The 137,886-nt window shown below is 44.5% G+C and overlaps 19 protein-coding genes and 1 non-coding gene across 25 annotated transcripts; 12 read left to right on the top strand and 8 right to left on the bottom strand.

Annotated features, from left to right (window-relative positions):
• The first annotated feature begins 2,947 nt into the window (after nt 1–2,947).
• Nucleotides 2,948–4,101, top strand: LOC107277235 (uncharacterized). The gene is made up of 2 exons (XM_015783197.1): nt 2,948–3,272; nt 3,383–4,101. Exons 1-2 carry the CDS (start codon nt 2,948–2,950, stop codon nt 4,099–4,101), a joined length of 1,044 nt encoding a protein of 347 aa, XP_015638683.1.
• A 455-nt stretch (nt 4,102–4,556) lies between these two features.
• On the top strand, nt 4,557–7,401 carry LOC4339520 (peptidyl-tRNA hydrolase, mitochondrial-like). Its single transcript, XM_015782588.3, has 8 exons — nt 4,557–4,876; nt 5,275–5,359; nt 5,821–5,888; nt 5,972–6,022; nt 6,100–6,173; nt 6,637–6,695; nt 6,769–6,845; nt 7,016–7,401. Exons 1-8 carry the CDS (start codon nt 4,607–4,609, stop codon nt 7,130–7,132), a joined length of 801 nt encoding a protein of 266 aa, XP_015638074.1. The 5' UTR covers nt 4,557–4,606; the 3' UTR covers nt 7,133–7,401.
• Nucleotides 7,402–8,060: 659 nt separating this feature from the next.
• LOC4339521 (threonine synthase, chloroplastic) lies at nt 8,061–10,013 on the top strand. Its single transcript, XM_015785043.3, has one exon. It carries the CDS (start codon nt 8,175–8,177, stop codon nt 9,738–9,740), a length of 1,566 nt encoding a protein of 521 aa, XP_015640529.1. The 5' UTR covers nt 8,061–8,174; the 3' UTR covers nt 9,741–10,013.
• A 10,478-nt stretch (nt 10,014–20,491) lies between these two features.
• On the top strand, nt 20,492–22,242 carry LOC4339522 (AP2/ERF and B3 domain-containing protein Os05g0549800-like). The gene has a single exon (NM_001420870.1). It carries the CDS (start codon nt 20,630–20,632, stop codon nt 21,812–21,814), a length of 1,185 nt encoding a protein of 394 aa, NP_001407799.1. The 5' UTR covers nt 20,492–20,629; the 3' UTR covers nt 21,815–22,242.
• Nucleotides 22,243–28,466: 6,224 nt separating this feature from the next.
• Nucleotides 28,467–32,416, bottom strand: LOC4339523 (lipid phosphate phosphatase 2). Its single transcript, XM_015782134.3, has 8 exons — nt 32,346–32,416; nt 31,684–31,981; nt 31,489–31,576; nt 31,288–31,397; nt 31,085–31,178; nt 30,762–30,950; nt 30,604–30,663; nt 28,467–28,914 (listed from the first exon to the last, which is right to left on the bottom strand). Exons 2-8 carry the CDS (start codon nt 31,936–31,938, stop codon nt 28,760–28,762), a joined length of 951 nt encoding a protein of 316 aa, XP_015637620.1. The 5' UTR covers nt 31,939–31,981; nt 32,346–32,416; the 3' UTR covers nt 28,467–28,759.
• Nucleotides 32,417–35,057: 2,641 nt separating this feature from the next.
• Nucleotides 35,058–38,198, top strand: LOC4339524 (uncharacterized). The gene is made up of 5 exons (XM_015784837.3): nt 35,058–35,645; nt 35,826–36,005; nt 37,330–37,425; nt 37,526–37,675; nt 37,763–38,198. The coding sequence occupies exons 1-5, from the start codon at nt 35,109–35,111 to the stop codon at nt 37,892–37,894; spliced, it is 1,095 nt and encodes a 364-aa protein (XP_015640323.1). The 5' UTR covers nt 35,058–35,108; the 3' UTR covers nt 37,895–38,198.
• LOC136356508 (protein PLASTID MOVEMENT IMPAIRED 2-like) lies at nt 37,779–40,682 on the bottom strand. Its single transcript, XM_066310508.1, has 2 exons — nt 40,403–40,682; nt 37,779–39,807 (listed from the first exon to the last, which is right to left on the bottom strand). The coding sequence occupies exons 1-2, from the start codon at nt 40,532–40,534 to the stop codon at nt 38,218–38,220; spliced, it is 1,722 nt and encodes a 573-aa protein (XP_066166605.1). The 5' UTR covers nt 40,535–40,682; the 3' UTR covers nt 37,779–38,217.
• Nucleotides 40,683–40,941: 259 nt separating this feature from the next.
• On the top strand, nt 40,942–43,707 carry LOC4339525 (uncharacterized). Its single transcript, XR_010741383.1, has 4 exons — nt 40,942–41,153; nt 41,359–41,519; nt 42,088–42,245; nt 42,326–43,707. It is a non-coding gene; the product is annotated as an uncharacterized protein (transcript).
• On the bottom strand, nt 41,115–42,762 carry LOC107275908 (reticulon-like protein B9). The gene is made up of 5 exons (XM_015784838.3): nt 42,623–42,762; nt 42,341–42,521; nt 42,043–42,184; nt 41,752–41,821; nt 41,115–41,502 (listed from the first exon to the last, which is right to left on the bottom strand). Exons 1-5 carry the CDS (start codon nt 42,723–42,725, stop codon nt 41,336–41,338), a joined length of 663 nt encoding a protein of 220 aa, XP_015640324.1. The 5' UTR covers nt 42,726–42,762; the 3' UTR covers nt 41,115–41,335.
• A 4,542-nt stretch (nt 43,708–48,249) lies between the features above and the next one.
• On the top strand, nt 48,250–48,987 carry LOC4339526 (non-specific lipid-transfer protein 2). Its single transcript, XM_015782318.2, has one exon. The coding sequence runs from the start codon at nt 48,460–48,462 to the stop codon at nt 48,742–48,744; it is 285 nt and encodes a 94-aa protein (XP_015637804.1). The 5' UTR covers nt 48,250–48,459; the 3' UTR covers nt 48,745–48,987.
• Nucleotides 48,988–53,132: 4,145 nt separating this feature from the next.
• Nucleotides 53,133–54,440, top strand: LOC136356775 (serine/threonine-protein phosphatase 7 long form homolog). The gene is made up of 3 exons (XM_066311094.1): nt 53,133–53,577; nt 53,662–54,072; nt 54,164–54,440. Exons 1-3 carry the CDS (start codon nt 53,368–53,370, stop codon nt 54,389–54,391), a joined length of 849 nt encoding a protein of 282 aa, XP_066167191.1. The 5' UTR covers nt 53,133–53,367; the 3' UTR covers nt 54,392–54,440.
• Nucleotides 54,441–63,356: 8,916 nt separating this feature from the next.
• Nucleotides 63,357–63,993, top strand: LOC4339527 (non-specific lipid-transfer protein 2). Its single transcript, XM_015783607.3, has one exon. It carries the CDS (start codon nt 63,440–63,442, stop codon nt 63,728–63,730), a length of 291 nt encoding a protein of 96 aa, XP_015639093.1. The 5' UTR covers nt 63,357–63,439; the 3' UTR covers nt 63,731–63,993.
• A 7,128-nt stretch (nt 63,994–71,121) lies between these two features.
• LOC4339528 (LEAF RUST 10 DISEASE-RESISTANCE LOCUS RECEPTOR-LIKE PROTEIN KINASE-like 2.1) lies at nt 71,122–75,261 on the bottom strand. Of its 2 annotated transcripts, none has more exons than XM_015783605.3 (3): nt 74,378–75,261; nt 71,979–72,014; nt 71,122–71,574 (listed from the first exon to the last, which is right to left on the bottom strand). In XM_015783605.3, the coding sequence occupies exons 1-3, from the start codon at nt 75,228–75,230 to the stop codon at nt 71,168–71,170; spliced, it is 1,296 nt and encodes a 431-aa protein (XP_015639091.1). In that variant the 5' UTR covers nt 75,231–75,261; the 3' UTR covers nt 71,122–71,167. The 2 variants fall into 2 exon arrangements, with proteins under 2 accessions (XP_015639091.1, XP_015639092.1); XM_015783606.3 differs by lacking the exon at nt 74,378–75,261 and adding an exon at nt 72,777–73,643.
• A 3,267-nt stretch (nt 75,262–78,528) lies between these two features.
• On the top strand, nt 78,529–85,113 carry LOC4339529 (LEAF RUST 10 DISEASE-RESISTANCE LOCUS RECEPTOR-LIKE PROTEIN KINASE-like 1.2). The gene is made up of 5 exons (XM_015783608.3): nt 78,529–79,423; nt 82,804–82,839; nt 83,099–83,386; nt 83,802–84,255; nt 84,486–85,113. Exons 1-5 carry the CDS (start codon nt 78,535–78,537, stop codon nt 84,928–84,930), a joined length of 2,112 nt encoding a protein of 703 aa, XP_015639094.1. The 5' UTR covers nt 78,529–78,534; the 3' UTR covers nt 84,931–85,113.
• Nucleotides 85,114–91,512: 6,399 nt separating this feature from the next.
• LOC4339530 (zinc finger protein BRUTUS) lies at nt 91,513–109,302 on the top strand. 5 transcript variants are annotated; one of them, XM_066310509.1, is made up of 15 exons: nt 91,513–91,898; nt 92,932–93,141; nt 94,186–94,380; nt 94,457–94,806; nt 95,164–95,389; nt 95,490–95,658; nt 95,766–96,956; nt 97,616–97,784; nt 97,900–98,121; nt 98,643–98,780; nt 98,889–99,123; nt 99,216–99,275; nt 99,437–99,508; nt 99,586–99,724; nt 108,711–109,302. In XM_066310509.1, exons 1-14 carry the CDS (start codon nt 91,629–91,631, stop codon nt 99,718–99,720), a joined length of 3,642 nt encoding a protein of 1,213 aa, XP_066166606.1. In that variant the 5' UTR covers nt 91,513–91,628; the 3' UTR covers nt 99,721–99,724; nt 108,711–109,302. The 5 variants fall into 5 exon arrangements, with proteins under 5 accessions (XP_066166606.1, XP_015639096.1, XP_015639097.1 ...); XM_015783610.3 differs by lacking the exon at nt 108,711–109,302 and having other exon boundaries at nt 97,613–97,784; nt 99,586–99,840; XM_015783611.3 differs by lacking the exon at nt 108,711–109,302 and having other exon boundaries at nt 99,586–99,840.
• On the bottom strand, nt 101,030–105,252 carry LOC4339531 (uncharacterized). The gene is made up of 5 exons (XM_015783613.3): nt 104,482–105,252; nt 104,251–104,330; nt 102,150–103,862; nt 101,958–102,033; nt 101,030–101,784 (listed from the first exon to the last, which is right to left on the bottom strand). The coding sequence occupies exons 1-5, from the start codon at nt 104,648–104,650 to the stop codon at nt 101,087–101,089; spliced, it is 2,736 nt and encodes a 911-aa protein (XP_015639099.1). The 5' UTR covers nt 104,651–105,252; the 3' UTR covers nt 101,030–101,086.
• Nucleotides 109,303–120,882: 11,580 nt separating the features above from the next.
• On the bottom strand, nt 120,883–122,367 carry LOC9272595 (uncharacterized). The gene is made up of 2 exons (XM_015782789.3): nt 121,508–122,367; nt 120,883–121,283 (listed from the first exon to the last, which is right to left on the bottom strand). Exons 1-2 carry the CDS (start codon nt 122,246–122,248, stop codon nt 121,218–121,220), a joined length of 807 nt encoding a protein of 268 aa, XP_015638275.1. The 5' UTR covers nt 122,249–122,367; the 3' UTR covers nt 120,883–121,217.
• Nucleotides 122,368–124,166: 1,799 nt separating this feature from the next.
• On the bottom strand, nt 124,167–130,524 carry LOC136356696 (vegetative cell wall protein gp1-like). Its single transcript, XM_066310944.1, has 3 exons — nt 130,500–130,524; nt 127,267–127,932; nt 124,167–127,172 (listed from the first exon to the last, which is right to left on the bottom strand). The coding sequence occupies exons 1-3, from the start codon at nt 130,522–130,524 to the stop codon at nt 126,910–126,912; spliced, it is 954 nt and encodes a 317-aa protein (XP_066167041.1). The 3' UTR covers nt 124,167–126,909.
• A 159-nt stretch (nt 130,525–130,683) lies between these two features.
• On the bottom strand, nt 130,684–132,269 carry LOC4339533 (uncharacterized). Its single transcript, XM_015782965.3, has 3 exons — nt 131,276–132,269; nt 131,099–131,158; nt 130,684–131,003 (listed from the first exon to the last, which is right to left on the bottom strand). Exons 1-3 carry the CDS (start codon nt 131,831–131,833, stop codon nt 130,989–130,991), a joined length of 633 nt encoding a protein of 210 aa, XP_015638451.1. The 5' UTR covers nt 131,834–132,269; the 3' UTR covers nt 130,684–130,988.
• Nucleotides 132,270–135,214: 2,945 nt separating this feature from the next.
• On the top strand, nt 135,215–136,703 carry LOC4339534 (uncharacterized). Its single transcript, XM_015782872.3, has 3 exons — nt 135,215–136,162; nt 136,263–136,325; nt 136,409–136,703. The coding sequence occupies exons 1-3, from the start codon at nt 135,611–135,613 to the stop codon at nt 136,412–136,414; spliced, it is 621 nt and encodes a 206-aa protein (XP_015638358.1). The 5' UTR covers nt 135,215–135,610; the 3' UTR covers nt 136,415–136,703.
• The last annotated feature ends 1,183 nt before the right edge of the window (nt 136,704–137,886 follow it).

The following is a 137,886-nucleotide window of genomic DNA, read 5'->3' on the forward strand; positions in this document are numbered from 1 at the left end:
ATGCAGGCTTCAAGGAATGGCTGTTGTTTTCGTAATTGATTTTGTTTGAACTCTTTTCTAAAAAGTCTAAGTGAGTGCTTCTCAAACGACACGGATGAGACAGTGCGTCTCGTCCGGTCGGAGTATGTGCAATGTCGAGATCTATCTAATGGCACGCTTAGAGGTCATTAATAGGGCTTTATTTTCGCCGTTTGTTGAGTTGTTCCGTTTCGCGTGTAGTTCCGGAACCCGAAGACCCGCAGTGCGAGGATTTCGAGGATCAAGCTCCAGATCTCGAGCAAGGCAAGCCACCTTTGAACATCTTGAGCCTATATTTGAAATCTAATTATATTGCTTGCAAAATATTATGCATTGATAGGATTGCACTTAATCTATTGTTCCGTCTGCAAGGCAGATTGGCGGACCTACCTAAATTGTTGCATTTGATCCTTTCCTTGTTAATTGTTACAGCATGTCCCCTTGTAACCACCTAGTTGCGTCTTGATATTCGTGCATCCTGTGCGAGTATCGACGGACGCCTTCAAACTTATAATCTGAATAACAACTTGGGTAAAACTTGGGTTTTACGAAAGATTTGGAAAACCCGACACCTGGGTCGGTGCTTGCGAACTAAATGAATTTCTAGAACCGCGGACCGGGGAACGTACCGGGTGTACGGTTTCCCGCTCTCGCACTTAAGGACCGATTTCCTTGGAATTTCATCCAAACATAAGACAAGTACGACCACATGGGTGGAATGGGACACCCCTGGCTGAGTAACTAGCTTATCAGGGGAGCCTTGATGCCGAGAGACATGTGGATTCGCCGGGGTGGTGTTGGGGAGGACCCCTGGGCTTCCTGGCACAGTATGGTCTGGGACCTAACCTGTTGTTGGTCTGGGACCCCTCTCGTTGGCATATGGTAAACCTGTATCGGCTTTCGAAATGCCTTGTCATGAAAGCTTGGAGGTCTCCCGACGTGGCTGATCCCCACGGGCTGGGTGATCCGGGTTAGTAATGTCGTGTGGGTAAAGTGTACCCCCTCTGCAGAGGTTAACAAACTGCTCGAACAGCCGTGCCCACGGTCATGGGCGGATGTGAGGTGGTTCCTAGCGTAGTTTTGTTTGACTACTGCTTGTGAAATTGCTGTTGTGAAAAGGGGTTCGATGTTTGAAAAATCTGCAGCTGATGGGATCAGCTAGGCCCGGGTGGCCGTTTGAAAAGTTGTTGGCCCGGGTGGCCGTTTGAAAAGCTGTTGGCCGGGTGCCAACCTTGTTGCAATCCTAAAGACTGACACATTGCACATACTCCGACCGGACGAGACGCACTGTCTCATCCGTGTCGTTTGAGAAGCACTCACTTAGACTTTTTAGAAAAGAGTTCAAACAAAATCAATTACGAAAACAACAGCCTTTCCTTGAAGCCTGCATTAAACACTTATTTCCCCTGGCTTGCTGAGTACTCCCGTACTCACCCTTGCTCTATATAAATAATCCCCCCCCAGTTGCTGAAGAAGATGAAGCGGATCCTGCTGATGAGGAGTTCTTCCAGGAGCAAGTCGGCTACGATGAGTTTTAGGGTTTCGGCCTAGTTCCCAAGTCGCGCCTGTGATGATTGGTCCAAGTCCTGGCTTCCGCTTTCCTTTTGTAATGCAGTTGTGAGCTCGGGATCTGTCCGCAGCCCAACATGACTGTACTTCTACTCTATAATAAAGAGACCTCTGTTGCTGTGATACTCTGTCTCCCTGTGATACCAGCACTGTTTCCTGGGACTGGTATCGATTAACAGGTTAATTTGGAGCGTCACGGGCTAGTTCCGGTCGGGACTAGTTCGGGGCGTGACATAGTAGGAATGTGGTACTAATTCCCATTGTTAGCTTGGACCGACGACCATGTGTGCGGATATGGTACTAAGAGCAGGTACAATAGCAGGCTATAAGCCAGCTGTAAACATATTTTAAAGAGATAAATAAGAAGAGAGATGGGCAGCGGGCTACAGATTTATAGCCAGCTGCAGCACGGACTCCAAGACGCAGTGTGTGTATGACAGGTGGGACCATGTATTAATAGTGTAGTATGTAACTATTGTATGAATAAGCTATTAGATTGGCTATAGAAGAATTGGAGCCGGTAGTTGGCTATACTATTAAACTTGCTCTAATTCCCATTGCCAAGGATTAGCTGCATGCATGCAGCACCTCTTGGAAAACTACTACTCGTAGGCACTTGTTCCATTAATTTGCACCAAATATACTCCATCTAAGAGCAGGTACAATAGCAGGCTATAAGCCAGCTGTAAACATATTTTATGTAGATAAATGAGGAGAGAGAAGGGCAGCGGGCTACAGATTTGTAGTCAGCTGCAGCACGGACTTTAAGACGCATTGTGTGTATGATAAGTGGGACCAGATATTAATAGTGTAGTATGTAACTATTGTATGAATGAGCTATTAGATTGGCTATAAATGAATTGTAGCCAGTAGTTGGCTATACTATTAACTTGCTCAGTGCCTATCGGTTGTTTCTGTGTATATGCTCCTATCTTGGTACGACATTAAACAAACAAACGTGGCTCGACACACGCATATATGGTCGTCGTACAGCATAGCGCGCGGATCGGAACCGCACTTTGCATGCTAGGCGACGCGAGAGCGAGGGGGCCGCGCGAGGAGTCGTGCACTCGTGCATCTGCATGTCATGCGGTGTTCAAACTTTGGACACCACAACACCGTGCACGCGCTAGCTATCTAGCTGCTCGATGCCTGCATGTGTGTGGTGTCCTGCATGCTCGCGGCTCGCGATCGATCATGTCCGTCGGGCCGTTGAAACGAGATTGAAACAAGGGGACACGACGCGCGCGCTTAAATCTCTACTACTTGTGTGTGTGTCTAACTACCAAACGCGACGCCTCTATCGCTAGTGCGATTGCATCTGTGCAGATCGATCGATTGATTGCCTCCGGCCATCATCATGGGGAGGGAGGCGCCCTCGCCGCCGCCGGCGCGCGACGCCGGCTCCTCGTCGGGGCAGAAAAGGAAGGCGTTCACCATGGTGGACCAGGACGGCGGCAGCGAGGACACATGGCTGAAGCTGTCGCTCGGTCCGGTCATCTACACCGACGCAACGAACGTCGACGACTCTCCGGTAACGACGACGTTCCCCAAAGAGCTGCCGCCGCCGCCGGCGGCGGTGGGTCCTCCAATTTTCATGGCCTCGGCGACCACCAGCTTGATCGACCATGGCAAGGAAGCTGCTCGCATGGCGACCGACGCTCTCTTCAACGGCGATGCAACAGGTTCAATCCCTAATCCAATTAACCCAGTTGCTTGGCGATTAGCTTCAGCGTTATCACTGAATTAATGCATGCTTGCACCTAATTCAGTCATATATACTATCACTTACCAGGCTCGTCGTCGTTGCATCTCCAACGCCATCACGAATCCTCCTCAGCGCGTCATCCCACCCAACGTCGCAGCACGGCGTCCACCACAAGCTCCACCAGCGGCAGCGCAGGCGACGTACCGGCCATCACCGGCGACGGTATAAACGGCGGTAGCGACGACAACAATGGTGCAGCTGGCATGGTAAACAACGATAGAGTGCTCGTGAATAATCCACCTTATCCGTGGGCTACCAACAGAGTGGCCGTACACCACTCTCTCGTCGAGCTGTCTCGCCGTGGCATCTTCACCATCAAAGGTGAGGCTCGGTGCAGGCGCTGCGACGTACGCAAGGAGTTCGTTTACGATATTGAGGCCAAGTTTCGAGAGTTGGAAGATTATCTCCGCCGAAACTGCATGAGCATGAATGACCGTGCATCAGAGAGGTGGAAGAACCCCATCGTACCCAACTGCGACGGCTGCGGCCAACAGAACTGCATGCGTCCGGTGATCGCCGCTGAGAAGGAGCGCATCAACTGGTTGTTCCTGCTGCTTGGAGAGACGTTGGGTTTGTGCACGCTTGATCAACTCAAGTTTTTCTGTGCGCACACCAATCAACATCGCACGGGCGCCAAGGATAGAGTGTTATATTCTACTTATCTAGAATTGTGTAACCAACTTGTCCCGGGGATAATCAAGCCTTTTGAGAAAAAAGCAGGGCATAATCAGTTGAGGATTCGTTAGTTGGTTTATTTAGAATTTGAGGATATAATCATACGCCTATATGTGGTTGTTTATCTTGTTGGTTTATTTGGAGTTTGTCGTCTTAAAGTCTCGTGTCGCTATAAATATGTATGTGTGAAGTCCTTTTACTCTCTTGTGCGTCTATAATTTACATAATTTACAGTATTGAATTCTCTGTGTGTGGTGTAATATTTTGTCTAAATTAATCTATCTTCTTAGTTCTGAATTGGATCATTTTCCAGTGAGAGAAGAGGAATTCATGACATCCTTATTTTTACTATACGGGAAAAACAGACCAAGCATTATGCCACTTAAATGAAAAAAGGTTAAAAAAAAATCCTGGACATTGTGGCTGACCTCAAATTCCACAGAAACCATCTTCTACTCCGGCCCAACGAGCCCGGCCCAATCCATGTCAGGTGCGGTTTAGGACTCCGTGGTGGCCACGGCGACGCGGAGCCGCGACTTGTATAAACGCGGCGGCGACCGGCGGCGGCGGCGCGCGATGCGTCGTCTGCTGCTCACGGGCTTCCCTGCATCCTCCGCCCTGACCTTCCGCCCACGCATCCGCTTCTTCCCCCGCGCGAACCCTAGAAGCATGGCGGCCGCAGGACCTGCCTGCTGTGCCCCAGCCGCCGCCGCCGCCGCCGCCTCCTCGTCGGCTTCTGCTTCTGCTGCTGCTGCGGCTGGCGATGGCGGCGGAGGAGCCCAGAAGCCGTGGCTGCTCATCGGGCTCGGGAACCCCGGCAGGATGTACAAGGGGACTCGTCACAACGTAAGTATCTACGGTATAAACTGCAATTTGAGCCTGATGAAGAACATAGAGGGTTACATGTTGATTTGTGATAGTTTGGTTGGGGGAAAGGCTACTTTGGCTTAAAGCTGACTTCTTTGCGGAGTCAAAGGAGAATTTTTTTGCCATTGGATAATGGAATTGATTGCTCGTTGGCAGCATTGAGCTTGTTATTTAGAAGCCATTCAGTTCTAGCCTCCTAGAGGCTAGATCTTGGTTTCCCAGTTTCCCTCAATTCCTAGAATTCATCAGGATGTACAAGTGCCAAATATGTTTTTTCCCCTAAAACAAGATCCCTACAAGTGCGGAATTATCTCCTTGCCATGTACTGGTATATTACGATATTTTTCATGTTCTGTAATTATTGTATTTGCACACAGGTTGGATTTGAGATGATCGATGCTATTGCAGAAGCTGAGGGTATTTCTGTTAGCAGCAAGCAATTCAAGTCAATGGTTGGTAAAGGTAATCTAGGCATATATATTGTTGATTTTCATTATGCAACTGTGCAATTGTATCATGTGTTTACAGTTTTAGAGTAGAGATGTGTACTGACTACTGAGTTAGAGTAAGGTCATTTTACTGATACTGCAATGTTTCATAAATGCATTTCTTTCAGTTGCTCAGCTAATTTGTGTAAGGCTAACATTTTTTAAAACAATTATATTTTCGCTTGCATTGGTTTAATACAATAGTTGATACTGTACCTTTTTGTTCCCATGATGCACTTTCTTGTTAATTTCTTAAAAAATAGAGCTTTTTTCAGTGAATGGTAAGAACAGAAGTATCTGTAGGAATGTTTCTTTGGAATTGTTAATTATTATTATCTACATGAAAGACCAATCTATTTATTTAAAATTTTCATGAACACAACCTTAATAGAGACACATATGACAATGCACTGTTTTTTCTTATCTTTCATATAGGCCTTATTGGTGATGTCCCAGTAATGCTTGCCAAGCCACAGACTTACATGAATGCAAGTGGTGAGTCTGTAAGTACAAAACCTATAATCAGTTTCAGATCAATGTACTTGCTATTCAGCCAGTCTTTACTGAATATTGTTGACTTATGCAGGTTGCACAGCTGGTTTCATATTTTAAGATACCACTCAGTCAAGTTCTTGTGGTAAATATTGTCATTACGTTATTAATCTTCCATGTACATTGTATGATTGTTCACAAACTGTTCTTTGCTCTTTTTAGATCTATGATGATCTAGACATACCCTTTGCAAAATTGCGCTTACTGCCTAAAGGAGGACATGGCGGGCATAATGGGTACCCATTCTTTCTCAATATCCCTTTATGCTTAGTATTCTGTTTTATGAACTCAACTTAGGGGGTCTATCTGAGGTTAGCTTCAAATAATTGAAGCACAATTGAACACTCCATGATGTTGACAATTGACATTATCATCACTACAATGTAGAATTTGACCACCGTAGTAAATACAAAGTTCTGGTGGGCTGTTTTCAGCCTTCAATTTCTAAAACAGAAAGGTTTCATGCCCTCCCCCCCCCCCTCCCCCCCCCCCAAAAAAAAAAAAAAGATCCAGCTTTGCTAGCTTTATATTAGCTTGAAATCTTTCCAAGCCCCAAAATGGGGTGGAGAAAGAAGAAAAACAGAGCTTTCATGTGTGGTCTAGCTACAAACGAAGGATGTCTATCGGCATTGACAATTCAGATATCTTTTGACTGTTAGTCTTCTTATCTTCTGACAATTATACTCATGAACATTTCAGGATGAGAAGCATTATTAACCATTTGAAACAGAGCCGTGATTTCCCACGCCTTAGGATTGGTAAGCTAATTAATCACTTCTCTTTCTCATTCAAGTGAAAGTCTGATCTGTTTTCCCTCGAATATTTGTCCAGGTATTGGGCGCCCCACTGGGAAGTTGGATGCTATCGGCTTTGTTCTAAGGTCATTCACCAAGGAAGAACAAGAAGAGGTTTGTATTTGTCTGCAGAATTTTTATGCCTGGACTTTTATGTGTGTGCTATCCTATGATCACTTCTCTTAAGCAGCATGTGGCTTGCAACAACTTGAAAAGCTGAAACACACACTACATTGATCCGTACATACAGAACAAGAACTAACCCTTTTCCCCATGTATTGCAGCTTAATTTGACGATCAATAGGAGCTTGCAAGCAGTAAGGATAATGCTACTCGAAGGATTCAACAAGGGTGCAACTTTTGTGAACACTCCACAGCCATCAGAAATGCTAAATAAATGAAAGTGCCTCCCTTCAGAGGTTCAGATTGCTTAGGGATTCAAATGAAGAGTGTACAATAGCTGTTGTTGTTAGAAGCACCCAGAATAGCTGCACAAAGCACAAGGACCATTCTCCTTGAGCATATGTATCCCAATTGATTTGTAAAGGTGTTCATTTACAACACACAACAAAATGTTGCTCATCGCAACTCTACTTATACATGATTCATTGTTAACAAATATACTACTCGATCAATTCATTGGCTTCCTATCTTGCCTGTTTTCAGCTCTTATCTCACCCTCTGCAATCATCTTACTACCTCCGTCCCATAAAACCTGACTAAGGTTCTACCAGTGTCCCACAAAACATGTTGTTTGAGCAATTTAATTGCCATCTATTTTGAATTTTTGAATGTGCTCATGATTGCTTTGCTACGTGTATTTTTTGTGGCCATAGCTTCAATGTGCAAAGATATAAAGTATTCTTATTGAATGCCCTGCACTCAATGAAATGACATCTCATTATTATTAAGTAAGGAGAACTTGATCATTTTTCCTTCCAGCTAATTTGCTTTTGAAACCTTAAAGCGTCATGCTTTGTGGGACGGAGGAAGAAGCGTCATGCTTTGTGGGACGGAGGAATTATTTCATTGTGGATGTCGAATATATCGACTTGTTGATTCATCCCTTGTTGCTTCACTCAAAGTGAGTGTTCTTGTCAGTTGTCACCACTCTCTTTCTCTTCTTGGTAGGTGTTCTTGTCAAACATTTTCTTTAAGAGATGTTCTTGTCTGTTGTCAGGTTTGTCTGAAACATGTTGGATGGAATCATGTTATCCTGAACACAAAAATCATCCATAATAATAATAATAATAATAATAATAATAATAATAATCATCCGTCTAAAACCAAATTAATCACGACCGTCCATGTAGTTCTCCACCAACCCACCCCCATCACGAAATCCACCACCTCACTCACTCCCTAAAACCCTCCTCCCTCCCCCATCATCTCCCTCCTCCCACTCGCCGCCGCCGCCGCCAACTTTCCCCACCACCACCACCCATGGCGGCCACCACCCACGCCGCCTCCCTCTCCTTCCTCCTCTCTCACCCCCACCCCACCTCCCCCAACCCTAACCCTAACCCTAACCTCCCCCTCCGCCGCGCCCCCCACCGCGTCCGCTGCGCCACCGACGCCGCCGCCACCAGGCACCGGCGCGCGGCCGACGAGAACATCCGGGAGGAGGCGGCGAGGCACCGCGCCCCGAACCACAACTTCTCCGCGTGGTACGCGCCCTTCCCGCCCGCCCCCAACGGCGACCCCGACGAGCGCTACTCCCTGGACGAGATCGTCTACCGCTCCAGCTCGGGCGGCCTCCTCGACGTGCGCCACGACATGGACGCGCTCGCCCGCTTCCCGGGCTCCTACTGGCGCGACCTCTTCGACTCCCGCGTCGGCCGCACCACCTGGCCCTTCGGCTCCGGCGTCTGGTCCAAGAAGGAGTTCGTCCTCCCCGAGATCGACCCCGACCACATCGTCTCCCTCTTCGAGGGCAACTCCAACCTCTTCTGGGCGGAGCGCCTCGGCCGCGACCACCTCGCCGGGATGAACGACCTCTGGGTCAAGCACTGCGGCATCTCCCACACCGGATCGTTCAAGGATCTCGGCATGACGGTGCTCGTCAGCCAGGTGAACCGCCTCCGCCGCGCGCCGCTCTCCCGCCCCATCGCCGGAGTCGGGTGCGCCTCCACGGGGGACACCTCCGCCGCGCTCTCGGCCTACTGCGCCGCCGCGGGGATCCCGGCCATTGTGTTCCTCCCCGCCAACCGCATCTCGCTCGAGCAGCTCATCCAGCCCATTGCCAATGGCGCCACCGTGCTCTCGCTCGACACGGACTTCGACGGCTGCATGCGGCTCATCAGGGAGGTGACTGCCGAGCTGCCGATTTACCTTGCGAATTCATTGAATTCCCTTCGGCTCGAGGGGCAGAAGACTGCTGCTATTGAGATTCTTCAGCAGTTCGATTGGGAGGTGCCGGATTGGGTCATTGTTCCCGGAGGCAATCTTGGGAACATATATGCCTTCTACAAGGGATTCGAGATGTGCCGCGTCCTTGGGCTCGTCGATCGTGTGCCGCGGCTTGTCTGCGCGCAGGCTGCCAATGCGAACCCGCTGTACCGGTACTACAAGTCGGGGTGGACTGAGTTCACGCCGCAGGTGGCTGAGCCGACATTTGCATCGGCAATTCAGATTGGTGACCCGGTATCTGTCGATCGCGCGGTGGTTGCGCTCAAGGCAACTGATGGCATCGTCGAGGAGGCCACGGAGGAGGAACTCATGAACGCAATGTCGCTCGCTGATCGCACTGGCATGTTTGCTTGCCCGCATACTGGGGTTGCCCTCGCAGCACTGTTCAAGCTCCGTGACCAGCGCATCATCGGGCCAAATGACCGCACGGTAGTCGTCAGCACAGCTCATGGTCTGAAGTTCTCACAGTCCAAGATCGACTACCATGACAGCAAGATCGAAGACATGGCCTGCAAGTATGCGAATCCCCCGGTCAGCGTGAAGGCTGACTTCGGTGCCGTCATGGATGTCCTCAAGAAGAGGCTCAAGGGTAAGCTCTGAAGTGTGTTTGGCTAACTCCCCTCCAATCAATTGCTGTATGTCAGTTGTCTTCTGCATCAAATTCGAATGCGGCGGGTGACTGTGGAGCGATGATTCGTCGATTTGTAGTAGTATTGTAGGTCCCTGAACCTTGAAGATCGTCCATGCTTGAGAGTAAAGATTGAGAGGCTATCTCTTGTACCTGTTCTGTGTTGTGTGTGGGTGGGTAATAAGCGACTACCTTGTTGTTTGAAACTCTGAATAATCAGATCATCTAGTCCAATTACTCCGTTCTGCTTCTGCTTGTACTTGTCGGATGTTTGCCCTGATCTATGCTTGGCTATGGTGATTCTGTTGGCAGTTCCATGTAGTTGGCACATGAATACTGCCTCAATTTGCAGTGAATGCCGTCCCTGTCTATCTGTTGTCCTGAACTTTTTGGTGACTTTTCACCCATACCTCGTGAAGGTGAGCGTTAGAACGATGGGATCTAGTAGGCGATGTGCTTGTTTGTTAAGCAGAGCAATTATAACCTGATGCTGCTTGATAGGCTGGGAAACTGATCATCGTGGAGTGCAAAATGCATGGCTCATGGCTGCATTTGCATCAGTGTCCGGTGGCAAAAGAAATTGCTGATTACACCATTTCGGCCTGAGGCAATCTACCGGATGCGGCCTGGACGCCTGCCTGCCTTTCTGGAGGCTTCAGTACGCAGCCAACGCAGGTGGAAGTGCACTTGGAACCAAGAAGCCGAGAGCGGAACAAGTAACTAACAGGCATTTGTTGATAAATTTTATTTCAAAAATTAAACTTATAAAATTACAGTACAACCATGATATAATTACATTGTAACTTATATTTAACCTTCAAAAGTTCATCCTAATATGCTATTTTTATGAAACGGAGATAGTGGGACAAAATTCTCACACATATACAGGCGCTATGATATTTTTCCTTTCTCACTTGCACGAATCTTGAAACAAATCTAATGGCTTAAAAATATATAAAAGTTACATCATAGTTGCATGTAAGTTATAATGTGATTATACTATGATTATATTATAATTAATTATGTTAAAGTTTTAGAAGAAATTTTGTCAATAAACATATAGCAAAATTGAGGCCTAGTGATATAAGGCCCAATCTATCGCAACTCGGCCCAAACTTGTAGGCCGTGATCGATGCCGGCGAGGCCCATTAAACGCCACGTTGGTGGGTGGGCTACTGGCCTGTGCCTCGTCTCGCGACGCGGACGCGCCCCGTTTCAGTGCACGCGGCCACCGCCGCAGCGGCCAATTTTTCGGCCAACTTTTGTGATAAACATGCACGGGTTCCAGTTTCTAAACAAGCAACTGACCGTGGAGGTAGAAGTTGGTACAGTATACGTTACTATATAAACTTTTAATAGGAATGTTGGGACAACCTGTGATGGAAGGAACGAAGATTACAAGAAAATATATCTTGACGTAATCAATTTGCTGGGTTCCACATGAGTAGAAATACATTTTTTACGTTCGCAGAAATACAATTTTATAGGACAAATGTTTTAAAAGTAAAAAATTTAATTTTTATGAGACGGAGATAATATCTTATGCGTTCGCTTCGTTCTCTCGGCGCGGAGATCGACACACGCCATCCACGTACATACGGCGCCAGCGTGTGTGAAATGCAATGCATGTGTCACGCCCTACCAATCCGTACCACGCGATTAAGTTGCTACTCACCCCGTCCTATAATATAAGGAATTTGGAGTTATATGATATATTCTAAGACTACGAACCTGGACAATTTCTATGTGCAGATTCATAGTCCTATAATATATCACATTCATCCAAAATCTCTTATATTATAGGATGGAGGGATTACATTACACTACACTTGGTCACTTGCTTTAGGGTCAAGCAATCCGAACAACGCTAGCTAGAGCTGCATATGCGTTAAACCCGTTTTTGACTTAGCTATATTGGGTAATTAACCCAACCACATCATCTAGCCAACCGGCTGTCGTTTCTTGCTTGAAAAGGCCCAGCTTAATCGATGACGATCGAGCAACGCTGTGATGCGACTTTGCGTGCCACACCGCTACGTCAACACACGGTTAGTTAATTAATTAACTTAACCCAAAAGTTAATTACCACATCGCTTCGCTGGTGCCCATCACCGTCAACTAGTTTACTGCTACTTGCCGGTAAAAAATATGGAATAAGGAAGAAACATAACACTAGCAAGTAGATCTCTCTGCTGTCTCACCATGTGACTGGACGAAATCTACGACCAGTTCTTGTACTGCATCGATTGATCTTCTGCAGGCTCTGTACTGCACTAGCTAGCATGTTCTTTCTGTTCAGACGAAAAGTAGTAGTAGTAGACGTTGATCGAATCGAACCTGCTCTCGCGGCTCGAGTAGATTGGCCGGTAAATATACAAATTTTTCACCATTTGCATCTTGTCACATTGTGTGATACAAAATCATCTTACCACTTGTGACTTTTGTGATGACTTCCAAACTCTCGTGAACCACAGAGACTGAGATGAAACGGTCTTATACCATAGTAGAATATACTGTGGTGAGATTTTTTTCCACTCTAGACTTTTCACCCCCCGGATACGAACCGTGCCCGAGGTCAAGATCAATATATACAGCTATGTTACTAGCTAGTGCAAGACAAGTTGAAAAATACTTTAAACATCCCAATCTTGACTCATCAACAGTATTGCCGGTCCATGTACACATATCGGTGAATTTCTACTGCAAATTGTGGTCATCATCAACTCGATCATCGATCAAGGTACTCATATACCCTAGCCAGTACAGTGCTAGTTAATCTCTCTTTCTGTGTGTGGTGTTTACTCCACCAATTTAGTAATTGTTGGTCAATTCGATGATCTTGCATTTATAAACTACCATTGATTCATGTAGCAGTAGTTTTCATATTACTGTATCAACTGTAGCTAGCTAGCGACAAACAGGAAATTTCCTGGAAAGGATCAATGAACACACAGGGGTTAAGTAACCATATGGACACAATGAAAATTCATGCAGCACTAGTGGTCGGATCCAGCAGTAGTGCCAGCAAGTTAGAACTGATCGAAATGATTTTTTCTACCATCAATTTGCAGTTGCTTACTAGCTGTACTGTGCAGGAGAGTACTCCGTACTACATTGCCGTGTTGAATTAATTGATGCCAATTAGGAAGCGTTGCGGCGCCGCGAGGGTAATATAAAATTTGCTGCTATGTACACAGCCAAATTAGCATCTTCTTGCTTTGGTGTTTGACGGTCGAATACCTAACTGTCCAGATGCATACAACCATGTAATGAGACAACAGATGGATATATATAGCCCATAATTCTGGTACATGTGAGCCTATCTAATTAATTATACTATACATACATATATAGCAGGAGCTAGCACAGTATATATATGCATGTAAACAACTGAAATGAGCTGAATTAATTCTCTAATCTCAGCTGGTAGCTAGTGATCAACAATTCAACATACTATAAGAATGATATGATATCCGGTCTGAATTAATTTCTAGCTAGCCTGACATGGAGCGACCATGTGTGTGCTTTTGAGAAAGATGGCATCAGCAAGCTAGCAAGCCCATATATGCATGTGTTAAAACTGTCAAAAATATTTTTTTCAAGCCTATCTCGAACCTATTCGATGCATGATCCATTGATGCTGGATTAGCTTGAATTGGGTCCATTATTAATCTTTCTGCTGTGAAGATAACAATTAAAATCAAGACTACGTACTCCAGTATCATATCACATGTGGAAATCCACCCAGCTGACTAGATATGAGATAAAAAGGAGAGACAAAAGAAAATTACATTTTGTTTAGATAATGGAAGTACTAAATAAAATTATCAATACCGGTTACCATTTATTATGATTAAATTCTTGCAGCTAGTTAAATTGACTCCCACGGTAAAACTTAAGTAAAAAAGGAAAAAAAACATCATTCACTGAAAAAAAATAATTTATCACCCAGAAAGAAAGACCAACGAATGGTGCGTGGACAGCTAGAGCAGCAGAAGCCACTCCATCGGCCAAAAATTAAATCTAGCGGCTTAATATGGAAATCAAATCACGATCAAGCTAAATATGCGCCTAATGATTGTTATCATGCCGACGTTTGGAAAGAGGCCGAGCCTTTTGATCCTTTAATTTGCCAAATTAGCCAAATCCATGGCCATTTAATTATAAAATCATGGGGGTGCGTTGCGTATGATGCGTAAAGTGCCACATCAGTTGGATAAACCCTCGCAATTAACAAAACGTCGTATCGCGGAATCTCCAATTAACAACGGGATTAGTGCACGCGTACGTACTAATAACGACTTACACATGTGCGTGAACAATTTAACCATCAACAAAATCTGGTGGTCCAGCTGATGACATGTAACCAAACAATGACTAAGCCTTGCACTTGAAAATTAAGACGTAATCTCCCAATAAAAGCGCGTCCTTTTTCGACGATAATGATGCGACAAACATGTACATTTGGTTGCATTTTTTTTTTGCAGATAGCTCGAGATTTGGTCGATGATATATGCACGCATATATGCTTGGGTGTACTTATATGTATATTTTATACTTAAAAATATGGGTGTGATTAGTAGCGGATTAATGATTTTTTTTAAAGCACAGTACAAACGCAGACGTTTATAACGTGCACGCACTCACCCAGCACGCACGCATGCACACATTGTTTCTATGAGCACATCCGGAAGACTGGGCCGGTGTATCTTGAGATTAACGAAGTCACCACGAGTACGTCACAATACGAGCACATGTGTCAAATCTAGAATTTGAATTTAGATGAGCCAGTTACACCATAAGGAATCTAACTATTTGGGCTAATTATAGTACTAGTAGAGATATCCGATATGGTATATATAGGCATGTTCGAATTAAGAGGAATCGATCACACACACAAACTAAAAAGAGATTGATGATGAGATAAAGTATGCAAAATCCGTGGAAGAATCGGACGAAGATATGGCCATGGGCAAACGCATGCCACGTACGAGATAAGGATGATACGCCTGCATGCGTGCGTGCATAATCGTTGGATTGATCATGCATGTAATATTTTATGCTGCTGCTAAGTACGTATGCTGCCAATGCACCGGCCTTCTTAATTTGCTATCTTACCTCAGCATCAAACATATCACATAGTCGTTAATCAAGTTGGAGAGCTAGCTAGCTAAAGCCACCATATGTACATACAAAGACACATGTGCTGATGTGCTCATCTCTCTCTATCTGAATCTGCTTTTTTTGTGCAGAAAGAAACTAAACTCTGAAACTGGCAAATGAGGTCATGACACGAGCAGATTAGCCACGCGAGCAACAGCACAATAATTAAAGTGGATAGAAAAGCAACATGAAACCGGGTTGATTTGCTTTGCAAACTTTGTGTGTGAGAGAGAGTGGCACACCCGCGAATTGTGTGTAATATATATACAAGTAGAAAGCGCAGTCGTCAGCCATGCGGCAAATAAGTGTAGTCTAGTCCAGATCACTAGCTAGCTTAGCATTTTTTTTTAAAGAAGAGTATTTTTTTTACCTGATCTCTACGTTCAACCGGATATATGCAACCCTTTAAATTAGAAACTTAGCCCCACAAACAATCCAATCTGAAATTCGCTCCTACAAAGATTTAATTTAAAACCTTAAGGTGTCACGTACTCGTCATTATAACCACTAGACTACGTATCTTTCGTAACTTAGCTTTGTTTTTGCGTATAGAGAAAATAATGATACGGAGGCACGCATGCACTAACACGGTGACCGGCCATCGGTCCATCCGACGTCGGAGAAATGCAGAGATGCTGCGGTTGCTGTTGTCAGGGTTATTTTCTATGTTATCTATCCAGGGCATCAATCGTTTAGATAGATAGATAGATCTATGTGCCCTCCTAAATTAACAAATCGGCCGAAATCGCCTGGGAAAAAAAAAGGAGAAAGTGATCGATCATCGTCAATAATCGTGGAGCGCTGGAGAAAGATTCGATCGATCGATATGTGCTAGCTGGGGTACTCGATTGATCTGTCACGGCCATGGGCAGAGAGAGATATATAGTAGGTATAGCTAAGCTACGGCGGCTGGGTGTTGATTGGAAGAGATGAGATGAGATGGGATGGGGATGATAGAATAGAGAGTGGCAGTAGTTGTGTTTTTTTCAGGGGGGATGCACCAGCTGAGTTGCCATATGGCCATGGTCCACACTTCATGTGAACGCCACGCCGCGCCCTCGCGCGCCTGCCTCCTCCTCCTCCTGGGACCCCATATCTCCATCCTCCCATGCTAGCTCTCCCATCTCTCTCTCTCGCGCGCGCCCGGTTTTTCGATCGCTTTTCCATGCCGCGGCCTCTCATGATCTCATCGGTCGTCGTCGTCTCCTCCGGCCATCGATCACATGATGCGTTGTACGTACCCATGGAGAGTGCAGGGCAGTCGACGACGCATGGCACTAGTACCGGTCATTCGCAGATCGACCGTGCATGTATTCATGGTACCTAGCTAGGCCTTGTCCGCTGTTGTATACTGCCTGGGTGTGCCTGGTTTTCGTGAAACAAAAGGGAAGAATTTTTTTTTATAAGAAACATAGTACAGCGATAATAACACGCACAATCACTTCTACGAATACACCTGCCATATCCCTATAAGCACCTCGTTCCTATAAACATCTCGCTTTCAATGGATATTTATCACCTATCCCTGAAAAAATAATTACCTGTAAATACGAGAACCCGTGTCAAGTATAGCACTTGAACCCAGATAGATTGGTTCCAAAAAAAAACTATCCAGTTAAGTTACACTCAATTAGCTAAACAAGCGAAGAATTGTCCAGCCATGCAAGGAATTCTGGGAACCGGTTTCTTTTCAGCTAAGTGTATACACTACTAGACTACGAATCCGAGGCTAAAGATGTCAATACATGTGTTCACTTCATTTGTTGGTGAGTCTCAGATACTAATAGTCAAATAGTTTTTAAAAAAATTAACAACATTGGTCATCTATCATCGTGCAAAAAATCAATTTCAAATTTGATCACAGAATAAGGAAAAAAACAAATTGCACCATTAGTAGTACAAGTATTATTCTAGTCAGATTTTTTTTTCTTCAACTTGTCTAGGCTGAATTTAAGCTTGACTAACGCAGTGATATCTCACACAATTATTTGTGTTATTAATTTTTTTAGAATTTTTTATATCCATTTTATATCACATACAAATTAATAATAGGTGCACATCCACTTAAGTGACAAAATAGCTTTTCCATATCTTATTATCGTCCAAGCACAGCACATAATGTGGTTACTAATTAATATGTGTACTAATAGATCGTTGTTTTTGCAACAACTTCGGCTGGTCGTCCAACTTTTAGAACTTTTATGTAGTGCCTATATAATGTACTTTTTAAATAATATTTGTGGGGACTTCTATTTATCACTCAACTAGAATAGAAAAAATATTATTCAATATTTCAATGGCCAGGATTGCTTTATAATTCATCCGACCCCCTCCCCCCCCCACCCCCCTCAACCAAACCCTTCCTCCGCCTTCTCTTCTTGTTCACCTTGCAGTCGCCGACACAATCCCCTTCCCCATGCCACCACTGGCACCGCCTCCTTACTGTGTCGGAATCCACTGCTTCTCTTGCTCTAGCTCACCATGTGTGCACCCACTTTCATTCCTATGGCTTTGGCGCCGCCTCTAGCACCTCACCACCTGCCCTTGTCCTCTGCTCACCATCCACCATCGGCCTTCCACAACCCTGGCTACTTTCTCTAGAGCCATCCTCAATACCGCCTTACCATCGCCTCCAACCACAAAATTATATCTTTGTCGGAGTTCAAGGGTCGCCATCACTGGTTAGTCTGTCATCTTCCTTTTCTCTTTTCATGTATCACCTGGTCTAAAGGTGGAAGACGATGGATAGGCCATTAGATTAGATCCATCAGTCGCCTAAAACTTGATGAATAGTAACAATGCTGTTTGTGTACAAGAAAATCACTCCAAATTAAACGGAAAGTCACTATGGCTGTGTTTAGATCCAAAGTCTTCAGTCCTTTTCCATCATCAACCTGTCATACACACACAACTTTTTAGTCACATCATCTTCAATTTCAACCAAAATCTAAACTTTGCGCTGAACTAAACATAGCCTATATTTGTAGTATAAAATCAATTTGTAATTTTCTTGTAAAATAAAGTAACCTGCCAACTTTGCTGATCAATATTCAATTCGACTAGACCCCAGCTACACTGTGCATATGCGATCGAGTCGTCTCCCAAGTTGTACACACAAAGTCGTCTGTTGCAATTACTCTGTTGTCTGCCTACTTAATCAGGCCACATGACAAAACATCACAAAGCAAATTCCACCACATTCATATATAGCAACGAACCTGACCAGTGACCAGATTAAATTCGGCAGGCATGCTGATAATCTCCATTACACGCATCCAGCCATGGCAGAATTAAACGCACACTGGAAGTTGTTAACCAACTTGCCCCTCTAGCAGCCTGAAATGAGCCTATCAAATTTATGAAATTATGACTCGTCATTTGTCAACTAGCTAGCTAGTTAGCTGACACGATATACTATATATATATATATATATATATATATATATATATATATATATATATATATATATATATATATATATATATATATATATATATATATATATATATATATATATATATATATATATATATATATATATATATATATATATATATATATATATATATATATATATATATATATATATATATATATATATATATACATGCCCCTGCCTTCTTGAAACCCATCTGTGCATGTATGCTAAAATCCAACACAGCCGACATCTCGATATTATTATCATATTATGGGGTTCAATTATATATATGCAACTGGATGGATATCATTGACCCTATTTAAGTTCGGTCAGTGAGCATGATCGATACGAGATATGTACCATATTTTGATGTCCAGCTAACTACTCCCTCCGTTTCAAAGTGTTTGACACCGTTGACTTTTTAGCACAAGTTTAACTGTTCGTCTTATTCAACAACTTTTGTGAAATATGTAAAATTATATACCTACATAAAAATATATTTAACAATGAATCAAATGATAGAAAAAGAATTAATAATTACTTAAATTTTTTGAATAAGACGAACAGTCAAACATGTTTAAAAAAGTCAACGGCGTCAAACATTTCGAAACGGATGGAGTATATAGTGTATATGCATTGTATCATGACAACAAAGCTTGTTGAGCAGATGAACCAAAAATGTCAACCTAAAACTACTGTAGTAGTACATCTGTTTTTAAAAGGATATGATGTTTTGGGCATCGAGATACATAGTCTCTAATGTACATATTTTATCATTACTTTATCGAACTATATATTTATAGAATAAATATAAAAAATGTAACTATACAATATATTTTCATGGAAAATCTACTAATATTATTTTTCATATTTTAAATTCTGGTAATCTTTTTTTTTACATTTTGAGCCATCTATCGCACTTCATGTTAATCACTTTATAGACTCAACTAACTATATTTATATGTTGCTATGTGAAAAATGAAAAATGTCAGGAATTAATGTATACACTCCTACACTAATAGGGACAGGTTTACTAAAACCAAACTAGGATTTATTATCTGCCAATCCTTGAAGAGGGTAATTGATCCGGGCAATCCATGGAGACCAAGCATGTACAGTCTGCTGAATAGTCAAGTAAAAAACAGGAATCTAATCAGGAAAAAACTGGTCGACGTGGACACGCATAAAAATCATTTCTAGAACTCCCAGAAAATTCTACCACACTATCACTATCACTATCACCAGAGACCAGCACACAATATATACCTGTAGTATAAACGCCAAAATAGATGAGACATTTAGCTTTGGTATCCAGGCACTAATTACTGCTTTTCACCCCCAACAAACACCAGGAGCTAGCTAGCCAAATTAACACAAAGGGATTATTTTCCACCTAGAATTTTCTGTTGTTAAAAACCCCTAGAATTTTTCGTATTTATTAACTACATAATTTTTTAGGGTAATCTAGATAATTAAACTGTCATAAATATATTAATACCTCGATAAAACAGTACATAATTAAGTATGTACATGCGTGTGGTTTCATAATTCCATAAAAAGACAAACTTAAAAGATTTAGGTAAAGATGTCATCACAAATCTATCACACTGGCCCTGATAGCCAATGGGTGCATGGGCGATCACATCATCTCCCCTTGTTGACTCACAATAACACAAACCCATAAGACCATGGTATATACAATCCATCAGCACAAATACTATATATGTGTGGCCATACAGAATAGAACAAAACCATATGCCCTATATGTCATACACATGTAATGTGGTTAATTAATTATATTGAAGCATACTAATTGAAGATAATGTAGGAATTGAAAACACGGGAATAGAAAAAAAAAACTTATTCACATATAGATTGGAAAACAAAGTAACATTTATAAAGTCGGCATTTTTGTACGAGTTGAAAAAACACACATGAATTTTCATAAAAAAAAATCACAAGTGAAGTGACCAATATATCATATAACACAATTAGTTATGTAATCCTCATAAAAAGATATAATTGATAATGTAAGTCGTCATCATATAAGAAAAGCTCCAAGTGACCACAATAATAATAAAATAAAATACTGTTGTTAGCATCATCTCCTACCTCCATCGATCCATCTATATAACCCATGGTGGCTAGCAGCAGTCGCCCTTCCTCCTCAACCTCTCAGAGGCTTCACCTTTCCTCAGCTTAGCTAGCTAGCTGCTCGATCCGGCGGCGTGATCGATCGATCTCTCTGATTCTATCAGGTGTTCGACCAGATTCCATCGATGGACAGCACGAGCTGTCTCTTGGACGACGCGAGCAGCGGCGCGTCCACGGGCAAGAAGGCGGCGGCGGCGGCGGCGTCGAAGGCGCTGCAGCGCGTGGGCAGCGGCGCCAGCGCGGTGATGGACGCGGCCGAGCCTGGCGCCGAGGCGGACTCGGGCGGCGAGCGGCGCGGCGGCGGCGGCGGGAAGCTGCCGTCGTCCAAGTACAAGGGCGTGGTGCCGCAACCGAACGGGCGGTGGGGCGCGCAGATATACGAGCGGCACCAGCGGGTGTGGCTCGGCACGTTCACCGGCGAGGCGGAGGCGGCGCGCGCCTACGACGTGGCGGCGCAGCGGTTCCGCGGCCGCGACGCCGTCACCAACTTCCGCCCGCTCGCCGAGTCCGACCCGGAGGCCGCCGTCGAGCTCCGCTTCCTCGCGTCCCGCTCCAAGGCCGAGGTCGTCGACATGCTCCGCAAGCACACCTACCTCGAGGAGCTCACGCAGAACAAGCGCGCCTTCGCCGCCATCTCCCCGCCGCCCCCCAAGCACCCCGCCTCCTCTCCGACGTCCTCCTCCGCCGCGCGCGAGCACCTGTTCGACAAGACGGTGACGCCCAGCGACGTCGGGAAGCTGAACCGGCTGGTGATCCCCAAGCAGCACGCCGAGAAGCACTTCCCGCTCCAGCTCCCTCCCCCTACCACAACCTCCTCCGTCGCCGCCGCCGCCGACGCCGCCGCCGGCGGCGGCGATTGCAAGGGCGTCCTCCTCAACTTCGAGGACGCCGCCGGGAAGGTGTGGAAATTCCGGTACTCCTACTGGAACAGCAGCCAGAGCTACGTGCTCACCAAGGGGTGGAGCCGCTTCGTCAAGGAGAAGGGGCTCCACGCCGGCGACGCCGTCGGCTTCTACCGCGCCGCCGGTAAGAACGCGCAGCTCTTCATCGACTGCAAGGTCCGGGCAAAACCCACCACCGCCGCCGCCGCCGCCGCCTTCCTCAGCGCGGTGGCCGCCGCCGCCGCGCCGCCACCCGCCGTGAAGGCTATCAGGCTGTTCGGTGTCGACCTGCTCACGGCGGCGGCGCCGGAGCTGCAGGACGCCGGCGGCGCCGCCATGACCAAGAGCAAGAGAGCCATGGACGCCATGGCTGAGTCACAAGCACACGTGGTTTTTAAGAAGCAATGCATAGAGCTTGCGCTAACCTAGCTAGCACGCTGATGCAGCTAGCGTTTTTTTTGCTCATTCGCTTGCTTGCTTAATTAATTATTCAGATATATGCAACATAATTAATGGTTAGTTTAGTGACTCTTGATCAAATCTCTTGCTTGCTTGCTTGATTTCATTTCTTGTCATATATGCTCTACTCTACCACAATCGATCTAGTCTTTGTTAATCCTCCATTTCTTTCTCATTTTAATTTGGCAAGTGTATACTAATTCTGCCCTAGATTAAGAGCTTCATGCATGCCATAAGAAGCAACGTTTGATCGATCGAGCTAGCAAAACTCTTGTTGTCTCTAGCTCGATCTAGCTCAGCTTCTTTCCTTCTTCAATTCAATTCCTAATTAACTGTGAGATCGATGTGATGCAAAAATTAGAGGAGACATCAATCAATTTGTGGCTACTACTATACATATCTCTTTGCAAATTTGACACTCATTTTGTTGTGTTGCTTTCACGTGGTTCAAGATGTGATGTGTGTGTGTGTTGTGCCAAAGGCCAGATGCATTGCATGTAAAGTCTCGGGAGTTATCTGTTCCCCAATGGAATGGTCGAATGGGAGAGGAAAGTGAAGAAGGTGAAGTGCCCATAATTGTATGCATGCATGCATGCACCTGAACAAAAGGAAAAAAAAAACTGATGGTTTTTAGCTTAGCTAGCAGCAGGAGTGAGTGAATGTGAGAGTGATAATCTGATAAGACTGATACGATATATATGCTATGCTTTGCTTAGAGACAGCCGGAAAACTAAAGTGGATGCAGCATGATATATACTTTCACAGGTTGGGGAGATGGATGGATACATCGGCTACCAACAGAGAGGAATCTGGACATATATAACTAGCTAGTAGCATGCAGCAATAATATGCACTGTTTGATGCATGATATGCAAGAATGTTTTGCTATTTTAGCAGCAACAAGGTAAGTGAGAGGTAGATACATATGTCCTAGCATCGATCCTATAGCTTTACACATGTCCTGTTCATGATGAAGTGTCAGTAGCTAGATTGCTTATCTTCTGTAAATGAATGAATTAATTAACTACTACCTCCGTTTCAAGTTATAAAACTTTCTAGCATTGTCTATATTCATATAGATGTTAATGAATCTAAGCACACATATATGTTTAAATTCATTAATATTATATATATGAATGTGGGCAATCCTAGAAAATCTTATAATATGAAACGGATGAAGTAGGTATTTGTATGCACATGAAACTCATCAACATATATACTAGTAGTTGATATGCTATATATTCTCTTGATTTGTGTATATGCAGCTAGCTAGCTTGTGCTAGGAGCTAGGTGATGATATATAAGAGAGTGCATTAGTCACACTAATAATACTTGTTGTGATGTACGTAGTGGTGTACAGATGTTTCAGAATATCAGACGACTTTATGTCTAACTAAGAATATTTTTCCGTGATTTCTGAATCTTTTGATCTGAAACAGTGCAACATCCAACAGAACCAATGTCCAGCGGTTCTAAGATTTTGACCAAAGAGAGAATGAGAGTACTCCTTACTTTTAATTCTCCTTTTTCGAGCTGATACATCAGGCAACTCTTGATGCTAACTGTTTTCATGCCATTGTTTTTTACGCCTTTAACCGTGGTTCAAATCACGCCACGTATCTGGTTTTTGACGAAGCAAAGTAAGTTCCAATGGGAAGAGCTAGACAGGGATCGCGATGACACTTAGAAAAAAAATTAAAGTGTTTTTTTTTTTTTTTGGCAGAGACCGGCCGGATGGATATATAAGCTGTGGTTGCTGCAGGGTTGTGACTTGTGAGGTAACCCATGGCCAGGTTCACCGGCTCTTGAAACATGCAGATAAACTTTGGGCCGCCATTTGCACAGATCGATGTCGTGGAGGCGCCTACACACGGCTCTTGCAGGCTGCAGCTAGCAAGATAGCAAGAGGAGGAAAGGCACTGCATATGCATGAATGAATGAATTAATGCTAGCTTTCTGCAAATTAAATTTTGATTAGTTTCATATATGAGGCAATTAGCTTGGTTGTATACATCTATGTTGGATATCGATAAATTAGTGCTGGCTGAGAAACCGGTATTAGAGGGTTTATGTACTAGTGATATGTAGAGGCCAACTAACTTGCTATGATTGACGATGTACATCCGTGTTGGTAGTAAGGTTGAATTTTAATTAGTCTATTATCTTAAAAACAGTTAGTAGGTAACGTTAACAGATTTTTCCTTTCAGCGTGAAGGATATGAAATTTTGGTTAGGAATTCGCGAAGAAATTTCAGATTTACCTGTGTCTTGTTAGGAAGTGTCTCCATGAGAAATTTTAATTTAGTTGAATTTAGCGAAAAAAAAGGCATGTTCAGATTTAGCAAAAACCCGTTGAAGTTTCAAATTTTGTTGAAAAAAAAATAATTTTGTCTCCGAATTAGATCAATTGTATTTGTGAATCTTAACTTAACCTTTGATACATTGTACCATACTAGACGACAATATTGCAATTTGCCAGCTGGCTAGTTTAGTTTTAACTTTATCTCTAAATTAAAGTTGGTTGAAAATTCCCTATACCTCAATTTGATGTTGCACTACTTGGCGACATGCATGATAATGATAGTACGATGGACCATAGTTTAACTTCCAAGAAACAAAAATAACACCACTACCTTGTCCATAAACACCCCCTTCAATTTTCAATATTATTTTCTCATCTGAATTTTCTACTGCTAGCTCACAACAGGATATATTTGTATATGTGTACACATGAAAATGAAAACATGAACAGTATGATGATTCCTAGTCTTTGCTTAATTAAAGCCGGTGTCAGAGAATTCAGGTTTTGTACAGCAGCAGTCTCACCACCGCCACCCGGTCGACTCACCTGTTCATCCTTAGAATTTTCTCCCGGCAACCACTGCTTCTGCAATCGCCAAGAGCTTTCTTGCTAGCGACACTAGCCTGGACACACAACACATTCAGATTTCAGAGAGAGACAGAGAGAGAATTTGGCGACCATTGACAAAGCTTAGCTAGCTTGGAACCCTTCATAATTCAGCAGAGTTCAAAATTCAGAGATTATACAGGCAGGCAGACGCTGTAGAATTTGAATTCGAATGCAGTGTAATATGCGTTTCGGATCAGATATGCTTTGGATATTACTGCAAGTTGCATGCATGCTATGTTATTATTCCCTAGATTATCGGATTAATCTTATCATGTTCAGTGAACGCGAGATTAGAAGCAGCAGCAGCAGCACAAGTGGAATTAGCTACTAGGACGACTTCGGTATGGAGATCAGACAAGTGAGTGATATGTGCCGGGGCATGTTGCAATCTTTTTTTTATCTTTTTTCTTTTGCCGGGTCAGCCAGCATGTTGCAATCTGAATTTCTGACGGTGCATGTGGAGAGGTTGGCCATTGATGGCAGGTCAACCTTGCAAGAGATTGACTCCGTGGCCGGCTCAGATCTACGGACACACTGGTTTAGGTCATTGTCGTTTTGGTCTTCTTCGTATGAATTTCCATTTCCCTATTTTCCATGCAAGCCCTTGAGCTTCCACTTGTTGTTGTGTACTTTTTGTAAGATAATAAAATTAATTATGGCCTTTGCTTCATACTCCCTCCGTCCAAAAAGACTCAATTCTTATATGAAATTTTTTTATATTAGTATTTTTGTTATTATTAGATGATAAAACATGAATAATACGTTATGCATGGCTTATATTTTTAAACTTTTTTCATAATTTTTTTAAATAAGACGAACAGTCAAATGTTAGATACGGAAACTTCGAAATTGAGTTTTTTTTGACGGAAGGAGTAGAAGCTAAAACCGGTTACTACAAAGGTTGTTAGTCCAACGGCTGTGAATTACACTTGATTAAAAGCAAGAAAAAACATATAAGCCTAAAGACAAAGATAACACCTACCGCTTAACTTCTTTTTGTGTAATGCTAGGTAATTAATGTGACAGATGGTGAAAGCGTGTTACTAGAGTCAAATGAACTTCACTGGCTTAATTAGCGTTGAACCAGTGCGAGTTAACTTGGCAATGTTTATCACAAACGCTGACGTAGCTGGTAATCCTTGACCTGGTCTAGTCTCACTGGCCGGATCAAGAAGCAATTGCAATTAAGCTTAGGTTTTACTTTGCCTGTTTCTTTAAGGACGTGTACAGTGAGTGCTGCAACAAGTTGGAGCATATTTTTGTTGGTCATTGGGGGGCATGTAAGACGTGGTAAATAAGCCTCTTGACATTATTATTCATTGCCCACTGAAGATGCTAGTGCTAATTAAACATCTTTTTTATAAAAAAATGGATAGATGTTTAGGAGAAGATGAGTGGAGATATCTATATATAAGTTGGGAGAAGATGCCATGCCATTGGTTCAGAGTGGACAATCGTCAAACCTCACAGCAGAGCAGGCCCATTGGTATGGCTCTAATCTAATCTCTAATTTTTCTTTTTCTTATTTTGAAAAAAAAAGGGCTCAAATTTCTGTTTGACTCTGGGTTTTTAGTTTCAATTTATGAGTAATGATAACCATGTTCAGATGCTGACAAATTGGACAGCCATGAAATTTTACACTTACTGAACATTATCATCTAGAGGGAGCAGCATTATACCTGTCAGCTTCAGAGACTAGTATCTTGCAGGATGGCAAAACAATTGTGCTACCAATTAATCCAATTAAAATGTTCTAAACTGAAAGTGAAAGAGCGTGTGACCTAGCTAATTCCATCTCAGGTCTTGAGAGTCCTAATTAATCGTTAGATCATGTGGCAGTATCTGTCTAAACCTCCACGCATCCTGCATGCTACCAGACAAGCTAATTCAGCTAGCTAAGACAGCATTTTTTCGAGTCAAAAATTTCAGAAGCTTTCCAACTCGTGGCCAACCACGATATTCCTTGGTAGCTAATTCAGCTAGGCCCAGTTCGTTCGTCCAAATCCATGTGCTGCCCGTTTTGTCCTGTGCCTTGGTGGCTGGGTTCTGTGCAGCATGCTGCCTTGCCAAGCTAGCTTAGCATCAGGTGCCAAGCAAAGGGCAATGAGCTCAAGCAATCACAGACAAGTCACAAAGTGGTACACATGGAATGTGACCAATTCTTGTATGTTCCTAGGTTAAATTTTGTCCCATTTTATGCTTCTTATCATAAACAGTTTCAGATTAATGTTTGACGATGGGTGATTAATTAGGAGCTAAGTTTCCATGGTCCAAACCGAATCACAAACGAGAGGAAGGATCAACTGTTCAATACTTCGATTAGTCAGCATCAAGTTTCTTCAGAGATGGTTATACTGGGGATATCTATCCTTCCCGGCAAAGAAAGTTGCAAGTCAAGTCGCCGTGTCAGGTTCAGTTTGCAGTTTTTCTCTGTTTTTACATGTGGGCATGATAGATCCAGTGCAGGTGTGCAAGTCCAATTTAGTCAAGTTGTGCAGATAGATAGATAGATAGATAGATAGATAGATAGATAGGCAGATGCTTGATAGCTCCATTCAAAGCTCACCGCTACTACATATACTAGTCTGCATTCAAACAGTGCTACGCTGAACATCTTAAGACCAACAATCCAACATGACCAGGCTTTCTTTATCTCCTTTTTCTTTCTTCAGAGAGAGAAAGCCACACAGGAAAAAGAGAGCTTTTACTACCTACTCCCTCCGTTCAAAAAAAAAAAAGGCCAAACCCTGGATTTGCGTGTCCAACTTTGACTGTCCGTCTTATATGAAATTTTTTTATAATTCGTATTTTCATTGTTGTTAGATGATAAAACATGATTAATATTTTATGCGTGACTTGTCTTTTTATTTTTTTCAAATAAGACGGACGGTTAAATATTGGGCACGGAAACCAGGGTTTGTCTTTTTTTTGGGACGGAGGGAGTACAAAATGCTACTACAATCATAGTGAAGAAAAATGGAAAAAACTGTACCAACATATTTTAGTTTTCAGAAAAGAAAAAGGCTAAACATGAGGATAAAGTCATTAGGCTCTGTCAGAGTCATGATCAACATATGCCGTAAGTGCGAAAAAAATGCTTTTGTGAGCATCAGTCATTCCAATTCCGTTGCCGGGGCGTTGGAAATTCAGAGCACATATCCCACTAACAACAGTATACTAGTGTAATGCAGCAGTTGACTTGGGCCAATCGAGTCATCAAGCCATGAAACACCATAGGATCTACTTGTTAATGCAACTGTGCAGCTGAATGCTGATCAGTTGGCTGCACTAGTCTAATAGTCGTTTTCAGTGGCTGCACAAGTCAAAATACGGCAGCTGGATATGCTGGACTAGTCGTGTTGATAGACGCTGGCAAGACTGAAGACCAAGATAACGCTGCAGCTGGGAATCATCACTATCTGAAACTACACCGAGACTGCGACATCTCCCCTAATTCTGATGCCTCTTAGCCTTCTCTAATTATCGCTTAATTAACACGGTTGCATATATGCAACACACGATTTTGCATGGAAGCTAATTAGCTGTGTAGCTGATGAAACACCTGAACCGTGAGAAAACTATGTTAAGAGGAAGACGAAGAAAAATGTAGATGGAGGTGTGTTTTAATTTGGCAATATTATTATCCGGTAGGTAGGATTCATGCATCCTGGACAAGGACTCTGAATTTAACACATGACTCCCTTATGATCATCATGTACAACTGTACAAGCCATCTCCATCATAATAATTCAGTTTACTACATGCATGAAAGTTATGTTTATTCCACTATCTAAAAGAACATGACAGTTATGAATGTACAATGTTTAAACTAATCTTCACTACAAGCTAGATGTATACACAGTAGTACATCACCTAGCTAATATCAAACTGATTAAGTGTGCAGGACACACCTTAGGTATAGCAAATGTACAGTGCCATGAAATGTTCTATACAACTGTACAAATTACTTCAGATATTCACAGCACTATTTCAGTTCTCAGTTCTCACCGAGCTCTTCGGCCTTCTTCCATGGAATCTAATGACTGGTTGTTGGTTCTCATGTCCAGGCCTTGATGATGATTTGAAGTAGCTGTTAGCTGCACCTGGTTCTCAACTTCTGGGTGAAGAATGTGCTCAAAGTATGCATGAGGCCAAAATCCTACAATTCAAAAGGTTCAGGTTTATTTTTTGACGCAAAGATTCAGGTTTATGTTTAACATTACTGGGCCTTCTCATTGAGTTGATCCAGCCTGAATAGGTTTAGCACGGCCCATTATGAATTTCAGAATATGGGCCTCAAAAAGTCTAACATGAACTACCATGTCTGACTGGGCCGGTTTAGTACGTTCCTTAAGCCAGTTGACAGAAACAAAAGGGTGCTTCACCAGCCGTCCCTCAACTTTACGTCAAGTTTATATCACATCCCTTATCTCCAATACTGAAATTTTCACCCCTAAATTATACAAAACCGTGCAATTTGGGTTCTATATGGATGTCGGATTTCGCTGACGTGACATCCTAGTCAGCAAAATAAAATTAATATGTAGGGCTCACGTGTCAGCCCCCATCATCTCTCTCTTTTCTTTCCAAGCCTGGGAGAGAGGGTGAGGCAGCCGGCGGAAGAGGGTGGAGAGGTGGCTGGCCGCGCCCGACGGGAGAGGTGCCTAGCAAGCCTGGGAGAGAGAGGGGGAGAGAAGCGACTAGCAAGCCTGGGAAAGAGAGGGAGGGAGAGGCGGCCGGCCGCGCCGACGGGAGAGGAGGCCGGTGAGCCTGGGAGGGAGAGGGGGAGAGAGGCAGCCGGCCGCGTCGGTGAGAGAGGGGAGAGAGGCAGCCGACCACTTCGCCTTCACACCGGCATCCCCCGCCCACTCCCTGCACCCAAATCCGTCGTTGTCTCGCCGCTTCCATGACCCTTCCGCCGCGGACTCCTCCTCCTCCTCCACCTACCGTCGCACAACATCTTCCACCTCCACCTCCACCTCACCTACCTCCGCCGCAAACCCTCACCACTGCCGCCACATCTTTGCCTCTTCCTCCTCCCCAACCGCCATTGACAGGTTCGACAATGGCATCTCGCACCTCAACTCCTTCCTCCGCCGCCAGCGCACCGCCATCGGTGAGCTCGGCTTCGGTGGACGCCCAGCCTCGAGGTCCATGAAGATCGTGCTCGCCGCCGCCTCCACCAAGAAGACGCGGGCGGGGTCAGCCGCGGCTTCGGTGGGCGCTCAAGGCGGCGGTGGAGCCTCTCGAGGCGGCGCTCACTGGCCGCCTCCCCCTCCCTCCCAGGCTCGCCAGCCGCCTCTCCCGGTCTCTCCCTCTACCGCTGGCAGCCTCCCAGGAAGAAAAGAAATATAAAAAAAAAAGAGAGAAAAGAGAAGAAGAAGGGGGAGATGCAAACCCCACATTTTTTTCTCTTCTAAGTGGGCCTTATTTTATTTTATTTTTTTCTAACTAGGATGCCATGTTAGCGAAACCAGAGATCCATCTACTATGGGCACAAATTGCATGGTTTTGTATAGTTTAGGGATAAGATTTCTGGTATTGAAGATAAAGAATGTGAAACAAACTCCACATAAAATTAAGGGATGGCTGGTGAACTTCCTCAAGTCTATTCACTTTAGCTTTCCTAAAAGAGAATGTCTATTCACTTTAGCTGAGCCTTACATAAAGGTATTTGTACTATGATGTATATGTACTTTTTTTCTCAGAAAATGATGATGTACATGTACTTATCACAGCTTTTTAAAAAAATATAAACAGCAGGAAAGGTTCCTATATTGTAGAAAAAATGTATGGAGAATTTACCCAAAAAAAGGAAGTGATTGAAAGCAAGAACTAAAGGCATCACCTTGTTCACCAGCAGGTGGTGGGAAGAACTGAAGGTAGCAGAAGGAAGCAACCACCAATCCTGCAGAGTGAAGCCAACATGACAGTATGATATCGTGCTCTGAAAAAGAGGAATTTGTAGCAGGTGAAAGGCAGCTCTGATCTTTCATGCAAACCTACCAAGAATTCCACCGGTAAACACGTCCTGCCAATGGTGCCAGTAGTCATCCACCCTTGAGACCCCAACCATCGCTGCAATAAGCAGAGGCAAGACGACAATGCAGAGCTTGGCCACATGCCCTCCTCTGTCGAACGCCTTGATCTTGCCGGCCAGGTACCATGACAGGAAGCCTAATCCGGCAAAAGACCCTGCAAGAACAGAAATGGAAGCTTGTAACTGCAAATCATTTCTAATTTTTAGCTTGGAAATGAAGTTTGGTTCAGTGTTCAGTGGAGCATTTTGTTTAACCACTACGTAAGCAGAAAATGGTTTTCAGGATTACATGAGGTATGGCCACTTGGGAAGCTCTTGTGCCCTTCTTTGATGACACTTTTATCCCCATGGCAGATGACACCTCTGGTGATGTTGTTGTACTTCTGAAAATAGAGTTTCAGAACCAGCAAGTTAATAAGTTATAGCCGGATTCATCTAGTTCTGAAGAACCCATGAACTGAACAAATTAACAGAAGTGGCAAAAGAACTCACCGGGATCCCGTCAGGAAAGCATCGCCAGAAGAAATTCGGGCGAGGCCGGCCAACGCCATCCTTGATCGCGTCGGTCAGGACGGCAGTGATCAGCACAGAAAACAGAAGCCCTGCATCCATAGCAAGCAAAATTCACAATTCACGTTTCACATTTCAGAATTCAGAATTGCAATCAGCAGCAGACAATGCAAAGAAACTTGCCTAGGATCGCATGATGCAGGTCATACACATTCCTCCTCTTCATGTATATCACAATGAAGATGATCATCGGCCCAGCGACAGCATATATCTGCGCCATCAACGAGAGCAAGATTTAGTACAGAACTGAAACATCGCACTATCCGGCACAGTTTTTTTCTTTCTGAAATCAAGAAATGGAGGGAGATGGAGGCGTACGGGGACGGCCCAGATGGGGACGGTGTTGCGCTTGAGCGGGTACCGGAGGCTGATCATCATGTCTTCTCCGACGAACCGGTGGAACGGCTCGATCAGGTTGAGGCCGGCGTCGATGGCGACGAGGAGGGCCAGCACGATCCAGTCGAGCAGGTGCAGCCTCGCGACCTTGGTCCCGTGGGTTCTCAGGTACGGGTGCGGGGCTCCCAGCCGAATGGCTGCCGGCGCCGGCGACGTCGCCGGCGGCGGTGGCGGCATCTTGATACAAGAAGAGGGGACTCAAACGCAGCAAGGAGATTCCCTGAAAAGAATTCGTCATTTCGATGCATATATAGCAGCTAATTCTGCTCATGGACAGGTCACGAACACGAAGACATGATCATTGATCAACTACGCGTTGTTAATTCATCGTTGTTCAGGCTCACGGACAGGTCATTTGCAACGGCAAGGAAATACTCTTGCAAGTTACAACTGCAAGATTCTCTCGTTCTTTCTTCTTTCTTTCTTTCTTTTTTAGTACTTTGAAGGAAAGAACTACTCCTAAATGACAGCTGAAATGGCCAAGAAGAAGCGACAATTATAGGATGTGACCGCCATAATTAAGCCCATGGTTTGGAGTTTGGACATCAAAATGTTGAGGAGAGGAGGTGCAGAGAGAAACTCACAGGACGATGCAGAGAAGAGGGAGAAGAGCAGTGGTCAACGGCGGCCGATTCTCCTCCCCTCCACGGCTGTCAGCCTGTCCATTCCATTCTGTCGTTTTATAATGTGCTTAGTTTCACCGGTGAAAAATTTACCCAGTCACGTCAAATATACGAACACACATTTAAATTATTAGATGTACACTAATAACAAAACAAATTACATAATTCGTATGTAAATTGCGAGACGAATTTATTAAACCTAATTAATTCGTCATTACTAAATATTTACTGTAGCACCTTATTATCAAATCATACAGCAATTAGGTTTAAAAGATTTGTCTCGCAATTTGCAAGATGAAGCCTGTCCAGTCAGCTTCGCGTGCTATCTTCGCATGTATTTCAGGGGTGGTTGAGACTGGTGAACAGATCGGCTGACGAGGATGTTTCTGTTGTTGGAGGCTGCAACAACGGATCAGTCGTTGCTGGCTTGCTGTTGCTTGGAAATGGAGATGCTTGTGTGCATCTGTGAATTTCAGTCCAGCAATCCAGAAGGCAGAAACAACCTTATATTTAATCGGTTGCGTTTCTGATGAAGCCAGATGCAAATGCTTCCTGTTTTTCTATGCAGTTTGATTGACCCTTACGGATTAAGGAAGTGCCGAAAGATTCAACTAAGAACTGCGTTGAATGTCATCTAGGAAAAAAAGGGAAGATTCGGCCACTTTGACTGCACTTCGTCGAATTCCATCAGGCTTGGGGAATTTAAAAAACAAAGTGAGATTTAAGGGGCTGTTCATGCCAAAATAAATAAATTTGGTAATGCCAAAATTTTGTTAAGTTGGCACTATTACTAAAATTTTGACAGAATTTCTTATGTATTTACAAAAATTTGACAAAAATAAATAAATATATGCATATCTTTGACAACTTAAAAAGAAAAGTATGGTTTGAAATGGCATCATCTAAACTGTACCTAAGATTGTTCAGGAGCAGGAACCCCCTTTACGTACGGGCCACGAGCCCACGGGCCACGTGAGAAGAGAAAGCGGCCGTGCCAAGGCCCCAACTATCCATGGGCCACACTGTCCGGGACGGCCTCGCGTGGGGGCCCACCGTCAGGCAGGCCGCACTCCCCGTCACCGAGATGTCAAACCGGCCCATATGCTATCCTTTCTTTTTGCTGGGCCAGCGCCAGATGCCCCGGGTCCTTTTTCTCTCATTTTCTCATGTGAGATCATCACAATTGACTCCAAAATGACGGCTTCATTTTTCAAAAAGGATAATCTTGAATACTTAGCACATTCTAGTTTGACACGGATGAGTGAATGACGTGTGTTAAATTGTCCATGTGAATCAAAATTAGTAGTAGTACATGACATCTTGGCTCAGCCTACCAATTACTCCCTCCGTCCAAAAAAAAAAAGACAAACTCTGGTTTCCGTGCCCAACATTTGACCGTCCGTCTTATTTGAAAAAATTATGAAAAAAATTAAAAAGACAAGTCACGTATAAAATATTAATCATGTTTTATCATCTAGCAACAATGAAAGTACGAATTATAAAAATATTTCATATAAGACGAATAGTCAAAGCTAGACACAGAAACCCATGGTTTGTCTTTTTTTTTTTTTTTGGGACGAAGGGAGTACTCCACAGTTACTAAAAGACAAAAGTTTAGGAATGTACTCCTGTTACTCCTGTACAGTACGAGTATATCCATCCGAATTTTAAAATTTGGATACTGCCAAGTTGCAAATGCAGACAGCGAGACCGAGTTTAATTTTCAGCTAAATTCCAGAAAACGAAACTGTACGTAGACAAGTGTCAGAGGACGGCAAATTCCCATCAGAACGGTTTGCATCCAATTAATTGCCTTTGTCTCTTGCCGTGCTACAAGAGGTTGTCTTGTCTTGTCCCGTTGCATTCCTAATCCTACGTGCCATATGCTTCCATTTATTGTCCTCGGTTGCTTGTTTAGCCGAAAAGTAGAGGGGAATTTCAGCTGGATAGCTCAATTTCACCTACTGTTTATAGTGCTAATCCACTCTGGTTTATCCACAAAGGTTAAAAACACCATCTTTTATTCTTCAGCTTGTTGTTAAAATTTAAAATTTTAAAACTTGACTTCATCCAAAATATAAAGAATTTTAGATTGATGTGACATATTCTGTCCAGATTAATTGTATTAGAGTGTGCCAAATTCATCCGACTTATGTTTTGAAATGGTGAGAGTAACTACAAAGTTGATTTTAGTTTTATTTTTATTATAGTTCATTTGCTAATATTTACTGTAAATCGATAAAACATTATATAGAAGTTATATTAATGATATATATTTTTTCAAAAAAAAAAGAGATTTGGAGTAAGAGATGTCACTCCAAACTCTTTTTTTTTGATAAAAAGAACACGAGATCTCGGAGTAGAACCACACACCCGGTGCACTGCATTATCAATTATCAAGTACAACTTTAAATTATATATTTTTTTCACTTCTATTAATAAAGTTTATAATTAGATAGGGGAAGTGCAAGTGTCGGATTACCTGCTGTTCTTGGCAGTCGTCGCATCTGTGACGTGTGTTGTTTTCTTTTGACCAATCTTGGAAAAAAGAATTCGGGGTTAGGTGCACCGTCCGATCAGGAACGGCCACGGTGATCGGACGGTGTAGGATGATCGTGGCGGTTGGATGGCTCGCGTTTTATCGGCTCGCGTCCTCCTCCATAACTTCTCCCCACCTAACCGCCAAGAAGTGCAAGCACACGAGCGCGCGAGTGGTTGAGCTCAATGGCTCGCCGCGACGGCGTCGGCGGCGACGGCGGCGCGTCGGCGGCGGAGCAGCAGCGGAGAGTAGCGCTGCGTGTGCTGCTGTCCCGTGCGGAGGCTTCCTCGCCGCCGCCGGCGACGGTGGAGGAGGAGGCGCAGCGGGGGAGGAGCGGTGGTGGTAACAAGGGGCTCGCGTCGGCGGCGCTGCGCGGGCTCGGGTGCACGTCGACGGCGGCGCTGCGTGCCCACGCGCCGGCTTCGGCGGTGGAGGTGGCGAGTAGCTCGGAGCGGTGGCACGGGAGGCGGCGGCGGAGGAAGGTGCAGGAGAGGCGGAGCGCGAGGGGCGGCGGCGGAGGAGGAGGAGGAGGCGTGGCGCCGCCCGGCCCCGCGCCGGCGGCGGCCGGGGACGTGTGGTGCACGTGCGCTCCCGGGATACCGTTCGCCGCCGAGGCGTCGTCGGTGGACTGCGTCGTGGTGGCGCGCCACCACCACGCCCACCACACGGCGGCGGCGATGGGCTCCGGCCGCCGCGGGGAGGCGGAGCGGCGCCACAGAGAGGTAATCGAATCTCTCCTCGTTTTTTTTTTTTGTTCATGCTAAAAATTTGACCACGATTTCACTTCTCCGTGGTCAAATTCAGTCGTTGTTCATCACTCGTACGGATGTTTTTCTTCATAATTCAGACTGAATTCGTATGCTATCCTGTCGAACTGACCGAAAATTCCTCGGACACAACAGAGGCCGGCCGCTCCTCGAGCTCGAAGGGTGACCATGCGTGAGCACATATCCTCGTCGCTCATGGACTCGCCGCCGTTCCCCGACATGCCGCTCCTCAACGCCGACCTGCTACCACCACCACCCTCCGGCCGCCACCGCCATGGATACCGCCACCCCCACGTCGGCGCCGCCGAGGAAGAGGTACACACAAATCCAATGCATGCAACTATCCAACTAATCACAATATTTCTGCCTTTCTCTCACACTTTCAGTCATCAGTTGCGTCTGCACCACACAAGTACACACAACTTTTCAACGCGATTATCCGTCTTGTTGGTAGATGTGTTTGTTTAGATGTCACATGATGGCATCCGCTTTGCATGTTGTTAACTAAAGCTCTAAAAAAACGAGATTTGGAGGGAGAGACGTCCCTCCGAACATTTGTAAGAAGAAATTGTGAGTCCCTCCGAACATTTGTAAGAAGAAATTGTGAGCGTATTACGGATTGAACACGGGACCTTAAGGTTGAAATCACACAACCCGTGCCACTGCACTGTCAAGTACATCTCATTGTTAACTAAAGCTCTAGATGGATGCTTAATTGCAAGTTCAATAATAAAGAAGAGGGTCGATGCAGCTTTGAAAAATGGTAGTACAACATGTTGATTTACATACTCCGGTTTGGTAGTCACGGATATGTAGGACAGGCAGCAGATTGGAAGGAAGGAAGAGCACATGAGAGCAAAGGGGATATGGTGGTCATGAATAGATAGATACGTTAGGTGAAGAAGAGAGACCTCCTTTGAGTGTAGTTGCAGAGTCCTCTTTCTTTTCTGTGTACACGCATAAGGCATAAATGCTGAATCATTGTGCTGAAGCTGAACTCACTGAACAACCACGTTGCTGCTGGTTCTTTTGGTCAGCTTCAGTTGGCTGCCATGTTGCTGGAATGAGTGGTGGTTGATTGTTTAGTGTTTACTGTTCTGTTGTAGGATTGGAGCATGAGCAGTGAGGAGTTTGAATGCCCAATTGGTGATTAGATAATCCTGTCACTTTCTTCAAGTAGTAGTATGAACTGTGAGCTGACATGCTTGTGAGGGAAACATGCTTGCAGTTAAGACAGATTGAAATGTTTAGTTCTGAGAAATGAGCTGTCATATGCCACTTGGTTGCTTACTACTCCCTCCGTTTCACAATGTAAGTCATTCTAGCATTTCCCACATTCATATTGATGTTAGTGAATCTAGACATATACATCTATCTAGATTCATTAACAACAATATGAATGTGAGAAATGCTAGAATGACTTACATTGTGAAACGGAGGAAGTAGAAGCGATTGTGAACACAATACTCAATCCGCTTTAGTAAGTGATGGCTCCAAGTTCACAATTCTCAATTAGTTATGTCCAATTAAGATCCACCAGTACCTTTTTAGCGTATTTTTGCAGAATGTGTGTATCTCCAAATATAACGAACACCTCTTTTCATCTTCAGTTTTATTAAATCATCTTTGCAAATTGCAGATCATGATGTTAAGAACACGGCTATTATGGGGAAGATTCGGTATGCATGATCAGCACCAGGATTGGCGACTCGACGTTGACAACATGACATATGAGGTACCCTCCCATGCCCAATATGTGCAACCCAAAAAAAAAAACTTTTTAGTACATTACCATCACAAATTCTCCTTCATCCACCCATTGTTCAATTTGATAGGAGCTGCTGGATCTTGAAGACAGAATTGGGTATGTAAGCACAGGGTTGCATGACGATGAAATCGCTCGCAGCCTTAGGATGGTCAAGTATTCAGCATTCAACCCCAAGCATTTTGCAACAGAAGTAGAAAGGAATTGCAGTATTTGTCAGGTAAGCGCACCTTCCAATTCGCTATTAACCATATAGTATCAGCATCTGTTGATTAGCCTAAGTCCATGTCAACATTTCATATCTCAGGAAGAATTTGAAGCAAATGAGGAAACAGGGAGGCTGATCTGTGGCCACAGCTATCATGTGCAATGCATAAAGCAGTGGCTTTCTAGGAAGAACACCTGCCCTGTCTGCAAAACTGTTGTATCGAAGACATGAAATCCAATCAGTCCCTAAGCACACTTGAACTGAAAATTGTGAAAAGGACTTACTCTTTCACAGTGTTTGTTTGTGATTGTACAGCTCTGTTTGTACATGATGCTTTGTGTAAGCACAAGCCTGAAGCAAACCATCTCATTTGCATATAGAAATTTACATGTTTTCAGTTTTCCCAGTGTCTACTGAGTGTTAAGCATTTGCTTGTAGAAACTTACATGTTTTCAGTTTTCCCAGTGTGTACTGAATATTAATTCAGGTGAAAGAAAAAAAATAAGAAGAGAGATTTTTTTTTGTTTGATGATTATACTGCATTTTTCTGAATCTCAATTCTGACCCCTGCATTTCCCAGCGAGAAGCTTCAGACAGTTCAGTGTCAGGACTCTTCTCTTCCTCCTCTTAACGCTGGACGACGGCGACCTCGGCTTCCGCGCCGCCGCCGCCGCCGACGAGGATGGCATCCTCCGTGACTTTGCCATTCTCGACGTCGCCGCCGACGAGAATGGCATCCTCCTTGTCGTGTTCGTCGCTTCTGCATCGGCGGCTCTCGCTTCTCCGAGCTCCCTTTCGATCGCCTCGGCCCGCATTGCGATCTCTTTCTCGCTGGCTCGCCGCGCTTCCGCCCACGCCTCCGCCGCCGCCGCCTTCATCTCCGCCACCGCGCGGACCACCTCGGCGCGCCCCGTCAGGTACTCGTACTCGAACCTGGGGATCGTGACGTTCCCGGACGACGAGCTCCGCGGCGTCGCGGCCGCGGCGGTGGCCAGCGTCGCGCTCTCGACGATCGCCTTCAGCCTCGCCGTCGCCGCGGCCTCCGACGCCCTCGCCGCCCCGAGCTCCCTTACCGACTCCCTGATCCTCTTCTCCGCGGCGGCGATTTCGGCGTCGATGTTCTCCGCGTCGGACATGGCGCGCCGGTTCTCCGTATCCGCCAGCGTCTTCTCCTTCTCCGCCGCCGCGGCGTCGTCCTCCAGCTGCCGAAGGATCGCCGCCAGCTTGGAGATGGTCTCGTCGGCCCTCTCGTCGGCCGCCGTGACGGCCTCGAGGCGAGACCTCGCCTTGAGCAGCTTGGCGTTCAGCTGCTGCACATGCGCGCTCGCCGCCTTCTCCTGCTCCGTGAGGCGGCGGATCTCGTCGGTGACACGCGCCGTCTCCCTGCGCGTGCGCTCGATGGACGCCGTGAACCGGAGGCCCTCCGCCTTGATGGACTCCAGCTCGATCCTCGCCGAGCTCAGCTCCGCCTCCGCCGCCTGCAGCGATGGCTCTTCGTGTTCCACCTCGTGTCCCCTCGACGCCATTGCAGTGGCATCCGTTGCTCGTACCACCGCCAGCTCGCTGTGCCAGGATCCCGCGTCGGAGCTCGCCGTGGCCGCCGTGCCCACGGCGAGCTCGACTAGGACGCCGTGCTCCTCGCTTGCCCCGTCCGCATCGCGCTCCACGCCACCGCCGCCGCGCGGGCCGGAGCTCACCGCGCTGGACGTAGACGCCTCCGCCTCCGCGTCCCTCCTCCCGGCCGTGCCCTTCGCCGCCATCGCGGCCATCACCTCGCGCTGCAGCTTGCGGAGCTCTCCCTTGACGCGGTCGAGCTCCTGCATCACCTCGCCGTACGCCGTGCCGACGCCCTCTTGGCGATGAGCCGGAGCGCCGCCGGCTGCCTCGGCGGCGAGGCCTCTCGCCGTCTTCCTCCTGCTGCCGCCGCCGCTCGCACGCGTTCGCTGCCTCTGGAGCTCTGACCTGCGAGACCTCGCCTTGGCATTGGTCTGCTCGATCTGGCGCTCCAGCTCCATGGCCATGTTCATCGCCCTCGATAGCTCGGATTCTACTCGTGCTTGCTCCTGATCCTCTGCAATGGCCTTACGTCGATGCAATTTACGCCTGCTTGATCCAATCGATTCTTCGATTTCAGGAGACAAATTCTGCATTTTGAACAGATAACTTTGAACTACAAAATAGGAGTAGAACAGAAGGTTTCACCAATCTGGGAAGGGGACGGAAATTGCGAAATTTGGGGAATTTTGAACAGTAATTTTGAAATTTGAACCTTTTCTTTTACTGATTTTGAGCATATTTGTGCTAAATACGAACAAATTTGAAATTTTGGCTAGAATCTCATCCTACCGGGAATGTCCGGGACCAACCGGTAGAACCTACAATTTTGGCTAGAATGGGCAGGATATTTCCTCCCCATTCCTTAGAAATTCCTATGGAATGGATCATTTTAGAGGAAAATAAGCATGAGGTCTCACCTTGTGTTTTCGTCTTCATGAGTTTTTCCTGTGTGCTAATTAAACAACAGTTTTGAAACTTTCGTGTATTTCAAAATCCCGTAGAAATCCAATGAGTATGATAGTCTATTTCTACATTTTTCCTATTACTGTGTTTTTCTCAATCTTGCATTTCAAAGGGGCCCTTAGATATGCATACAGGCAGTTCAAGGCTTCAAGTACATGATAATATGATGTAATTTTCGGTTTGAGAAAGGCAGGAAAAAAGATGTGTTTGAGAAGGTACCTTGTGGGAAACTACTCTTCTTCTGCTCTTGCTTGGTCTTCTGACATCAATGCTCTGACCAAAGATGTCCATGGCGTTTCCCCCTGATCCACTTCCTACTGAATTCTCCTCCATTGCACTCTCCTTCATCATGTAAAATCTCTTGTAACCTGGAGGTGATATATGCTCTATTGGAGTTGGAGAGAAGCTGTAACTTTGGTCTAGTATGTAAGTAACGGTGACAAGTGTGGCATGGCAATTCCAAGCCTTCCTGCTTGGAAAAATTCAGAGAAGCTTCACTACAATACAACCAGGATGATCTCACCATATCTTCTTCCTGTCACAACTTCCTTCCAGAAAGCAGTGCACTTGGGCCGGCTTCTGTGATTGTCTCCAGCTCACGGTTTCTTGTTAAGTCAGCTGGCAGTGTATGGTTTCATGAATGGTCTGTGTCTTTCTGGCAGTTTAAGTATCTTATTTGCATTGTCATTCCTTGACTAATCAGGCTGACCTATGCCCATACCCAATAATGACAGCTGCAGTTTCACATTGTTTTACATTGTTTTAACTCATATCAGAATTGAAATGATTTTTTTTGTGAGTAACCTTGAAAGGTTATTAGGAAACTTACGCGTATTTTTTTAATGTGGATGCTCTAATTTTTCTATGAGAATTTCAGAAGATGTGCTTATTCTTCAAAAGGTTAATCCCAAGCGATTTGGCCTTAGCTTCGTGAGTCCAAGAGGATGCAGTTCGACCCTCGAACACATATGTAAGTAACAATTTGACATATACAATTGTTAATTGATCTCATAATTCACAATAAAATATATCGAGAGTATATGATCTTGTAAGCCATAACTGAAATGGAGCTCTAAGCTCACTTTCCATCAAACCAACATTTCTTTTATTTATGAAGCTATTTATATGCATTGATATCTCTTGTAGTATATCTTAGTGAACTTTTGTCTTGACAGGCCCCCTTGGTATCTTATTCAGCACATTGGAATCAATCTTCTTGTAGAATTTCTTGAGGTCTTGACCACCTTTGGCAACCAAATGGTCTACTTCAGTCTCATATCTTTCATACAGCGCAGGCAAAGTGAGAGCACACAAAAACCCTGGTCAAGAAGACACAGTAAATTGTTAATGCATATGAAAAATTTTATTTTACAAGGATGCCTGTTTGATTTATCATTGCATTTACTAAGCAGATATGAAAATGTTGTTATTTTACATTCATGAGTGCTTGATAAGTCATTGCATTTACCATGTTCTGTCCTAATTATTCTTGCCCTTGGTCAAAAAAAAATGTTATGTCCTAATTTTGTTTTTGACTTGTTGAAATTCAGTGTCCCAGCGATACTTACCAACATATAGTAGAGTTGTGAAACTGCATGTCTCTCCAATAACTGCCAATATCCACAGAGATCCTATCACCTATTTATGTAACAACAATGGAGTTAGTTAATCACCAAATTAATTGCAACTGGAAATTAACTTTTAAATCCCAATTCATGGGGATATTTTTGTTGACTACATATTAATAGTTTTTAGATTGTGAATTCATTGCAAATATATATGAAACATCGTTGCAACTGTTATAGGTCTTGCTGTCACTAAATCAGAAAAAAAAAAGAAACAGCAAATTTTGATTGTACCGCAAGGAACTTCCTGAGTTCTTTCCCGCATGAAATGTCATACAGGACTGCTGAAAAGTGCGCCACTTTGGAATGCAATGTCAGTGCAAGTTCTCTGAAGGCATGTTCAGAAACAATCACTTCTGGGATCCGTGGAGGTGCCCTGTAAATCAAGGTTGGTTAGCTGAGATGTTACTCAGAGACCAAAAGGAAAACAAATAGGAGTACGTGGTTGAAAGATTTCAATTTGATGCCACCACTGCATCTTCTTCATCTAATTTATTGTGTTGTGTTTTTTATTCAGTATGGTAGTGCAAACCTGTCAAAGAGAGGTGCAGCATTGGACCAAATGAAGAGCACAAGCATCCCAAGGAGTGCAATGTGGCAAAGGAGTGTTACTAAGTTGTATTCAGCCACATCAAATAGGAACCATATCAATGTGGCGCCTGCAAGGATCCCGGCCGATAAATTCCTGTCCCTCCATAGCATGATGTCCGCAACTGCAAAAACCAACACAATGCCAGTGATCATGATCAGACTGATTCTGAAATTTGTGAAATGTTGCTGAAATAGAATGTTCAACATAGACAAACAACCACACCTTTCCGGCCACCCAGGATCTTATGAACTGGTTTCTGCCTATGAAAAAGCCTTATCACCGGTCGATCATCATCAGAATCACTCGAAACATGAGGAACATTCATGTTGCCTGAGTTATTATTGTGGGAGATTTGTGTTTGGCTACTATGGTTAATTGGTCAGGTTACATGACTCTTGGCCTTATAAGCCCTAGGATACTAGCACAAAGCTGCCTAGTTTCTGAAGGAAAGGATAGCTTTGTGCTGGGGTACAGAGGAACGAACAGATACCAGGGCAAGATTTGCTTCAAACAGAGGTTTACCAACAGCAAAGGAGATTCTTTTCTAGAGCCTTGAAGCCAAGTTCTACTAGCAACAAACAAAATTTTATCACCAGTAGTATATTCATTCTGATTGCTGAACTTGAGCGTATTTACCTAGACAGTTATACTTTACAAAGAGAAGAGGTTCATATGCATTTTGTAGGATCGGAACAAAAAAAAAACTCGAAAGTGATCAGTCTTCAACTGAACGATTGAAGTTGTTGGTTTCAGGTTTCAGACTTTTTTTTTTGGGATACGCGAGACGCGCTTTTTTTATTAAGAGGAATAAATGTATTTATAGAACGGGCCTGAAAAATAAAAAGAAAGGGACAGGGTACAAGAGAGGGGAAGAGAAAAGTAGAAGCCTAATCTCCCGAATAATTTGGCGACCAAAGAACAAACGAAAGGACTGTCATGGTCGGTATGGTTCAGGTTTCAGACTGAACTTTGCTTTTCATTCCTGAGGTTTTTTTTAGCATTGGGACTAGATGGTTCGCGAACAGGAGGATCTGTCACAACATTGCTTGACTTGGGTGCCCTGAATGTGATTCCTGGGTTGGGCAAGAGGAAGTGCCGTCGCCACTACTGAAAGGCTTCTCGCTTAATGGAGTTCTGCATTTGATATGTTTACCCTTTTGAACTTTCCATGTGTTGGAATAATACATTGGGCGTTAATCATCATATCGAAATGGTGACGCTTTTTAGGCCTATGAATATGTAGTCTCTGTATACTTTATGTGACGGCATGTACTGTATACAGTCAGTAAAACGGTGATTTAATTTTACAGTGTGTTTTTTTCTAGCTGACCAAATCCAAATGTTCTGAACATTTTCAGCTAGACATGCAGAACTAGTTTTCCCATATACCCATCAGACCATTACTAATCACTGAACCCTTTTTCTTTTACTGTTTTTTTTTACTTTTGCACTTTAATTTGAGTTTTCACCAGATGTTTTTTATGTTACCTTTTTCTTTTCTAAAAAGTAACCAAAGAAACCATGCTTTTAACCAGCTTAACAAATCTGAACTGATGGTAACGATGCTTAACAAACCTTATCACGGGCAATCCACCAGACCTGCTTTTCAGCAAGGGTGTGACACACTTGCGTTAGTGCGTGCAGTTTTGTTGTACGAGTCGAGTTGCTTTCACTTTGAGCGCAACTACCCCTACACACCGAAATTGTCACAAGTGGTGCTCACACCATTTTGCCCAGTCATCCGTAGTGGCGCATACATGCATGCGTTGTTGCTCCCGACAAGTCAGAGTGTGGAGGACCTGTGCAATCTGCGGATCACACTTGTCCTGCACTAGTGTTTGTCTTGTGCACGAAGGACTTGATCAGTTTGTTACCATTTTCAATGGAGCAACTATGATTCATAGGATAACATACCAGACATAGATTATTATTGTTATCCTACTAATTTTTGATAATTTCATAAGTTTCCACTCTCAAAAGCTATACCAAAATTTAGTAAGACAAAGAAGCACCAGTGGTGGAGTGGTAGATTTGTGGGTGCATGACTCCACCCACCAGGGTTCAAATTCTGGTGCCACAAATATTATGCACATGGAGGTGGACTTTCAACATAACTTTAGTGAGATCAGGGATGTACAGTTGGTTTCCGTCTTTTAGAACATGTGTTAGGGTACGCGTTCATGAGAGTATGGGTATGATGTTGCGTGTGTAGTTATGTGTGTACGCGTACGTCTGCCATGTTATTAAAAAAATTAGTAATGGTTTCCGTCTCTTAGAACATGTGTTAGGGTACACGTTCATGAGAGTATGAGTATGATGTTGCGTGTGTAGTTATGTGTGTACGCGTGCGTCTACCATGTAATTAAAAAAATTAGTAATGGTTTCCGTCTTTTAGAACATGTGTTAGGGTATGCATTCATGAGAGTATGAGTATGATGTTGCGTGTGTAGTTATGTGTGTGCGTGTGCGTCTACCATGTAATTGAAAAAAATAGTAAGACGATAAAAACCAAATACATATAAGATCAGGGTTGTAATCTTGTAATTTTTTTCTGCTCTATGAATAAAATTTCGTACTGTTTTGTTCGAGTCGTTAAAAAAAATTTTAGTACGATTAAAAATGGCAACAAAGTGGAAAGCCCTGAAGTGACGAAACAACCTAGTAATAGTGTCACGTCCTGATAAATTCATCCCGAAATAAAAATCATTCTCTAAAAGGAATAATAGAATTAATTAAAATTCGAAAAGAAATTGGCAAACACTAAAATACGTACAAGAAAAATTCAAATGTGGCCCGGAGAATTTTTGTTAAATTCTCCTTGGTCTAAAAAGAGCCCTCAAATTTTAGTGGAATTTTCAGAGCACAAATAATAATTATTAAGAAATAAACAAAGTTAAAATGAGTTTATAAAAAGAAAAACCCTGAAAAGTCTTTTCCCCCCTCCCCCTCTTGGGCCGGCTCGGCCCACCTCCCTCCCTCTCTCTCCTCTCCCCCGCGGCCCAATCGGCCTCCTCCCCGCGCGCGTGCCGCTGACGGGCGGGCCCGCCCGCCACCCTCGCTGACGGGTGGGGCCCACCTGTCATCCCCTACCTCGCGCCGCACCCGCCGCCTCGCCCGTGCCCTAGCGCCGCCGCCGCCGCGGATTCCGCCGCATCCCGCCGCCCCCGCGCGCAATAAAGAGGGGGAAATCACTCCCCGTGATTCCCTCCCTCTTTCCCCCCACTTTTCCCTCTCTCTCTCCCTCGGATTCGTTTGGTAACACTCCCGCAAACTTCGCCGGCGCATCAATGGCGGCCGGATCTTCCGCGGCCGATTCCCCCTCATCCGGCCGTTCTCTCCCCCTCCCAACACTATATAAGCGCTCCCCGTGCCTCCCTCCACCGTTTCCGCCACTCGCCGCTCTCTCTCTCCGCCGGAATCGAGCTCGCGCCGTCGCTCTCTCTCTCCGCCGTCACCGCCGAGCTCCGGTCCGCCGCCGTCGTCGCCCCGGACCTTCTCCCGCCTCGGCGTCGCCTCCTTCGGCTCCGCCGCGTCCTCGCCGACCTCGTCCACCCCTCCGTTTCGCCCGCCGACCGCCGGAACGCCGCCGTCCTCGTCGACCCGAGCCGCGCCGCCGCCTTCCTCCGCTCCGGTCGCCGTTCCCGTCGTCGCCGTCGACCCGGGGTGAGCCGTGGACCGCCGTTTCGTTTCCCCCTTCCCTCCCCTCTCTCGGCCGCCGCTCCGCCGTGCCTATGGCCGCCGCCGGCGACCATAGGGGCGCGGGCGCGCCGCCTCCCGTCGGCTGTGCCGGCGTGGCCGCCTTCGGGCGCGCCCCGCGGCTGCCATGTGGGGCCCGGCCGTCAGCCGCCCGCGCCCTCGGGTGCGGCTGACGCGTGGGACCCACGGCGCCGGCCGGCGTAAGCCGCGTGCACCCGGTCCACCGTGGACCGTGAGGCTGCCGCGTGGGCCCCACTCCCGTGGACCCGGTCCGCGCGCCCCTCCCCTCGGCTGACGCAATAAATCCGATTTTAAATTAAAATTTAAATGAAGAAATTCGTAAATATCCATTTAAAGAGCATATAAACTTCAAATGGCCATAACTTGGCCATTTGAACTCGGAATTGGACCGTTCAAGTCTCTAATTTTTCCTTAAGAAGCCAAGAACCCATTTTTGTGCTTTGTTTCTGCTTGTTATATGGAGTTTAGTAGAGTAAAAGCCTTTTCTTTTCCGTTGGTCGTGTAGACGCTGCGGCTTCGGAAGATCCGCTCTTCGTGGAAGTTGAAGCCGACGTTTGGGAAAGCGAGCAAGGCAAGTCACATCATCCTTGAACATATTGAATCCCAGTTTATAAAATTATTTTGATTTAAATTATTGCATTATCGCTTTATTTAAATTCCCGCGTTATCACTGTTTTATTTAGCCATGCCTATTTACCTTTGTTATGACCTTATTATTATTGCTATTGTTATTATTACCTTGTTCACCCTAGGAAAACAAAACCCCAACTAGTGGGTACTCTATTCATGGTTCCACTAGTATGAACTTCGGTAGATGCTTCGCTGGTTAATTAGGAAACATTAGGGGGTTTTATAACTTTAGACTTTGGGAAATCTCATATCATTTGGACATTATGGAATTGTCGGATTATGGTGGAATTGGACATAGCCCTCTCTTCCTCTTTCAAAGCCCCTAAAACCTGTTTTTCGGTGGGGTTTGGGTGCATGCCAGTTGTGGGAAGTAGCACCCCGGCCACTATAAGGATTAAGCTCGGGCCTCTGTTGCAAAGCACTACCGTACTTCCACATGTCTAGTGGGTAAGGCTTAGTTTGTAGCTCAGACTGGTTATAAACAAAAGTACACGGATGGAGATGGACGAAGTCGGGGGTCGATGGACATCTCTAGGACAAATGAAGGCTACACGAGCTGCGGCCCGGTAGTCGAGATGTCATGGCACAGGGCTGGTGTCCTGCTGCTAGGGGCTCAATCCTGCCTACCTGTCCCGGAGGTTCCGGCCGTAGGTGGGGTTGGGTCGGTACTCTTGTTTATGGCTAGGATGGGTTGGGAACTATGTCACGTCTTCCGTCCGTATACCGTGGTGGTATGTGGCACGTGGTTACACGTGAGGAAGATGTGTCTTGTGGGTAAAGATGTACACCTCTGATCAGAGTATAATCTATTCGAATAGCCGCGCCCTCGGTTATGGGCAAGCCGAGCAATGTACCCAAGTTAGTGTTTTAATTCTTAAAATTTGCTCAACAACTAAAATGTGGAATGGTTGGCCTGGGTTGGCTTGGGACGAGCTGGGACCCAGGGTCGGGTTGCCAGTTCGGTCTGAATCATCGTAGGCCTTGGGTTAAGGCAGGTTCGTGAGGGTTCACGGCCTTGATTAATAATACTGTGTAGCTCTAGGATCGTCTTTATAAAATGGCTTTGGGCAACTAAGTGACTTTTAAATGCTGTTTTCTGCATAACTTAACCCCTATATCATTACCCCTTGTACCCCCTTGCATTAGTCGTGCATCTGCCGGTGTGGCTTGCTGAGTACTGTGGTTGTACTCATTCTTGCTCTATCTTTCTCCCCCCTTCAGTAAGAGAAGCTTTGGAGAAGAAGTCTTAGGTGGAGTCTTGGCTTATACCCCAGTTGAGCGCCTGTGAAGATGGAGCCGTAGGCCCGCTAGTCCGCTGCTGTTTATTTTTGATTGTCAGGCCTTAAGTGCCTTTGTAATAATGTAAATATTATCGATATAATAAAGATGTGTCTTTTATATCATGTTTGTATGGTGTACCCCGGCTTTTCCTGGGACGGGGATTAATACACTAGCGTTCGGGAAAATGCAATTTTCTCGGTCGCGACAAATAGCCATTGCCAATTCGCCATGATGTTTGCACTTGTCACTTGCTTTGTGCAGTGATCAGCAAGCGACACTGCCACTCTCTCCCTAGGCCTATAAATACCACCAGTCTGGCACCATCCACAACCCAGGTCATCGTAGCTAGCAATCCTATACAAAGCAAGTAGTAGCAATAACTGGTTCTTGATCATTTTTATCTAAGTTCTTAATTTCGATCGCGAAGGGCCATGGCGAAGGTGGCGTTGGCGGTGGCGGCGATGGCGGTGCTGCTGCTGCTCGCGGCGGCGGCGGCGCCGGGGGCGGAGGCGGCGTGCGACGCGCTGCAGCTGTCGCCGTGCGCGAGCGCGATCATCGGGAACGCGTCGCCGTCGGCGTCGTGCTGCAGCCGGATGAAGGAGCAGCAGCCGTGCCTGTGCCAGTACGCGCGCGACCCAAACCTGCAGCGCTACGTCAACTCCCCCAACGGCAAGAAGGTCTTGGCCGCCTGCCACGTCCCCGTCCCCTCCTGCTAAAACCAAACCATAATACTCCAGTTCTGCGTGCCGTTTATACGTGTGTGAGTGCGCCTGTCGCATGGCCCACCTGCCATAGACGCCGTCTATATATGGACGTACGTACGTGTCTCGCTTACTTGATTTCGTGTCTGCTTCGACGAGTTCGATCGTGCCGTGTATTGCGTACGGTTATCCTGCTCTGTATTGGGTATGTATGTATGTATGAATAAATAAAGCCAGAAATGCAGTTGTACGAGGTTATTTTTGTTCGCGTGAAATGCACTGATATGTAGAAGTAGGAGATGGGCCGATGTTAGCAGCAGTTGCACAGTGATCGCTGCATATGCCGTCTGGGCCGAACTTACATGGGCTGCACTTGAGCTGCATTCCCGTTCCGGCCCAGTATGTATAGGCCACACGTGAGATTGCAGTACAGTTCCTGCCGAGCCCAAATGGACCGCACATCACAGTTCCGGCCCAACACACATGGCCCTCACTTCAGTTCCACGTCAGCGGCAATCCCGTACGAGCCCAACCAAAGTGATGCAACTTTGAATTTTTTTTATTTTTAATTTTCTTTATTAAAAGTTTTACAAAAATAATTTTCCATTTTGAAAATTGACGGAAGTAGTCGCCTACCGCTCTCTGGGAGGGCGATTTTTAAAAATCGCCATCCCAGAGGGCGGCGAAAATGACGTGGCAGACGGCCGTTCGCTCTCGGGCGACGGCCGGCGATTTTTGCCTCCCCCCTATAAAGCCCAGTCCCCCCTCTCTGAAATTTCATTATATTCACTAAAAATCCAAAAAAAACGAAAGAGAGAGAGGAGAGGGCAGCAGAAGGGGAGCGGCGAAGCCCTGCTGGTTCGCTCACTTCATCACAGGTTTGCTCCCATACATCTTTTGCATTTGTACTAATATGTTATGTTTGAGTATATATGTTGCGTTTTAGTTTTAGTTCCATATATTTTAGCATATCTGTAGCACACAGCACATATGTGTAGATCCAGAGCATAGAATATAATAGTATGAATTGAGACATAGACAGTAGTGTTAATTGTAAGATGTAGTTTAGTTTGATCTGGAGAATGTAACCTACTTTTAGAATTTTGGAGAACAATATTGTAGAGAATGTAACTTAGGGCGTAGTACAGAAATGCGAGGTTAACGCAGTTATTGTTTTCATCAGGCACAATGTCAAATAAGGTCACATTTCAGATAGTTCACGGTGAAGGAAATATTAGATTTGGTCCAGATGGTGTTGATCTGTCAGATTTTGTAATGACATCTAAGGGCATCGATAGGCCTGCGGAGAGAACATTTCAGTCAATTTATAGTTGGTTGTTGAGAGGATTTAGAATAGACCAAGAAGTCTACACAATGTCAGTATCAGTTGTAGTGAGTCATGCAACAGAAGGTTATTTTTGGGAACTAATGCCGATGGACAGCACTGCTGCTTGGAGACGGTATGTGGAAATGGCTTTTGAACGGTCATGGCCCCTCGTTATATTTGTGTCGGTACAAGAGAAAGATATAAATGTTTCAATGCAAACCGAAGATGTAGAGGGTCCTATCAATGCAGGGGATGTTGTTGGACCATCGATGCAAAATGAGGAAAATCAACCAAGGGAGGAGCAGGCCATGGGCATGGCGGATGAGGGGGAGAGAGTCGGTATAATTGTTGATGAAATGGAGAGGGAAGATTCGGATAATGAGGAAGCGGACGACGATGCATCATCCGATGAGGAAGGTGATGTAATGGCCACTGATTGGGCAAATGAGGACTTCTCTGGACTTGTTATATCAGAGGGTGATCATGTACCCTGGGAGTATAAGGAGAACGAGGTAATTGAGGGTGCAAGGTATGCTTATAAGGATGAGATGAAGGAGGCGGTGAAGCATTGGGCAGTTTTCTTGCAGAGAGAGTTTAGGGTGGTGAAGTCAACAAATTATGTGTATGAAGTGAGGTGCATGAAGGAAGATTGTCCGTGGCGTGTCCATGCATATAAGGGTAAATGGAATGATTATTGGAAAGTTAGCATTGTGACCGAGCACAAGTGCTACTTACAAGGGGTGGAGAAGTATCACCGAAACATCACTTCAGCTTTTGTGGCAAGTGAGATGTACAGCAGTGTTGTTGGTAACATTGGCTTTGAACCAAAATCAATTATTAGGCACATCGAGAACAAATTCAAGTACACCATAAGCTATGCAAAGGCCTGGAGAGCCAAACAAAAGATTATTGAGATGAGGTATGGCACATTTGAAGCTTCTTATGATAATTTGCCTCGTTTGTTAGCCACCATTGCCCAGAGGAATAATAATACTTACTATGACCTACATACATTTACATCGGTTGATGATCGAACAAAGAGTGTGCTGCAAAGAGCCTTTTTCTCATTGGGTGCTTGCATCAATGCTTTTGTGCATTGTCGACCTGTTCTATGCATAGATGGAACTTTTATGACAGGTAAATACCGAGGTCAGATATTGACAGCAATTGGGTGTGATGGGAACAACCAGGTTCTACCTATGGCTTTTGCATTTGTAGAGAGTGAGAACACTGAAAGCTGGTACTGGTTCCTAGAGAGAGTGCACATTGCAGTGGTGCGTATGAGGCCCAACGTTTGCCTTATACATGATCGTCATGCGGGTATGTTACGGGCTATTGACTACTTGCAGAACGGTTGGGATGAGAAGGGACTTCCAGCTAAGTGGCCTGATGTTCGGAGTCGGTGGTGCATGCGTCACATGGGTGCAAATTTCTACAAGCAATTCAAGAACAAGCATCTTATGGAGCTCTTTAAGAGGCTCTGTGCACAGAACCAAGAGAAGAAATTTAATGAGTTGTGGGACAAGTTGGATGAGTTGACAACGAAGCAAACAGATGAGCAATCTCGCAGACCACAAGTTGAAGGTGACGAGCCTCCCATACCTCTTGGTGCATTACATGATGACACACCAACAATGAGAAGGAGGTCAAGGTCGTCCATCAGAAATTTCACTCAGTGGATTGAGAATGAGCCTAAGGAGAAGTGGTCTCTATTGTTCGACACTGATGGATCTCGGTATGGCATAATGACAACCAATTTGGCAGAGGTGTACAACTGGGTAATGCGAGGAGTTCGGGTACTTCCATTGGTTGCTATTGTTGAATTCATCCTTCACGGCACGCAAGCGTACTTTAGGGATCGATACAAGAAAATTGATCCGTCCATGGCCGATAACAATATAGTGTTTGGCAACGTAGTGACAAAGTACATGGAAGATAAAATCAAAAAGGCACGGAGACATAGAGTTGTTGCTCAAGGCACACAAGTGCATCGGTATGAAATAATGTGTGTTGATAGGAGCAGGCGTGGTATCTATCGCAAGCAAGCCGTGCAGGAATGTGTCTTAAAGGCGGATGGTGGATGTACCTGCAGTTGTATGAAGCCGAAGCTTCATCACCTTCCTTGCTCACACGTTCTTGCTGCTGCCGGTGATTGTGGCATATCTCCCAATGTGTACGTCTCAAATTATTTCAGGAAAGAAGCAATCTTTCATACATGGAGTGAGGAGATATATGGGTTCGGGATCTCAGGATCTTACACAACGCTGAGTGCCCAAGTTTTTTATATTCCAGATCCATCTAAGTTAAGGGTGAAAAAGGGTCGACGCCAAACTAGACGCATCAGAAATGATATGGATGAGTCAGAAGCAGGTGGGAGGACTTTACGCTGCAGCAAGTGTGATCTGCGCGGCCATACTTACAAGAAATGCCCGAAGAATGCAGAAGTTCCAAGCGGCGCAGATGCTAGTCCATCTGGACAGGCAAGTGATGGTAGGCGACCACCTGGTGAAGGAACAACAAGCAGGCACGCAAGGCCAAGGCGTCGTCGCGCAGCAGGCGATTCCATGGTGTAACAATGCTATCGATTTAGGAAATAAAACGCTGTTGTGATGTGATGTGTGTTCGGACTAAATACTTCTATCGTGTAATTTCAATTGAATGTTGTTGTAATGAGTACCTCCGACTATTGTTGTACTAGTAGTATTGCGAACTATTCGGTGTTGTATCATAATGTTATCGTGATGAGTGTTCGGACTAAGTACTCATATCGTGTAACTGTAGCTATTGTTGTAATCAGAAATATTCCGTATGGTGACACTTTTGTTTGTTTGTACTCTTGTTTAATATGTGTTAGTAATTCGCTTATGAACATTTATTACTTATGTTGACTAATTATTTATATGTTTCTGACCAATCTATTTGATGCAGGTATGGCGTACGACACACCGGCGCTGTTGAACCGTGGGATTGACAGGAACCACCGCTCGTTCCTGTCAGCAGTCGAGGGTGCACAGCTCGGCACCTTCCGTCCACGCACGTCGCGCGAGTGGTTGCGTGTCGACCCCCGTCACGTTCCTTGGTACGCGTATGTTCACATTTCAACTCAACTTTGCTTTGTGTTGTACTTATGTTTGAAGTTTGCTCTATACAGGTTGCGTGCGGCAGGCCTTCTACCACTTTGTAGGCTTGTTGAGGCGGCGGCGGACGACCGTGACCCAGCGAAGCGGTGGGATGCAGACCGGTCACTCCTTGCCGCTCTGGTAGACCGCTGGAGACCTGAGACGCACACGTTCCACCTTCCCTGTGGGGAGATGGCTCCGACACTGCAGGACGTGTCGTACCTGCTCGGGCTACCGCTGGCGGGAGCACCAGTTGGTTCCGTGGACGGTGTTGTTGGGTGGAAGGAGGATATCACTGCGCGCTTCGAGCAGGTGATGCGCCTTCCACACCTAGGACCGGCCAACACCCTTCCTCCGTACTCTACAGTCGGGCCTAGCAAGGCTTGGTTGCTCCAGTTCACTGTAAGTAAATAAGTTGTTATTATCATACATGCTTATTTGCGATCAACAGAGTGTTTTGTACTAACATTTCATTCTTAATTGTAGGCGGACCTTCTGCACCCTGACGCTGATGATTACTCGGTCCGACGCTCCCTTGAGGCGTACCTGTTGTGGTTGTTCGGGTGGGTGATGTTCACTAGCACCCACGGGCACGCTGTGGACTTCCGGCTGGTCCACTACGCACGGTCCATCGCGGATGCTCAGCCACAGGACGTGCCGCAATGGAGCTGGGGTTCTGCCGTGCTAGCAGCCACGTACCGTGCCCTCTGTGAGGCGTGCACGAAGACTGACGCGGGAGCGATCATCGCTGGCTGCCCTATGTTGCTTCAGCTTTGGGCAGCCGAGAGGTTTGCCATAGGTCGACCAGTGGTGGACAGCGCACCCTACGGGGTTGGTCGCAGCGCGCAGTGGCCAGAGGACGGTCCCACGATGGGGACTTACTGGTGTCGACGTGGGGTTAGTGCAACTTCGCTGCGTTATAAGTTTATCAGTCGTCTTCTTTTTTTTCTTCACATAACATGTCTAATTCCGATCATGTTTATTGCAGCGTCGTTACGCTCACGTCCAGGTGAGACGAGGTTACCCGGACTTCGTGTTCGAGTTTGACCGTCTCCAGCCGAGCGACGTCATCTGGGAGCCGTACACAGAAGAGGCCGTCGCTGCGAGAGCATCGCTAGGACTTTCGTCCTTGTGCACACGCGACCGGCTTACTGGCTCACCATCCTGCCGATGGTGTTCGACATTTTCGTTGATCCTCACTGCCCGCAGCGTGTGATGAGACAGTTCGGACTTAGGCAGGTGTTTCCGGGCAACGTGCAGCCGACCGTCCTCCCTGCCGACCACTCGTGAGTTCGGATTGTTCATTTCTAAATTTTTATGATACTTACTTCATCGAGCCATATAATTTACCTCTCTTCACAGGTTGACTCGACGGGGACAGCTAGCAGGCGCACTTTGGGCTCCACGTGTACAGCAGTACGTTGACGACTGGGTGTTAGCTACAGAGGAGGTGATCAACGAGCTCTTCCCACACACGGAGGAGAACTACCGTGACTACCTTCGCTGGTACCTTCCTCGCACTCGTGCGCGTGTGACCTTCACTCCAGACGCCCCAGAGCCGCACGTTGCCGCTGTCACGGACGCGTATCCCACGCACCGTGACCGAGACTACTTCGTGGGGGTACGTCGAATTTGTATTAGTTCTTACAATTATTTCATTTATCTTGCATAACATAGGACAACTACTGAATTTTTTATTTCCATCTTGCATAGGCTGATGCCGCACGGGATATCAGTGCCGATATGTGGACCCCCGTTTTTATAACAGGAATCAATCGTGTAAACAGTACCATTTCCCTGGATCAAGTAGTTTGGTACACACGAACTCATAGCTGGAATATCAAGTGCACATACACGAGTGTTTAATACGAATTATTACATCATAGGCCCGCAGGCATAGTCTTAAATCATCGGACCGAGAGGTCCGGAATACATCCAAAAGCAGAAATAGATAAGGCAGCGGAATTCAGGCAGCGGCATGCCATTGCCACAGGCAACGACCGTACTAAGACCTACTGGACGCCATCGTCTTCATCTCCCTCCTGATAATAGGCATAGGGATCCTCCGAGGCTTCATCTCCCACTTCTGATAAATTTTTATATTTGCAAGGATGAGTACCAACCGTACTCAGCAAGCCACCACAGCAACAATGCATATGAAAGGGGGAATTCAAAGGATGGCCATAGTTCTTTTGCGTAAAGCAAGTTTTGTAATTCTTTTCACAAGCCTAAGACCTAGCATTGACTGATCAAATTTTAGTACCAGAGTTTGTATTTAAACAACGACGGTTCTGTCCACCATCCATTGTGATCCCAAGGATAGCTTCCCGCCATTGATTCGTCATGGTTTTCTGAGGACGTCCACCTTCCCGCCTCTCAGGAAGTGGCTCCAACAGCATAAAATTCATCATGCAATATCCCCTCCCACACAAGTTAAGAATTTAGAGTCTAGCCAAGTGTAATACATGTCCCGGTGCTCAATATCCGTGAGCACGGCTATTCGAATAGATTTTGATTTACTCACACTGCAGTGGATGTACACTTTACCCGCACTCCGCGACTGCCCAACACATGAGCCTCGTCCCAACACATGAGACGCGTCACGGCAAAGCTTTTCGATAACCTCGCATTGGCAGTACCCGCTCCATGAACTTAAATCCTCATGCACTCTAGGCGTCCATGTTTCTAGCAGTGAGAGGAGTTCTGGCGCTTCCGGGAAAGAGAAGTCTCACACACATATTAAATTATGGTTCAAGTTAAGTTCTCTCTCTCACACACTCATGGCAGTCCTACCAATGGCGACGTCGATGTAGGGCACGCCTCTCGGCCCTACCTCAACGGCTGTCCCACCGTAGCGCACCTACCTCACTCAGGGGTGAACCATCTATGCAGGGATACTGCCTCCGCTCGGCCATCTACTCCGCTAGGTCTATACCCATACGAGAAGTGCGGTTGTACGGGGGTCGTTTCATGCTTAACTTCATGGCTCGGTCCTTAATTGACCGGGGACGGTACTAGCCTTTTCCAGATACCACCCAAATCCTCCGTCCGCCCCAGTCGAAAACAGTTATTTAGTTTATTTCTCCTTTCACAAATCATGTCATCAATATCATGGCAATGTGGCGCTCATGTCTCCACATGCCGCATCTCAATTACCTTCCCAAAGGTAATTGCCCGAGCATATAACATTTGATAAATATGAGTATGCATGATTCTAGAATAGCATTTCTAAGCAATTGTCATAATTGACTAGGGACTCATACGTAAACATGGTTACGAAGGAATAAGGGGTAAACAATAATCAAGGCATGGCATAATCACAAGTAGGATGTTCATCATTGCATGCAATTTTATTTGTAAACAAAATAATTTCGTAATTGGGATCAACATGTTCAAGGAATAGTGATGACTTGCCTTGCTCGAGGTCTTGCGGGTCTTGGCCTTCACCTGGATCCGCGGCTTCCTCGGTCTCTATAGTTACGTGCGAAAATTGATTTGAATTCGGTTAGAATTCAAATAAAAATCCAAGTAAATCCAAATGGAGGTCGAATGCGAAAGTCAATTCCTTTTTATTAATTTTACTATCCGCGAACTATGGCAAACCCCAATTTTGGTTTAAATTATTTTGCGGTTACAATATTTTGTTGTCGTATGTTTTTAATTTAATCGACCTTAGCATTATATCCATATATTAGGTTAGAAATTTCTTATCGCGAGCTAAATGTCGGACGGAATCCTAAAATTATCTTATATTATTATACGACTTAATTTAGTCTATGATTAAATATAATACACGGCTAACACCCTAGTAATTAAGTCCGAATCGCTACCGTTAATCGATTATTTATAGAGATTTCCCAGAAATAATCCACAATAATTTACGAGAATTCATACATTTGTTTAATTATTAATTACATCTAAATTAATACCGCGAATTGATTTCTTATGGAGAGTACTAAAAGTTATCTATAATCTATAGGAATTTATCCAATTAGATTTTCATTAATCCTATATTTAAATGCTAGTATTTTAGGTATTTAATTAGTAAGAGTTTATCTAACTATATTTTCATTAATCCCACAATTAAATTCTAATATTTGTAAATATTTTAAATTTTCCCCCTAAATTTTTCCCTTTTCTTTTCCCTCTCTCTCTCTTTTCTTTTCTTTCCTTTTTCTTCTCCTCTCTTTCTTTTTCCTCTTTTCTTTTCTTTCTTTTCTTTTTTTTTCTCTCTTTTTCCTTCCTTTCCTCCCTCCCGGCTTCCTCCTTCCTTCCTCTCCTTTTCCTCCCTCGGCCTCTCTCTTTCTCTCTCGGCTCGGCAACAAAAGAAAGAGGGGGGGGGGGCAGCGGCTCACCGACGGCGGCGACGGCGACGGCGGCGGCGGCGACGACGGCGCACGGTGTGGCACACTGGGGCGGCGGCACGGGGGCACGAACGCGGCGGCACGACAGCACGGGGGCGGCGGCGCGGCGGCACGATGGCGGCGCGGCGGCACTACGATGGCGGCGCGACGACGTGGAGGAGTGGGTGGTGGAGACGGGGAGAAGGGGGGGAATAGTGAGGCTTTTATAGGGGAAGGGAGAGAGATAAGGGGGAAGGAGGAGGAGGGAAGAGGGAAGAGGGGAAGAGGGAAAGAAGAGGGGAAAGAGAGGAGGGGGAGGGGCGGCGACGCGGCTGCGGTGATGGGATGGCGACGCGACGGGCGACGGCGCGCGGGGCTCGGGGCGGCGCGGGGCTCGGCGCGCGGCGGGACGCGAGACGCGACGGCGACGGACGAGCGGCGACGGGACGGCGACGCGACGGGCGACGGCGCGCGGCGATGGCGACGAGCGGGCGGCGCGGTGTGGGGCTCGGAGCGGCTCGGCGCGGGAAGGGACGGCGACGCGACGGGCGGTGACGGGGCGCGGCAGCGGGACGGGCGCGGCTCGGCATGGGGCTCGACGCGACGACGACGGTGATGCGACGGTGAGCGAAGCGGCAGAGGGGAGGCGGAGCGGCGCGCGGCTCGGTGCGACGATGGGACGCGCGGCGATGGGACGGCAGCGGCTCGGGGCGCGAGGCGGGTGCGGCAGAGGAGGGGCTGGGCTAGGGGACACGGTCGAGCACGTGGCGGCCGATGAACAGTGCCCTTTTTCCATTAAACCGATTTTAGAGTATTTCCCATATAAATTTGATTCCACAATTCCTAATTTTACATATATGCATTTTACTCAGTGTTCATGTTATCTTAACTAATGAATTTACCCTAGATTAATATTACTCATATTTTATTTTTATATAATTTATTTGAGCTTTAATTAGGGTTAATTCTTATTCCATCACAATGAAATTTAATTGATCCAAATATGGTCGCGATAATATTTTATTTATTACTATCCACACCTAATTTTTATTTTTAATTTATATTTATTTTACCAATTTGTTTTTAAGGTTTATTTCTAATTAACTATTCTTTACTCACGATTAATAATCCTCGAGATCAACTCCAGATAAAATAGACGAATAAGATCGGCATGATGCAATTAGTTTAAAAAGTTTTTGAGAATCCGTATTTTTAGAGTTTTGGTTTTGTCGGTCGAATTTTCAGGGTGTTACACGATATCACCGCAGTCCAAGTGAGGTTGAACAGAGGTTTGCACTTGACTGACGTTGAGCAGAGGGTGACCTTCGACCGGATGCAGGAGAAGATGCGTGCGGTCATGCGCGTCTTCTCCTGTCGCAGCGCCGTGGACGTCGTACCTCCAGCTGGTCCGGTACAACCACGGCCTCGCGCGCCTACCGTCGGAGCAGGACCTCGACCTACGGCACCTGTTTCGCACGGTACTGCTCAGCCCAGAGGTTTCTTAAGTTTTGTTTATGTTTTTGTACGAAAACATCACCCCGTCGTAACTTGATGTTCCATCCTCGCAGGACCTCGTTTGCCTTCGAGCGCCCCTAGCTTTGGAGCAGTGCGACCTACAGCACCGGTTTCGCACGGTACAGTTCAGCCCAGAGATTAGTTCATTTTTGTTTCAGCTTTTGCACGAATATGTCACCATGTTTTAACTGCACGTTTCCTCATCGCAGGACCTCGTCTGCCTTCGAGCGCGTTCGCAGGCACGACCGGCGCTTCCGCGAGCTCCGCAAGGGCGTTCGCCACCTCTTCGGGCGCGTTCGCCAGCTCTTCCTCTCACGGAGCGTCGATCCCTCGCCCACACGGTACTTTACTTTTTATTAATACTATTAAATACATGTATGAAACTGATGGTCCTTGTCCAGCAGGATTTGCAGCCGGGATCTTCGGTACTGGGGCCTCTTCGTCTCACGCCGGTAGGACTGGTCCTACTAGCCAGTTCTACGACGACGACTTGCACGGTGCACACCACCACGACGTACTAGGCTCCTCTCAGCTTGGAGGAGCTCCAGAGGCGCACACTCAGGAGCAGCCAGAGGTCACACCTGTACAGGCAGGACGGGTTGGCCGTGCCGTACCCCCGGACCGACTCACGTACTCCCAGGGGCACATTAGGGCGCAGGGTAGGAGGGACAGGGGTAAGAGACCTCGTCAGTAGTGTTCTACCTCTTCAGTCCTTATGTGACCGTTTCTTTTGGCTTACAAACTTGTAAAGCAGTACTACTTTTACTATTACTACTGCAGTACTACTTGTGTTTGTCTCGTCTACATAGTTCTTTTCATTCATATGGTGCTAGAACAACTTATGCTCACGACAACACACTTTCGTACAATGGATTGACACAGTCAGAGTTACTTCAAGTGGCGGGCCGATAACACAACCTGAACCGACCATACAGTTCATTCATGCTTGGATGGAGTACGAACGTCGGGTGGAAATTGCAAGTTTAGACTGGAGGAACAATCCATTAGGGTTACATAAATGGTCCGAGCGTCCAAAGTGTGGGTGCAGAGATCGCTGGCAGGTGGCTACATCCTTTGCTGAACAAACATTTCGAAGGAGATATTTTGTCTGCCCCAATGTAGACAACGATTTCGTTGTATGTCTAACCATTTACAAAATCCGCTATGATTTGCACAAAATTACTACCCAAACTGAATAACATTACTATTTTTACAGGGCAATCCAAGGATGGGTGGATTTACTCGATGGATCGACAATGTCACTCCATCATATCGTGGCCAGAAGATAACAGAGTCAGAAACACAAGTAGAGTATCAACGATTGAAGGACCACGAGAATGCAATGCATTCTGACCGACCTAGAAGGGGCCGATAGGTTACCGCATGCTTGATTCGTCGGGATCGACAAATTTGTACCGTGTATCGATGGCACTTCTTATCTATCTTATCATTACAATGTTTAATTATGGTGGTGATTTTTTGTATGCGTAAGACTAAGGGCCTATTTAGATTGCTACCAAAAACATGCCCTACCAATATTTTGGTAATTTGAATAGTACTTGTGTTTGATTTCGATTGAAGCCTATTCATTGGTAATACGTAATCTAGATTTGAGATTATGTAGAACATTCTTCACTACAATTTTACATTTTGGCAGCAAACCAAATATGATCAAATGCAATTTTACCTTACCAAATATCTGGTAGTGCCAAAACTTGCTTATATTTTGGCACTAACAAAATATTTGTACGGTAACATTCCAAATAGGCCCTAAAAAATAATAAAATTGTATTTTACCAGTCTTGGAGATTTTAATATTGTATAGTTTTCAATATAAAAAAAATTGATAACTATTGATATTTATAAAAAATATAAAGCACAGTATAAAATCGCCCTCCCCCAGGGCGGCAAGGGGGCCGCCTGCAAAATTCCAGGCCCCCCGCCGCCCATTTGCAGGCGGCCCCCCGCACAGTACAAAATCGCCCTAGCGGAGGGCGGCAAGGGGGCCGCCTGCAAATTTCGTTGACGGCCGTCGCCCGAGAGCGAACGGCCGTCTGCCACGTCACTTTCGCCGCCCTCTGGGATGGCGATTTTTAAAAATCGCCCTCCCAGAGGGCGGTAGGCGACCACTTCTGTCAATTTTCAAAATGAAAAATTATTTTTGTAAAACTTTTAATAAAAAAAATTAAAAATAAAAAAAATTCTGCAACTTTTGCAGTTCCCTACAGTACATATGTCCTACTCTCACCCGTCCATTCTGGATCCAACGCTGGGCGATAAACTAGAACTGCAAATTGACTTTTGTCTACAACGACCTTTATGGAAGAATCAGAAGTAAAATCTGCAGTTTGAGACTCGCGAAAAAAATAATAATCTATACTTAGTTTTCTCAACTGTGACCTTATTTTTATTTAGATATCCTCAACTACAAAATAACGATTTTATAATTGAGGGTAAAAAATCAGACTATTTTATACTCTCTCATCTCAGAATATAAAGAGTTTTAGAGTTGGACACAGTTATTAAAAAGTAGGTATAATTAAATAGGAAGGGGTTGTGATTAATTGAAAAATGGAGGTAAATGGGAAAAGTGAATGTTGAAGGGTCAAGTTGGGAAGGAAATGTTGGTAGAGAAGTTATTATATTTAGGACAAATCCTAAATGCTAAAAGTTATTACATTTTGGAATGAATGGAGCAGTATTTTTCTTAGATAATGGATTAAAACCTGACCACTAGACCAACAAAACTGTACACAGTCAATCATATTGAGAGTTGATTTTAAACTCTCAAGGGGACGTCCCCTCATAATTTACATGCTACTCAAATAATTATGAAAAAAATTGAAAAGATATATTAACATGTGATATATTATTTCACAAACATGCAAGTAAAATTTAACTTTTATAAGTCACAATAAAAAAATTACAATTAGTTAACATATATTCATGATCAAATTTGTTTTTTTTGCAACGTATAAAAATCGAATTTGATTTTGCATGTTTGTGGAGTGGTATATCGTATATTAAACTATCTTGTTAATTTTTTTAAAAAAAAATTATAATTATTTAAGCGACATGCAAACAGTGAGGAGACATCCATTCGAGTGTTTAGAACAATTTCTCCAATCATATTATTTTTCACGTACGCATTTTTTCTTCAAGAATTACTTTTGTCTCTTTTTTCTTTTTTTAGAAAGAGAGGGAGATCCTCTCACATTTCCATCAAGAAATGACCGGGCTACAGCAATTTGAAACAAACAACCACAGACCACGGGAACATGCAAACATCTGGCGCCATCCCAACAAAAGGGTAAATATAGCCATTTTCCAAATTCCAATACAACTATGAGTAGTGCCATGTACGTGCCACCACTATCTGCAAAGCGATATGGCTTTGCTACATTTTCAACCAAAAGTTCAGGACCACATTGACCATGCGCAGTACGTGGTCATTATACATTACTTCTCCTCGAGGTGATATCCTCCGGAGGGACGAAGATATCTCTCGTTTCATTTCATGCATATCACCTAAATAGTCATTAAAAATATGAAAAAAAAAATTACCAAAATAGATTAGTATGAAATATATTAGTTCACATACATGCAAATCAAAATTTAACTTCTATAAATTGTAACAAAAGTAACAAATATATACGTGAATGCACGATAACTATTTTCAGTTTAATTTATCCTTTTCGTTGCAACTTGTAGAAGTCAAATTTGATCTTGCATATTTGTGGATTGAGATATTTCATATTAATCTATGTTATTATTTTTTTCAATTATTTTGATAACTATTTAGATGACATGCAAATAACAAGGTGATATCGCCTCGAGGGATGAAATTCCACATCCCTATATTCACATGTCCACAGCAAACTAGACTTGCCTAATTAACCGGTAATGTCGATCGAAACGATGACACATGCTCTCGTCAGCCATGGAGATGCCATTGCTACAAGCTTCAGTGAAGATCAGCAATTTCTCCCCTGGTTTGCTTGCCGTCCAAAAAAAAGATGTCCCCTAGCTTTGATCAGTGCGCATGCATCGACTCTACTACGTGTAAACTCTACAGAGGCACGCCTCATGAGACTTTCCTTGATCAGCTATAGCTTCATCGGTCTGAACCCACTCATGATGAACTCTCTGAAACTCTCCCCGTTCCACTAACACCACCCACTAACATCATCATAAAATGTTTTGCTCCGCTCGTACACGCAAAGAGACGAACACGTCGCCGCGCCCGAGCTCACGGTGCGCCTCACCTACTGCAAACCTCTGCAAATGCCTATAAATACACCGACGAGGCAGCGATCACTCTCCATTCACAGCAACAGCACATCTCGCAGCTTAATTTCAGCTTACTGATCAGTGATCACTGAGCTAGCTGAGACAAGTTTTTGAGTATGGCAGCGAAGGCATCTGCAGTGTTCGTCCTGCTGGTGGTGGTGCTCGCGGTGGCCGCGGCGATGCGGGGAGCGGAGGCGGCGACGTGCACGCCGACGCAGCTGACGCCGTGCGCGCCGGCGATCGTGGGGAACTCGCCGCCGACGGCGGCGTGCTGCGGGAAGCTGAAGGCGCACCCGGCGAGCTGCTTCTGCCAGTACAAGAAGGACCCGAACATGAAGAAGTACGTCAACTCGCCCAACGGCAAGAAGGTCTTCGCCACCTGCAAGGTTCCCCTGCCCAAATGCTAAGCACCTCGTATGGTCACACACGCACTGGTCATCAATACAGTAGCACACCAATGGCATATGCATGGTTTTCAGGCTGCCATTATGCCATATGGGTGTCAGTTTAAGTATACTAATAAAATGAGTCACTAGACAGTGTTCTGTTTAAAGTTTCAGAATAAAATCCAGGCTCAGTACGTGCTCGGTGTGTTATGAGCTTCTGCTCTGCAAGCTTTATGTGTCATGTATATGTTACAGAAATAAATGTGAGACGGCTTTCTGCTTAAGGTCCAATTGCACTTTTGTACTTTTGAAGTTCAGTCATACAAGATCAACAGTTACACAATACAGATTTGTCATGTTGTTTTTAGACGATGTTAACTCAAGAAACTTTGTGGTGGAATCTTCAGATCGTCTGCAGAGCTTTGTAACATCTCAACCACTCTAGTCATCGAAGGCCGATTGTTAGGCAGTAGTTGTATGCACCATAGACCGATGATTATCATCTTCCTTACGAGTACAGAGGTGTCAAGTCTTATCTCATTAGCTGTGACACAATATCCCTCCAAATGTTCATAAATCCATTGAGGAAAATATTTGCTGCTGACATCTGCACTTGCACTGATATTCTTTCTTGCTCCAACCATCTCAAGGATCATCATCCCATAACTATAGACATCAGACTTGCTGCTTGCATCTCCAAATTGCTTTGAAAATACCTCTGGGGCAATGTAACCTATTGTCCCTCTTGCACCATCAATAGAGATGATACTCTCTTTTTGTTTGCACAATTTTGCCAATCCAAAATCAGATATCTTAGGACAAAAATCTTGGTCTAGTAGAATATTGTGGGGTTTAATGTCAAAATGAACAATACGAGTATTGCACCCTCGATGCAAATATTCAAGTCCCCGAGCAATCCCAATTGCAATATCAAACAATTTCTCCCAACTAAGTGAATCTTCAGTTTCAGAGTTTGGTCTGAAAGCAAATCTCTCCAGTGATCCATTAGGCATGAACTCATAAATCAGAGCCCTTTTTGATCCCTGAATGTTGGAATTAATGAATGGGCCTTAGCCCACTCGAAGATTAATTCTTTGGAAAATCACAAAAGCCCACCTCATGGGATGGCATGCATATGGAGTTTAGTACCACCTTGCTTATTCTAGGAGAGGGGGACCTCCTTAAAAGGGAGGATGCCCTCCTAGTCACTTGAAGCATGTGTGGTGGAGAGAAGAGGGGAAACACGCGCGCGCTCGCTCGCCTCGCCGGGCCGGGCCGGGCCGGCGGCGCGCGTGCACGACGTACGCGTCGAATGGTCCGAAAAAATTGGCTCCTCACCCTTGCGCAGATGCAGCCTCCTTTTGCAGTTTTGTTTTGCTGCAAATTCGGATTCGTTTTTGTTTTGGAAACGTTCCGAAAAATCCGGTGCGTGCAAACGGCGTGGAGTCCGGATAAGTTACGCGCGACTTATCCGGTTCGGTTACGCGCAGTAGAGATCGTGCGGGCGCCCTGATCAAGCGACCCTTCTCTATATAAACCGACCTGCCGTCTTCATGCAATATACGCGAAATCAATCTAGGGTTTGCCTCCTACTCTGTACTGCGCCGTCGCTCGTAGACTACTCCATCCCGCTCGCCGGCGTGCACCGGCGATCGGGAGAGCAGGTCTCCGGAACCTCTGCCTTCGACGTCCTGCACCGGGAGAAGGCGGCAATAAGGTTTTTGGGAAGCGCTTCGCGCGACTGCTCCCTGTTCGTTCGCGACGGCTCGCCTTCCTCTTCGCTCGCGTGTTTCGTGCCTTCGTAGACACCTGCGAAAAGTTTCGACCAAGCAGCCGGTCTTTCCGTCATCTCGGTACGTGTTCAATATGTTGCGCATATTTGATCTGTTCATGTTATACTGTGTAGTTTACATGTGTAGATCTAATGATGCGTCCATGCTAGTTTTCATCTGTAATGTCATGATTTATTTATGGAATAGATTAAATCATTATATGTCTATAATCTCAACAATCCAAAAACCTTATTGTAGGCACTGTGATTTTACTATGGCTGGTTTTGCCGATGCACTGAGGCCGGATAAATTCACCGGTGTGCATTTTAAGAGATGGCAGATCAGGGTCACTCTGTGGCTGACAGCTATGAAATGCTTCTGGGTGAGTACTGGCAAACCTGAAGGAGTTCTTACTGCTGAACAGCAGAAGCAATTCGAGGAAGCCACTACTCTCTTTGTGGGATGCATTCTTAGCGTTCTTGGCGATCGTCTGGTCGAGGTGTATATGCATATGACCGACGCTAAGGAGTTGTGGGATGCACTGAATACTAAATTCGGTGCTACTGATGCTAGCAATGATCTGTATATCATGGAGCAGTTTCATGACTACAAGATGGCTGACAACCGTTCTGTAGTCGAACAGGCTCATGAGATACAAACCATGGCTAAGGAACTCGAACTCCTTAAGTGTGTCTTACCCGACAAATTTGTGGCCGGGTGCATTATTGCAAAACTACCTCCATCTTGGAGAAGTTTCGGTACTGCACTCAAACACAAGAGACAGGAATACTCCGTTGAGGGGTTGATAGCGTCTCTTGATGTTGAGGAGAAAGCTCGGGAAAAAGATGCCGCGTCTAAGGGCGATGGTGGGCAGTCCAGTGCCAATGTTGTGCACAAGGCCCAGAACAAGAGCAAGGAGAAATACAAAGCTCAGCAGACCACCAACTTCAAGAAGCAGAAGAAGAACAACAACAATCCTAATCAGGATGAGAGGACTTGCTTTGTGTGTGGCCAAGTTGGTCATCTGGCTAGGAAGTGTCCACAGCACAAGGGGATGAAGGCACCTGCAGGGCAGACTTCTAAGTCTGCTAATGTGACCATTGGCAACACTGGAGATGGAAGCGGGTATGGTAATTTACCTACTGTTTTTTCAGTTAATCAATCTACTAATTGGTGGGTTGATACTGGGGCCAATGTACATGTTTGTGCTGACATCTCATTGTTTTCTTCTTATCAGGTCGCACGGGGTTCCACCGTCCTAATGGGGAATGGGTCACATGCTTCTGTTCATGGTGTTGGCACGGTAGATCTGAAGTTTACTTCGGGAAAGATCGTGCAGCTGAAGAACGTGCAGCATGTCCCTTCTATCGACAGGAATCTTGTTAGTGGCTCCCGTCTGACTAGAGACGGATTTAAGTTGGTTTTTGAGTCTAATAAAGTAGTCGTGTCTAAACATGGATATTTTATTGGTAAAGGTTATGAGTGCGGAGGCCTGTTCCGCTTTTCCCTTTCTGATTTCTGCAATAAGTCTGTGAACCATATTTGTGGCAGTGTGGATGATGAGGCTAATGTTTGGCATTCACGTTTATGTCATATTAATTTTGGCTTGATGTCTCGGCTTTCCAGCATGTGTTTAATTTCTAAGTTTTCCATTGTCAAAGGTTCTAAGTGCCATAGTTGTGTGCAATCGAAGCAACCTCGCAAGCCTCACAAGGCTGCCGAGGAGAGAAACTTGGCACCACTAGAACTCCTACATTCAGATCTTTGTGAAATGAATGGGGTGTTGACGAAGGGTGGAAAACGATATTTCATGACATTGATTGATGATGTTACTAGATTTTGCTATGTGTACTTGTTGAAAACGAAAGACGAGGCTCTAGACTATTTTAAAATTTATAAGGCAGAAGTTGAAAATCAACTTGACAGAAAGATAAAAAGGCTTAGGTCTGATCGTGGTGGAGAGTTTTTCTCGAACGAGTTTGACTTATTCTGTGAGGAACATGGCATCATACATGAGAGGACGCCTCCCTATTCTCCCGAGTCTAATGGGATTGCTGAAAGGAAGAATCGCACACTGACTGACTTGGTGAATGCCATGTTGGACACCGCGGGACTGCCTAAGGCATGGTGGGGGGAGGCATTGTTGACCTTAAATCATGTGTTAAACAGAGTTCCTAACAGAAATAAGAACAAAACACCATATGAGATATGGATTGGTAGAAAACCATCACTTTCTTATTTGCGCACATGGGGGTGCTTGGCGAAAGTCAATGTACCAATAACGAAGAAGCGCAAACTTGGACCTAAGACTGTGGACTGTGTTTTTCTGGGATATGCTCATCATAGCATTGCCTATAGATTTTTAATAGTTAAATCCGAGGTACCGGACATGCATGTTGGTACAATTATGGAGTCTCGTGATGGTACCTTCTTTGAGAGCTTTTGCCCAATGAAGGATACACATAGTGGTTCGAACCAACCCTCTGAAATAATTCCCAGTTCAATCACACCACCAGAACAAACTGAACATACACATGAACTTGTCTCTGAGGAGGATGTCAGTGAAGCTCCTCGAAGGAGTAAGAGACAAAGGACGGCTAAGTCTTTTGGTGATGATTTCACTGTGTACCTCGTGGATGACACTCCTAAGTCAATTTCAGAAGCATATGCATCTCCTGATGCAGACTACTGGAAGGAGGCTGTCCGTAGCGAAATGGATTCCATTATCGCTAACGGGACTTGGGAGGTGACAGAGCGGCCCTATGGGTGTAAACCTGTGGGGTGCAAGTGGGTGTTCAAGAAGAAGCTTAGGCCTGACGGTACTATTGAAAAGTACAAGGCTCGGCTTGTTGCTAAGGGCTATACTCAGAAAGAAGGCGAAGATTTCTTTGACACTTACTCACCTGTTGCTAGATTGACCACAATTCGTGTGCTACTTTCCCTAGTAGCCTCACATGGTCTTCTCGTTCATCAAATGAACGTTAAGACAGCTTTTCTTAATGGAGAGCTGGATGAGGAGATCTATATGGATCAACCTGATGGGTTTGTAGTTGAAGGTCAAGAAGGCAAAGTGTGCAAATTGTTGAAGTCTTTGTATGGTCTGAAACAAGCTCCTAAGCAATGGCATGAGAAATTTGACAAAACATTGACATCTGCAGGCTTTGCAGTCAATGAAGCAGATAAATGTGTGTACTATCGCCATGGTGGGGGTGAGGGAGTTATTTTGTGCTTGTATGTTGACGACATACTGATATTTGGGACAAACCTTGAGGTGATAAATGAGGTTAAATCATTCTTGTCTCAAAATTTTGATATGAAGGATTTGGGAGTAGCTGATGTTATCTTAAACATTAAGTTAATTAGAGGTGAGAATGGGATTACACTCTTGCAGTCCCATTATGTGGAGAAGATCTTGAATCGCTTTGGCTACATTGATAGTAAGCCTTCTCCAACACCTTATGATCCTAGCTTGTTGCTTCACAAGAACAAGAGAATTGCTAGGAGTCAACTGGAATACTCCCAAATCATTGGCTCGTTGATGTACCTGGCTAGTGCAACTAGGCCTGATATCTCCTTTGCTGTGAGCAAGTTGAGCCGATTTACCTCTAATCCGGGAGATGATCACTGGCGTGCGCTTGAGCGAGTAATGCGCTATCTGAAAGGTACTGTGGAATTGGGGCTTCACTATACTGGGTATCCTGCGGTACTGGAGGGTTATAGTGATTCTAACTGGATCTCTGATGTGGATGAGATCAAAGCCACTAGTGGATATGTTTTCACACTGGGTGGTGGTGCTGTTTCATGGAGGTCTTGCAAACAGACCATTTTGACGAGGTCAACCATGGAAGCAGAGCTAACGGCACTGGATACTGCTACTGTTGAGGCAGAATGGCTGCGTGATCTATTAATGGATCTGCCTGTTGTTGAAAAACCGGTGCCGGCTATCCTTATGAACTGTGACAATCAAACGGTAATTGTCAAAGTAAATAGTTCTAAGGATAATATGAAATCGTCTAGACATGTGAAAAGACGATTGAAGTCTGTCAGGAAATTAAGAAACTCCGGAGTTATAATGTTGGATTACATTCAAACAGCGAGAAATCTGGCAGATCCCTTCACGAAGGGACTATCACGAAATGTGATAGACAATGCATCGAAGGAGATGGGTTTGAGACCCATGTGAGTTATACTATGGTGGTAACCCAGTCTATGTGATCGGAGATCCCGTGAATTAGATCCTGGGAAGAACAAACCATTAATAAACTAGAGGAGAGTACCAATATATATACCCTCTCCAAGTGAAGATGCATATACTCTCGTGAGCTGCAAGGCAGGTTGGCTATGCCTTAATGAGTTCTGTTGGCTTTAATTAGCGAAGATGTTGTCCTGCAGAGCATTCTTGAAAGAACTCACCTTTGTGAGCTTGACTGTTGGTCGCAGTCTATGAAGATTTTGGGTGAATCTTCTAGGAAGCTTACTAAAGACCTAGGAGTATGACTTATACGCTCCACCCGAGGGATAGTCTACAGACGGTCTAGTACCAGATAAGACTTTGAGTGAAACTTGCTTGCACAAGACTTGCAATTCAAGGCGTAGTCCATTGTTCAAGTTGTGAGTAAGTGTAGCTTGGAGTTCTAGGTGGATGTTCAACCTTAATTGGTCTCTATCGAACCGCTGGTATATAAACAGTACATTGGAAAAGGCAAATCTCAGTGGGATTTTGAGATTTGGTGGGGGATTGTTGGAATTAATGAATGGGCCTTAGCCCACTCGAAGATTAATTCTTTGGAAAATCACAAAAGCCCACCTCATGGGATGGCATGCATGTGGAGTTTAGTACCACCTTGCTTATTCTAGGAGAGGGGGACCTCCTTAAAAGGGAGGATGCCCTCCTAGTCACTTGAAGCATGTGTGGTGGAGAGAAGAGGGGAAACACACGCGCGCGCTCGCTCGCCTCGCCGGGCCGGGCCGGGCCGGGCCGGCGGCGCGCGTGCACGACGTACGCGTCGAATGGTCCGAAAAAATTGGCTCCTCACCCTTGCGCAGATGCAGCCTCCTTTTGCAGTTTTGTTTTGCTGCAAATTCGGATTCGTTTTTGTTTTGGAAACGTTCCGAAAAATCCGGTGCGTGCAAACGGCGTGGAGTCCGGATAAGTTACGCGCGACTTATCCGGTTCGGTTACGCGCAGTAGAGATCGTGCGGGCGCCCTGATCAAGCGACCCTTCTCTATATAAACCGACCTGCCGTCTTCATGCAATATACGCGAAATCAATCTAGGGTTTGCCTCCTACTCTGTACTGCGCCGTCGCTCGTAGACTACTCCATCCCGCTCGCCGGCGTGCACCGGCGATCGGGAGAGCAGGTCTCCGGAACCTCTGCCTTCGACGTCCTGCACCGGGAGAAGGCGGCAATAAGGTTTTTGGGAAGCGCTTCGCGCGACTGCTCCCTGTTCGTTCGCGACGGCTCGCCTTCCTCTTCGCTCGCGTGTTTCGTGCCTTCGTAGACACCTGCGAAAAGTTTCGACCAAGCAGCCGGTCTTTCCGTCACCTCGGTACGTGTTCAATATGTTGCGCATATTTGATCTGTTCATGTTATACTGTATAGTATACATGTGTAGATCTAATGATGCGTTCATGCTAGTTTTCATCTGTAATGTCATGATTTATTTATGGAATAGATTAAATCATTATATGTCTATAATCTCAACAATACAATATCCCAACAAGGTGACAACGTTAACATGAGAAGTTCTGCTGATGCTTGCTACCTCATTCATGAATTCTTGGCCATCATCCTTGCAAGACTTCAGTAACTTCACTGCAATTGGCTTGCCATTTGGCATCTTGCCCATGTAAACAGTACCAAAGCCACCTTGGCCGAGCTTGTGACTAAAAGATTTGGTCATTGTTTTCACTTCTGAGTAAGAATATCTCTTTGGGTGTTGAGCTTCATGCTTTTGCAAGAAGGACTCGATGTTTGGTGCTTCTTTGGATTTTCCCATCGAGGACAATAGACCATGCCAGAACTTCTTAACACACAAGGTGCACATGAGAAGCAGGAACAATAAAATTACACCTGAAACGACTGATACACCTACAGTAACATTTTAAGACAATGTCATATTACCAAGGATAAAGAAATTTCAATTACTCTATTCCTTTTTCAATTGAAAATGCGTGGTTCTGGTATATACTCTCTATTTTTGTGCAAAACCTTCATCAAATTTTTTCATAACCATTTAGGTGACATGCAAATAACAAGGGATATTCCCTCGAGGGATTAAAATAGTTTCTCCATTTATTCATAGGGAAAAGAATGTACTGTATGTTAGTGGCAATCCTACTCATGAGAGTTTTTTTGCTTACAATTTTGTACTCGCAATATGTGCAATTAGTTGACTAATTACACTCGTAATGGGTTCCTGTCATTAATATTTTCCGTTGCTAGATTCAGATTTCCGGAAAAATATATAGGAGGCAGAGTTTTCATATATTTACCTATTGCAATAGCCTTTTTCTTCGATATCTTTGATCCTGCAAAATCATGAAACAATTTTATCAACGAAACAATCAGCAAGCGACAACATTAGCTAATTATTTGACAAAAAAAATGTTTTTGCAGGTCATAAAAAAATAGAATGCATGCATGCTCCTTTAGGAAAAAAAAGACACAATATCACACTAAAAGTGCATCATGATACCGGTCCTATTTTTCATCTTCTTCCTTCTTTTAAGACATCTTCATCTTATGGGGTGAGAAAACAAGGAATACAAGAAAATGGTCTACTTGGTTTGCCATTCAACACGAGCTTAATTATTTAAACGTTTTGGTCAAAAAATAACTAATTCAGTTCATACTACCTAATCCCCTAGTTGTCAATTTTGATAATGCTTATAGGTTAACAGTCGGCATCAACAAGAGAAAATTCTATAAATTTAAGTGAAGAGATTAATTCAAGTAAGTCTGAATTTTGTAGACTTGCAGAACGTAAGCGAATACTTGTCATTTGAGCCATGTCAAATGCACGCAAATCAAAGGTTGATCAAGGCCCCGTCAAAACTAGAACATCACCAAAAAATTGGCACATTAATCAAAGAAAGAAACGAAAATCGCCACTCACTATCCTAAACTTGTCTAAGATGAGGTCACCAGATTAAACTATAGGACCCAAACATAGCAGAAACAGACATCTTGAGTCAAACATAGTTGTCCTAATCGAAACAAATTAACTAAAAAAACAACCTTATCACCAACCTTGACTTGCCCTCAAGTTTGTTAGAAGATACAAACGGTACCTGATGAAGAACATGATCCGATAGCCTGACCATCAGGACAGTAACATGTATACTGATCAGGAAAACTGCCATTAAACCCACAATGCCCTCCAGAAGCCTTACAATCACTACACCAACCTACCCCAACTTTCCATCTCGCCGTGAAACCCCCTCTAATCACATCCACAAGGCTAGAATTTCCGGCAGCCAATGAGCCTGCCATGGTTGAATTGAATGGAACAACGAAACTTGAGCTGCATGATCCCAGAATATCTGATTCCAACGAGTCATCCTTGTTCTTGTGCAGCCTATAGTAGGAGCTTCCCCCAGAAACGCATGACAGAAGATCATAGATAAAAGGCAGAGATGAAGACTTGGCACTGCAGTTGACATAGACCGTCAGGAACTGATCAAGGTCTGTGTACATGAACCTGCTCTCGTCGATGGTGGTGTTGTGATAGCGATCCGGGCATGTCTCCTGAGGTTGAGTTTGATCGATGACCGCAAGAAACTTGTTGCCATAGTCGATATCTGTAACCTGGAACACGGTGGAATTCATGTGGATCATCAGCTTGTTGTCTGGGTTGCAGATGAGACGGTACCCAGGGTAAGAGCAGTAGTTTGGACGGTCGACGCCATTCGCCGAGAAGGGGTAATCGACGTCGAGCTTGAGTGATCCGCACTGGTAAGAAGCTGTGGTACAATTTGTGTACCGGAAGAAGGCATCGGATTCTTGTACAGAAAGTGGCACTGAAGAGATCAGCAGTAGGGTGATGAGGAGTGGCAGCGCACACAGGGGATGCATCTGCTCCAAGGCGTGGTGATGATGAACTGAAGAGCAACAGGAAAGGGGAGAGGAGGAGGAGGAGCTGCTTGATGAACAAAGATAAGAGGGGACAAAGAACAGCTACAGTAGGTCAAGAAGGGTTGGCTGAGTAAACGTGGGGAACAGAAAATCGTGGGAGGAAATTGACCTGATGGGTTGAGTTAAACTACCATTGACCATGGACCTGCGTAAAACTTAAACTTTTCGTAAAAAAATTCTTAGCCACAAAGAAATGCCTTAGGTAGGTAGCTTGAGCACAGAGCAGGACGAGCGTCACCGATTTCGACCGCGTTAGTATAGTAGTATTATCTACTAACTGAATTTTGACCTCGTCAAGATTAGCGACTTTGAACAGTATCAACAAGACTGCACGTCAACGTTGGTTGCCGCGCTACTTCTACTGCTGCCCACAGTTCGTCAGAGCACCCGCAATGGTAAAGTAGGGTGCTCTCTATAAAACATGTACATCTCAGCAATAGACTAGATTAATAGTAAACCACCTCAATAGTATGTCTACATAGGTATCTATAGCTCTCTCATGCATTGCTTCGTTTTTCTCTATAGACTATCTCTAAGCTAGTAGATAGCTTTGCTCTCTCTCTTCATTTAATATCTTCCAAGTAGAAAAATATGCTGACATGGATCTCTTGTAGATAGCTTATAGATAACCATTGTGGGTGCCCTCAGTGTGTTTTTCTTATTCTGTATTTTAATTAATTTCTTGTGTTTCCAAAATTAATTAATATCAGTTTAAAAATAAAATTTGTGTATTAATTTCGTGGGGAAGACGAGTTACCGCAGGTCGAGCTGCTGGCGCGGCCATCGGAGCACAGGCATCCCAGGAACTCGTTCTTCGTGCCGTAGCTGCAGCGTCCCCCGGATACCTCGCACTCGTGGCACATCCCCGCCGTCGGGTCCCAGCTCAGCTGGAACCCGCGCTTCAGCACGGCGCCGTATCCATCGTCGCCCAATTTGCCGTAGTACTTCTCGTTCATGAGCCAATCCTTGAGCACGGGCACCATCACCACCTCCTTGCACAGCCCCAACCACTCCGTCTCGCCTGCCACGTCCGGCTGCGTGGCGACGAAAGACGGCGCCGTGTCTCGCCGCCCCGGGAAGTCGAAGGTGCTGCAGTTGATCGGGCGGATGTACGGCGGCGGCCGCAGCACGACGTTGGCCGTGGAGTTGCAGTCGAAGAAGAAGGTGATGCTGTCGTTGCCGGGGCTCGGGAACGTGAGCACCTCCGGGAGGGTGACGTTGTGCTTCACCCTCGGGCAGTCGCCGCCGTCGAGCGCGTCGGAGTCGGCCACCGTGACGGTGTGGTTGCCGTGGTTGATCTCCAGGACGGTGTAGTTGTAATTCCCGAGTCGCAGGATGGCGCGGTCGTGGTCGCAGATGATGCCCAGCCACGGGTAGCCGCAGTAGCGGGTGTTCCCGTCGACGACGACGACCTGATCCGTCGTGTTGGAGAGGTAGAAAGGGTACTTGATCTCCACCTGCTCGCCGCAAAAGATCGGCCTCGCGCATATGGCGTCGTCGTACGTTCCGCCGGCCGCTGTCGCGCCCTCACCGCCGGAAGCGATGAACCAGAAGAGGAGGAGAAGGTGGGAAGCATGGCTACCGAGCAGAGCAAGCCCGTATCTTCTCATTGTTTGCTCGAAACGCGTCGATAATTGTCATACTTTGCCGTGCTTAGTGCCTCGGTGCTTTAATGCTTACTAATGACGCAGAAAGTTCAACCGAATGTTCAAGTCAAAGGTGTGTACTATCGTCTCCCCGCGAAATTTTTTGCTTCAGAATTATCTTGAAACAGTAACAAACAAGACAACATGCGCGAGTTGATAAGGTAAATTTTTTTTTCGCGAACGCGCATAAAGATTACACGTTAATATATTAAAAAAGAAAAGTTTTTTTTACACAACGTATTCAACCAGACCGGCTTATACCAGAAAAAGGGATAAAACAAAGAAAAAAAAACTAAGGAAGAAAAAATGGAAAGACAAACACAACTCCAATCAGCGGGAGTGGACAAAGCCACACTACATACACTCCCAACAAATCGCAAACGAAGCAACGCCAACTAATGACCACAGACGGCCCTCCAAGATGATGAACTATAAAACTACTAGGACAGTAAGACCGAAGAAAGCGTAGAGTCGAAAACCATATGGTTCCGTTAATTCCACAGTTGTCAAGAGACCATGAGGACTAGAAAGTCGAAGCCGGCTTGGAGACTGGAGAGACGGAGATACTCAGGTAAGCATGTCCTAGAAGATGCTCAGGTCTGCCACGGGAGAGAGAGGGCAACCCAGCTAGGAGACGACAACACACATAGCCAGACCTGTCGAACAAACACGCAGTCGAGGAGGGCGTGGGATAAGGTAAAGTTGCTCTTCGGCTGTCCATTTGCGAACACTTGCTCAGCTTTGTATAGCTCGGAACTGGTTTTACGAACTGTTTTTCGCTAGTACTACTAACTTTACAAATTTAGCATCTCGAAACGTTGAAACTTGCGATTCTTGAATCCGGAAGTCAGAAAACTTGTGCTTGAATTTTGAAACCATATGTTATGCTAAAAAGCCCAATATCCTTCACAGCCCAAGCGCCTGCGTTGAATTTAGGCCTGGAACAAATAAGGCTGCTTCCTAAGATACATACGTTTCGGCCTGGCCCAAAACATACGAGCCTGGCCAGCTGGCCTATAATAGCTAGCAGGCCGTCAAGGGAAACGGCCCGGTCGTTTCTAAGAATACAGATGTATTACCGACCGGAGTATATGCTACCATGTCTGACTGTACATATGGCGCCATATTTTTCATCAAAAATAGTCAGTATGTATTTACATTATAAGTTTTAAAATTACATATGTAATTTTATTGTACTTACAATGTATATACCAAAATTACACATGTAAGTTTCAAAATTACATATGTAAGTTTTAAAATTACATATGTAATTGTAGTGTAAATATGATGTAATTATGGTGTAACTTACTACACGTATCTCATCCATCGGTTAAATCAGCATGTCCCTCATCAAACAACACACACGGAGTCAATTGACGAGGCAAAAGCTGTGGAAGAGCCGTAAAACGTGCGCGGATACAACACATGAGCACGAATCTACATGCCATCCTAAGGCAAAAAATCGACTGCGATTGGACAGAAAATCTGTCGCCACGATTATAGCAAATCCGCTACGAATCTACGACGGATGCAATGTTCACATATACAGTATACTGTTCATTGTATGGTCAGCAGGAATTGATGTCGCGATGCAGAAGCAGACAAGAATCAAAGAAGTAGCTAGCACTAATAAAAAAAGAATGGACTAGAAACATGTTTTTTCTCCTGGTCTGCTTCACAAGTCAAGAGACAATCTTTTCTTCTTCTGGCCCGTGTTGTGATTTGTGAGGGGGCTTATGTTTGGCACAAAACGTATTTTTTGGGCTTTTTCTGTCATCCTACCTATAAGAATATCTCAGAGTTCACCGGACATGGAAAAGAAGAAGATTCTTAATTCGTTTTATCGTTTAGTTTCTCTTGTTCACATTGCGCGTACGGTAGACCATGGTTCGACTTCCGCCGGTAACCGCACGGTTACCACGGTAACCTCCTTAAATTCAAATAAATTTAAAAATAATTTGAATTTTTGATAAATTTTACGCGGTTTCATACGGTTTTTTACGGTTACCGTGCGGTAACCGTGCTTACGGCCGGGGCGCGGTAACCTCGGCCCGGCCGGCGGTTTGGGAAACCTGCGGTAGACTGGACCTGGATTGACCTACTGCAAGTCTGCAATCCTAGGACATCTGTTCCTCTTGGACTGGTATTTATGATCATAGGCTAAGAAAATTCAGAAAGAAGGTAGCGAACAAAACATCTACTCTCTCCGTCCCATATAAAATCAAACCCTAGCATCCCAATACAAAATTAGTAGAGAGTGAAATGACCAAAATACTCTTTATTATTTAAAAAAATAGTAATTGTGACAGGTAGATAAAGGGTATTGAAGAAATAAAACTTTTCATTTTATATACTGAGAGTAGTTAGGATGTTAGAAGTTGATTTTTTATGGGATAAAATTTAAATGATAATAAATGCTTAAAGTATTTTTTAATAATAAAACAACTTACAACATAATAAATGATAATTACGTAATTTTTTAAATAAGATAAATGATTAAATGTGTGTTAAAAAATCAGCAGCTTCATCCGTAGAAAACGAAGGTGTAGAAAACACTTTCCGATATGGATATGTCTCTTTTGGGATATGTTGAGTTTTTATGGGACGGAGGTATTATGTCATAGTGGAGTAGTATGAAATTGCAGGATCAATCCGTTCTGGAAGCAGTTGGTACGGCAGCTAATAAGTTCATGGGAGCAGACCAAATAAAGAGCATCTGCCATTCAAAAGACGACTGCTTAATTAAGTGCTCATCACTTTCTTATACCTGGGTTGTTTGTTTGTAAAGAGCATTATATTTCACATTTGACGCGGACCGGATGTGCGGATGCTTCCTTTCCATCGCGTTAGGAGCAATCGAAAATCACAAAAAAGACAATGAGAAAGAATCTGAAACGAGAAGCAGCATGTTTATTTGCCACGAAAACGACAGTAGCACTGCTTCCGTTCAAAAAAAGAAAGAAAGAAAGAAAGAAAGAAAACGACAGTAGCAGCAGCATGCGTCCATGCAGCCTGGCCGAGTCCCCACCCGACCGGACGCAGACGCACGACTCCCACGAGGTCGTCGTTCCGGTGGCGTGCCACCAGCAACCGGATCGAGGAAGCAGGCAGCGAACCCCAACTGCCCCTACCCCAACCAATCCCAACACGCCACGTACCCCCAATACCTACGCACACCAACCCCCTCAGGTCAAACTCGTGCTCGTGCTGTCGTGCAGCTCAAGAAGTCCGTTTTAGTATAGGACCAAGCTAGTAGTTCGCCAACACGATGTCACAAAAAAATTTAAGCAGCCGGTGTAAGCTCGCACCGTGCGCAGTCGTCGCCATGCCGCCACTACTCTTCCACCTCCTCGTACTCTCCGTCGTCGTCGTCGTCGTTAGCGGTGGCGCGGCCACTGCCGGCGGCGGAACGTACGACGACGCCATATGCGCGAGGCCGATCTTTTGCGGCGAGCAGGTGGAGATCAAGTACCCTTTCTACCTCTCCAACACCACGGATCAGGTCGTCGTCGTCGACGGGAACACCCGCTACTGCGGCTACCCGTGGCTGGGCATCATCTGCGACCACGACCGCGCCATCCTGCGACTCGGGAATTACAACTACACCGTCCTGGAGATCAACCACGGCAACCACACCGTCACGGTGGCCGACTCCGACGCGCTCGACGGCGGCGACTGCCCGAGGGTGAAGCACAACGTCACCCTCCCGGAGGTGCTCACGTTCCCGAGCCCCGGCAACGACAGCATCACCTTCTTCTTCGACTGCAACTCCACGGCCAACGTCGTGCTGCGGCCGCCGCCGTACATCCGCCCGATCAACTGCAGCACCTTCGACTTCCCGGGGCGGCGAGACACGGCGCCGTCTTTCGTCGCCACGCAGCCGGACGTGGCAGGCGAGACGGAGTGGTTGGGGCTGTGCAAGGAGGTGGTGATGGTGCCCGTGCTCAAGGATTGGCTCATGAACGAGAAGTACTACGGCAAATTGGGCGACGATGGATACGGCGCCGTGCTGAAGCGCGGGTTCCAGCTGAGCTGGGACCCGACGGCGGGGATGTGCCACGAGTGCGAGGTATCCGGGGGACGCTGCAGCTACGGCACGAAGAACGAGTTCCTGGGATGCCTGTGCTCCGATGGCCACGTCAGCAAAACAGACTGCGGTGAGTTAGTACCCTCTTGCATACATCAACATATTTAATTACTAGTATTACCTAGTATTACTTTCATTCCGAAATAAACTAACGTAATACATAACATCACATATCGTAATTCTAAGAATTTAGATAAGTATTTGTTTATCAAATTCGTAACAATATAATATGTCATATCTCGTACTAGATTGATTTATTTTGAATTGAATGAAGTGTGTCTATGATATATTACGAAAGTTTGACAAGTTATTTAAAAAGTAGATAGAATTAAATAGGAAGAAGTTATGATTGGTTAAGAAGTAAAGCTAGTTAGAAAAAGTGAATGATGAATGATGAGGGTTAGTAATTGGTTGCGAAAAGAATGTAAATTATAAATGCTAGGAGTTATAAGCGTGATCTCTCTCCAACTTTTAATTGCTTGTTGTCGAAACAAAACATTTTTTTGCGGGTAACTTTGACAGTGTTGCATGAATGCATTGTGGCATCCCAAAAGCCAATTGCTGTTCGTATAGGTGTGGTAGGCATCCCCGCACATCTTTCTTGATAGAAAATGAAACCTGGTTTTGTTGATGCGTTCTGCCATGTTGGTGACGGCACTGCTTGTGCCAACCGGTATGACGGCAGCAAAGTATCTAGAAACTCCTATTTTCACCCCAGAATTCTCGTTTATTTGGCAGAGGTTATTTGGTACTAGGAACTGTGAAATCCCTGTGAGGTAGGGGTGGAGCTGGCTCGTGCTCGGTTCGTTTGAGATCGTTGTCTTAACTCGGCTCGTTAATGTTAATGAGCTAAAAAGCTAGTTCGGCTCGGTTCACGAGCTAGCTCGTTAGGCTCGTTAACGAGATATATCTCATTAATACCATATTAATAATTTTAAATTTAACATTTTATTATGTATTAACATAATAATAAACACTAACTAATATAATACTCTCTAAATATGAATAGTTTTGATGTAATTAAAAGACTAAACACTAGTTCATGAAGATATGATGATATTTTATACTAACGAGCTAAACGAGCAGTTCACGAGTTAGCTTGTTAAGCTCACGAGCTAAAAGGCTAGCTCGACTTGACTCATTAAGACTACGAGTTCGAATCAATCCGAGCCACGAGTTTTGAGCTTTTTATCCACCCCTACTGTGAGCGCAAGTGCACCACCATGCCTCCGAGTTGAAGATCACTGGTGATCAGTAGTCACAGTTGGTGGGTAACTTCTCCTGGAACAAGACGAAGGTTCTGACTTTTGACCATCGCAAACCATCGCAATCTTATTTGACGTGAGCCAGACGAGAGTGCGACGTGCCAGTTCACATAAAGAACAGGTACCAAGACGCCTCAAATCTTTGACTTGTACCAAGTGTTTGCCCGAAATTTCCTTCGGGCTGAGCCGCCACGGAAGGAGAAAAGAAAAACCATAACCCATAAATTCCTGAAACCTGACGCCATGATCTGTCTCATGAATTCTTCTCGGCCGTCCTCTCTTGACCTATATGAAAACAATCAATGAGCCGTGCAGTGACTTAATCGCCGTCTTAAGTAGTACTAGTACACTCATCTGGTATTGCATTTCTCGTCCATACATCTACCCAGGCAGGCAGCTAGCTAGTATCCTCTTCCTCTCCCCTTTTCTTGTTGCTCTTCATCACCAGTTCACCACACCTTTGAGAAGATGCATCCCCTATGTTCGTTGCCATTACTCATCATCATCCTACTCTCATCGGTGCCACCTTCTATGCAAGAATCCGGTGCCTACTTCCGGTACACAAATTGTACCCCAGCTTCTTACCAGTGTGGATCACTCAAGTTCGATGTCGATTACCCCTTCTCAGCGAATGGCGTCCACCGTCCAGACTACTGCTCTTACCCAGGATATCGCCTCATCTGCAGCCCAGACAACAAGCTCATGATCCACATGAATTCCACCGCGTTCCAGGTTACAGATATCGACTATGGCAACAAGTTTCTTGCGGTCATCGATCAAACTCAACCTCAGGAGGCATGCCTGGATCGCTATCACAACACCACCATCGACGAGAGCAAGTTCATGTACACAGACCGTGATCAGTTCCTGACGGTCTATGTCAACTGCAGTGCCAACTTTTCCTCTCTGCCTCTTATCTATGATCTTGTGTCGTGCGTTTCTGGGGGAAGCTCCTACTATAGGTTGCACAAGAACAAGGATGACTCGTTGGAATCAGATATTCTGGGATCATGCAGCTCAACTATCGTTGTTCCATGCAACTCAACCATGGCAGGCTCATTGGCTGCTGGAAATTCTAGCCTTGCGGATGTGATTAGAGGAGGTTTCACGGCGAGATGGAAAGTTGGGCTAGGTTGGTGTAGTGATTGTAAGGCTTCTGGAGGGCATTGTGGGTTTAATGGCAGTTTTCCTGATCAGTATACATGTTACTGCCCTTATGGTCAAGCTATTGGATCATGTTCTTCATCAGGTACCCCTATGTATCTTCTAACCAAACTTGAGGGCAAGTCAAGGTTGGTGTTAAGGTTGTTTTTTTAGTTCATTTGTTTCGATTGGGACAACTATGTTTGACTCAAGATGCTCTGTTTCTGCTATGTTTGGTGTCCTATAGTTTAATCTGGTGACCTCATCTTAGACAAGATAGGATAGTGAGTGGCGATTCTCTTTGCTTTCTTTGATTAATGTGCCATTTTTTTTGGTGATGTTCTAGTTTTGACGGAGCCTTGATCAACCTTTGATTTGTGTGCATTTGAAATGGCCCAAATGACAAGTATTTGCTTACGTTCTGCAAGTCTACAAAATTCAAAGTTACCCTGAATTAGTCTCTTCACTTAAATTTATAGATTTTTCTCTTCTTGATGTCGACTGTTACCTATAACTCTATAAGCATTATCAAAATTGGCAACTAGGGGATTTGGTAGTATGAACTGAATTAGTTTCTTTTTTACCAAAACGTTTAAATAATTAAGTTCGTGTTGTATGGCAAACCAAGTTGACCATTTTCATGTATTCCTTGTTTTCTCATCCCATAAGATGCAGATGTCTTAGAAGAGGGGCTTTTAACTATTTGCCACTTTTAGATTTGGCAAATAATTATTTGCCACCCCTATCTCAATAACATGTGGGTCCACATATGTCTATGACATGTGGGTCCAGTGGCCAAAAGTTAATTGCCACATCTAAATGTGGCAAATGGTTAAATATCTCCTTAGAAGAAGGAAGAAGATGAAAAATAAGACCGGTATCATGATGCACTTTTAGTGTGATACTGTGACTTTTTTTTCTAAAGGAGCATGCATGCCTTCTATTTTTTTATGACTTGTAAAAAAAAAATTTAGTCAAAAAGTTAGCTAATGTTGTCGCTTGCTGATTGTTGCGTTGATACAATTGTTTCATGATTTTGCAGGATCAAAGAAGTCGAAGAAAAAGGCTATTGCAATAGGTAAATATATGAAAACTCTGCCTCCTATATTTTTTTTTCCGGAAATCTGAATCTAAGCAACAGAAAATATTACTGACAGGAACCCGTTATTATGAGTGTAATTAGTCAACTAATTGGACATATTGCGAGTACAAAATTGTAAGCAACAAACTCTAATAAGTAGGATTGCCACTAACATATACGGAGTAGTGCATCTATTTTTTTTTCTGTGAAAAATGTTCTTTTCTGAACAACTTTCATCCCCATTTGCTACTTTCAGCAACCTCCATCGCCTCCGGTGTTCTGTTCCTGCTTCTCCTCGTTGTGTCCTTCTTGTACATTCGCAAGAGGAGACAGTACAAGATGACCTCGTCGTCGAGGCTGCTCAAGTACACCACCTCCGGCAGGACGCCGCGGTCGAAAGGCAGCAGCGACAAGTTCGTGGAGTCCGGCAGCTTCCACTACCTGCAGACCCACCACTTCGCCTACGAGGAGCTCGAGGAGGCCACCGACGGCTTCAGCGACGCCCGCGAGCTCGGCGACGGCGGCTTCGGCACCGTCTACAAAGGTATTTTCAGTTCCCTCCGTTTTAGGTTACAAGTTGTCTTGAGTAAGGCCCAGTTTAGATTCTAACTTTTTTCTCAAACTTTCAACTTTTCCATCACATCGAACTTTCCTACACACACAAATTTTCAACTTTTCCATCACATCGTTACAATTTATTCAAACTTTCAATTTTGGCGTGGAACTAAACACAACCTAAGTTTGTATAAAAAAATAATAATTTTTTAACCTAACATAAATATATTATAAAAATATATTCAATTATAGATTTATTAACTGAACAAATTTGGTGTTGTAAATATTATTATATTTATCTATAAAATATAGTTAAATTTAGAGTAGTTAAAACGACTTATAACCTGGAACGGAGGATGTAGTTGATTTCGTTGGGTTTTTGGTTGATCTGGAAATGTGTTCAGGTGAGCTCCGAGATGGACGCGTGGTGGCCGTGAAGAGGCTGTACAACAACAGCTGCCGGCGAGTGGAGCAGTTCGTGAACGAGGCGGCGATACTGTCGCGGCTGCGCCACCCGAACCTCGTGCTGTTCTACGGGTGCACGTCCAGCCGCAGCCGGGAGCTGCTGCTGGTGTACGAGTTCGTGCCCAACGGCACCGTCGCGGACCACCTGCACGGCCACCGCGCGCCGGAGCGCGCCCTGACATGGCCGCTCCGCCTCAACGTCGCCGTCGAGGCCGCCGCCGCGCTGGCGTACCTCCACGCCGTCGAGCCGGCGCCCATCGTGCACCGCGACGTCAAGACCAACAACATCCTCCTCGACGCCAACTTCCACGTGAAGGTCGCCGACTTCGGCCTCTCCCGCCTCTTCCCGCGTGACGCCACGCACGTCTCCACCGCGCCGCAGGGCACGCCAGGGTACGCCATGACTGACGCTCTGCCTCTGCTCCATTGCTGTCTCGCCATTACCGGTGGAGATTTGCTCCGTTCCAATAAAAAATATCTCGAGGTACCAGTACCTCATGGTACCAACGATCGAAAATGATTTGGTACCTTGATGTATCTTTTATTGGACCGGAGCAAATCTCTTGCCGGTGACATGGTGCCATGTTCTTGATGGTGATGCGATCTTGTGTTTGACGCGGCAGGTATGTGGATCCGGAGTACCACCAGTGCTACCAGCTCACGGACAAGAGCGATGTGTACAGCTTCGGCGTGGTGCTCGTGGAGCTCATCTCGTCGAAGCCGGCGGTGGACGTGACGCGGGACCGCGACGAGATCAACCTGGCCGGCATGGCGGTCAACAAGATCCAGAGGTGCCAGGTGGACCAGCTGGTGGACGACGAGCTCGGGTACAGCTCCGACGAGGCGACGAGGAAGACGATGACCATGGTCGCCGAGCTCGCGTTCCGGTGCCTGCAGCACAACGGCGAGATGCGGCCGCCGATCAAGGAGGTGGCCGACGTCCTCCGGGGAATCCAGGACGAGTGCAGGGCGGCGGAGAAAGGCGGCAAGAGGGGCTCGCCGTGCTCGCCCAACACCGTGCACGCGCCATGGGACAGCATGAGCACGACGCCGAACACTAGCCAGTAACCTCTCTGTCGATCGAGATTCGCTTGTTTTGTACCGGACAGCGTACTGATTTTTTTTCCTGCCGGTTTGATGTAAATTATGTTATTTTATATATCTTTGAAACAGCGGAAATGACGAAATGTACATAGAAACTTCTGAAGTTGTGATAGCGTTTGGCATGAGTATTGAGTAACCAGTTACTGATGATTCTTTTTATCCTGTAATTTGCCCTGATACAACATTGAGAAAGTATGGAATAAGCTCAGACTTCTGACTTCTGAGTGGAGGGTGGACCGGTGGAGCTTGCAAGCTTGTTAGTGTCAACTGCCAAAGCTCAAAACATGAGCAGAGGCACGATCTGAACTAGGCCCATCTCGCGTCGCGCGCTGGCCAGTCTAGCCGGGCCCGGGGCCCAGCGGCTGCGTGAGGCCTTGCTGCCTTGGTGAGCGAGAGTGGTGCGGGCCGCGGCTCGTGGCTGGCCCGAGCAACGCATGCAGCAAGCGAGGGGCGCCTCCCCAGCCTTCAATTTAGCTAGAGTTAGAGCTGTGCCAAACGGTACATATTATTCATTTTTCGGAGCGGAGTTAGTAGATGTCAGGGTTATAGATACCACATACCTAACAGTAGTTGACTAAATCTCGGCAGGATCCACCACATACCATGTTCTATACGGAAGCAACCTTCGGATATAGGAGGAGTTCCGGATAAGGAAAGACAACCAGAGTTCTACATGGAAACGACAAGGACTACTCGGATTGTATCCATATTGGTTTCCCTAGTTCTACTTGGACAAGGGGACACCTATGGACATAAATACAAGCCCCCCTAGGAGGACAGGGGGACACCCATGACCATGAGACGATCAACACCCACCATGAAGGGATCAACACCCAACACAATCGACATAGAAGCCATAACATAAAAGCCTATATCCACCAGGACACGCCGCCGGATATCGACTTCAGGGATAAGCACGGCTAGTACCCTACGGTGTCTCCGGATACTGTCAGGAGAGACGAAAGTGCTATCTCTGATCTCGCCGGGCACGGATTCAAGGAGTAAGGCTACCCTGTTGTCGACTACGAGTCATATCGTCAGACCGCCATGTCGACAACAGTTAGATGGGCTACCCCAAATATTGTACTGGTGTGATTATCATGAATAAGAGCAATACCGGCTTCGCCCAACAGGATGTAGGGTTATTACCTGACAACTCAGGGGCCCAAACCTGTATAAAAATCTCTGTATCCATGTCTTTTACCTCAGTCTCGCGTATATCCTAGCACCAATAATCCCCATACCATGCAAATACCAGAATTACGACATCAAACGTCAACAGTAGAGCTACTTCACAAATTTGTACTACAGGGGTATAGCTGGGTTTTTCTGCTCCACAGCTCCACTCCACCTTAAAGACCCACTACCCTTTAATTTTTTAGTCTATTTACACAAAAATGCCATTGAGCTACCCTTCCTATCTTCTTTCCTCCCGTTCTCTCTCCTCCCCCATCCTCCTCCCGAGGCCGGCCATGGAAGGTTTCATTTGCGTCGTTGGCAGCGAGCGGCGGCTGAGTCACGTCGGCGGTGGCGGCTGACGGCGGCACGCAGTGGCGACAGGCCGCGTCCGCAGCAGCGGGGGCACGCGGTGGCGAGGGCAGCACGGGCGATGGCGGTGGCAGTGGCGCGCGGGCGGCGGTGTCGACAGGCTGCGGTGGTAGCTCACGGGCTAACCGGCGGCGGCAGCTCGCGGGCTGCCCGGCGGCGGCGGCGGCGTCGACAGCTGGTGGGCGTGGGCTGACCGGCGGCGGCGGCTCGCGGGCGGCGACCACGATAGGTTGACGCCAACAAGGTGTTCGATGAAATGCTGACGAGGAATATGGTGGCGTGGAGCTGAATAGTCTAGCCAAGCACTTTCTGTCCCCACCTCAGCTTCTATAGGAGTCAGCTCTCACTGGAGTTAGAGTTTAGAGTTGGGAGTTGGAGTTTAGATCCCTACCAAACGGGGCCAAAATCTTCATTCTAGCCCTTGAATGATCGATTGATAGGCTCAGCTCGACCCAACGACGCATACACTTCATTCTAGGCTTCTAGCAATATATACAGCCACGCAGCGGGGAGGAAGCGAGAGCAAGCGAGTGACGACGCCATATGACATCAAGGGGGTTCGGTGATTAAAATTTCGAACCCCCAGAGCCGGACTTCATTAGCAAGTGTTTACTGTAGCACAATATTGTCAAATCATGGCGCAATTATGTTTAAAAGATCCGTCTCGCAATTTACACATAATATATGTAATTAGCTTTTTTCTATATTTAATACTCCATATATGTTTCCAAATATTTGACGTGAAAAGATGAAAATTTTTTTGTTTGAGAACTAAACATATCCTTCATATACAACCTCAAAAGGGCCGAGTTATTTTTTTAACGAGATAGGAGGGGCTCGGAGTTTAAAACCCCGACTCTCCTTTGACCGGTTTTTTTTTTTTTTTTGCTTTATCCCCTGGTGGCGCGCCTGACAGCGTGCGTTCGCGTTATTGCGGCAAGTTCGTGGCGCAAAACCTACGCCTACGCGTGATACTTGGTGAGTGCACGTACGGCTTCGCTGGCTCGGGAGCAGGCAGCACCGCAGCAGGCGAGCACGTGAGCGCCTCGTGCCCGCACGGCGTCCGCGTTCCCTCGCGCGCGGCAAGCCACACCCGCACCGCACGGCCGCACGCCACGCGCGCGCGCGCTGCGAGTGCGATGGCAATCGGCGATAAGCCGGTCTCGTCGCGTTGTTCCATAGATTAGTTTTCTTTCCAGGCTCATCCGAACAGAAGAAGCTAATCGCTAATTATTGGAATCTCTGAACCGAAACAGCTAATCATGCAGCTCTCTCGGTCAATCACTCGAGCGGAGATCAACGATTTGGGGGGAGTGCTCACTTGGAGCTAGCGTACGTGCAAACGTGTCCGCGACTGCATGCATGATTCAGGCAAGCTTCGACTTGGATCGATCTCAAGACAGGTCATCACTCATCAGGTTGTTCAAAATGCCGGCAAAATAAATTAAGGCTGCTGCAATTCTATCATGACAAGGACTCTTCCTTTTTTTCCCCTGAAAAGTACTGAAACAAATGACGACTCGGCCGAACTAATTAGCATCGCAATCGCTGCAACCATGGCAATACATAGTGCATCTGTGTGCATATGGGCTGGTTGAGTTTGATCGATCGATCGACTCAGCTCGATCCAACGACGCATGCACTTCATTCTAGCTTGCGTACATGCAGCCACCTGTATGATCTGTATCTGTCTATGTAGCTAGTGACTCACCACTTGGACAGCATGAACCTCTGCCTCCCACTACCATCCGAATATCCAGTGTGATGAGGTGATTGTTCCACTCAAATCATATCCACGTATATGTCCCTGTCCTTTCCTTTCACCAAAAATCACTTATATTTGTGCATTCGCGATCGATCCTACTAGCTTCTGCCACGATAGCACATACACAGTCTTGCATATGAAGAGTTAGCTAGCTACTCCCCGTATTTTAATGTATGACGTCGTTGACTTTTTAACCAACGTTTGACTATTCATCTTATTCAAATTTTTTATGCAAATACAAAAATAGTTATGTCATGCTTAAATAACATTTGATAATAAATCAAGTCACAATAAAATAAATAATAATTACATAAATTTTTTAAATAAGACGAAATGTTAAACGTTTGTTAAAAAGTCAACGGTGTCATACATTAAAATACGGAGGGAGTATTTTAAAAGAACATGGAGAAAAAGGGCTGGTTATCTTAAGCTTATCTTCGTTTTTCTGGTCAAGGCAGCTGAGGCACATGCTTGCATTCGTGCATGAATACAGCATGCACATGCGTCCACCCCAATACCTAACGAAGATTATTAATTAATCTGCCTCTTTTTGTGTTTGTTTAAAGTTATCTGGTGACTGGATCCCAAGTTCCAACTGAAAGTCAGTCACATTTCTTTTTTTCTAAAAAAAATACAAACGCATATACACTCACTTGATGAACACACGTGTCTACGTCACCAATATATTTTGAGATTAATGAAGTCATAATAAATATCTCACCGTCCGTCGATGTGTACGACGCCAATCAATTAATGAAGTCATAATAAATATTTCGCTGTCGATGTGTATGACGCCAATCACTAAAAGAATAACGCTACGTCTAGGACTTAAATCCTAATGAACATGTTTATTTTTTTTAAAAAAACTAACTAGCTGAGTATTCACAAAGTGAGTCTCGTTTTTATCAGCTTGCATGATGATTGTTGATATGTTCATCTCTCCAAATTGCACCTACATACTCCCTCCATACTCATAAAGGAAATCGTTTAAGACAGCGATATGGTCTACAAAATACAACTTTGACTTCTTATTTCTATAAAAATATTTATTGAAAAGTGATATATGTATACTTTTATGAAAGTATTTTTCAAGACAAATCTATACATATAATTTTTATATTTTCAAACTTAATAACTTGAGAGTTATTCATGATTTATATTTTCAAGGTTTGGCTTAAACATTATTCTAAACGACTTCCTTTATAAATATGGAGGGAGTAATGCGGATCGATGTTGTTCGGATATTAATATGGTCATACATACATCTATCTGAAAAACAGTATGTATATATGTGTAACTTGCATAAACAGAATACTCCATGCTATATACAGTATATGTTCAACTTCAGTCTTCAGATAATGTGATTGCGACGCAAGGGTAAGCAGACTACAGAATGCAGATTAACATATCCAGGCATGGGTGGAGAGCGCGCACGCCTCACGCCGCCTGAATACTCAATCATTCCATCCCACAATCTGGGCGATACATAATTAAATTAGTAGTATAGCGGAAAGCAGATGGATACCTCGACAGCATCCTTTCGGGGCATGGAAGGGTCAGGCAACCAGAAACCAGTTTGTTGCGATCTGATGCTTCTTCCATTCTGGGACTTGTTTTATGTTTATCTCTCTGAATCTGATCAAGCCCTGAAATGTCATTGACTGCATGGTACGTACGTACGCGTCGTTGGAGGTGACAGAGACCTGCAAGATCAGATTATACTACTACTACTAGATTTTAGTATATATTAGATTATAATTTGTCTCGTCTGATTAACAATGGTTTTAATTACCGGACCGATTTGCTCGATCGGTGCCACGCGCCACACGATTTGTTTTCTATGTGCATGCATGAATTCGTACGGAGCCCAGGCGTAATCTCACAGTTATATATGTTAACCCAGGTGGATTTCAATTGAAAGTTGCTTCAATTCAAAAGTTCAAAACGTGACTGGAAGTTATTCTCGTTCAGTTTTAAGTTTGAGCTGTCAAACTTTTAGTTGCACATTGTACACGAATTTAGGGCTAGTTACAAGTGTATTTTGTTCCATTCCAAAATTACGATTTACAAACAAGACAAATTTTGCTACTGGACATTAAAAAATTGCATAATTTGCTCATAGACATCGAAAAAGGTGTCATGGCTAAAAGACTTTAAAAAACTGATAATTTGTTAGAGTACACTTTCGGCTCAATTGTATTGATAAATTCTTAATGATGATAAGAATGTCCCTAAAGACCACATGCTTTAAACATGATGTTAGAGTAAAAATTTAGAAACCACGAAACTCTAAATTTGCCATCACCCTAAGTACATCACTAGCATACATTATATTCAATCTTAGCTCCAGTCTCAGCTCGAAGCTTTTGACCTTAGGGGCATTCTTGTCTTTTTGAAGAATTCCTCTCTCCAATTGAGCTAAAAGTGTCCCCAGCAAATTACTTTTTTTAAAGTGTCTTTCAGCCGTGACACGTTTTTATGATATTTACCAGTAAATTGCACAAATTTTAAGTGTTATGTAGTAAAATTTGCCTACAAACAATATATGCTTAATTTTCAAGTTGGGCCGGAAGCGAAAGTCATTGGTGTGTGACTGATATACATGGTGATGTGTATAAATATACTCTTTTGCCATAAAATAAACCAATCTAATACTAGATATGATAAATCTACAAGCGAATTATAATTTGTGCCATCTTTTCATACCTACTGGAGTAAGTTTTAGTTTGGACCATATTTATCTAATATCTTCGTTTTGGACTATATAAATTTATTTTATCTTTGTTACCCTTTGAACTACCCTAACGTTTTTATCTAGCCACATCCAATCTCTTCTCTAACAAAGATGTTAACTGCACGTCAACAGAGGATATCATCGGTATGATGGTGCCAATGTGCTTGATGCTAATGCTGTGCTTGTGAAGATACTTTGGGTGGTCAAAACACAAAAATGGAAAAAAAAACCTAATCCAAAATAAAAAAGATTGGAGAAAAATAGATAAAGGATGATCCAATCTAAAACTTGAGGACAAAAACAACAAAAACACAAATTCACTCTAAGATAATGAGAGGGGCTAAAGTTTAATCCCTCTCGTTACCAAGCACCACCTAAATCTTTCGTGGCATCAAGAAAAGAATTAAGAGAGTGGGGGCCCACAAGGCCACGGTGTCCACTCGCTGTTCCACCTCTCATCTCATTGGCTACAAATACAAGCAGCCCACAGAGGCAGAGAGAGGAGCGCACACAGACAAGCGGAGGCGAAAAGTGGCGCATTATTTTATCCGAGCGAGCGAGTCAGACGCGCACGCGGAGCAGCCGCCTCCGCCGCCGCCGACGACGAGGAGGAGGATGGCGACCCCGTTGGCCGACGAGGGCTCGATCGCCGCCGCGGTGATGCCGCGCTCGCCTTCTCCACCGGCCGCCGCCGCGGGGTCGGCGGCCGAGGCGCCGATGCTGATATTCGTCTACTTCCACAAGGCGATCCGCGCGGAGCTGGAGAGGCTGCACGCCGCGGCCGTGCGCCTCGCCACGGAGCGGTCCGGCGACGTGGGGGAGCTCGAGAGGCGGTGCCGCTTCCTCTTCTCCGTCTACAGGCACCACTGCGACGCCGAGGACGCGGTACGTACGGGGTGAATGCCGCCGCCGCGGCCGTAGCCCCTCTCTTACTCTCTCCTCTCTCGCGCGGGATCGCTGTTCCGGCGTTGTTTATGGTAGAATTGCGGGGAGTGACACCATGCGGTGTGTGTTATGCGTGCAGAATTGGGTAGTGTGAGGCTCTGGGTTCGGAAATCGTGGCATTGGTTGGAGGATTTGGGTTGGATTTGTGTTGAATTGAGGTGAAACCAACATTATCTCAAAATGAATGAAGTTTGCAGGCATGGTTGGTTGGTTGTACAACTTAGTTGTGGACACACTGTTATGTTCATGTTGATCTTCTGAGATGCATTTGCATCTACTTAGCCATGTGATTGCGAACAGTATACTGCATTGTTTTTTTTTTATCCTTTTGGTGATGTCCCCATCAGTGGCCTATACTGTCTTAGACTGAATATGCAAAAGTACATGTTAAAATTTCTGAGTCCTGAACATTATGCAATTATGCATCAAAGTCACAGGGTTTCATCTCGGATTACATCGTTAGCTTATGTTAACCGGACTAGTGTAGCCAATATGAACTGCCTACTCATGCAAAGGGTAAATTCTACTCTATTTAAGTTCCTTCAGATTAGTGGCTGAGAGTCAGGAACCAATGAAGGATCCCATCCATTTTTTATTGAAGACTATTCCGTTCCGAACATGAAAAGTTGAATATTGTTCTGCACTGAATGAAAATGAATTTTGCTGGAGTTCACGACAGTTGCTGTGGTATTTCATAGGTAAGGTAGGGTATTTTAGTTCTCTTTGCATTTATGTTGTGCCAGTAGTAAGCTTTTCGGTTCTGCACTGCAAAACTCTTCTATACATAAAGGACTGCACCAGCGTCGTGTTGATTGTTTAGAACATAACACTTACTAGTTTGACTTCTAGCTAATTCTCCCCCAAACCTATAGATTGATATATTTGTGAAACAGTTCCAGACCTTTCTCATAATTCATGATATATAACTATATTGAACGTTTGGGGGGCATAAGATCTGTTTTTTTGATTGCAGGTTATCTTTCCAGCACTTGATATTCGAGTGAAAAATGTAGCAGGCACGTATTCCCTTGAACATAAGGGGGAAAATGATCTGTTTGCACACCTGTTCTCTCTGTTAAAGCTTGATGTGCGGAATGATGATGGTCTTCGGAGGGAACTCGCGTCCTGTACAGGTGCAATTCAAACGTTTATAACCCAACATATGTCCAAGGAAGAAGAGCAGGTTTCCTTTTCCCCTGTTTACTCTGTTAATTCCTTTGTATGTCATTTGTCGAAATAAGACCAACATGCCTTTCTATTTCTCATGAGCAACAATATGAGAGGCGCTGACATGATGCAATAGTCTAATTGGGTGCACTAGAGTTCTATATTAGTATATTGAAATTTATCATATCAAGCTGGCAACTGTTTGATAAAAGTATTTGGAATGATGCTTCTGGATCTATTTTTTATTTGATATATTTAATCTTAGAGATAAGGGGCTACATAAGAGAAGAATATATAGCATCTGTAGTTATGAAGAGTACAGTACAATACAGACCATATAAAGAGCAACTTCATTTCTACATTTGCTTGAAGGTGAGGCCCTGTAGAAAGTTATTTCTTACCAATGTTATGCGCTTCTGCTTATTGGAAGTCTGCTATCTATCCACTTCACAAGTACTTGCTTGCTACTTGGTACTCACCATGCAAGTAGAACGAACTATAGTGCTGACTCCAATTATTTATCTACTCTGTGTGTGTGTGTGTGTGTGTGTGTGTGTGTGTGTGTGTGTGTGTGTGTGTGTGTGTGTGTTTGTCAAGGCTTTGTAATCCAGAAGCCAACTGCAGAATGCTTGAGCATATATAGGCTGGCATTTTTTTATGCTCACCAATTTCTGTGTTCTATATATGACACGGAGCTATCTTGTTATGTGTCTTCACTTGCATTTACTGTTCAAAACTCGGCTTTAAGCAGTATAAGGACATTGAGCTTGCATTGTATATAAGCTTTGATTAAAGTGTTTTTAAGTTTTGATAGCCTAGAGAACTAAATGATAAGCTAAACTATAAAGATCAACATTGGCCGATGATAGTTTCTCAAATGCTGCAGCAATTAATTTAGACCATGTACTTGATGACAATTCCTCATGCACTTTTTAAAATCATACGTATATTATTAATCAGTATATTGGTATATTATGTGTCCTCTATCATTATCAGTTCCTCTCAGCATAGGGCATACAGCTATACACTGTTGGTGTCTAATCATTTCTGAATGTTTCAGGTCTTCCCACTGCTCATTAAGAAGTTTTCACATGAAGAGCAAGCTGATTTAGTCTGGCAATTCTTATGCAGCATCCCTGTCAATATGATGGCAGAGTTCCTTCCATGGCTTGCTACTTCTGTTTCATCTGATGAGCACCAAGATATTCTTAACTGCTTACATAAAATAGTTCCGGACGAGAAACTTCTCCAACAGGTCTCGTGTTGATGCATCGTTTTCTATCAATAATGTTGCCATGCTTTACTTAACTATAGTTTCGAAATTTGTGAAGGTTGTATTTGCGTGGATTGGAGGGGAAGCAGTGAAAACAATATCACATGATTTTTGTAGTCCTTGTTCAAAAAGCAATGTTAGATGCAAGGATGCTATTGATCAAACAGACAAGTATGGATGCTCACATGAGCACTTTAAAACTGGAAAGAGAAAGCGTGCAGAATCTAGTTATAGTCAGCTTGTTATGCATCCAATAGATGAGATTTTGTGTTGGCACAATGCTATCCGAAAAGAATTGAGCGATATAGTAGAAGAAACAAGAAGGATCCAACAATCTGGGGACTTCTCGGATATATCAGACTTTAATGTGAAACTTCAATTTATTGCGGATGTGTGCATCTTCCACAGGTATGTGGCTCTGAATCTCAACTCATGCGCCACTTTGTTTCAAAAGCTTGCATGTAAACACTTTCTTATTCAATGTGCAACATAAGAATTGATTAGCTCTTGTTTCTATCATGTTAAACACATTTACTTCTTCAGTTGTACATTACACAGCTTAGAAGAACATGAGCAATCGAGATACTGGGAAGCACAATAAATGTGTGGTACCAGTTCCCTGCTATAACATATTCTTTGTTTTATGTGGCTAATAGTAGAGCTTACATCTTCTTTTTCAAAAGAACTGGAATTTCTAGAATTGTGGCACAAATATTGATTTTGCCAAGCATAGTGGCCTAGCCGATTTTATATGTTGATCTGCAGTATTGCAGAGGATCAGGTTATATTTCCAGCAGTCAACGATCAAGTGTCCTTTGAGCAGGAGCACGCTGAAGAAGAACGGCGGTTTAATAAATTTAGATGTTTAATTGAACAAATCCAAATAACAGGAGCCAGATCAACAGCAGTGGATTTTTACTCTGAGCTATGTTCACAAGCTGATCAGATAATGGAGAAAATCGAGAGGCACTTCAAAAATGAGGAAACAAAGGTTAGTATTTTAGACATAAACTCTGTAGTTAAGGAGGAATGTTGTCTACTTGGGTCACGTGACCAATGTAGTCTAACATGTAATTCATCTAAATATCCAGGTACTTCCTCAAGCTAGGATTCATTTTTCATCAGAGAAACAAAGGGAACTTTTATATAAGAGTCTCTGTGTCATACCGTTGAAGTTATTGGAGCGTGTTTTACCGTGGTTTGTATCGAAGCTGAATGATCAGGATGCAGAAGCTTTTCTTCAGAATATGTTTTTGGCAGGTTATTTTCCAAGTTTACTATTTTCTTCTTTAAAACACCAGTTTTTTTTTTCCAAAAAAAAAAAATTCTCAACATTTTACTGTTTACTAATATGTTGAACTGAACAGCACCTTCCTCTGAAGCTGCATTGGTCACTCTTCTCTCTGGTTGGGCATGCAAAGGTCGCTCAAAGGGCACCTCTAACTCTGGAAAATTCATATGCTTGACACCAAGGGCACTGAGCAGCCCATTGGATGAAAATGGGTTTAAAGACTGCCAGTTATGTCCATGTTCTTTACAATCAGATATTTGTTCTAGGCCAGCCAAGAAATGGAATGACACAGAATCTAGTAACATAAGCAACTGCTCACAAACGGCTGATATAGCATTGACATGTAAAAACAGACCTTGTCACATTCCTGGGTTAAGGGTAGAAATTAGCAATCTTGCTGTCAATTCGTTTGCTTCTGCAGAGTCCTTCCGATCGCTGTCTCTCAATTATTCTGCTCCTTCATTGTATTCAAGTCTTTTTTCATGGGAGACAGATGCAGCCTTTTCTGGCCCAGATAACATTTCAAGGCCAATTGACACAATATTCAAATTTCATAAGGCAATTCGCAAAGATTTGGAGTTCTTAGATGTGGAATCTAGAAAGCTCATAGATGGGGATGAATCTTCCCTTCGCCAATTCATCGGAAGGTTTCGTTTACTGTGGGGTCTTTATAGAGCACACAGCAATGCTGAAGATGAAATTGTATTTCCTGCTCTTGAATCGAAAGAGACACTGCACAATGTCAGCCACTCATATACTCTTGACCACAAGCAGGAAGAAGAATTATTTAAAGATATATCCACTATTCTTTTTGAGCTTTCACAATTGCATGCTGATTTGAAGCATCCTCTTGGTGGTGCTGATGCAGTTGGAGCGAACCACATTCATCCATATAATAGGATCGATTGGTCCAAAAAGAATAATGAACTTTTGACAAAGCTTCAAGGAATGTGCAAGTCTATCCGGGTTACTCTGTCTAATCATGTCCATAGAGAAGAACTTGAATTGTGGCCACTATTTGATAAACATTTTTCTGTAGAGGAGCAGGATAAGATTGTAGGCCGTATAATTGGAAGTACAGGAGCTGAGGTTCTGCAGTCAATGTTACCCTGGGTTACATCAGCGCTTAGTCTAGATGAACAGAACAATATGCTGGACACATGGAGGCAAGTAACTAAGAATACAATGTTTGATGAATGGCTAAATGAATGGTGGAAGAGATCACCTACTTCTTCTGGCCCTTCAAGCGATGCCTCCCATCCAGAAGGTCTGCTCAATTAATTTCCATCCCATCTCCCCTCTTCAACCACTTCCACCATATTTTAGTTTGCTATGTTATGTAGGCACTCACTGTTTTCCATTTCATAAAATTGTGTCAAAGCTATATCCTTTTCCCCATTGAAGAAACTTCTATCGAGGCCCACTTGTTATATATTGTGTTAGATAAAGGTGTTATCCCTTACAATGGTTATCAACAAATAAGATTGGCCTTCTAATGAGCAACATATAAACTTCATACATTGGTTAGTTTCTGTGTTATCTGAATAAAAATTATCACTAATTGGACAAATGTAGTTGGCCAAAAGGAAATTCGGGAAATGTTCAAAAGCAAAGAAGCTGTAAAATTATATCCATGTATTTGTTGATATGTGATAAGTGATAACACCATGACAACGAGGACTTCCCAATTGATGACTAATTTCAACTGTCCTAGCTAGCGATAGTGCAAATCTATTATGATGTAAATTTGTGATAAAAGAGATTTAGTGAAGTTGGACTTAGCATAAAGGAAGGTAGAATGGTGTTAGAAGAGAGAAAAGTAGTGGGTCTGGGATGTATATTTATGATAAAAGATTAAGCACTACAGTTTTCATGATCAGATTTTGAATTATCTTAACTCTTGTTCTTTGCTTTGGCCTGTAGAAGATCATTTCCAGGAAAAGTTCGATCAGAGTGAACAGATGTTTAAGCCTGGTTGGAAGGACATCTTCCGAATGAACCAGAGTGAGCTTGAGGCTGAGATACGAAAGGTTTCTCGTGATTCTACTCTTGACCCAAGGAGGAAGGCTTATCTAATCCAAAATCTCATGACCAGGTTTCTTATATGAAATTTTCAGAAAACAATTTTAGGATCTTTTCCTACTGTTCCTCCACTACAATATAGGAAGTTATTTTGAATGACTATTGTTTTGCTAATTATATTTTTTCAGCCGCTGGATAGCTGCTCAGCAGAAATCGCCCCAACCTCAGTCAGAAGATCGCAATGGATGTACAGTATTACCTGGATGTTGTCCTTCATACCGAGATCCAGAGAATCAGATTTTTGGCTGTGAGCATTACAAAAGGAAATGCAAACTTGTTGCTGCATGCTGCAATAAACTGTTCACATGCAGGTTTTGTCATGATAAAGTTAGTGACCATACAATGGAAAGGTAAACTCAGTGCAACCATGTTGTCTATTTTTTTGAGATTTACTGCCAATGATACTTCTGTATTGGTCGCAGTAGTAATGTGTTCAATATTCATTTTTAAACACCAAACAACAGACATCAATAAGCATGCAGTGGTTAAAGATTTAACTACAGTTAGAGAACCTTGTGATAAATTTATATCTGTGCAAAACAGTGAGGCAGAATGATTATTTTAGGCATGACTTGTGGCCTTTGTATTGTCCCTTTCGTTCTTCTCTTCATCTGTTGTTTTCCTCCCAAGTAAATGTTTGGTTGAAATGATGCGATGGCCCAAAAAGTTGTCCAATATGAACTTTTCCGTCTTTAGTTTTTTAATCGCTGTATTTGCATGATAGGTGTATACAGAGTTTTAAGAACATGTGAGAGAGGATAGGAGGCAGAAACTCTCCTGTTTTCTATCATATTATGTGTTGGTTGTTATAGCTTTGTTATAATATAAAATGCTAAATGATATTGCTAAGTCTGGGGAGCTGATATGTCAGGAAAGCAACGGTGGAAATGATGTGCATGCAATGCCTGAAAGTTCAACCAGTTGGTCCAAATTGCCAGACCCCTTCTTGCAATGGGCTATCCATGGCAAAGTATTATTGCAGCGTATGCAAGTTTTTTGACGATGAAAGGTAAAAAAAAAAAAAGGACGTGGTTGCTAGTTTTGCTAACTCGGGAGATTGATGGGGTCCAACTTTGCAATGTTTTGGTGACCACGCTAATAGTGAATCTTTTTTCAGGAGTGTGTACCATTGCCCCTTTTGCAATTTGTGTCGTCTTGGGCAAGGATTGGGTATTGATTTTTTCCATTGCATGAAGTGCAACTGTTGCCTGGGCATGAAATTGATAGAGCATAAATGTCGAGAAAAGATGCTAGAGATGAATTGCCCAATCTGCTGCGACTTCCTATTTACATCGAGTGCAGCAGTTAAAGGTCTACCTTGTGGCCATTTCATGCATTCAGCTTGCTTTCAGGTACAATAATCTAGTCGCATTCTGATGCATGGTTTCTTGAGCGATATCTCTTACTGTGAGTAGTGCTGTTCTGACAAGTTTGTAAATTTCAGGCGTACACCTGTAGTCACTACACCTGCCCAATCTGCTCTAAATCCTTGGGAGATATGACAGTAAGCTACACCACTTAAATAACATTTTTTTTCATTCACCATAGATTATATTTTCTCCAACTCCATATTTTTACCATACACAGAACAGCTTGTAAAAAATTCCGTTCTTCTGATTCAGTAGTGCAGTTAATGTATGTTCTTTAAATCGCGTTTCTCTGCAGGTATACTTTGGCATGCTTGATGGCTTGCTGGCCGCAGAAGAGCTTCCTGAGGAATACCGGGACCGGTGCCAGGTAAATTATTCTCCTATTCCTAGTTAAAAAAATTTCAGTGGCTGGGGTATACCGTTTGATATGATTGATTGTTCCAGGATATACTTTGTAACGATTGTGAAAGAAAAGGAAGGTCTCGGTTCCATTGGCTGTATCACAAATGCGGCTTCTGCGGTTCATATAACACTAGAGTTATCAAGATTGATAGAGCTGATTGTTCAACATCAGATTAACCAGGCGAGATTTTCCCTCTCATATTCGAAATTCCTTTTGAATATATATATTGTTGTAAATATACATCAACTTAAAGAAATCCATGCGTCATGCGTGCTCTTGTGTGTTGCTGCGATTAACAAGTCATAGGAGATGCTAATGGTGGGCGCTTATGAAATTGTGTCACAGTCTAAGGTGCGCACAATCTCTAGTTTAATATTCGGGGATGTTTGGTAAATTGGTAGAGCTTTCAGCTTCCGGGGCCAAATTCTTTAGAGAATCAAGAGAAGCCCAACCAAATGGGCACAAAGGGTGTTAGTTCCCAGGGGATTGGTGGCATGTGGGGCAACAAAATTGTTGGTACCCAAATATGGAAGTGACCACTGAGGCTCCTTTGAAATGCAGGGATGGTAAAACATGAATAGAAAAAAATAGACTGCAACAAATGAAAAGTACATGAATGATTATTTGGCTAGAGCTTGAAAAGGAATGGGATAAGAGAGATGGATGCAAAGGAAATTTTGTAAGAGATTTAACTTGTGCTAACTCTCCTCTAAAATCTCTATGGGCCTCATCGTTTGGCATATTCATATGCTTATCAGCCAAAATTTGAATTTTCAACGTTAAATTTAGAGCTGATTTTAGGGTTTTTTCATCGAAGTTTATTTTTCAGCCTTTGCTTTTAGATCGCTAAGAACACATATATAAAAGTTTTATTCACAAATTGATTTTCGTTTGTAAATATGCCATTTGGCATATTCAGAAAATATGCCAACCGATGCGGCTGTATGCATCTTTGTTATCAATTCTAAAGAAATTTCATGGGTGTCAACTGTCAATCCTTTGTTCCAGAGTAAAAAAAAACAACAACAAATCATTTAGAATTCAATCGCTGCATAAACATGAACAGCTGGGATAGATTCCTTGTGCGCAAACCTTCCCACTTGGTTAAAACTAAAGTCGCGTACGGCAACGAGCCGATCCGCATCGGCCCAGCCGGTCTTGGACCCCCCACCGCCGTGGCACGGGCAATCAGCACGCGATCACCGATTGGATGCATTGGCATCAGCCGCCACTGGATCGCGTTAGCGCGCGGTGGGCACCCACTGCCCAGCCCATCATGCATCATCGCATCTGGCCGCCAGGCACGGCCGCACGGTACGTACAGGCCGCCTTTGTCATCTTCACGTGTAAGCGTCGCGTCGCGTGGCGCCTAGCCTGGCGCCTCAGTGATCGCCCCCTCACGGCCTCACTCGGTCACTCCCGGTCAACCCCCACGGCAATCTCATCCCTCGCCTTTGTCACCGCACGCAACGCACACGGCAAAAATGACCAAACTTGTAACATATAATTTCACCATATTGCTACGAAATCATCATCATCACGTCACAAACGCCTCAACATATCCATCCCGATCTCGGCCACCAGCTCTTGGAGCAGATCCCGTTCGATCTGGGCACCAATCTCAAACGCCTCGTGCAGGACATCCACGCCGATCTCCACCCCCGAGTGCTGGACGTCGCTCGCGATCAGCTCATCCACCTCCTTCCCGGCCATGCCGCTGCACCTCGCGATCTCCCTGTCCACCTGAGCAGCCAGCCTCTCCTCGGGGCAGATCAGGGGAACCCTCGAGAACGACCTGTATCCTGAGTCGCAGAACTGGGTGAACAGCGAGTCCAAGCACTCCATGACGGAATCGAACGCGAGGCTTCCCAGCGGGCTCCTGCTCTTCTCCCCTTCTGTGGCCTTGACGACGCCGGCGTTGAAGCTGAACCCGTTCTTCTTCTTCTTCTTCTTCTTCGTGGAGCTTGTGGTGGTCACGGTGGTCAGAGCAGACTCGAATGTCTTGACAAGGAACGCCTTGAATGGTGCCTTTGATGTCCGTGGAGGAGTAGTAGAAGTAGACCGGCGAACGTTTGTTAGTAGCAGCTCAACAGTTGCTGCAACCTCTCCAGGGTGTATCAGGTTGCTGCTGTCTTGGCCAAAATTAGTTTCAGAGCACCTGGAGTTTCTTTTGTTAGTTCCATCTTGTTGCATTGTGCAATTCTCCGAGCGGCGTCGGTCTCTGAATCCAGCTTCTGATGCTGGCAGTGGTTGGAAAAGCATGAAAGGGTCAGCATGCAACTAAAAAAACTGTGACTTAACTATACGATTTTTTTGTGTTTATAGTGTTTTGTCACAAGAGATCGTAGTAACAAACTACTTGTAAACAACCTAACCAACAATTAGTCAATGCACTTAAACAAAGGTCCCTTACCTGCAGTTTTGAGCAGGCTCCCAGAAAAGCACTCATCATCTGCATAATAAGATGGATCGCTAGCATTTGTAGTAACCTGCAGATGATGACAGCCAAAGATATTCATCAGAGAAGAATGACCCTTGCAGTTTTGATGAGAATTAACTCGGTATTGCACCATGATAGAGAACAGGAAAAACCAAAATTACTGACCTCATGCTTTTTATGAGTTTCACGCAATTTACCACTTCTAGGAACCTCTCTGAAGCCAAAAGTCAGACTGTCCAGAAAGTTACACTGCCATAGAAATTCATCACTTGGAGATTCTTCCATTACATTGATAGCACTCGTCTTTCGAAACAATGAAGACATTACTCTGTCGTCCAGAATTTCTCTGTTTCTCAACTCATTTCGATTAAAGCACACTGATTCTGCACTTTCCAGACTTGATATGCCTTGTAAAGCTTCACTCAAGACCAATTCCCTTTCTGAAGAAATATTTTGGCAGTCCCTACGATAGTCTCTCTTAGGACAAGAACCAGTTGGAGATCCCAGAACAACACTATCTGATCCTTTAGTATGACCATTCAGCAAAGCGAGGACAGCCTTTCTCGGTGAATTAGAAGAGATGGAAATGATGCCTGAGTTGTTACCCCTAGAAGCAATGCGTGACTCTACCTTTCTCCGCGAGTCATTCCTTACAGAGTTTGGACTGGTAGACTTTGGCTTCTCACTAACTAACCCTGCACCTTTTGCAATTATCATGTCTTTCTCTGTAGCTTTCAGTGTTGCAGTCTTTGATATCTGTTTATTAGAACAATCACCATGCAGGCCACTGGTTCGGTGACATTTTGTGCTCAAGTTCCTGTTCTCCGCACTACCATGTGGCATGCCGATTTTATCCTTTACTTTTCCTTTGGACCTCAAAGATGCACTGTTGTTCATACCTCTGTTTGAACAGACAAAGTCATTGGCTGTGTTTGCCACATTTTGCTCCTTAGCTCTATGTTTCTGCCTTTGGACCATATGCCCTGTATCTGCTGCTCTATAAGTTTCAGGCAATGCATTCTGCTTCAGATTGTTCTGTTTAAGAGGTCTACAATCAACATTCTCTCGGGATATGTTTTTCGGCTGTATTTTTTGGACACCTTGACTTGAAACAAGGACATCATCTGATGTTCTCTGACCACTGTCCTTAAATCCGTTCCTCTGACCCTTATGGTTTCCTTCAGATTGTGCTTGACATGATATGTTCTGGTTTGGCCTCCTAACAGAAACATTCCTCATAGTATCCTCTTCGGACCACTGATTGGAAGTAGAATTGTGCAGAGAGGTGGCTCCTACATTTTGAGCACCTGACCTTGATGCATCAACATCACACATTTCTCTTGCGAATTGATCGGAGAAATCGTGCATGGCTTCAGCAGCACTCTGCACATCACTGCTGTTGCATCTATACTCGAGGCGCGCTTGCCTCCGAGCCTGATGGTGGTGCCTGGATTGTAAACCGGGTTCCAGGACCTTGACTGCTGCTTCAATCAGCCTAACCTTGTTCCTGCTTGAAACTGATCTTGGACTCTTAATAGGTGAGGCTAACTTGTGTGCTGCATGCTTCCGTGACCACACCGGCTGCGCATCTGCATCGAGCTGATTGCCATTGTCATGCCGGCCATCTCTGATATGCCCTGGCTTTTGTTGCTTCTGATGCGAGTTGTATATGCTTCCATAGGAGCATTCACTCCGGTGACCACCAAGCTCGGAGGCATCCATGGTTTTTACTGCCTTTTGATGGCTGGTGGCTGGCATTGCGCTGAGCCCCATTAGCCTGGCTACCACACCCGGTGTGCACATTTCACTGCTTTTGTTGTCTTGGCCAGGAGGTGGCAAGCGAGTGGTAACTTCATTTGGATAGTATGGAGCATCAAGCTGAAGGAAAATAGTACAAGGTGAGCCAGCAACTTAGCATTCTAAAAATAAATAACAAAGGTGAAAAGGAGGTAAAAAGGGATCAAGAAATGTTAATGTAAAGCTAAAGCTAAAGTGTTAAAAACTCCATTTCTGAAAAGGCACCGGAAAAACTTTCCTAGGTCAAGAAAGCTAAGAAATCTGAATGTAAAGCTAATTGTTTAACTGATTTTTTTAACAAGAGAAAAAAAAGAGGCTTCATAGCACAAAATATTGGCTTAAAGGGGAAGAAAAAAGAGAGCTTTTTTGGGCATATTCTTTGGAAAATTCAACTAGATCTCATAAAGAATCAACAAACAATTGTAGCTTTACAACGAGATGCTAAAAGAAAAGGAGAAAAGTACCATACCAGCAGAGTCCTCATCTTGGCCGCCGGCGTCTTCTCGCCGCCGGCAGGTGGTCTCCCAGGCGAGAACTTCTGTGTGCGCACTGAAACAGAAATGGCAGTACAATCCATTCAGAAAAAAACCAGAAATGGTTCAAAAGCCAATTGAACACATCTGATTTGCACAATCCAGGAAGAAGAATAATAAGAAGAAGAAGCCTGAACAGTGTACTACTACCATCCTTGCAATCTCACCTGGGGGAAGCAGCTTGGTCTTCTTGGAGGACGAGGAGAAGAGCTTCTTCTTGGCGAGCATCTGGAACAGCGACGCCACGCACGACGTCGCCGGCTTCTGCCGCTCGACGATCGCCAGGCTGTTGCCGCCGCCGCCGCTCGCCGCGGTGGCGGAGCTGCCGCCTTTCATGCCTCCACCGCTCCACACGCACACGCCCACAAGAACAAGAAATTCAAACTCAAAAATCTTTCAAAGCCTCTTCTTGCTTCCCCTCTCTCTATCTCTCTCTCTCTCTCTTGCCGTTTCTTATGAGCGAATAAATGCAACAAATCCTGGAAAACCAGTCGCTTCAACTCTTTCTCCGGATAGGCATTAATTGCCACATCAAATTCTTCATGACTTTGCGACAATGCCTTTGCAGCAACAACAGCTCGAGAAAGAACTATGGCTTATGGCCAAATGCTAGAGAACAAAAAGGAGAAGACTACTGTGGCAGCAGCACTCCAACTCTTGCTCAAGACATGACTAATGCATGCCATTATTCCTCTTCCTACACATAGAACCGGAATGGATCAACACTCATCCTGAATGTTCTTGTATCTACTCCTGTTTGTGAACTCTTCTAAAAAATGAAATGCTATAATAAACCTTGAGAAGAAAATATTTGGGGATGAATCTAGAGCAAGTGGGCGATGACTGGATGAGCCAAATGGTGGAGTTGGAGACTGGGGAGGAGGGGGTCCGGGAGAAAAAGAGAGGGGCTTTTGGGTGGCAATCGGAGAGGAAGAGACATCTCAAGCTGCTTTTGTTTCTTTTTTTTTTATGTGTATGTCATGGGTAGCTGGCTGGCTGGCTGTGCCAGGTTTTCTCGGCTTTCTTTGCTGATCTCTCCTTTTTTGTTTGCTTCCTTGGCCGTCTAGCTGTACTTTTAGGGTTCTTCTTGGAGTTTGCACTTTGGAGTTTGGACTGGTCTAATCGGAAGTGATTAGTATTAGTACTCCTGTAAAAAAAAGATAATGTAAATTTTAGAGACGAACCTAGATAATTTATCTTTAGAAGTTACTCCCTCCATTAAAAAAAAAAGTAAATCTAGTACTGGATGTGACATATTTTGTATAATGGATTTGGACATATGTATGTCCAGATTTGTTGTATTAGGATGTGTCACATCTAGTACATTGGTTTTTTATAGGATTGAGGGAGTAGCTTTTTCTAATACAGAGGGAGTATCCTCGATACCGTTTCATATGAATCTTCCAAGTATTTTTTTAGAAATATGAAAAAAAAATCCATATCTCACAACGGCCCCTAAAAGTCTAAGATGAACGAGTAAAGAAACTATACATTTTTTGTGGAAAAATTCTGCTTGGAGTAGTTGCCCACTTTCATTTCCTAGCTGTCATTGTTGGTATGTTTGATTGTATACGGCTGAGGCTAAGTAGATTCTAAGCAAGAAAAAGGGAAATAATGTTGCTGTCTTGTTGGATGGTAACAGTAGTTGCACGACCAGATTGTAACATTCTACTTACCAAAACAAGGCAATCTCTGTATAGTACTTAATTAGAATCACCGTGTCTATTATCTAGCACTCCCAGATTCAGGCTTTGTACTGACAGAGCTGGTGTATCTACCTTTTGGTTGATGTTTAGTTGTGGGGTCAAAGCAAAGAGAAGCAAGGTTGTTGCATACGGGCAGCTCAAGTAAACTGAAGTAGAAAGTCTAGTATACTTTGTACTCCCTCCATTCAAAAAACCTTAATTCCTGGGTTTCCGTGTCTAACATTTGACCGTCCGTCTTATTTAAAAAAATTATAAAAAAATTAAAAAGATAAGTCATACATAAAGTATTATTTATGTTTTATCATCTAACAATAATAAAAATACTAATTATAAAAAAATCATATAAGACGGACGGTCAAATGTTGGATATGAAAACCCAAGAATTGAGTCTTTTTGGACGGAGGGAGTACTGCTGATTAGGACAAGGTGACATTTGGACAGTTTCACAGTATTGTTTTCTCCTTCTGTCCGTCAGTTTGAAATGGATGGTACTCCTAATCTACATATATGACCCAGACAAGTGTTACACTTTTCAAATGCGCCTAGTGTTTCGTAATGGCAGATTTAGTACGATATCTTGAGACTCTAGCGTCAAATTGTACAAGACAACAAAGAAGAAGCTGACATTTTTTAGTTATGAGACGGCTGAACTTGAGTGCTGAGCCCACTAGTATACTTGTAAATCAAATCTGCAAGTGGACAAATACAAAAGATTTCAAGACCAGTTAGTCAAATGCAACCGTATCAATAAATTTTTAAGTCTTATGGAAGGACATTCTTGGGTATATCGTTGACTGCTAGAGCTATTCTTGGACATTCTTGGAGTAAGTAGCAAAGATTAGCTCCTAAATTGCCATTCAGTTCATCAAAGCGTAAACCGCACTCCGGAAGGAGGAAACACTATCTCACGTGATTCGAGAAATTTCCACTCGGCTATAAAAAAAATCGTGGCTTATTCAATAAACCTGATAAAAGTTGGCTTATTGTACTGTGACACGGTATTAACAAATTATTATTCAATAAACCTGATAAAAGATTGCAAGAGCATATGATGATATTCATGTCAATTACCACCTAGTTGTTGATCGTTGGTAAATTTAGTTCATGTTCTTTCTTATGTTGTTTTCGACATCGATACAATCTATAATACATATGTTTGATTATTATTATTTTCCTAATTACATATTTGCAAAAATAATAAAACATTTATAACCTTGTGGAAGTGGTTTTCATGATAAATCTATTAACATCCTTTTTACATATTAAATTTTAATATTTTAAATGTATAACTCCCTCAATTCTATAATATAAGGTATAACCATTTTTTTCAGGTGTTTTGTAATATAAGACGTGCATGTATGCCTTCAATTAATTAACACATCTTCTCCAGTTCCACTATATTATTATTATTTTTAAATCCTTCACCCTCAAGATATCTAATTCTATTAGATGCATGCATTATATTTATTAGGATGATCCAAACTAGAAGATGATAATAATTGTTTATTGATTTTTAGGTTAAGGGTAGTTGTGTCTTATATTTTAAAATGGGGGAGTAATGGTTTATTAAGAATCTAAGGTTTGACTTCACGGGTTGCATCATCATCTACTCCCTCCGTCCTAAAAAAAGACAAACCCCGGTTTCCGTGTCCAACGTTTGACCGTCCGTCTTATTTGAAAAAAATATGAAAAAAATTAAAAAGATAAATCACGCATAAAGTATTAATCATGTTTTATCATATAAAAACAATGAAAATACTAATTATAAAAAAATTCATATTAGACGGATAGTCAAACGTTGGCACGAGAACCCACGGTTTGTCTTTTTTTTTTTTGGACGGAGGGAGTAACTAATAACACGTCATATTTCAGTTTGACTAATATGCCTGCTGGAAAGGCTAAGCTCTCCCACGGCCCCACCCGTCCAGTTCCAGGCTCTCAGAGATCACTCATCCTAACAGCAAAATTGAATCAACTGTACTATCTCGGGATATACCTACCGGGAGATGTATATCCCAGCCTCTCTCGGATCCTTATCCCAGTTGCAGCAAAGCGTACAAAAAGAGTACCACGTACCATTAAGTACTCCACAGTGGAATGAGGCAAACAAACAGCCTGGCCAAACAGAGGACCTCCAACACTCGCCATGGTCCCAGAGCACCAACACTCCTCCTTTACAGGCCCACCTTCAGTCTGACCTGCAGATACGAGCAAACTGTTCCTCTGTGCCATATCCATGGACCATCCAAAGGTACGCGGTAGTTCTGCAAAAAGAAATGCTACTGGAGTAGTAGTAAAAGTAAAAACCACTAAGACTATTTTTTCTCAAATATATCTCATATTAATATTTACCTATTCAAAACCACATCATTACAAGTACTTTTATACTACGCGATGTGCCATTTTCTACACACTGGACACTATTGGACCCACGTGCAAGCATGTACCCCTGAAAATCAATCATATCTACGAAACTGGACACACGTGCGTTCAGATTCATAGCTAGAAATTCTTTTTTTTTTATAGAGTAGTATTTTTCTATCACCCAAAATACCCCGCTACGTATCTTGTCTCTCACCTCATTGATATGTGAGCCTTACATGTCATCCCAACTCAATCATCTCCTACAGTAAGGTAGCGGCATCCTCATTGGATGACACACTCATGGCGAGATACATGCTCCCTTGCAGATGGAAGACAGACGGGAATGGACACAAGACGGGCGAGAATGGTGAGGTCCGCCACCACTAGCGTAACATGTTTCCTCGGGCAACTACCGCACGACAAGTGCGATGGTGACTTCGTCAGCCTGTTCCCCGCTACGGCTCTCATCGCTCGGACTCACTTGATGTTGGCTCGCTCACCGTCTACCTCATGCCATGATGGTCATGGATCTATCGCCGTGGTTGTCTCCCTCGACGTTGGTTTGTCCATCGTCCCGTTTCCCGTTGCTCTTGCTCTGCCTCTCCAACGTGGATCTATTTGTAAAATATTTTTTTTTGAAAATGGCCAAAATATAAGTATTTTTTTATATAAATAGATCTTTGGTGCCAAAGTAGTTGGCGTCGAGGAACTATTTATAAGGAAAAAATATTTATATGTTGGCTCTTTTTTAAAAAAAATATTTACAAATAGGATCTCGTTGTCAATCTTTTTTTGCGCTGACCCCTCTATATTTTGTTTGCTGGGGATGTAAGGGTGTTGGTGCTAGTGTCGTTGTGTCGTTGGTTTAGAGACGTTGAACTTTAACAACAACATAAAAAAAAGGGTATATTCTTAAAATAAGTTTATCTATGGATCCATTTATAAAATAAGTTTTGAAAAGGGGCCATAATATAAAAAATCTAGGCCGTTTTGGCGACGAGGAAAAAAGACGTGTTTTGAGTTGCGAATTTTGTATGTGATCAGGAAGCAGAATTATTGCTTTTGTACTTGCAGAAATTCATTTTTTGCAGAAAAAAAATGGAGTTGTGGCCGGTCAGCTTAAATTGGATGGGCACTTGTCTTGAAGGCGATAGTACGCGATACGGTTGGCTTTATTGTCCGCGCTGCGTTGAATTGACACTACTGACTCGCATGTTTAGGCATTGAAGTGACTGAAAACTAGGGATAGTTAGAGCATGTATAATAACAGACTATTAGCAAGCTATAAACATATTTTAATAATATAAGCGATGAGAGAGAAGAGCAGCGGTCTACAGATCTATAGCCAACTGCAGCACGGACTCCAAAACACAATGTGTGTATGATAGGTGAGACCATATATTAATAGTATAGTAAGTGGCTATTGTATGAATTAGCTATTAGATTAGTTATAAATAAATTAAAACCGGTAGTAAGACTATACTATTAAACTTGCTCTTAGTGCACATTCCTTTACCGCTGCAAGAGTTTCTCTGTCACCCTTCGTACTCCTGTGCGTAGATTGTGCTCAAGTGTCCATTGTCCGCAATCTGCATGCAAAGTCCTGTCCAAATTTCTCCGATAAACAGAAAGTTCATTTTAACCCCTCAATTATTCGTTCTGTCTGAGACACACCCTCAAACTCTAAACTAGGTAGACCATACTCTTATCAAGGAATGTGTTCTTTTCTCTTGAAGATAAAGATAAATATGAAGATTAAGGCTGCTTTCGTTCTACCTTCTTCCCAACTCCCTCTATCTTGTTTTCCGTGCGCACGTTTCCCAAATTGCTAAATTGTGTTTTTTTTTTGCAAAAAGTTTATATATAAAAGTTATTTTAAAAAAATTCATACTAATCTATTTTTTTAAAAAATATTAAATATTAAATTAATCATGAGAAAATGTGTCGCTTCGTTTTCCGTGCGGAGGGGAGGGGTTCCCCCAATAAACACAACCTAAGTATTTTATGTAAAATGAGGCGGATTAACATATAATTAATTGAGTTTTAATTATTCCAATACAGTTCCGTTGACCCCACTCTCCTCTCTCTGGTTTTTTTCTTAAGTTATGCTGATGTGGTGATTTAATCAAGCAAAAAATAAATAATTGGACCCACATATGAGCTGCTAACCTGCCATCTATCTCCCACCCTATCTCTCTTTCCCTTCATTTTTTTCTTCGTGAGATGAGCTTGACGCTAGCAAAGAGTCGTGGAACCATGGTCCCCACTGTACCAAGAGTGCTCGGCACTAACGTGAAGGGTTGAGACCATTATTCACGGTGGTGCATTGGACATGGTCGGATGGCTTAAAATGTAATATGAAAATGTGATATTATAAAAGTTAGTCAACATAGCAGAATAACGATTAAACTTTCCGATTGCTTTGGTCATTAATCATTCAAGACATGCCAAATGATGACACAGAGGCACACGATATTTCTTAACGAAGTTCAGTCGAAACCTACACCTTCGAAGCTTTGATTATGAACGTTTCTCCCCAACCAACATAGCACCTAGCCACTACGAGTACTTAGTATCGCTACCATCTTATCTCAGCGTGTCTGCAGTATATTGTAGTCGTCATGGTTGTATTACTCTAACTTCACTTCCTATCACTTATTATAACTTTGAATTTACTTATTATGTATAACTGCCTTGTACTCTCAAAACCGGACGGAAAGAAAGCACTATTTCACTGAACTAGATACCCTTAACGGCAACAAGCAACAGCATGTGCACACACGAAACGACCTGCCCGTGCGATGGAAAAAAAATAAACAAAAGAAAACAAGCAAAGAAAATTAAGGATCGTACGAATGCAGTTGAGTCAGTTGACACCTGCCCGGACGACCGGACGCCTACGCCACAGGGCAGCCACTTGTGCTTTGCATTGCTTCGCAATATCGCATCCATCCAACGGTGTCAGGCAGCAGCAGCAGCCGCACCGGCGAGAAATTCCGCCAGTGTCGGTGGGCGCTTTTGGCCCCCGGACCAACACCAACTGATGATGATCAGGTCAAAGCTTAGCCAAGAATGAGATGATTGGCTCTGCTGCCGGCACCGCCATGGACAAGAGAAACGTAAGAGCAAGTTTAATTAATAGTACGGCCTACTACTAGCTCCAAATCATTTATAGCCAATATAATAGCCAATTTATACAATAGTTACTTACTACATTATTAATATCTGGTCTCACCTGTCATACACACATAATGTTTTGGAGTCCGTGCTGCAGCTGACTACAGATTTATAGCCCGCTGCTCTTATCTTTCTTCCTTTATCTCTTTAAAACTCTAAGTCGAAGTAGACCCCGGTCGCCGTTCCCAAAAAATCAGGCTCTGTTTTGAAAGAGGGTCTTTTTCATAATAATTGGCACACACACCTGCAAAGTGCGAGTGATCTGGGCGTGCACCCGTTTCGGAGGTGTGGATTTGGTTGCGAGATGGTGACCGGACAACCGAGGGAGTGTGGTTGTGGTCCAGTGAAATGAAAAACTGACAAAGTGACATGGATGGTAATGGTATGCGGCTCAAGTGGCAGAATTGCTAAGGGAAGCTTCTGGCCCAAGGTCCAAAATGCTGGGCTATAGTTTTGGGTGTTCTATGGCCCGTTTTCTAACAAAAAGAACACTGATGTTCAGGACACATTTAGTGGAATATGTCCACTCTGACTCCCTCAAATATAGCTCCAATCTGATTCATACAGTTGAACTGTAAAACCGGATATCTGACTCATCATGAAAGAAAAAGGAAAGAATAAAGAATGAGAGAAGAAGAAAATGTGACATTGATATGTGGGTCCCACATGCTTAGTTGGACTATTTTTTCTAATTAAGAAATCAATTTTAATCCGATTTTCGTTAGCATTATTTTTAAACTGCTAGATGGTTTTTTTTTGTGTGAAATCTCTTTATATATGTTACTTTATAAATCCAGTTTTCAAGTTTAAAACAATCGTGCGCTAATAGCTTTTGTTTTTTACGTGTTCCGACTTTATCTTCATCTTGAGTGAACTTAAGCTGGGCTCAATCACGAGACGAATCCCTAGCCCTAATCACTATCATATATAGTAGTACTCCACTTAAGTAAGTACATACTCCTTCCTCAGATTCACATTTTATTCCAAAATAGTTGTTATATTGGAGTACTAATTGTCTTATCAATCACTTTCAATTCAAATCTCTCTCTTTTCTACTGTCAACCGCGCTCATATATCCAACCATACAGTATTTAATAGATGATACTATACTATTTTCCCTCAAACTTTAATCTATGCCAATTAACCTAGAACGATAAGTAATATGGGAGGGAGTACTACAGAATTTTGAAGGCATAAAAGCTCTCACAGCCCCCCTGGATTCTTGGCAGAATCTGCCACCCCTGGAACTCTACCGAACAGCACCATAGCTTGACATTGATGGTTGATGCAGCTCCACTAAAAAATCCACGGACTCGCGTGTTTTTTTTTTATTTTGAACGAATCGACCAGGCCGTCAATCTATTATATTATTAAATTAATAGAAAAAGGAGCCTCCACGTTCGCTCTCATGGCCTAAAAATTCTCACATTAATCGGAGAAAAACAAGCAGAGTCCATATAAAAATACAATTTAGAAATAGCTGAAATTCGGAATTAAAAATAAGGAATATTAGAAGAGGAGACTAGAGTCCATATAGAAATTTTCGGAATTAAAAATAAGTAATATTAGAAGAGGAGACTAGAGTCCATATAGAAATATAATTTAGAAATAGCTGAAATCCGGAATTAAAAATAAGAAATATTAGAAGAGGAGACTAGAGTCCATATAGAAATTTTCGGAATTAAAAATAAGGAATATTAGAAGAGGAGACTAGAGTCCATATAGAAATACAATTAGGAAATAACTAAAATTCGGAATTAAAAATAAGGAATACTAGAAAAAATGCCCGTGCGTTGCAACGGGTGAAATCTATTTTAATTTTATTATTTTTATATGGTTTAGTTAAGATAAAATTCATTGTTGGAGTTCGCTTGGATATATATATTTTTAGAAAATCATGAGCTGCAGTTAGGAGTCCGACCGTCTCAAGTTGGCATGCGAGTTTTTTTAAACATACTTCTTATATGATTTCTTCTGTATTACCAAAAGTGAACGATATTAAAAACCGACTCAGGATATGTATTTCGAAAAGCAAATGAATTTAAAAAACGACTCATACACGGATGACGTAACATAATACCGGCAAAAACATATTTAATTTTTATAATAGTAGAGATGGAAAATTTGGGTGATACGGATACGATCGATCTGAGAAAAATTATTGGAAGCGATCTGGAGACGGAGTCGGACAAAAAAAAAGGGCTATTGGTGCGATCTGAGAAAGAAAAAAACCGTGCGCTATTGGGAGTCAGACAAAAAAATTGTGCGCTAAAAAAACAAAAAAACCGTGCGCTATTGGGGAGTCAGACAAAAAAATTGTGCGCTAAAAAAACAAAAAAACCGTGCGCTATTGGGGAGTCAGACAAAAAAATTGTGCGCTAAAAAAACAAAAAAACCGTGCGCTATTTCCAATTGGGGGCGACGCACGAATTTTTTTTTGGGGAGACAAGAAAAAACCGTGCGCTAAAAAAACCGTGCGAAAAAAAGAATACGCTATTTCCAATTGGGGACGATGTACGCAATTTTTTTTGACAAAAACACCTTGAATTTTTATAATAGGCTAGAAAAAAGTACTTGTACGTTGCAAAAGGTTGAAGCAATTTTAATCTTAAATATTACTCACAGTCTACAAGATATCCTACTTAAAAAAGGAAGCTCGAGATTGATCAAGGAGCTGGCCATTATTTGCCTGATGAAAATAGGAGCTTTGCTATGATTTTGCATCCATGTAAAACCTATACACATCATGCGTTGATAACAGCCAGTTAGGTAGTTCAGTATTGATGTTTATAATCTCATCGTTGTCCCTTGAACCAGACTGAAACGGATTACGGATTCTATGTATGCATGGTGCGGTCGACATAGGAAGGTCCGGCCCGTCTTAGCTCACGTCGTCTACCGCAGCAGTAAAGACCGTGCGAGATACGGAAGAAGGAAATAAATCAGGCTATGCGGATTTTCTTCGCGCAGAGACGACGTCCGATTGACGACGTACTAAAATTTGAGACAAAAACACCTTAAATTTTTATAATAGTAGAGATTAGAAGTAGATTATAGGGTCCATATAGAAATACAATCAGGAAATAATAAAAATTCAGAATTAAAAATAAGGAATATTAGAAGTAGAGTATAGAGTCCATATAGGAATTTAAAACTAACTAAAATTCGGAATAAACATAATAAAATTAAAAGTAGAGTTTAGAGTCCGTATAAAAATATAATTTACAAATAACTAAAATTCGAAATTAAGAAAAACATGGGAATAAGAGTTTAAAGTCAATATATGAATACAATTTAGAAGTAACTGAAATTAAAAATTAAAAATTAAAGAATATTGAAAGATGAGTTTAGAGTCCACATAGAACTACAATTAGAAATAATAAAAAATAATATTGGAAGAAGAGCATAGAGTCTATATAGAAATACAATTTACAGAAAATTCAGAATTAAAAAAAGAAATATTAAAAGACGAGTCTAGAGTCTATATAGGAATATATATAATTTACAAATAACTAAAATTTGATATTAAAAATAATTAATAACTAACACCTATATAAAATGCAATATGAATATTACACATTAGTAATTTCGTAAAGTTATTGCAAAATTTAAAATTATGTTGTCATACATAATATATTTGAATAATATAATGAGAAAACATATATGTTATTATATAAGAGAAAATACAATGATGTTAGCGGCGCAATCTGCGCGGGCCATCATGCTAGTTTCATTGAATAGAGGAGACGAAAACTGTAAAAAAGGATAAAGTACAGAAAACAAAAAAAACCTAGGGCCGTGGCCCTAACTATAGGCGGCGAGATTTTTTTGCACCCGCTAACCCCCATGTTTTTGCTTCCTCCTTTATCTTTATCTTGGCTAGCAAAGTTAGCACCAGCAACTCCTTGTGTTGGAAAGTCCTCCGGTTCCTTTCGTTCCATATCTCCCAGTTGACAAGCAAGGCTAACATGCGTAGTGCCTTCTTAGGTGCTTCTCGTATGCTTACGGTGGCCTCCCACCACTCATGTACCGTCAAAAATATTTGCCAGTTAGAAGGTCTTAGATGTTCATAGTCTGTCCACTGCGCGATTTCATTCCAGATTCTCCTTGTGTATCTGCATTCCGCAAGCAAGTGGAGAGCTGTCTCTTGAGTCTGGCGACATAAAGGGCATGTGGATCCGTTGGGCCAGCCTCTGGTTGCTAGTCTGTCTGATGTCCACACTCTGTTTTGGAGTATCAGCCAGGCAAAGGTCTTGCACTTGCATGGTGCCCAAGGCCTCCATATCAATGTGTCAAAATTTGACGATGTTGTACCCAACAGCTGCGCCTTATAGGCTGAGGTGGCTGTGTATTCGCCGTGGTTGTTGAGCTTCCAGGTGATCTGGTCTTCATGTTCCGTGAAGTGTACATTCCGAACGGCGCTCCAAATAGTGATGAGCTCGTCAATCAGATCCGTTGTCCATCCTTCGTTTGTTGGTAGAGCAAGGTCGTGCAGCCATTGGTATGCTAAAGCGGCATGTTTGAGGGACCTGCTCTTTTTCCTAGAGGCCGCGTGGACTAGCGGTGCGACATCCTTCAATCTTCTCCCTTGGACTCACGTGTTGGGGATCAGAGAACTTCGGGTGTGTTTAGTTTATATCAAAATTGGAAGTTTGGTTGAAATTGAAACGATGTGATGGAAAAATTGGAAGTTTGTGTGTAGAAAAGTTTTCATGTAATGAAAAAGTTGAAAGTTTTAAAAAATATTTTGGAACTAAACACGGCGTCCATGTTGAGTTGAGCTCCGTTTCGTTTCCTTCTCACAGCTCGGGGGCAGCCGCAGCGCGTGTGATGCTGATGCCACGCAACGGCGCGAACACAGCCAAAGCCAAGCCGCGTAGCCGCTTGATTAACAGTGCAGTGCAGGCAAGGGGTAAAAATCGAGAAAATTGACATTTAGCCATTCTCAGGGTGGGGTTTCGCCAGAATGCCATCGCCAAATGTGGCTTCGTTATAATGCCATCTTCAAACGACCCCATCTTGCCATACTGCCATTTCAACCAATTTTGATTATTTGCAAATATTTTCCACTGTTTTGCTTATTTGGTTTGACCCAAATGCCCTTGCCTCAGCCGTGGGGCCCACTTGCCAGGAGCGTCTTCCACCTCCGTCCGCCACCATCCTTCCCTCTCTCCGGTGAACTCATGCCCCAAATTGACCTCCCTCCTCGGTTGCTCTCGCCCCAAATTAAATGCAAAAATCGGTTCCTCTCGTCCTCCTCATCAATTCCCCCAACAAATCCCACTCAAATCGGCTTAACTCAGTGGTGGATTTTGAAGTCCCTCTTCAATGGCGAGCTCCACCATAGCCAGCGTCGATCTCTCTCCCCGACGAGGTTGGAGCGGGCAAGCGGCTGGACGCCGTGGAGTGGAGCTGGCTACGGCTGCACGCGCGAGCAGGTTGCCTCGACGAGGAGCTCCGCCGCGAGTCGCTGCCCACGTCGAGGAGCTCATCGGAGAAGGAAGTGACGCCGTGGCGCGCGGTCAGGTCGAGCGCTTGGTGCGCCACGCCGCCGAGCCGAACCGTCGTCCTCGTCCACGCCGACGCCTTCCCCGTTCCCAGTCGCGCCGCCGTGCCGCCTTCCCCGTTCCCGGTCACCATCGCCACCGCCGGAAACCTACGCGCGAACCCGGTGAGCTACGCCGTCGAGCTGGTGAGGGCGCCGAAGGGCGGCGTCGGTGCCATCCCCGGCGTGGCCAGCTTTCTCATCCCGTAGCGGTTCAGCGAAGGTCCTGAGCTGCGCCGGCGCCGCCCACCATCTGCAACGAAGAGAGCAAGAGGTAGGAGAAGAGAGATGAGATAGGATCCAAGGGTATTTTGGTCATCTCAACAAGAAAAAATCATTAAACTGAGAAGAAATGGATGAAATGACATTGTAACATGTTGCCCCTGTTTGAGGGTGACATTTTAACGAAACCACTTTTGGGAGTGTCATTCCAGCGAAACCCCGTTTTGACAGTGGCAAAATGTCAATTTTCTCGTAAAAATCACCAAAATTATCGATATTTGGTTACGAGCTTGGTGGCTCGACGACGTTTGAAAGCGAGGCGATGCGATGGCGTCCGCGTCTCGTTTCTTTCTTTGGGCCCAGCTTGGCCACGTACGTCGTACGTATCGCGACGTACGACACAGTGCAGCCGCAAAAAGGCCTCCGCATCGGCAGGGCCCAAGTGTAAAACGTGCTTTCGGTGCGCCATCATACGGCACGCGGTACGGTACAAACAGCGAATTCCATGTACCGAAGTAATTTGCTGTTGTATAGCTTGGACAATTTGTTAGGATTTACCAGGTACTACCTCCATATTTTAATATATGGCGCCGTTGACTTTTTTCCAACGTTTGACTATTCGTCTTATTTAAAAAAATTATGTAATTATCATTTTTTTACTGTGACTCATCATCCAATATTCTTTAAGCATGACATAAATATTTTCATATTTGCACCAAAATTTTAAATAAAACGAATGGTCAAACGTTAGTCGAAAAGTCAACGGCGTCGTACATTAAAATACGGAGAGAGTACGTAATTTGTTAGACCGGATAGATTTATATCATTGGAAAAAAAAAGGAGATGTGTTAAGATGGCACTCCAAGTGGTGCTTCAGGTGGCTTAAAAAAAGCTACTACTCACCAGCGGCTAAATCATATTTTCACTGGTGGCCAAAGGTAAGTGAAAATAGAGTATTTTCACAAGCAAGGATTAGCCACTTGCAAAAATATATTTTCGGAAAGTCTAAAAAACTGTCGACACATTTTTCTTTAGAAATATGTCGATTTCTGATCCATTAGATCAACTGTAGGATTCGTGCTATTTTGGTTGACGAAAATAAAATTGTACTGTAAAGAATCGAACCTAGGATCTGACTTGTCCAGCGGCCCTGACCAACTGATCGAGCAAAGATTTTGGCTTGAATTGAAATTACATACTAATTACACTTAAATTACATACTATTTACATATGTAATTTAGAAACTTACATTGTAAATACACTAAAATTACATATGTAATTTAGAGACTTACATATGTAATTTTAGGACTTACATTATAAATACACTAAAATTATATATGTAATTTATGGACTTACAATATAAATACATACTGACTATTTTTTGGTAAAAAATATAGCGCCATAAATATAGCTACTCCCTATATTTTTTACTGACAGGTATCTAAAAAGCAACATTTGCCAAAATCAATATTAACAGACGAAATGCTTAACCCACCTGCGACACAAAATATTTTTGGCACGAAAAAAAATCAGCAAATCCTCCAAAATCCCCTACCACCCATAATCCATTCACCAATCACAACTTCCATCACAAACCTCATAATCCATTCAACAAATTCATTAACAAACTTTATAATCCATTTACAAATTACAAATTCATCACAAAGAGTGATCAGAGAGAGGATCTCGGAAAAATTCATTGCCGAAAATCAGTAGAAGAGGGAGGAAGGTGTTCAAATTTTGCTTTTTCACAATTAAGCACACGAGCAGGTTTTTTTTGACAACTTTATTGACTGCCTGCCAAGAGAGTAGTATACAAACTGTCTATTCTTTTTGAAGGAATGGAAATATGGAATGATGTATGAATACGCACGCTTCTTAGGCTCTTAAACGATGTTTTTTATAATTTTTTTTATATAAATGAATTCTTATGAAAATGTTTTAAATCTAATTTTCAACTTTGTAATATTTAATTTATTCATCCCACTCAAATATTCCAAATCATTCATCAATTTAACCACATTGGAAAAAAATGAATAGGGGCCAATTTGGCCAAGAATCAAAAAACAAAGTGAAGGCATGCAAAAAAGTTGACCGGCATATATCGGCCGTCCGATCTGCGATGAACGGTTGCTAAGCCGACCTCGAGCCGTCAGACCCACATTAGGGCGCTCTCTGCAGTTTGAATCGCATGGACGCTCCTATTATTCCGGGGTGGGCCTGGATGCAGCCTCAAAAGCCTGCGTTGGTCGTGCAGGCCGAGCAAACTGCCACTTACAAGCGGGCCCATCTCCCCCTTCCCGGCCAGGCCTGCACGTATCTCTTCCTCCTGCCATTCACGTACCGGCTTAACCCTGACACGTGGGCCCGACAACATCGTGCCACAAAGTACACATCCTGATTCCCTTTTAATGGGGCATAATGTTGCGTTTAAACTCGATCGATCGATCGATCGACCATGTATATAACTATATGTGTACGGACTCGAGTATACATTCATGCATGTACATGTGCGTTTTTGTACGATGTGACAGTGAGCGAAAGGCCGGTCTGATCGTTCGGCCTATAGCAGCAACTAAAATTAATTTATATGTAAACATTTTATATCTACGTACTTAATTGCTTAATTGCCTATAGTACCAGTCTGTATTATATTATAAGATGTTTTGATTTTCTCCTAAGTAAAAAAGACAATACCACCAACATTTTGAACCCAAAATAAACATATTATCAAAATATATTTAATATTAGATTTAGTGAAACTAATTTGTATTATAGATGTTATTAATTTTTTTATAAACTTAATCATAACTAAAATGGTTTGATTAGAAAAGATGTCAAAGCGTATTATAAGTATGAAACTGAGGGAATAACGTTGAAAATCAACAAATAATGATAACAGATTTAAAGTAAGTTTAAAATTAAGTTTTAAAATTTAATACTATTTTTTTTGTGGCTGATAAGTTAAAAGGCAAAACATGGAGGCGTCTCTTGACCTAGGATGTCAACAAAGACAAATAATAGCATCGCTAGATAGCAGTGCTGGAAGTAGGCACCAATAGCTCGATGATTGCATCAGAAAGAGCGATGCTAAAGGCTTTCCCTAATCCCTTTCTTTTCGAGCGGCCTATGCTAACTAATAATGTACATAACGCAAAGCTAATTTCGCTCCACTTGAAATGCTACAGTCTGCAATGATAGCGTTGCTCGCCTTTGATATTTGATGATACTACTACTACTGCTGCTACTGTGTGTTGTGCCGTGTCGACCCCAGTGGAGGAGAGTGAGGGGTCCAAAGAATCCAAAAAATGCCCGGCCCATCAGCCTAATTCTCTCGTTTTATTTTTCTTTTCTGAAAAAAAAGAGCCTAAATACGTCACGTAATCCCCTCTCTCTCTCTCTCCCCGGATATTTTTATCCATTGGGTAGCCCCCAAGAAAAAGCATGGACCCGGACCAGAACCCGCAAAACCCAGCCACGTAAGCAGCCACAGCAGCACGGGCACAGCCAGAGCTGAAGAAGAACTGATCGATAACGAGAGCGACACAGATCGATGAGAAGAAGTACAGGTACTAGGATGAATTAGCAGATGGATTACAACAAGCACACCGCTGTACAAAAAAAAAACAAAAAGAAGAGAAAAGAAAACAACATATGCTGAAGCGAAGAAGAAGAAGGAAGAAGAAAAAAAAAACTGAAGTTGAGACATGACAAAAGCACGAGCACCTACCGGCTCGACGCGACAGAGTAGTCCTAGCAGTTATAAATCCGGGCGCGGCTCGATCTTGAGCCGCGATGTGGTGGTGAGGTGAGGTAGGTGGGGTCTTCAAAGTTTGGAGGATCTTGGCGGCGGCGGCGGCCGCCGCCGTCGTGCCGGAGCAAGCGGCGGCTACTCGTCCGGCACTCGGTACGCGTCGGCGGTGACCTCCGTCAGCCACAACCCAGGGAACAGCGACTGCACATGAAACAGTAGCAACCACTGTGAGTTTGAGTTTGGATTGCAGGAGTGCCATTCTTGCACACAACAATTTAGGTTTAATAAAATATTAAGTCTAAGCATACGCTTAAAGCTGTATTGTATCGAGGGAATAAATAAGAGGAGGGCTAATTGGGTGATTAATTAAATAATGGTGGTTTGGGAGGGGGAGGGGGAGGGGTAGTGTGGGGAATTCGCCTTACATCGAGCTGCCGCTGTACGACGCGCGGCCGCTTCCTCGGCCGCCGCCGCGGCCGTGAGCCGGTCAGCGCGTAGATGTCCTCCTCGATCTCCTCCGGCGTGAGCGCCACCGAGAACGGCGCGCGCTTCCGGCGCCGCGACGACGACGGCACCGGCACCGCCGCCGCCGCCGCCCACGACATGGAGGCGGCTGGGCGCCGCCGCGTCCGCTGCCGAAGGTTCCACGGCCTCGCTGCACCGTCGGCTTGCGGCTGCGCCATGGGGAGAAGTGGAGGCGGAGGCGGAGGCGGAGGCGGCGCCTTGAGCTCGGGCTCCGAGTCCGCCTCCGCGGGTAGGCTCTCGGGCTTCGTCGTCGTCGTCGGCGGCGGCGGCGGCGGAGGCGGCGGGGGTGGGGGGCTAGGCTGGGGCACGCGGAGACGGTCGGCGGCGTCTCGTAGGTGGCCCATGAGCTTAACCCGGAGCTCCTCGATCCCACCGTCGAAGGGATCCTCGCCGACGACGACCTGCACGGCGGCGGCGGCGGCGGCGGCGCCGCCGCCGCCGCCCCTACGGTGAGACGACGAGCGTCGACGATCGCGCGTGGCGGCGTCCCCACCCGCCGGTAACGCTACCACCGGGAGCACCGTCGGCGGCAAGCGGTGCGCGGGAGTTGGCGGCGGCGGCGGCGGCTGCCCCCACGGCTCGAGGTGGTGCGTCGACGTCGCCGCGGGCGGCTTCGCCCGCGGATCTGCCGTCGCCGCCATGGCCCTGCTTGTCTTCACCAGCCGCGGCGGCGCTGCTCGGAGAGGCGGCGGCGGCGGCCGAGTCGACGAGCGGCAGAGAGAGAGAGAGAGAGAAAAGGCAGAGAAGGTTTTGAGGCCACAGGAGGTGGGGTCGCGCTCGCGTTTTGTTACCGTCGCTCGCAGCGCCGAAGTGGCGTGTGGTGCCCGAGTGGCATTCTCGTCATTTCCATGCCACGGACTCGGGGCGCCCGAGGTTTACGCCATCCGAAACCCGCTTTACCCTTTTACTCCCACCGACGGGTGGGGCCCCAGATCACCAGGGTCCCACAAGTCATCGACGTGGAGGGGCGATACGTGTGGTCCACGCGGGCGAGGAGGCCAATCTCCAGCCCACCAAACGGGGATGGAAACTGGCGTTAGCCATGTCCGTGAGGGCGAGAGGGGGGGTGGGGGTGGGGCCCACCGCGTCAGGGACCGACCGGACCGTCCGTCCATGCAGCACGGCACGGGTCCTCGTACGATCGGATTTTCGGTGTGGGCCCGGCGTGTCAGTTTTGATGGTGTGGTTTCACGCCGTCCGGCCCTGTGCTCCTGGACTCGGTCTACTCTTTCCCCGGCGCGGCAAACGGTGCGGGACCCCACCGGCCAGTGACAGCGGCAGCAGCCACAACACTGCACTGCGCTAGCTGCACTCCGACCCTCCTGGATGCTCTAGTCCTGTTGCTTGTTGCTGCCCACAAGTCACACAAGCTTTTTGGCACCCTTTGCACGCTTGTCATGTCACTGCTAGTCACACTGCAATGAGATTACAGGCCTATGATTGTCAACCAAAATTTAAATTATTAACCTTAAATTTGAATTTTTTTTCATCAAAATTTATTTTCCAGCTTTTACTTTTAGATCGCTACGAATACGTATATAAAAGTTTTATTTACAAATTACTATTCTTTTGCAAATATGTTGTTTCGTTTATTAAGCGAAATGTTGTTTCGTTTATTAAGAGAAACGATGGGTCTGTACACTCTCGGCCTCATAAAAAATAAATACAAAACCAAATATAGACTATGTTCATTTTTTTTAATAAGAAAATATAGATTATGTTCATATTCATAATCAGAAGCAGTCTTTTTTTTCATTTTCTTTTAAAAAAAGGAAAGTGATGTTTTGATCATTGAATTGATCAGTTAACCAACCATACTCCCTATACTCGTACTTGCCCGATTGAACAGTAGCACGAGTAATTTTCGAAGAGTACGTGGTGTACTATCAGTATCTTAAATTGAACCATGCCAGCTAGTAGTAGCTCAGTATGAAGAGAGGATTGTTCTAACCTCAGGTAGATCGTACTCCGGTCAAATGCGAATTCCTTCAGATGTTTTACTACTACCAATCTGCAAGCACAGCACAGCCGCACGGCCGGTTGATCGATCGATCGATCGCCTGAAACGAGGAGTTGAAGGGAAGAAAAGCGTCGCGTACGAGAGGTTTTATGGGATGGGGGTGCGAGTTGTCGTCGCGATGGTGGTGAATTGTGGAAGCGTCAACCTTCCAAAGCTTTGGCTTGTTTGGGCGATCGGCGAATTGCATGTTCGTTGGTGAAATACTAACACGTGCACGGGAAGGAGGAACGGTCAACGGGGATAGTATATCCCGGGCAAGGCCACCGCGTCATCTCTGGTCAAAATGTTCTCTTTTCTCTCATTTTCTTTTTTTTTCTCACATTAAACTGAACAAGATTTATCAAAAAATTGAGTTTGTTTTTGAAAAAAAATGTTTGAATTTGGTGAGTTACCACGTGGTTACCGTTACCGTATCGTAGCAGTATTGTTGTCACGCCCCGAACTAGTCCCGAGCGGAACTAGCCCGTGACGCTCCAAATTAACCTGTTAATCGATACCAGTCCCAGGAAACAGTGCTGGTATCACAGGAAGACAGAATATCACAGCAACAGAGGTCTCTTTATTATAGAGTAGGAGTACAGTCATGTTGGACTGCGGACAGATCCCGAGCTCACAACTGCATTACAAAAGGGAAACGGAAGCCAAGACTTGGACCACACATCACAGGCGCGACTTGGGAACTAGGCCGAAACCCTAAAACTCATCGTAGCCGGCTTGCTCCTGGAAGAACTCCTCGTCAGCGGGATCCGCTTCATCTTCTTCAGCAACTGGGGGGGATTATTTATATAGAGCAAGGGTGAGTACAGGAGTACTCAGCAAGCCATGGGAAATAAGTGTTTAATGCAGGCTTCAAAGAAAGGCTGTTGTTTTTGCGATTGATTTTATTTAAACTCTTTTCTGAAACAACTAAGGGAGTGCTTCTCAAACGACACGGATGAGACAGTGCGTCTCGTCCGGTCGGAGTATGTGCAATGTTTCAGTCTTTTGAATTGATCAAGATTGGCACCCGGCCAACAGCTTTCAAACGGCCACCCGGGCCTGGCTGATCCCATCAGCCGCAGATTTTCCAAACATCAAACCCATTCCACAACAGCAAATTTCACAAGGCAGTAGTCAAACAAAACTACGCTAGGAATCACCTCACATCCGCCCATGACCGTGGGCACGGCTGTTCGAACAGTTTTAATAACCTCTGCAGAGGGGGTACACTTTACCCACACGACATTACTAACCCGGATCATCCAGTCCATGCAGAACGGCCACGACTAGAGACCTTAAGGCTTTCATGACAAGGCATTTCGAAAGCCGACATAGGTTCACCATATGCCAACGAGAGGAGTCCCAGACCAACACCAGATTAGGTCCCAGACCATACTGTGCCAGGAAGCCCAGGGGTCCTCCCCGACATGTCACGCCCAGAAATTCCCGAATAGAATTCCAAACAGAATGTGCATTAAAATCCCCGTCCAGGACCGGCCGGGGTACACAAACGACAATGTTGACATTCAGATCCACGTCTTATAAACATCATAAAAGTCTTACATAAATGCAGCGGAAAAAAAGAAAGACAACAGGAGCTAAGCCTTGACTAGAACTGCAGCGGGAACACCACTCCACAGGCATCCTCGACGGCACGGACGAAGCCTACTCCTCGGAGAAACCTCCATCTGACACATACTCGTACTCTGGGGTTGGGAAAAGTAGAGCAAGACCGAGTACTACCCACTGTACTCAGCAAATCATACCGGAATAGGGGTATGATGCAGGGAATTATCAAAGAAGAGCTAGAGTGGTTCATTTGCATAAAGCGAGCATTTAAAAGCAGAAGTTGAAAGATTTAAACAGTGGTAATAATTAATTAATATTAACTATCCACTGTCCAACGCTATCCCACGTTGCAACAGGCCCAACCATCCAACTAAACCATCCAAATTCAAAAGATTACACTAGGGTGAGACTAATCACGGTGAATCTGGTTGACCGCCCATAACCGCGGGCACGGCTATTCGAATAGTTTTACTCTGATCAGAGGTGTACAACTGTACCCACAAGACACAGCCCCACGAAACGTTTCCGTGCGCCGACATGCCACCACGACATACCGGAAAGAGGCCGTGACAGGACCATTCGCATAACCCCCTCTAACCAAGCACACCACACCTCAGGTTTCACCCCCACTCCTCGCAAGGCAGCGGGCAGTCCCCTCTCGTGCCTAGGTGAATCCGGAAGCCGCATAGGCCGTCGCAGGGCCCATCCAAACTCCATCATGCCCACCCTTGCCTGGATGCGTCGGCTAGAGGAAAGCTACGCTACAAGCCCAGCCGTTGCCCACGCTGGCTTGTGGTAAGTACGATAAGTTCTTCCAGGGCATCCCGCGAACCGGTCCTTAACTGCCATTGGTGCGACCAGCAAAACCATGCACCCACAGCCCACCATGTGATTTATTTTAATTAACCAACACCAAAGCGGTGGCACTAATCCAACATTACCATTAGAACCAACAGTCTAAACATTAATAGGATTCTCCCCATTGTGCACTAGTTGAACTAAGCATGGCTAAGCAATCCCTAGTCCAATCTCTAGTCATGTTATAACCCCAAGCTGACAAAGAGACATGGTACAACAATAGCATGGCTATGACAATAGGTAAACACCCCATAGAAACATTATAAAACAATGCAATATTTGAAGGAAAACAATAGAGCATTTGCGATATAGGATCAACATGTTCAAGTGACAAGCATGACTTGCCTTGCTCTGCTGCTGGAGGAACCTCGGCGACTATTTCGAAGTACACCGGAGCGTCGGAGGAACCGGAATCTAGCGACATACAAGGTAAACATTACAAACAGGCTATAAGACTACTGAAACAGGGAACAAAACCATTTTTAATGGATTCTACACATTTTTCTTGATTTACTGAGACTTGAATGGGCTTAAACGGAGCTCGGATGAATTAGTTATGAATTTTAGAAGATTCACTGTGTTTATTACTATAAAAGAAAAACCTTAAATCATTTATTGCGCAATAAATCCCAGGGCTGATGTCAGCACGGGGGGGAGAAGGCGCGGCGCCGACATGCGGGGCCCACCGGTCAGCGGCTCGGGAGAGGGAGGAAAGGGGCGCCGGCAAGCGGGCCCACTCGGCAGCGACTCAAGGGGGGAAACGGTTCACCGTGGACCGGGACCACGCGGGTGGTCCACCGCCGGTCCACGGGACCGACGGCCCAGATCACCCTCGGGGTTGATCGGATGGGCGGCGGCGACCCGGCTCGGCTTGGCTCAAGGCCGGCCCACCGGCCACGGCGATGGCGACGGCGCGCGCGCGCGAACGCGTTGCCGGCGACAGCAACCGGCGGCGGAGGCGACGGCGCAAAGGCGACGCGAAGGCGGCGGCGCTAAGCGGCGGCTAGGAAGGAGAGGGAGGGGAATAGATGGGAGAGGAAGCCTCACCGAGGGTGGCCGGCGCGGAGGAAGACGACGGCGAACGGCGACGGCAAGCCACGGGAGGACGACGGCAACCGGCGGACGGGCTTCGGGGTGCCCTAAGGAAGGAAGAGAGAGAGAGATTAGAGAGAGGGAGATGAACCACGGCGACCGGCATTCATGGCCGAAGGCGGCGGTAGAGGTTGAACTTACCGGAGCGCGAGGGGATGCGAATTCCGGCGACGAAACTCAACGGGAAAGGGGCGGCCGGGGTGGAGCTTAGCCTCGCGAACCCGACGGCGGCGACGGCGCGGTGCGGCGGCGACCCTAGCGGCCGCCGGAGTAACGGAAACGGCGGCGGCGGGTGGTTGCACGGCGCGGGAGCGATGGGGAGCACGAGGGAGTTCGGCGAAATGGGGAAAAAGCGAGAGGGGGCGACGGGGAAGCCTAAATAGGGGAGGGGAGCCCCGGACGTGGCCGGTAGGGGCGAGATTTCGCCGGCCAACGTGGGGAGTGGGGGAGGAGAGAGAGGCGGGATTCGAAAATCGAATCCCGGCCATCTTGGGCGCGGGCGCGGGCGCGAGAGAGAGGGGAGTGGGCGCGGGGGACGCGGCGCACGCGCGGGCGTGGCTGACGTGGCCCGGAGGAGGCGGAGGCGTGGGCGCGGCGGCGGTAGCGGGCGCGGTGGCGCCGGCTGGAGGAAGGAGACGGGCCCGACAGGTGGGGCCCACCTGTCGGCGTCCCGGGGAGAGAGGGAGGGGCGGCTTGGGCCGGCCCACAAGGAGGAGGGCGCGCGCGGCGGGGTGGACTGGGCCGACGGCCCAAGAAGAGGAAAAGAAGGGAAAAGGAAAAAAAAAGAAAAGGAGGAAAAGAATTTCCCTGGGATTTAAAATATTGCATGCTCGATTTTAAATGGTTAAAATTATTTCGAGAGCTCTGAAAATTCCACTAAAAATCTTGTTAGTGAATTTCGACATGTAGAACTCAAGAAAAATTCCACATGCCAATTCCGATTATTATTTGCATTGATTTAATAGGGTTTACTCTTGCTTTGCACCGGTATTTTCTTAGGGTCTCTTATTAATTCAATTTTAGGCTTAGGAGGAGAACTTCAGGGTGTGACAAACACCACCCCGGCGAATCCACATGTCTCTTAGCATCATGGCTCCCCCGATAAGCTAGTTACTCAGCCAGGGGTGTCCCATTCCACCCATGTGGTCGTACTTGTCTTATGTTCGGATGAAATTCCAAGGAAACGGTCCTTAAGTGCAAGAGCGGGAAATCGTACACCCGGTACGTTCCCCGGTCCGCGGTTTTGGAAATTCATTTAGTTCGCAAGCACCGACCCAGGTGTCGGGTTTTCCAATTGTGAATATTGGTTTCTGGTGTATGAGAAACTTAACCAAATGGTCTCTAGCGCTACTACATCCGTTTCATATTATAAGGGCAAGGTCAATATTTATTGCCACAACATAGCATTAAGGTGGACCCTATAGCAATTGACCATCGTTGTTAGTACATCACCAATATATATGGACCAACTAGTCATATAAAATAGAACTCACACAACTGGACTCTTGTTATTTCAATTTTCACAATGTATAAAGATAGCACACTATAATAAAAGAACTAATCCACCAAGGTTATTTCTTGTTGTGGCCTAGACTATATTCAATACCATAATTGTTATGGTTCACCTTAAAGACCTTAAGGCTACTTTTTTGCAACAGTATGGTTGCTCTAAGTCACTTTGACTTTTTTACTATTCAAATATTTTTAAGTTTCATCAAGTTTATAAAAAATTACAACAAAATTTTTAATACAAAACAAACATATCATATTATTGAAATGTATCAAATATTGGTTTCTATAAAACTAAACTGGTGTTGTAGATGTTGCTAAAATTTTCTATAAACTTTATCTATCTTAATTAAAGTCAAAATAACATGTAATATGAAACAAAGAATTAGTAAAATTACTTTAATACTGTTACTTTGGAAGTTTGGATGAATGCAGAGCAGCATGAGGAGAATCGTTCATTCCGATCTCATCGGCAGCAAAACAGCAAAAAAGTAGAATAAATGAAGAGAGGAAAAAGAACTGTTTGGAAGCAGGATCTCAGCTTAATTATGATGGGCAGGCAATAAATTGTCTAAATCTTTTTCTGAATGAGGACCGTTGAAATCAATTAAAGGAGGGATAGCAAGTGTCTGCTTGATTTAATTCTGAATAAATGAAATAGATCTGTTTGTCCAAGATAACGCAACTCTCCCGCATATTCTCTTGGAAAAAATATGAGAAGAAATATTCAGGAAATGAGGAGGAGGAGCACATGTTTCCCAGACATGAACAGTTGAAGAGCTGTGTATCATGGGTGCGGTTGTGCACTTGTGCTAGTGGAAGCTTCATCCGCTGTAGCGAGCATGTAATAGAATATTAGCAAGCAGCATCTCATAAACAACATTTAGGAACAGAGTGAATTGTGAATCCATTGTAGATAATTCATAAGAGCATATGCAACAATTAGGGTATCTGTTGACGTAGGAATATCATCTATAGAAAGACTACACTAGACAGCTATAAAACACATTTCTAGCATAGAAAAAAAAAAGGAGAGTTACATTCAAATTGTTTGAAGGACTATGCCTAAACTGCCCCTCTTTCACTCCCTTAAAAAACCATCCGAAAGTCCAAAGTGAACTAATTAGAGTCGATCAAGGATTAAATTTTGTCTGCACTCATAAATTTTAGCCAATCTCTTCTGTACTATCATGACTTAGGATCACGAGTACCATCATAAGATATACACATTCACAATATTGCATACGCATGTCATATATTGGCCCCCACAACTAGCTTATCAAGGCCATCGTTGCAACAAAAAATAAATGTCCAAGGGACACGTTGACTCCTTTTCAGTTGAGCTCATCCAAACAAGATCAATGTGCTACTATGACATCAAGCACAAATGATAAAAGTGAACTACAGAAAAGAGTTGACAAAGGAAAAGGGTTGTAAAACCCAGGATCTGTAATGTCATAGTTTAAGGGGTCACTTTCAGCAATCAATACCAAAGGTAGCAAAACATTCGAGTACACCAGAATAATGATTGGCAAATCATGAGGTTTGGACTTACTCATGTCATTTCCCCTCTCCTTGGAACTGTTTACACATTCTGAAACCTCAGCGTTTTTTTTCCTGATTGGGTAAATGTTTCCTCTGAAGTCTCAGCATGAATCTGGAGTACTGTTTGAACAGTCAAATGGTCCTGAGTTCGCATGAATCCAACATTCATTTCAAGTGATTCTGCTTCAGTTTCTGAGCATGAATCCTCTGCTTTCTTCAAAAACATAGTTCAGTCTGAAGTGAATGGTCAAGTAACCAAATACTGATAAAAAGCAGGAAGCCAATCCATAAAAAAAAATCAAGAAAGACATGTACAATACCTGAAAAGACAGGGAAGACCGACATGGAAGAAATCGATATGTGTTTCTGGCAAAAACTAGAGAACTGATAAATAAACCTGGTTAAGTTCTACTCCTAAGCTACTAGGAACTGCAACTGCAATTCGAGATGCAACACAGAATTACCGGATTGAAGCCAATGCCAAAGATTTCATACCACCCAGAATTAACGAAGAACCTATCATGTATCCATGTCTCACATCCAGAAATCAAGAGTTTGAAATTCTTTCTGTTAACTGTTTCCGAACTAGGCATAAAAGAAAGAAGAGTTTGCAGAGGCTTCACGAAAGCGAGAAGCAAAACCCCAACAGTCAGGTAAAAAACTACACAAGATTCATCATCAACAGCATAAGCATGGATGCACTGAAACAATTCTGACTGACAGTCTGAATCTCTCTCTGTCTATAACTACGATAAGCCAATGGTTGATCTTGCTTCTCGGAAAATCCATCTCCTCCTTCTTGGAGCAACTCAGAATCCCCCCTTCTGCAGCAGTTCAGGAATCAGAATCGAATTCACCAACTCGAAATCTCCCAGAACCAGTGGCGAAAGAGATGAAAGATTTGGACTTTTGTGCGTACCTCGTTCACCTTGTAGCGATCGCGGCTCACCTCCCAGAGCGAGTTCCCAGGGCAAATCGACTGCGGAGAAGAGAAAGCAGGGAAGTGATCAGCAATCGAAAGAAGAAGTAAGAAGAAGGAGAGAATTCGTGGGTGGCGGATGAAGAAATCGTGCTCCATCTATGGCTGCACACGCACGTCGACTTGTCGCTGGACGCTCCTGGGCCGCTTCGCCGGCTTGCGCGGCGCCTTCCGGCCGGTGATCGCGAAGAAGTCGGCGTCGATCTCCTGGCGCGTCAGCTCCACCGAGAACCCGCGGCTCGCCCTGGCGCCGCCGCCGCCGCCGCCGCCGGCGGCTTCCATGTTCCAGAGCTTCTTGTTCTGCAGCGCGTCCTCGCCGCCGTCCCGCCCGCCCTTCCGATACCGCAGGTTCCACTGCTTCCGCGGAGCTTCCTGCGCCGCCGCCGCCGCCACAGGAGCGTCGCCTCCTTTGGGCGGCGATCGGGAGGCGTTACGCTTGGGCTCCACGGCGTCTCCAGCAGCAGCGGCGGCGGCGGCGGCGTTGGGTTCGGAGCCGACCAAGGCGGCGGCGTCAAGGTCCCTGCAGAAAGCCATGGGCCTGCGGCACCCCCAGGCGGCGGGGAGGTCGAAGCTTCCGAACAACCCAGGGTCCCTCGGCCTCGGCGCCGCCACCGCCGGCGCCTCCGACATTGCTGCGGCAGCCGGGGTCACCGTCGCCGCCGGCGAGGACTCCATTGGCAAGAAAACCACACGCGCAGACAAAGAGAGGGGATTAACCAGAATGCGTGTTGTGTGCCGCGGAGCAGAGCAGCTTAGGTTTGCGATTGCATGAGGCGGCTATATATAGCGCGGATTAACCCTCTTCTCTTCGCTTCTCTTCTTCGATTGGAATGAAGAAGAAGAAGAGAGAGTAGAGAAGGGTGGGGGAAGAGAAAGGAAGAAGAGAAGGGAGCGAGGAAAATGCCGTGGTTTCCTTTTGGTTTTGGACGCGACTCCGACTCCCTCCGCTCCGCCGTGCTCCTGCGCCGCGCCGCCTCCGTGCGGGAGTTCGGTTCGGTTGCCCCCGCGGATTCTGGTCGCCGATTTGCCCCGTTTCTCGAGCCACATGGCCCGTGTGGACCGTCGGATTGTGATCCGGTGGCCGAGGAAGGGGTTGCCCACACCGGTTTATTTTGCCTTTTTTTTTCTCTCTCTCCTTTTGTTTACCAGTTTTTATGTTCATCTTTGTTAAAGAAAAAAGATCGGAGATATTTGCTCTTGTAGTATGTAAGAGACATGTGAGTAGTATGAACATGTATTTACCTTTCTTGTCATAAGATTAAATCAGACGAAATGTGTCTACGTATGCATCCGTATCAGGTTTATGATGTTCGTAGGCGTGTCACGTGCCTCGTCGGTCGCCTGTATCGTCAGCGTGATAGCCTTTTTTAAAGGCTGGAACGACAAACACTTACGTTTCGAGTTGAGTTCTAAAAGATAAGAAAAGGAATTAAAAGAATGGCATCTCCAGGATATATTTGGATACATGACGTGTACTTTTATTTGCTTCCAATTTATCTATGGCGTTAACTGAGCTAAATCCCTACGAGCTTTAATTGACGTGTCTGGCTTCCATCCTTATCTTCTAGACGTCCGTAAGAGTAAAATAAGCAAATATTAAAGCACTCTTTACGAAACCATGTAACACATAATTACAAAAAGTGCGAGTCAACATTGGGGCCACCAAAACTGCCCGGTGCCACATCTTTCATGCATTGCATTTTAAAGAAAAAACAATTTAAATTGTACAATCAAAACTTAAGATATGATGTCATAGGCACAATCATGTGTTACACATAGCAACTCATAGCCAGAGAATGGTGAGTATGTTATATCAACATCCATATCTTTTCGGTTGTAACTCTATTACAACATGAACAACTTTGATTTAGCTACTGCTTGTATAAAATGGCTAAGAATATTGCTCTTAACATTGTGATGAAGCATTTGGTTCATGGCCACAAACCATGATTGACTACGGTTTCTTAATCAACATAGCCTGGTTCTCATGAACTTATTTCTCCACCTCGAATTACCATGTTCTAAAGAAACATTTGCTAGTATAGAACGCCACACTTTGCTTAAGACTTTATGGGAGTTCTAACCTCACAGAACAAGCCATTAGAACTTGTAACTATGAAATGGAGTATATATATAGTGTAACAATGAGTACCATCTCGACAACAGTAGAAACTGGCATCACTAAAACATTACTTCATTTTTCAAAAAAAAAAGAGGCAAAACTTGTCAAAGGTTCACGTTCTTCATACATAGTCATATGCCCCATCGGTCATCTGTGTTGTCCGCTTGGTAGGCTTTTGTAAAGGTCGGAAATGATGAACACTTACCTTTGAATTCAACGAGACAAGAAAAAGAACAAAAAAGGATGACATCTCTAGGATACATTTAGATACATGACGTGTGCTTTTATTTGCTTCCAATATATCTCTAGCGTGGCGTTACCTAAACTAGCATCCTTACAAGCTTTAATTTATACGTCTGACTTCTATCCTTATCTTTCAATCCTCCATAAAAGTAACATAAGCAAATTAAAGAATTCTTTACAAAAACTTATACAACACCTAAATTACAAAAGGTGCTTGTTGATATTGTCGTCACCAAAACTGTGTGGTGTTGTTAATTTTTTGCATGGCATATTTTTTAATTGACTTGATTTTTTTTTTCAAAAAGCAATCTAGACTATAGAACCAAAAACTTAAGGGCTTGTTTAATTTGTTGCCACTTTTAGCCTTCTTACTACTTTAAACATACTTCAACCATTACTACTTTACCAATTTTTCTGCAGTTCTAGAAGCTTCCTCTCTTAGAACTATACAAAATTTGGCAAATACATCAAACCAAACAAAGCTAGTTCTACCAAAAATTTGGTAATGCCAAAATGTGGTAAAATTTGGCATTACCAAAATTTGAAATGGTTAATTTGGGCAACAAAGTGAAAAGGCCCTATGTCTCGTGATGCCAATGACACGATCACGAGTGTTGCGCATAGCGACTCATAGCATCGAGACGATGAGTGTATTATAGCAACACCCACATCGATAGTAGTAGCTCCATTACAACAAGAACTACATTCTTTTAGCTAATAACATAAAATGGTTGTAATAACACCACAATGCAACATTTGATTCATAGCCCATAACCATTAGGGAGCGAAACCAACATGGACTAAGGCTAGGGCTGGCCCATTATGTATGTTGGGCTGCACATCTGTTTTACACGATAAAAATCTATAATTGTCCATTATATGTTTACCACAGGTTTGGGGCCCCAGACCGTGACCCAATTGATTGCCCATGGCCTAAGTCTGCCTTGACAACTATGGTGCGCTGTACTTTCTTAATTTGTTAGCTTCTTGCCGTGAACTCATTTTGATCTCCACTTTAAATTGCCATAGTTCTCCTCAACTAATGTTTAGAACACCATATTTTGCTTAAGATTTTACGGGAATGGTGATCTCACCCAAATAAAGGCATTATAGCTCGTAAGTTGTATTTGTAATGTGAACTACCCTCTCCGTCCCAAAATAAGTGCAGCCGTAGGAATCCGTGTTCAACGTTTGACCGTCTGTCTTATTTAAAAATTTTATGAGAAAATTAAAATAAGTTAGTCACACATAAAGTAATATTCGTGTTTTATCATCTAATAACAATAAAAATATTAATCGTAGAAAAATTTCAAATAAAACGAATGGTCAAACATGAGACACAAATAGTGCAAAACTGCACTTATTTTGGGATGAAGGTAGTACTTTGTTTTGAAAAAGAAAACGCGGGAAAACCTGTTTTACCATGATTTATTATTTTTTTATACAATATAGAAAACACTATACCAAACTATTAACAGTAAGTATTTTATAGAAGAGAAGAAGAAACACTAAGCGCTATTCAAAAGAAAAACATATACGTCACGTACAGCAAGCCAGCCGAACGTCCCTAATAAAAACAAAGAAGCTAGCCACGTAAGATAATCCGCGCAATAAGTCAGATAACCGTCTGTTGCAACGCAATCGTACCTCGTTGACAGCAGGAGCAACCCGAAAACCACCGAACCTCTGACGACGCCGACGGGGCCGCGCGCCGTCCGCCCCCTGCTCGCGCCGCCCCAAGGCGATCACACGACGCGCTCCCGCACACGCAGCGGCTGCGGCGCGCATCACCACCAAAATCGCGGCCCCGCCGCTGCACCCAAAAACCGCCTCCGCCACCGCTTACCCATCCACGGATCCATCCGTCAGAATCACACGAGGCGCCGAGCGCGGAGACGGGGAAAAACCCAAAAAAAAAACGCATACGCCACACGCCCACACGCCCACGGCTCGGCTCGTCTCGTCTCGTCTCTCCCTCTCTCTTTTTTAAAACCTGACCCGCAACATCACCCTCGCCTTCTCTCTTTCTTCCGGCTTCCTCTTCCTCTTCCCTCCTCGCACCCACCTCACCTCACCTCCCTCTTCTCATGGTCCTCATGGCCGCCTCCGCCTCCGCCGCCGCCTCCGACCACCACACGGCGCAGGCGAAATCCTCCCCCTCGGCGGCTCCCCCGGCCGGCTCCGCCACCCGCACTCGCCTCCACAGCTTCTCCTTCCCGACCACCTTCGGTTGGGGCACCCATCGCCTCCTCCGCTGCTCCAAGAACGGGGACTCCGCTCCCGCCTCCGCCTCGCCTCCGAAGCAGCCGCACACCCCGTCGCCGGAGAAGGGGCAGGAGACCTCCGCTGGCGGCGCCTCTCGGCCGTCGCGGCCTTGGAACCTCCGCACACGCCGCTCCGCCACCGTGGCGCCCGACGCGTCGAGATCGGAGGCCGCGGGGAAGAAGGCGGCGGCGGCGGCGGGAGGAGGGCAGGCGCTGCTGCACCCGCCTGCGCCGTTGCCGGTGGTCGCCAAGAAGAGGGGCTTCTCCGTTGCGCTCACCAGGGAGGAGATCGTCGCCGACTTCATCGCCATCCGCGGCACGGCGCCGCCGCGCCGGCCCAAGAAGCGCCCGCGCGCCGTGCGGCTCGAGCTTGATGTAAGGATTTTGGAGCCTCCGCGTGCGCTTCATGATTCCTAATTTTTGGGTCTCGATCGGGGGGTGCTCAATTTTTGTTCGGTTTTGGTTCGAATTGCAGCGGCTGTATCCCGGATTATCGCTGGCGGACGTGAACCTGGATTCGTACAAGATCGTCGAGGAGGTGAGATATCGCTCGATACGTTTGATGTGTTCCTTCGCCCAAAAAATTTGGTTCTTTTCTTCATGTGTGTTTTCCTCTTGCAGAGGTGATTGGCGCCAGCGCGGTGAAGTCTGCAAATGAGAGCAACTTTTCAGATGTTCCCATGTTTTGCTTTTTTTTCTTCTGACGGCTAACATGTCCATCCAATAATTATGTTGGTTCTTCTAGATCAGAGGATGGATATAGATTTTATGGTTGATTGTGAATAGGTTTTCTAATTAGAAGAAAGGTGGAATCGTATGCGATGTTTGTGCCCTGTGGCATATGTGGTGTGATGTTTGGTTAGCTGTCATGTTATGTACATGGTTTCAGTCTGTGAAATATTTCTTTCGGTGCAAATCGCTTCAACTCTGCAAGTTGTTGGCTGTGATATCACTATGTGGTTTTGTAGTGTTAGTGAGGATGATATTTCCTTGTATTAAGCTCTACTTTCTGCATTGCATAGATAGAGGGAAAAAGATGCAGCTTTGGTTTCTCTGCAGGGCATATATCATGTCTTGAGTTGGACATTGATACCGAAGAAAATGAAAGTGTACTTGGGGTGCAACAAAGTGGTTTGAAAAGAGAAAAAGAAATCTCAGCTAGTGAAATTCAGGTAGGAAATCAAACTAGTTATCAAGGGTGCGCTTTGTTATAATCTCCTGCTTGTAAGTATAGCTTGCATTAATTTTTTTTAACAGAACGGCAAAATCATTGCCAATTTTCAATTAAGAAAGGTGTTAGCTGGCATTAATTACCTCTTCCAGAATTAGTTGTTCATTTTTACATATACCTTTGTTCAATATATTTGTTCATTTTGCAATATTCTGTTGTTTGCAAAAGCTGGTGCACATCATTCTTGCTTCTCGAATGCTGATACTTCTGTTTTTCGTCTGATCTCTGTTTTGCACTTTTGGAGGAGACGAAGTGTTCACTAGTCATATCCTGACACTGCTTATTAGAACGATTTGCTAAGTGCATTAATAATTTGAACTTCTGCTTATCGTTCTTGACATTTGGAACACCAGTTGTGTACCTGTGTGCACTATGCAGGAGCTGAAAGACTGCTTGATTGTTGCATTGCGTCCTTTTTCCATACTCACTTAGCAATCTAATTATGCACTAATTTAGTATTCTGATGACATCCATGGTGAGTCGGTAATCAGGTTTTTAAGTTATGCACGGTTGTGTTCGGAGCTGGTGTTATTGGATTATTTGATTGACAGTATGCCCTGGTGTTTTTAGGCTGCAGGTGAGTCTGGGACTTCAATTTTGTCTGTCTGATCATTTCCTATGATTGATTTTTTATTTTGTAAATCAAGAGTTAAAACTTAATAGTGCTTCATGTTCACGATTTACAATTTTACATGTTGCACATAATTGGTTGATTTGGTTCCAGTGGTTTGCATTATATGTCTGATGCGGGTCTCCATCCAGCCTGTAGTGTCAATGTTTTACTCTTGCAGACGCAGAATGGTGGTACAAGTAGTCATTTTACTTCTGCTGTGGTCCTGTGGACATCAAATTTCAGAAATTCCATGTT

This window comes from Oryza sativa, chromosome 5 (genome assembly GCF_034140825.1).
Source record: "Oryza sativa Japonica Group chromosome 5, ASM3414082v1".
Taxonomy (NCBI): Eukaryota; Viridiplantae; Streptophyta; class Magnoliopsida; order Poales; family Poaceae; genus Oryza; species Oryza sativa.

Coding starts and splice junctions, on each gene's coding strand:
- LOC107277235 (XM_015783197.1), top strand. CDS start 2,948: ATGGGGAGGGAGGCGCCCTCGCCGCCGCCGGCGCGCGACGCCGGCTCC. Junction 3,273..3,382: donor CTTCAACGGCGATGCAACAG/GTTCAATCCCTA, acceptor ATCACTTACCAG/GCTCGTCGTCGTTGCATCTC.
- LOC4339520 (XM_015782588.3), top strand. CDS start 4,607: ATGCGTCGTCTGCTGCTCACGGGCTTCCCTGCATCCTCCGCCCTGACC. Junction 6,023..6,099: donor CACTCAGTCAAGTTCTTGTG/GTAAATATTGTC, acceptor TGCTCTTTTTAG/ATCTATGATGATCTAGACAT. Junction 6,696..6,768: donor TTTCCCACGCCTTAGGATTG/GTAAGCTAATTA, acceptor ATATTTGTCCAG/GTATTGGGCGCCCCACTGGG.
- LOC4339521 (XM_015785043.3), top strand. CDS start 8,175: ATGGCGGCCACCACCCACGCCGCCTCCCTCTCCTTCCTCCTCTCTCAC.
- LOC4339522 (NM_001420870.1), top strand. CDS start 20,630: ATGGACAGCACGAGCTGTCTCTTGGACGACGCGAGCAGCGGCGCGTCC.
- LOC4339523 (XM_015782134.3), bottom strand. CDS start 31,938: ATGCCGCCACCGCCGCCGGCGACGTCGCCGGCGCCGGCAGCCATTCGG. Junction 30,664..30,761: donor GTTTACCGGTGGAATTCTTG/GTAGGTTTGCAT, acceptor TTCACTCTGCAG/GATTGGTGGTTGCTTCCTTC. Junction 28,915..30,603: donor ACCACCTGCTGGTGAACAAG/GTGATGCCTTTA, acceptor TTTGAATTGTAG/GATTTTGGCCTCATGCATAC.
- LOC4339524 (XM_015784837.3), top strand. CDS start 35,109: ATGGCTCGCCGCGACGGCGTCGGCGGCGACGGCGGCGCGTCGGCGGCG. Junction 36,006..37,329: donor TCGGCGCCGCCGAGGAAGAG/GTACACACAAAT, acceptor TGCAAATTGCAG/ATCATGATGTTAAGAACACG. Junction 37,676..37,762: donor GGAATTGCAGTATTTGTCAG/GTAAGCGCACCT, acceptor TTCATATCTCAG/GAAGAATTTGAAGCAAATGA.
- LOC136356508 (XM_066310508.1), bottom strand. CDS start 40,534: ATGATGAAGGAGAGTGCAATGGAGGAGAATTCAGTAGGAAGTGGATCA. Junction 39,808..40,402: donor GAAGAGTAGTTTCCCACAAG/GTACCTTCTCAA, acceptor TTCAAAATGCAG/AATTTGTCTCCTGAAATCGA.
- LOC107275908 (XM_015784838.3), bottom strand. CDS start 42,725: ATGAATGTTCCTCATGTTTCGAGTGATTCTGATGATGATCGACCGGTG. Junction 42,522..42,622: donor GATCCTGGGTGGCCGGAAAG/GTGTGGTTGTTT, acceptor TGGTTTTTGCAG/TTGCGGACATCATGCTATGG. Junction 41,822..42,042: donor AACTCAGGAAGTTCCTTGCG/GTACAATCAAAA, acceptor TTACATAAATAG/GTGATAGGATCTCTGTGGAT.
- LOC4339526 (XM_015782318.2), top strand. CDS start 48,460: ATGGCGAAGGTGGCGTTGGCGGTGGCGGCGATGGCGGTGCTGCTGCTG.
- LOC136356775 (XM_066311094.1), top strand. CDS start 53,368: ATGGCTCCGACACTGCAGGACGTGTCGTACCTGCTCGGGCTACCGCTG. Junction 53,578..53,661: donor CTTGGTTGCTCCAGTTCACT/GTAAGTAAATAA, acceptor TCTTAATTGTAG/GCGGACCTTCTGCACCCTGA. Junction 54,073..54,163: donor CTTACTGGTGTCGACGTGGG/GTTAGTGCAACT, acceptor TGTTTATTGCAG/CGTCGTTACGCTCACGTCCA.
- LOC4339527 (XM_015783607.3), top strand. CDS start 63,440: ATGGCAGCGAAGGCATCTGCAGTGTTCGTCCTGCTGGTGGTGGTGCTC.
- LOC4339528 (XM_015783605.3), bottom strand. CDS start 75,230: ATGAGAAGATACGGGCTTGCTCTGCTCGGTAGCCATGCTTCCCACCTT. Junction 72,015..74,377: donor CGCCAGCAGCTCGACCTGCG/GTAACTCGTCTT, acceptor ATGATTTTGCAG/GATCAAAGATATCGAAGAAA. Junction 71,575..71,978: donor GAAAAAGGCTATTGCAATAG/GTAAATATATGA, acceptor ATGTTACTGTAG/GTGTATCAGTCGTTTCAGGT.
- LOC4339529 (XM_015783608.3), top strand. CDS start 78,535: ATGTCACAAAAAAATTTAAGCAGCCGGTGTAAGCTCGCACCGTGCGCA. Junction 79,424..82,803: donor CGTCAGCAAAACAGACTGCG/GTGAGTTAGTAC, acceptor ATGATTTTGCAG/GATCAAAGAAGTCGAAGAAA. Junction 84,256..84,485: donor GCGCCGCAGGGCACGCCAGG/GTACGCCATGAC, acceptor TTGACGCGGCAG/GTATGTGGATCCGGAGTACC.
- LOC4339530 (XM_015783610.3), top strand. CDS start 91,629: ATGGCGACCCCGTTGGCCGACGAGGGCTCGATCGCCGCCGCGGTGATG. Junction 91,899..92,931: donor ACTGCGACGCCGAGGACGCG/GTACGTACGGGG, acceptor TTTTGATTGCAG/GTTATCTTTCCAGCACTTGA. Junction 94,381..94,456: donor ACGAGAAACTTCTCCAACAG/GTCTCGTGTTGA, acceptor AAATTTGTGAAG/GTTGTATTTGCGTGGATTGG.
- LOC4339531 (XM_015783613.3), bottom strand. CDS start 104,650: ATGAAAGGCGGCAGCTCCGCCACCGCGGCGAGCGGCGGCGGCGGCAAC. Junction 103,863..104,250: donor CCAAGATGAGGACTCTGCTG/GTATGGTACTTT, acceptor ATTTTCCTTCAG/CTTGATGCTCCATACTATCC. Junction 101,785..101,957: donor GAGCCTGCTCAAAACTGCAG/GTAAGGGACCTT, acceptor AACCACTGCCAG/CATCAGAAGCTGGATTCAGA.
- LOC9272595 (XM_015782789.3), bottom strand. CDS start 122,248: ATGGCGGCGACGGCAGATCCGCGGGCGAAGCCGCCCGCGGCGACGTCG. Junction 121,284..121,507: donor TCGTACAGCGGCAGCTCGAT/GTAAGGCGAATT, acceptor TTTCATGTGCAG/TCGCTGTTCCCTGGGTTGTG.
- LOC136356696 (XM_066310944.1), bottom strand. CDS start 130,524: ATGTCGGTCTTCCCTGTCTTTTCAG. Junction 127,933..130,499: donor GGTCTTCCCTGTCTTTTCAG/GTATTGTACATG, acceptor TTTAAATCCCAG/GGAAATTCTTTTCCTCCTTT. Junction 127,173..127,266: donor TCGCATCCCCTCGCGCTCCG/GTAAGTTCAACC, acceptor TTCCTTCCTTAG/GGCACCCCGAAGCCCGTCCG.
- LOC4339533 (XM_015782965.3), bottom strand. CDS start 131,833: ATGGAGTCCTCGCCGGCGGCGACGGTGACCCCGGCTGCCGCAGCAATG. Junction 131,159..131,275: donor GCGTCCAGCGACAAGTCGAC/GTGCGTGTGCAG, acceptor TCTTCTCCGCAG/TCGATTTGCCCTGGGAACTC.
- LOC4339534 (XM_015782872.3), top strand. CDS start 135,611: ATGGTCCTCATGGCCGCCTCCGCCTCCGCCGCCGCCTCCGACCACCAC. Junction 136,163..136,262: donor CCGTGCGGCTCGAGCTTGAT/GTAAGGATTTTG, acceptor TTCGAATTGCAG/CGGCTGTATCCCGGATTATC.